This window comes from Vicia villosa, linkage group LG3 (assembly GCF_029867415.1).
Source record: "Vicia villosa cultivar HV-30 ecotype Madison, WI linkage group LG3, Vvil1.0, whole genome shotgun sequence".
NCBI classification, from domain to species: Eukaryota; Viridiplantae; Streptophyta; class Magnoliopsida; order Fabales; family Fabaceae; genus Vicia; species Vicia villosa.
The window spans coordinates 102505081-102649259 of NC_081182.1; the positions used below are offsets into that span (position 1 = coordinate 102505081).

General features: G+C 35.0%; 7 protein-coding genes and 1 long non-coding RNA gene across 31 annotated transcripts in view; 1 reads left to right on the top strand and 7 right to left on the bottom strand.

Moving 5' to 3' along the window:
• The window catches only part of LOC131656446 (probable amino acid permease 7), a 2138-nt gene extending 188 nt beyond the window's left edge, over window positions 1-1950 (bottom strand). The window contains exons 1-6 of the mRNA XM_058926166.1: window positions 1809-1950; window positions 1485-1718; window positions 1057-1365; window positions 822-955; window positions 507-734; window positions 1-407 (exon numbers count right to left, since the gene is read on the bottom strand). The exon at window positions 1-407 is cut by the window's left edge and continues 188 nt beyond it. Of these exons, the coding sequence (XP_058782149.1) occupies window positions 1-407; window positions 507-734; window positions 822-955; window positions 1057-1365; window positions 1485-1718; window positions 1809-1887 (1391 nt within the window). The 5' untranslated portion in view covers window positions 1888-1950. The remainder of the gene's footprint in view (window positions 408-506; window positions 735-821; window positions 956-1056; window positions 1366-1484; window positions 1719-1808) is intronic.
• Window positions 1951-74254: 72304 nt separating this feature from the next.
• Window positions 74255-75186, bottom strand: LOC131656447 (uncharacterized). 2 transcript variants are annotated; one of them, XR_009300107.1, is made up of 4 exons: window positions 75045-75186; window positions 74765-74953; window positions 74606-74678; window positions 74255-74520 (listed from the first exon to the last, which is right to left on the bottom strand). XR_009300107.1 is itself a non-coding variant. In XM_058926167.1 (3 exons), exons 1-3 carry the CDS (start codon window positions 75114-75116, stop codon window positions 74275-74277), a joined length of 666 nt encoding a protein of 221 aa, XP_058782150.1. In that variant the 5' UTR covers window positions 75117-75186; the 3' UTR covers window positions 74255-74274. The 2 variants fall into 2 exon arrangements, 1 of the variants encoding a protein (XP_058782150.1); XM_058926167.1 differs by having other exon boundaries at window positions 74606-74953.
• Window positions 75187-76355: 1169 nt separating this feature from the next.
• LOC131658683 (uncharacterized) lies at window positions 76356-78150 on the bottom strand. The gene is made up of 3 exons (XM_058927952.1): window positions 77988-78150; window positions 77005-77862; window positions 76356-76933 (listed from the first exon to the last, which is right to left on the bottom strand). Exons 1-3 carry the CDS (start codon window positions 78148-78150, stop codon window positions 76356-76358), a joined length of 1599 nt encoding a protein of 532 aa, XP_058783935.1.
• Window positions 78151-78612: 462 nt separating this feature from the next.
• Window positions 78613-79554, bottom strand: LOC131658684 (uncharacterized). Its single transcript, XM_058927953.1, has one exon. It carries the CDS (start codon window positions 79552-79554, stop codon window positions 78613-78615), a length of 942 nt encoding a protein of 313 aa, XP_058783936.1.
• Window positions 79555-79565: 11 nt separating this feature from the next.
• LOC131658686 (uncharacterized) lies at window positions 79566-80892 on the bottom strand. The gene is made up of 2 exons (XM_058927954.1): window positions 80597-80892; window positions 79566-80511 (listed from the first exon to the last, which is right to left on the bottom strand). Exons 1-2 carry the CDS (start codon window positions 80890-80892, stop codon window positions 79566-79568), a joined length of 1242 nt encoding a protein of 413 aa, XP_058783937.1.
• Window positions 80893-82663: 1771 nt separating this feature from the next.
• LOC131662249 (uncharacterized) lies at window positions 82664-113048 on the bottom strand. 18 transcript variants are annotated; one of them, XR_009301465.1, is made up of 10 exons: window positions 90653-90840; window positions 85554-85994; window positions 84877-85144; window positions 84685-84775; window positions 84459-84589; window positions 84031-84187; window positions 83779-83917; window positions 83566-83686; window positions 83262-83470; window positions 82668-83165 (listed from the first exon to the last, which is right to left on the bottom strand). XR_009301465.1 is itself a non-coding variant. In XM_058931981.1 (9 exons), exons 5-8 carry the CDS (start codon window positions 84166-84168, stop codon window positions 83267-83269), a joined length of 621 nt encoding a protein of 206 aa, XP_058787964.1. In that variant the 5' UTR covers window positions 84169-84187; window positions 84459-84589; window positions 84685-84775; window positions 84877-85144; window positions 112792-113034; the 3' UTR covers window positions 82668-83165; window positions 83262-83266. The 18 variants fall into 18 exon arrangements, 7 of the variants coding, with proteins under 7 accessions (XP_058787960.1, XP_058787961.1, XP_058787964.1 ...); XR_009301472.1 differs by lacking the exons at window positions 82668-83165; window positions 83262-83470; window positions 83566-83686; ... (5 more) ...; window positions 85554-85994; window positions 90653-90840 and adding exons at window positions 108466-108834; window positions 108959-109013; window positions 109129-109250; ... (5 more) ...; window positions 112125-112391; window positions 112792-113048; XM_058931981.1 differs by lacking the exons at window positions 85554-85994; window positions 90653-90840 and adding an exon at window positions 112792-113034 and having other exon boundaries at window positions 83779-83936.
• On the bottom strand, window positions 98333-104452 carry LOC131662248 (protein ALP1-like). 5 transcript variants are annotated; one of them, XM_058931975.1, is made up of 7 exons: window positions 104104-104450; window positions 101541-102086; window positions 101224-101449; window positions 100990-101141; window positions 100101-100391; window positions 98694-99194; window positions 98335-98599 (listed from the first exon to the last, which is right to left on the bottom strand). In XM_058931975.1, exons 2-5 carry the CDS (start codon window positions 101619-101621, stop codon window positions 100368-100370), a joined length of 483 nt encoding a protein of 160 aa, XP_058787958.1. In that variant the 5' UTR covers window positions 101622-102086; window positions 104104-104450; the 3' UTR covers window positions 98335-98599; window positions 98694-99194; window positions 100101-100367. The 5 variants fall into 5 exon arrangements, with proteins under 5 accessions (XP_058787957.1, XP_058787955.1, XP_058787954.1 ...); XM_058931976.1 differs by having other exon boundaries at window positions 100979-101141; window positions 104104-104449; XM_058931974.1 differs by having other exon boundaries at window positions 98333-98599; window positions 100101-101141; window positions 101541-102069; window positions 104104-104452.
• A 6772-nt stretch (window positions 113049-119820) lies between the features above and the next one.
• LOC131656449 (uncharacterized) lies at window positions 119821-122164 on the top strand. 2 transcript variants are annotated; one of them, XR_009300108.1, is made up of 4 exons: window positions 119821-120060; window positions 120423-120513; window positions 120682-120717; window positions 121017-122164. It is a non-coding gene; the product is annotated as an uncharacterized LOC131656449 (long non-coding RNA). The 2 variants fall into 2 exon arrangements; XR_009300109.1 differs by lacking the exon at window positions 119821-120060 and adding an exon at window positions 120070-120256.
• Window positions 122165-144179: the final 22015 nt, after the last annotated feature.

Below are 144179 nucleotides of genomic sequence, written 5' to 3' on the forward strand. Positions count from 1 at the left end.
CATTTTTTGCGGAGTTTCTCCCGTATGATTCCTTCAAGTGATCCAATTAACCCAACCATTGTTACAAGAAAGCAAGCAAAGCTAAATATCCTTAGAACAATCCATTTTCTAGTCCAAGCTCCAATTTTCATCTGTACAAAATACACCTCAACTGGAAAATATATAGCCAATGGCCAAAAATTAATGCAGCCTAATACTCCAATAACTTGGTTGAAGTAAGGAAATAAGACTGCAAGTCCAGTGGTTGAAATCACATAGGTTGTTCTAAAACAAAACCTGTAAAGATTTATCTCAAAAGCCGGTAATAAAGGAAGTTTCACTCTGTGGAAATCATTCACAAAGCCACTGTTAGGATATTTTCTTGAACACCATCTATCAGCAGCACTATATATTGGTTGACTGAATATCTGTTGAAAAGCCCATACAAATGAAATCATTGAAAACTGTAAATGGTTTCGTATGAAAGTATGAAATAAAAGTGATTAGTAAGAGACGATGAGTATTACCTGATATCCTCCTGCCAAATGAATGATAATACAAACATTGGCAATGTCAATAAGCCAGAAAGGCTCGTAAAATCCAAACCCTGTCAATAGATTTCCTGGTGTAGCATTTCCAAAAGCTGCATATCCAAAGCATCCACAACATAGGTAGAAGAATGTTGTGATGAAGATGGCAATCATAGAGGCCTTTTTCATGGTTTGATTCTCTGCTGGAGGAGACTCTAGAGTGTCCTGTTGTATACAAAATTTTATACTTAGTTTCTGATATACAAATTTTCCGTTACTCGCCCAATTTGAATATGAAACGTTTTAAGGTACCTGTATCTCAAGAAGGAGCATTGCATATGGATAAGAAAAGCTAATGTCACCAAGTGCCTGGAAGATTAACCAGATTTTGTCAACAACATTAGCAGTTTGAACTCCTGTTACACTTCCCATAATTCTTCCATTTTCTACAAATAAAACCCAAGTTCTATCAAGTATAAAATCTATATAGCAACAAAATATCAATTTTCGGATTGTAATAAACTTTTTTAATGATAAGCAGCCTTACTAATGACTCTTGATATGCCAAGTCCTAGTCCAATGAATGAGTATGAAAAGGACATTATTGCAGCAACAATTGAAAGCCATGCCATGTTATGGAGATCCGGTATGAATGACATTACTATCTGAACAAGTCCAAACAGCAACATATACAAATTTGCATCATAATTACAAGGAGCGTTGTGTCCTTCCTTATGATAACAATTTGATCTCATAACAGCCCTCAAACTGGTTGCTGTGGTAATTACATAGGATGTACTAGCCCCATACAAGCTCAAGCATTGTAGGAAACCAGCCACAAATGTCTTTTTCGGACCTGAACCACCATTAAACTCGATTTGAAGTTATAATTGTTATAGTACTTTATGAGAGGTGTATCTATGTTCTCTAGAGTGATTGCACAAGCACATAACAAAGAGTTGAATATGTTCTTACCAAGATTGACTCTAACAGCATCGGTGAAAGAGTAATTTCTTTTCCCAGTTACCGGGTCAGGATTTCTGTAACAATCAGACAAAAGGAATGAAGAAATATAGGTAGCTATCGCGCAACACAACAAGGCAATTGGTCCTCCAATCCATCCTAATTGAGCAATACTCCAAGCCAAAGACAAAACACCAGAACCAATAACAGCTGTGATGATATGAGCCACAGCACTTTTCAGATTTCCTACAGAATTTATGGCAGGAATATAAAATTTCAGTATTCAAATTCAAGTATATGAAAATGAACTGGTTATGATGCTATAAAGATCTCTACCTGTTCTTTTGGCACGTCCATCATCATCGTAAGCACCGGAAGCAGTTCTTGTTATTTGTAGAGAGTTTTTCACAACCATCTTCGAGCATATAATTCAATGGAGACTCATGAAGTTTGCTGCATATGACAGAAAAGCCTAAGTTTAAAACAATAACGGGTGTTAATAGTTAATACACACACATACATATTATATAGCACATGCTAAAGAATATGTGATTGGTTGGCTTGTGCATTATCATTGATAACTTATCAAGAATCAATACTATGTCTTATCAAGAATTAAATTATATGAAAAGAAAGTATTGGAAAAGTTGATGAAATTTTTGGGGTTTAGATTTTTTATGTAAAGGAAACAATTGACTAAACATTTTAAAACATAAAGATTAAATCGTGAGAAAAAAAGAACAGAACTAAATTATTATCTAAAATTAAATTAAGGTATAAAGAGCAATTTTTTTATTTATAAATAGAAATATTACTAATTTTGTACGTCGTCAGTTGTTAAAAAAAATCAACTGAACCGCTGAGCTGTATTGAAGTTAAAATAATTAAACTATTACAAATGCTTAGTGAACCAAACTTATATTTTATTAATGGTTCTAGAACCAAACCGTTAAGCAATTATCTAATATCATGTTAACATCGAATCGAACTGTTTGGTACTTTAGTTTTTAAATTGATTTTTTTTTAAATGAAAAAGTTTTTTAAAATATAATAAAAAGTTGTTTTTTTTAAATAAAAAAATCATTTTTTTACAAAAAAATAAAGTCATTTTTTTTCGAAAATAAAAATTGCAATGTTTTCGAAAAATTAGAAAAATTGATTTTTCAAATAAAAAAGTTGTTTATTTTTTGATATATTAGTAAGTCAGAGTTCATCCAAAGCTAAATAAATTCTAACCAAATTTTTTGTTTGCTTTTCCTGCAAAACTTAAATTTTAATTCTTCAAAATGATTTATCATTAATCAATCAAATCAAATCACTTTGCTAATATATAAGAATTTCTAAGCAGTCGAATTTCTAATGCACGTCTTTAAATTAAAAATTATTCAAATGTGCTAACAGCCAAATAGAACATATCAAATCAATAACTATTAATGCTCATTAAGCTAATTAATGGTGCCTTAAGCCTTTGTCTTTTTTTTTTTTTTTTTTTTGGTGAAAAGCCTTTGTCTTTGATGAGAAACAAAGTATAAAGGAAATGTACAACTAACTAAAAAAGAGTCTTAACTCTTACACATAAAAGAAATATGTTGCGACCCTCTCTGGATAGCATTAGAGGTGTTATCATTTAGTGTTCCTGCTTGAATATTTGACGCCCACCATAGGTAAAAATCTCAAAATCGGATATTTCAATGAGTCCCTAGCACAGAAAACCAGCGATCACGATGGAGGAGATAATGGCACGATAAGAATATTACATTAAAGGGAGGAGAGTAATGTAGAAAAAATGACGAGGGATGCGAAGGAGAAATGAGTATCAAAATTAGAATTCGGAGGGCAGAGAAGTCACTGGGATCAAGTACCTATGTGATAGAAAGTAGAATTCAAGACAAATCAAAAGCAATATGAATACTTCACCCCGCTGAACAAAAACAGGAAATGATTTTGGAAGATGTCTGCCATGCGAAGATCCTTCTCGAGTCAAACTCGCCTAAGAGAAATATCATGAGAATGAAGACTGATAAGTGATACAAATTGATCACCACAAGACAATTCAATGGGGCCTAACCTCCCAATCCACGAGTGGAATGTGAACAAAGTATTGATAGATTTTGGCAATTTGGAAGGTATCCTTTATTGGGTTGTGTTCCAAGGATTGAAGTTGGATCCCGAGCACCTCCAACTGTTTAAAGGATCGTTAATAGGATTCTCAGGCGGGCAGGTGCAAGTCATGAGTAATGTTACCATCAAGGCCACCTTTGGGATGGATGAATTCGGGAGTGCAAAGATAATAAAAGTGCGATACATGGTGATAAATGCCCCTTACCCCACAACATCATCATAGACAGACCAATTTTCAATGATTTAGAGGCAGTCATGTCAACATTGTATCTTATCATGAATTATCTACTGAGCAACAGAAAAATTAGGGTAATAAAAGGAATCCAAGAATTGGCAACGCAGTGCTACTGAGAAAGTCTTAAGATGAAGAAGAAAGCCAACAAGGAGACCATCCCAAACACACAAAATCCATTATGCTAACTTAGATCTTCGTCGAGATCCCCCAATAGATAGTCTAACTCCCATGGAGGAACTGAAGAATGTTTAGATATGTGCTAAAGAATACCATACTACCTAGATCGAGATGACACTCCCAGAAGACGAAGAAGTTGAGACTATGCAACTACTCCCTCCTTTCCTTTTTAAGTGTCGTTTTAGAAGAATTTTTTTGTTCCTATTTAAGTGTCGTTTTATAATTTAATGTTATAATTTGTCAATTATACCCTTATTTTTTCAATAACTCCACCTCATATTTTTGAATTAGTTGTTGGAAAAAGAGAGTATATGAATGAATTTATTTGGAAAGAGAAAAATAAATAAGGGTATAATAGAAAAAGTAACTCTAACAATCCACTATCTTGGTTGAAGAGCTTTTTGCTAAAACGACACTTAAAAAGGAACGGAGGGAGTATTATGTTAGATTGTAAATCTTTTTTCCTGGGCGCCGGCAAACATGCTCGGGATTGACCCATATGTCGTTTGCCACTAGTTATTCATCAAGTCCAAGGTAAACCCTGTTTCCCAGAGGAAACGCAAGGAATGTGAAGAAAAAATGTTAGTTTTATCCTAAGAAGTAAAAAATTTGATGGAGGCGAGATTCATCCAAGAATCAAGAACCCAACAATGTTGGCCAACATAGTGATGGTAAAGAAGAATTGTAAAAAGTGGCGAATGTTAGTGGATTTCACATATCTCAACAAAGCATGCCCTAAAGATCCTTATCCACTACCCAACATTGATCGGCTCTTCGACAACACATCAGGTTTCAAAATATTAAGTTTCATGGACATTTATTCCAGTTACAACCATATTAAAATTAGCCCTAGCGACGCCTCAAAAACATCTTTCACGAATAACCAAACAAATTACTATTACAACGGCATGCCCTTTGGATTGAATAACGTCATAGCGATGTGCTAGAAGTTCATGGACACATTGTTTTTCGATCAGATGATTCGAAACTTAGAGGTGTATATCGACGACATGGTGATTGAAAAATCAGATGAAGAGTGACATTACAAAGACCTGAAGGAGACATTGTCTTTAGTGAGGAGATTCAACATGTGCTCGAATTGAAATAAATGTTTATTTGGGGTTCAAGTGAGAAAGTTTTTCGGGTTTCATGCTGACCAAGCAAGGAATTGAGGCAAATTCGGATAAATATCAGGCGATCACTAACATGAGAAGCTCGACCTCAATAAAAGAAGTTCAACAACTTACAAGGAGGATTTTACCACTGTCTAGATTCCTATCTTGCCATGGCAAGTAGTTTATCCACTTTTCACGACATTAAAGAAATCATAAGGCTTTCAATGGACAGAAGACTGTGAGAAGGCTTTTCAAGAGTTAACAAATTTCCTATCAACTTCTCCCATTCTCACTCGCCCTAAGGAAGGAGTTTCGTTATTTATGTATTTATCTGTCACTAAAAAAGATCTAAGTTCAGTCCTTCTTTAGGAGGGCGTAGAGAGAGAGAGAGAGAGAGAGAGAGAGAGAGTAGTCTACTTCGTCGGCAAAGTTTTAAAAGGGGCTGAGTTACGCTACCAGAAAATAGAACGATTAACTTTGGCGTTCGATATTACGACGAGGAAACTAAGATCTTATTCCCATAGACACCACATCGTCGTTAAGAGGAACTATCTGGTCAAGCAAGTACTCCAAAAGTCGAATATAGCTAGAAGGATGGTGGCATGGTTAGTAGAACTTTTGAAGTATGACATATCATTTGTACCTAGAAGCAGTCTTAAGTCCCCAGTCCTAATAGATTTCTTGGTCAATTTTAATATTTCAGTTGAGAAGGAATACCTGTGTCTTTGGTTCTTATCGTTCGACGAGTTTTCTGACCTGAAAGGAAGTAGAGTGAGAATGATGTTGGACGTACATGGCAAAGTACTCTTGGAATAGTTTCTGTGCTTCAACTTCTAAGTCAATAATAACCAATTGGAGTACAAATCTCTTATAGCTGGAATAAATTTAGCTCGAGAGGTAAGAGCCACTCACCTCTGAGTCATAAATTCTCAATTGTTCATTAACCATGGGGATTATCAAACAAAGGGGTCTTAATTGGCAAATTATTTACAACAGATCTGCAAGATGGCGAATGATTTAGAAACTTTCGAGATAATACATGTTCTACGGGAATAAAATGTTTGTGTTGACCTACTGGTAAATCTCACTAATACTAAGAAGATGTGACTTAATAGAATGGTAATACAAGACACCTCCAACTTACCAAACACGGAGGGGTCATAATTAGGGGTGACAATTGAATTCATTAAGACAAAATTCATCCAATCCATCCACCAAAAAGTTCATTCAATCCATCCACCACATAAAAAATAAGTTAATGAATAGATTAAATTCATCCATTTATATAAATGGATGAATCCAATCCATCCGACACATTTTGATGATCCAATGAATTATTTTTCTCTTATACTTTAAATCCATTAAATTTTTTTTAAAAAAATCGACTTTTTTGAGAAAATATGAGTTTTTCGAAATTACAAAAAATCAAGATTTTCAAAATTACGAAAAAGTCTAGTTTTTTCATAAATACAAAAAATCGTGTTTTTTCAAAAATACGAAAAATCGATTTTAAAAAAAAATCAAGTTTTTTTAAAAAAAATATGAAATATAGATTTTATTTTTGCAAACGTAAAAAAATATTATATGCAAAATAGTTTTTTAATAAAATATTTTAATATATTTAAATTAATTTTTTGGATGGGAAATATCCATCCATTATTTAAATAATACTAATGGGTGGATTGGATGAATTTTTTATTTAATGGATGGATTAAATTGAATATTTTTAAAGAAGTTTTAATAAATTGTTAGTGGACTAATTGATTGTTTTAATTCATCTGGTAACAATTTATTCTATATCCATCCAACCTATCTATTATGCCACCTCTAGTCTATCCAATCTATCTATTATGCCACCTCTAGTCTTAATGATTGATTACGGAAAAGCTGGATAAGAAAAGCACTAATGAAACTTCTCAGTATTAAAATCAAGTATGTGAAAATGAATTGGTTATGATGCTATAGAATTTTTTTCTACTTGTCCTTTTGGCACGTCCATCATCATCATAAGCAACCGAAGCAATCTTGTGATTTGCAATCTCGTTATTTTAACAACTCTCTAAAAGATAGAAGAAGAAGAAATGCTATTTGCTCCATTGATACATTGGAGGGAAGAGTGGAAGGGGTAGATGAAATTAAAGAGTTCACATTTAAGCATTTTGAAAGTTTCTTTAAAGAAGATTGTCTTTTAAGGCCGGAGCTTAGGGGGATTACTTTTAACACTTTATCGTCGGAAGATTCATCGGACCTAGAGAAACTTTTCGAGGAAGATGAAGTGAAGGAAGCTATTTGGTCGTGTGATGGTAGCAAGAGCCCGGGGCCGGACGGTTTTGCCTTGGAGTTTTACAAAAAGTTTTGGTCTCTCATTAAAGATGATGTCATGAAGTGTTGTAATGACTTCTATCATAAAGGTACTCTTGTCAAATCCATTACTTCCTCTTTTCTTGCCCTTATTCCTAAAAGGAAAAATCCGCAAGACTTGTTTGAATATCGGCCCATATGCTTAGTGGGGAGTATTTACAAGATCATTGCAAAGATGTTAGCGGCTAGGATGAGAGGTGTGGTGGGTAAGTTGGTATCACCTAATCAAACCGCCTTTGTTCCGGGAAGAAGCATGATGGATGGGGTTCTAATGGTAAACGAAATTCTTGATTGGGCAAAAAAAAGAAGAAGGGACGCTTACTTTTGAAAGTGGATTTCGAAAAGGCTTATGATATAATTTCTTGGAATCATCTAAGGTGGATTTTGGCGAGAATGGGATTTGGTAAAAGATGGATGAAATGGATGGAATCTAGCATTTTTACCAATTACATGTCCGTATTGGTGAATGGTAGTGCAACAAAAGAGTTCAAAGTTTAAAGAGGTTTACGTCAAGGTGATCCCATGTCACCGTTCTTGTTTGTTCTTGCTATGGAAGGTTTAACCGCGCTAACTACGCAATCGGTGGAGGTGGGAGACTTTAAACCTTTCAAGTATGGAGTAAACGACTTTATGGATATTCTACAATTTGCGGATGATACCATCATTCTAGGAGAACCGTCTTATGATAATCTTTGGAGTTTAAAGGTGTTATTGAGAGGTTTTAAATTGGTTTTTGGGTTGAAGATTAACTTTCATAAAAGTAACTTCTTTGGAACTCACATAGGAGATTGGTTTATCAAGTCGGCGACAACTTTCCTTGCTTGTAAAAAAGGTTCCTTTCCGTTCAAATTCCTTGGTATATGGATGGGCGAAGGTGCGTATAAGAAAAAGGTGTGAAAAGAGGTGATTGACAATATAAAATCAAGACTCACTAAGTGGAAGGGTAGAAACATATCAATTGGAGGGAGGGCGACTCTTATTGGATCCGTTCTCAATGCTATCCCTATTTTTACTCTTTCTTTTTATAAAGCTCCGAGTAAAACCATTCAAGAGATAAGAAGTCTTCTTAGCAACTTTTTGTGGTGTGGGAATGTGAAATCAAGATGCATCCTTTGGGTCAAGTGGGAAAGTGTTTGCAAACCAAAAGGGAAAGGAGGGTTAGGCATTAGAGATGTGAGAGAGATGAACAAATCTCTTCTTCTTAAATGGAAGTGGAGAATTTTAAAGGAGGATAAAGCAATATGGAGTCGATTTTTACTTTTGAGATATCATAACCCGAAAATAAAAGTGTTAGCTTCTAGCAAGGAACTTTTAAATCGGGATGATTCTCGATGGTGGAGAGACATTGTCCTTAATGATTTCAAAGAGGACGAAATGGGTGAAGGGTTCAACGATTGGGTTAAATGTGAGTTCAAAAAAGGTAATAATATTCTTTTTTGGCATAGTTGTTGGATGGACGATCAACCGTTTAGTGTTACCTATCCGCACTTATTTGATTGTACAACCAATAAATTATGTGTGGTGAGAGATCTCCTTACTTTTAACCATGGTGACATTATGTGGAACTTGGAAAGCATATTCGGTGCGGATGTTTTGAACTCCTCGGATACGGCCGCTCTTTCCGCAACGGGCATGGTCATTGGCGAAGAATTTAGAGACTTGAAAACGAATCTTCAAGGGGTAGTGCCGGACATATTGGCAACGGACGAATTCCATTGGAAGCTAAATACAAACAGAGATTTCTCGGTGTCTAGTGTTTCGCACTTGGTGTCTAATGCTAAGGATATAGCTTGGTCAACACCCACTATCAAGTTGTTGGATGTTATTTGGAAGACAACCATTCCGGCAAAGATCAAGATTTTCGCATGGAGATTCCTCACCAATAGACTTCCGGTTAAAGTGCTACTTGGTAATAGAGGTGTGTCTAATCTTACTTCCTTTGATTGCCCTTTTTGTAATAGTCATCCGGAATCCTTGGATCATCTTTTCTACCATTGCAATGTTACAAAGGCGGTATGGAATATAATTTATTTGTGGTTGGGTAATGATGTTAAGCTTTCTCATGAGGAGTTTAAGAGCTTTGGGTGCATACAAGAAAAGGAGAAAAACATCAACTATAAAGCTAAACTAAACATAATATGGATAGCTTTAATTTGGTGTACTTGGAATATGAGGAATACAATCATTTTTTACAATGGTTATTTTAGCTTCGACGAGGTCATATCAAACATCTTGTATTTTTCTTGGAGATGAGTTAACATTAAGGAATCTCCGGGTAGGATAATTTTTTATGATTGATATAAATTACCATTATTTTGTAACAAAACTTCTTAGTGTGTTCTCGATGTAAGGGTTGCACCCCTAGTGCGATATCTTATATTCATTTCTTATTAAAAAAATGATAGAAAAATCTAAGCTTATAAAAATAAATACAAACTAGTCTGCAATGCATCTACATGAAAATGGAGTTAATAGTTAATACACATACACGCACATGCTATAGAATATGTGATTGTTTGGCTTGTGTGCATTATCATTGATAACTTATCAAGAATCAATGTGCATTATCATTGATAACGTATCAAGAATCAATACTTCTAGTAAATTATAAGAAAAGAGAATATTGAAAAAGTTGATGAAATTTTTGGGGTTTAGATATTTTATGTAAAGAAAATATAAAGATTAAATCGAGAGAAAAAAAAAGATAGAAATAAATTGTTATCTGAAATGTTTGAAAAGACACCAAACTTCCAAGTTTTGTACACCTGAAATTGGTTGGGTATAGATACAATGTTGGTGGAATTATTTTCACTAGGGAACATTAATTGACACACCACTTTTTTATCTAAAATTCTAAGGTGATAAGTGAGTGGGTTCTTTCACTTATAAATATTCAAGTCACCACATTACTATTCAATATGGAACTTTTATCCACACTACTCACACCTGCTACATTCTCAACACTCCCCCTCAAGTGTAAGTCCGCAATGTTCCCCCTTAATAGGAAGCTCTTCTTACATCCACAAGCTCGTGGACTGTGCAGAACGTTTCTTACTCACCACCCTTGTGCCCCTGTTATACGGATTATTTCTTACTCACTACTCTTGTGGCACCGTTGACTTCGATACAAGTAAGTTGGCCTCTTTCTCAAAATCAAAGACTCGTGATACCAAGTGTTTGGGGAGTTTTTTCACTACAAAGAATTAATACATTGTGGAACTTCCTTTTGAGCAACACACCTTTGTGAGAGACACACCACTTATTTATCCAAAGTGGTGAGAGCAGCTGCAAAAATGGTAGCCATGGTAACTATACCAAGAAGTTTTACAAGAGTAAAGTACAATGCTTTAATTGTCAAAAACTTGGTCATTATGCAAGAGATTACAATGCAAAACAGGGGGAAACTCAAGGGGATGAAGCCAAGGTTTCTAGACAAGAATTGGAGGAAGAGAATACACTCTTAGTTATGATTACTGATGGTAATAGTATCAGCATTAGGCTGTCGGGTAGCAGCAGTTCTGGGAACGCTATAGAAACGTGTGCAGAAGAAAATTTTACGGTAACCGTGAGAGATGGAATCCAATGTAGCAAATAATGGTACTTGGATTCTGGTTTCTCTACGCATATGACAGGTAGAAAGGATTGGTTTATCAAAATCAATCAAGCCATGAAGAATAAAGTGAAATTCACAGATGGCACCACTTTATTGGCCGACGGGTTCAGGGATGTTTGATCATGAGAAGGGATGGCGGTCATTCCTTGATCAAATATATGATCTATATTCCTGAAATCAAATGTAACCTTCTATGTATTGGCTAATTTCTTGAGAAGGGTTACAAGATTCTCATGGAAGACAAGATTTTGCACGTTTTGGATGGAAACAAGATTTTGGCCCTTAAAGCTCTTATGGCTGCCCATAGAATTTTCAAGATTGAGTTGAAGGTGATGGAGCATATGTGTCTTGCTACAACGATAAGTAGAGATGAGTGGTAGTGGCATTGTCGTCTCGGGCATCTCAATTTTTTAGAGTTCTCAACGCATTGCAAATGAATGGTATGGTAATCGAGCTCCCATCCATTAATATTCTAGTTGATATTTATGAAGAGTGTGCGTAAGGGAAGCAACACAATAGTAAATTCAGCAAGGATGCAGGTTGTAGGACCAAACATCACCTTGAGGTGCTGTATTCGGATGGATGTGGACCGATGCAATTTGATTCGTGTGGTGGCAATGGGTACTTTGACACTTTTATCAATGAACTCAGTAGGAAACTACGGACATACCTAATCAAGAGGAAGGATGAGGTATTCGGAGTGTTTAAGAAGTTTAAGTCCATGGTTGAGCGGTAAAGTAGTCATAAGCTCAAAGTTCTCAAAATAGATGGTGGAGGCGAGTATGCCTCAAATGACTTTAGGAAGTATTGTGATGAAGAGGAGATAATACATGAGGTAGTACCACCCTATACACCACAACAAAATGGTGGTGCCAATAGGAAATATCGTTCGATTATGAACATGGTGAGAAACATGTTAAAAGGGAAAGACTTGTTGAAAGAGCTATAGGGAGAAGCGGTATCCACAACCACCTATTTGTTGAATAGGTGTCCTACAAAGAAGCTGGACAAGATAACTCTATAAGAGGCATGGTCTGAATTCAAACCGAATATAAATCATATGAGAGTTTTCAGCTCTGTTGCATATTGACATATTTCGGGTCAACTTAAAAAGAAGTTGGACGATAAGGGTGAGGTGATGATACTTGTTGGTTATCATCCTATTGAAGGTTATAAGTTGTTCGACGTTGAAAAAAGAAAGATTATGATCAGCCAAGATGTGATAATCGATAAAATGAAGCAGGCTAAACAGATCGTAACCGGTTATCATCCAACTAGTATTAAGCTTTTAACTTTTGGAAGAAAAACTCTTTTGGATATCCTGCTTTTCGTTTAAGATACTTTAAATTATTTTTTTAACTAGTGCTATGTTCCTTCATACTAGGTTGAGTCGGTGTAGGAGTTTCAAATAATAGTTTCTTAGCCATGTACTCTAATTTTGAACTATTTGCATTTCCCGGAACTTTATGGTGGAAAATGAGTAAGAATATCATTTATTTAACTAATTATCATGGTTTTTATTTGCTAAAAAAATATTTAATTAAATTTGATGAGATAGGAGTATTACCTAGTTGCTACATGTCCTTTTAAAGTCCATGCAAGTGGGAGTTGTAGCTTTCCTACTACAACTGAGATGTTCATATTTAAGTTGGTGGTATCAAGACATATTGTATGTATATTTCTTTTAATTTTTTAATTGATAAAATTATAACTAAAATTTGTAATAAATATTGAGGTATAAATTAAGAATTTGTGATAAATATTTAGTTCAAATTTGTAATTTTTAATAAATATTGGAGTTTAGTTAAAAATATATATTAAAGTATAAATGTGAATATATGTCTCTTTTTCTATTACTTGAATAGCAGACGTTGTCCATAATCAATCATGATTATTAAATTTATTCATTATTAAATAATTGAAATAGTTCACCATGATAAAAAAATAAATAAATAAAGTTATCACCCTTCAATCTTTCACTTGAATCTTAAACTCATTATCCAACTTTCTAGCATATTATAATACTTTATGAGAAGGGAAAATAAAACAAGTTGAGTACCCCTCTACTCTGTTCTAATACAATATTGCTTACAAAAAACAAAAGTTGAGATTTTGAATATCCAGAATGCAAAAAAATTTCTCTAAATGCCACACCCCAGAAACCTAATGCCTAAAATGTCACGGCTTAAATTTCTTAGAATGACAAAGTTTTGCGGGACTTTCGCCATTTCAAATGACGTAAAAGGCCCACTTTTCTTGACCAGTAGTTTTCCGCCATTCCAGTTGGCATAACATAATTATTATTAACTAGTTGGAAACACGTGCGTCCGCACGGGTTCTGGTGTCGGTTGGTGTTATATTTTGAATAAGAATAGAATATGTAAAAAATATGAAAATCTCAAAAGAAAAAACATAATTGGTTAATAATAATTTTTTTTAATACAGAGACGTAATTAACAAAATTCTAAAAAGGGAGGTGTTAGTAAAAAAAACAATTTGAAGAACATATTTGGGTGGAGAAAATGTGTAGAAATAAATATAATAGGATGAATGGGAATATATTATGTTATAAATAGGAAAAATGAGAAAACAATTATTTATAATCTATATATAGTGAAAATAAGTACAAAATAATAGTAAAAACGTGACCAAAAAAGGAATTATAATAGGCCAAAAACAATAATGATATAAAGGTAAGAAACAATTGAATGGACAAAACAAAGTACAGACAATTTAAAAAGGATATTTCCCAACTTAGTTATGTATTTGATATATTAGTTGGGGCCAGGGTATGTTTTTGTTAAAAAGGACAAAGAAAGCAGTAAAAAAGATGGGCCCAACTTAAAGACTTTGGATAAATATATATGAAATGGGCCCAAGATATAGACATGTCAAAGAAGTAGCTTTAAATGTTTGTTCCTCGGTGACAAAACATTAGTTCCAAAAACGACATTATGGTTTCGTTTTGATAGAGGAGGAGTTGGTCGACGGCGCAAACAAACCTTGGACGGTGCAATGACGTACTCTTCGCCATTTAGCATTCCCGATCGGTGAGTTGCATGTATATTGAATGTGTTTATCGTTTATAAGATATGTAGATGTCGTTGAAATTTTAACAGATGTATAAGATATGTATTTGTGAGTTGCATGTTCATTCTCGTAGTCTGAAAGTTATCTTTTTGTCCTTGAAATTTTAGAACCATAGAGCAACTTGGAATGGAGAACAATTGGGAAAAACTGAAGAGGGAGGTTGAGAATCGCCGAGTGTTGCAGTTGGTGAGTGTTGCAGGTGAATGGAGGAAAGTTTGGGAAAGGTTTAACCGCGGAAAGTGGAACGCATGCCTTTGGGAACACGAAAGTAAATTTAGGTTTATGATGGCAGCTCTTGAGACACGACACAGTTCAATAGAATGGAAGGCAGCATGGCAATCAAGCAATTCCGGTCTGGGCGGAAACCCTTCTAGCAATGGTGAAGGCAAGGCTGAAGAATAGGTTGTGGTTGGTGTTGGGGAAAGGAAAAGAATGTCGAGAAGAGAAGCACAATGTCATGTGATTGTATTATATTCAGATTCAGAAAGGTAAAACATAGACATAATATTTGTTAGTTAGATATTTATTGTTTGTCTGTTATTAGAAATGTGATAGCAGGTAATGTTTGGATGCATGTAAGATAAAGGTGATAATAAGTAGGTAATACATAATGATAAAAGTTCTGTGATAATAGTTAAAATGTTTATAAATAATAGTTTATCGTTGTTCTTCTGGATGCAGGGAAGAGAAGGATGGCAAAGAATGTCATAAGCGAAAGAAGAGCAAAAAGAATCAGGAAGGACCAAGTTCCATTGCCAAAGAAAGGTAAAAAATAGACATAATATTTGTTAGTTATATATTTATTGTTTGTCTGTTGTAGCAACCTGCCCTAAAAATTAAATTTAGAGTCGCCACCTATTCTACCAGGGCGAATAGGGAACCCTACACAGTTTAAAGATCTGGGTAAGATTATTATAATCAGGTCGAGGGAAGGTGTTAGGCGCCCTCAACCCTTTCCTAACGTTTTAAGTCTAAGGTACAGTTTTATGGCTAAATATTCAGGTTTAATAGCTAAGGAAATGAAAAGGGCGAAAAGTGAGATTTGAACTGAATGGAGGTTTTAGGGAAGGGGACTCGCCTCGTTACCAAGTGCCTACGTACCTCCTTATGGAGGATCAGAGTCTACGTAGTTCGGGGCACAGGGTTGTACGCCTTAGAATTGATTATGAATGTATGAAGGCATTTTGAATTGCCTTATCGTAGTTTTGAAGTTTGTATTTTGCAAGGTATTTTGAATTACCTGATCGAAGTGATGAAAATCTGTAGTTTCGTGGTTTAGTGTGTTTTAAATGTGTTTGAATTTGGCGTACAACCCTGGTTTTAATTTGCACTATTAATCGCAATGATCAATAGGTTTGATCACCATAATTAATAGATTAGTAGAAAATTGCTGGCAATTCTAACCGATTGATTCGATTATCACTTTTAGCAAATGGATGTATTTTAATTATTTAAATTATTAATTTATCGTTATCCACCATAATCAATAGGTTTGATTACGAATAATAACAAATTTGATAAAGGGGAAAATGCTAATCATCGTAACCAATATATTTGGTAAAAACCATTTAGCAAAATAATATATATTTTTAATTTAATTTAATTGATGATTAAATGATTATTACCCACCACGATCGATTGATTTAATCGAAGCGAATAAAATTCTAAGGTTGTGGCCAAGGGGCCAGTGGGATTGGGCAAACCCTAACGCCTTATAAACTTTTCTAGGGTTGTTGTGATTTATAATTAAAGTTGATTAAAATTAATTAAATCGAATTAATCGAGGAAATAATCGGGAAAATAATCGGGAAAATCCTAATGTTAATTATAGTCCTAAACCTAATTTAACACCTTAACCCTAATTATATTATTAACTTAATTAAACATAAATAATTAATTAACAATTAATCTACATATCTAAATGATAAGATAAATAAAATAAATAAATAAATGTATAGAACCTGGTTTTGATCCTATGTGGTGGCTCTCTGAGGCTTCATGATGGTGCTGCATCCAGGCGCACAATGTAACACCCGGAAATTCGATTATTCGCTTAATCTAGATGTTCGGAGTGTTTAGTGAAGTTTTTGTATTTTGAGACGATTTAGTCGGTATTAATTCGGGATAGCGGATCGATATTTAATCAAGAGTTTTGATATTTTCAGTATTAGAAATATTATTGGAATAATATTTGAAGTTTTGGGAATTTTCTGAGTAATTAAGATTAGACCGAAAATATGATATATTGGTCGAATTTGGATTGTCGGTGTTATTTTAAGAAGTGTATTTGAATTTATTAAGTTAAAAGTCGGATTTTAGTCGGACGGTCGAAGAATAATATTAAGAATAATATTATTTACAAGTCGGAATTTATTATATTGTTGGAATATTAATAAAAGTGATATAATTGGTTAATTGGAGTTATTTATTTTATTGGGCCTAAATTGATTTCTGGAAAATAATAAAGAAGAGTTGTTACATGTTAAGCCCAATTGGAATATTAAATAGGGTTTTAGAGATTGGGAAGAGGAGTGTTCTCATTTGGGGGAAAACAAGAATAGAAGAGAAAGAGGCAACTTTTGGAGGAGAATAACAAGCTTAGAGATTTCATCCATGGTGTCAAATTGAAGATACAATTGGAGACCCATTGAGTTGCTTCCGTGAATAAGGTAAGGGTGGGGTTCTCTTCTTATAATGGAGTTTATGAGCAATTGTATGTTGAGGATTAGGGATTTAGGTTATGGTTTTTGTGCTATGATAAACTGTTACCGAGATTTGAAATTCTGCATTCCTGTCATTGTTGCTTGTTGCTTTTTGCTACTATTTTAGTATACTGGAAATGCTAAACCCGTGCTATGAAGCTGCTTTCCATTTCGTTTTTATGCCATTTTTATATATTCTGAATATTGTTTCCTTACTGTTTGACTACTAGCTATTAAACTATAATTCATTTGTTGGAATATACGAACATGTTAAATATAAGTAGTAGTGAATTAGAACATACACTATATTTATTTGATACTTATAGATAGTATGCAACAACAGTAGCACTATTTCTAAATTACCATGTTCTCTGTTTCACTATAACAAGAATATATACTGTGGCATCACTTCTAGTTAAGTGGAAACAATTATTTTTGTAATTAATAGAAATCATGGATAGATTATTATATGAATTAATGGTACAAACAAGCATTTCCTATATTAATATATATTGGAAATGGACTCTAATTATGAAAGGAAATAAATTAAAAACGGTAGAATATGACTAATAAAATATAAAATAGTCATGTTTGATCAAAATAGCCGAATTAAGCGGTATAATCAATTGACCGGAATTTGATGAAAATTGACGTGGTAGCTAAGCTTAATTAGTACATTAATGTGGTGAAGTATTTTGTTGAAATTGTGATATTTTACGAATCGACCGAAATTGGATTTTAATTTAAATAAATATTGGTTTTGTGATAGAAATTGACACACATTTTAGGAATAAAATATATTGGAATTGGAATTAATATTATTTGTAATAATTTTAGGAGCTTTGGAATTAGAGATAAATAATTAGATTAATAAGCTAATTTAATTATTTTAATTTGGATAGAGTTGTTAGAGTTGCTAATAGAGCTGTAAATAGAGTTATTAAATTTGTCAATAGAGTTGTTAGAGTTGACAATAAAGTTGTTAGAGTTGTTTTGAATTACTAAGAGTCATACTTTTGTTTGTTTTGAGTAATTTTGACATGTTTAGAGTTGTCAGTATATAATGTCGGTGTTTTCTTTTTCATTGGAACTTTAACAATTCATATCTTTTAAACCGTAACTCCGTTCGAGTCCCCGTTCGAAGCGTTAGAAAGCTAGCGCGATATTCTTTTCAATAAAAATGGTCTTGAGCAATAGAATTCTAGAAATTGGAAATGGAGTAGAAATAGAAGTGAATTAAATTAATATAGTGTGATTATTAATTGGTTGATTAAATTAATAGTTGAATTAATTTCAATGTGTTTAACTGATTGGAATATAATTTGGAATTAGATCAACTATTCGGTTTGTCGGTAAATTATGATATTTTGAGAAATTATCTGTAATTGTGTTTTGGCGTGAATATGTATGTTGAGAAATATATATTGCTATGCCAATGATGTTGCTTTGATATTGATTCTCTGTGGGTAGTTGGATAGCATTAATTTTAATGATTAATTGCTTGATGTTGAAAGTGTGTGTTTATGTATAATTGGCAAAAATGAGAATTAACATGAGATAGTATGGTTACTAGTGTTAATTGGATTGTGTGAATCGTAATTGATTAATTGGCCTCTTATATGTTAATGATGTGTGTGTTGCGAATGTTGTGTACAATTGGTGGATAATTCATAGAGTTGAATTATTGAGATATGCGGAAAGTTAAGATGGTAGAGATGATCTTAATTGCATATATTTGTGATATTGTACATACATTCATATCATAGTGTGCCTTGAAACACAGGTGGATTTGCTTTGAAACACAAGCGGGCTTGGATTCTAGAGTGAATCGGAAGCCGTAAACTATATGTTTACAATTGGTGGACTTTGGTCTTGTCCGGATCGGAAGTGTGGCTTAGATTCTAGAGTTATGAATCGGAGGCCGGTGAAACTTAGAATTTCACATTGGTACCACATGCATAGTGTCACATGTTTCATTGGGTCACATTAGAGTTATGTGATAGTTGATTATGTGCATTATGTTGTGATGATGTGTGTATGAATGTGATAATTGATTATGTGCATTATGTTGGTGTGATAAGTGTACGAGTGAACAATTGATTATGTGCATTGACGTTGTGATGCTATGTGTATGAGTTTGGTAATTGATTATGTACACTTGGTGTTGTAGTGATAATTGAATTAATTGATAATTGAGAAGGGGTGATGTTTGAATACGCAATTGGTTAAATGCGAGAATATGTGATAATGATGGATTGTGTATATATTTGGAATAATAGTATTGAATCCTGTGATTATTATACGATTGAACTTCGTGCATACTTGAATATGTGAAATTTATTGGATGATACTATTTACATGATTATGACTGGTTGTGCAATGAAAAGTATGAGAGATTAATGAGCTGTGGAAGTATAATGTGTATGGTAACTGTTGATACTTGCGATGTAATGATTTTATATGCCTGAATCCTAATATACAATTTATCATGCGCCCACTTATACGATTTGATATCTCACCCTTTTCTCTTGTTTCGCCGTTGCCTTTATATTGGTAACGTGCAGGTATTGAAGTATGAAGATTTAGTTGTCGTTACTCGAGTCGGTTGTCGCTCTGATACGTAGCACTCTAGGGGAAACGATTTATGTCATTCATGATGTTGTTGTTTAATTGTGTTATCTTGGTTGAACAAAATGATAAGTTAACTGAAGATATTTTATTGAATACTTGTTTAAGTGATTCTGCTGTGTTTTAATAAAATAAGTTATTTTGTTTCAAAGGTGCTATGTATCCGCCGTATGCGACGAGTTGATTTGTTTTGTTTTGATTATGTGATGCCTCATTTGTTTATTGAGAAATTTTAAAAACTCTGATTTATATATATTTTGTCGGGTAGAAATGGGGTGTTACATTAGTGGTATCAGAGCAGGTCGGTTCGTCCGGCCAAGTTGTCGAGTTTGTTGAGTTGTGCGATAGTTGAATGCTGTCAGTGTTTTAGTCTTTAGTACACGACACGTGTGTGAAACACTGTCCGTACTTGTTTGTTTTGTTGCAGGAATTGGTTTGATTCCAAGTGTGGGAGAAGTTTTGCTTCTCGAAGATGTTTCTGTTGTAAGGGATGGTCAGGTATGTTATCGACAAGCGACGATGCAAGTGTTGTTGAGAATTTTGGATGTTAACCAGAGTCGAAGACAATGTGAAGTTAAGGATAATTTTGGGAGACATAAGTTAGAGAGTGACGATGTTCAGCATGGTTGAGGACTGAGAGCTTGTCGGTGTGTTTAGCCTTTGCGTCTGATGCCGGTGTTTGACAGGTGTTAAGGTGATAAAGTTGCGGTAGACTTTATGTTGGACTCGCATAAGTGATTAACGGACGTAGTCGATGTGTGAAGTGTTGTGAATCGCAAACCCGAGTTGGAACTCGAGAATGCGCATAGCTTGAGTTTTGGATATCTGATTTGAACTCCGTTTGAAGCGTCAGAAAGATAAAGAGATGAAGTGTATTATAAGAATGATTGCTGCAGCCGTAATAGTTTTGATTTTGACGTGATGATGTTGGGATGGGGTGCAGTTTTTCGTCGAAGTTATTTGAGGAGTTTGGGAGATAACATAAAAATTGTCGATGCTTGACGTCGATGTTTACAATTCGAATAACGTCAGAGATTTTTATCTTGGGTTTCGAGTATCAGTTGGACGTACTGTTTGAGCCTACGAGGAGGTGAAGTTGTATTATACCTTATGGAAATGTGTAAGCCTGTTGAATAAGAATGGTTATTACCGCAAATGTCTGAAGCGAAGTTAAGCAAAACTTGTTATTGATGATTAAGATGAGATAAAGAGATGTTCGGTATTAAAAATGATTTGAGTACTGATGACTTTTAAGGAAGAGTGAAGTAGTAGCAAAGAAAAAGTCAGACTTAGGGATGATAGAAGTCGTATTTGGGATGCCAAAAGTGGCGGTGTGTATTAAAGGACTGTATGGAATTTCTATCGCCGGTTTATCGTGAGGATGACTTCGGTTCAGACAAAAAAAAATTGTGTGATGCTAAGTGATTATGAATTAGAATTTTGTATTATGTTTGGACGTCGGTGTCTCATCGACAAGATCGATTGATAAGGTAAGATGTTGTAGGAATTGTAAAAACCTAAAGTGAATCATTGGATTATGTCGTGTTATTGGATTTAAGTGGAAATTCGGAAAGGACATTATTTTGATGTAACAACGATTTATACTCCACTAAGGTTGTCGGATACTAATTGGCAAATTGGGGAACTGATCACCCTCAATCTATTGTTAATGGTAGACGAAACTCGTGTTGGACGTTATAGATTTGTCTTGTTGTCTTAATAGTGTAGAAAGAGTATCTATATTTTATCGTGAAGATAGTCGCCTATCAGTTTGTGTAGCTTGGTAAGAGGGATGGTTGAGTTAGAATTAGATGAGATTAACAATCGGTGTGGTATGTTTTATGCAAGAGAGTTTCGCAAAGTGAAATATTGGAAATATCAAATGAACAACGATGTGAGGATGAGTATTGAAGGAAAGTCTATTTTGGATTGAGAAATTGTGAATCATATAAGTTGACAGTATTTAATCAAGAATGGTGACTTAAAAGAGAATTATCAGAGTTGAGCAGCGGAAGTTTTAGGTGACACTATTGTTGTATGACTTGAGGGAGTAAGAAACTATATGCCAGAAGTCGGTAAAGATGAGTTATATTGATGTTCGGATTGATGGACTGTTGGAATGAGTGTGATACGCCAGGAATACTGCATTGAGTCTTGATTATTGCGAATCTGGTAAGAATAGTAATGTGTTTGTGTTCTTGTGGAATCGTTGTTGTGCCGAAGAAGTAGTGATTGATGTGTTACCAAACGCGATTTGGATATTTGAGAATTGGATACGAGACTTGGTTGCGATGGTGTTGTCAAGTAGATTTTCGAGGACGAAAATATTCTAAGTGGGGGAGAGTTGTAACGCCCGGAAATTCGATTATTCGCTTAATCTAGACGTTCGGAGTGTTTAGTGAAGTTTTTGTATTTTGAGACGATTTAGTCGGTATTAATTCGGGATAGCGGATCGATATTTAATCAAGAGTTTTGATATTTTCAGTATTAGAAATATTATTGGAATAATATTTGAAGTTTTGGGAATTTTCTGAGTAATTAAGATTAGACCGAAAATATGATATATTGGTCGAATTTGAATTGTCGGTGTTATTTTAAGAAGCGTATTTGAATTTATTAAGTTAAAAGTCGGATTTTAGTCGGACGGTCGAAGAATAATATTAAGAATAATATTATTTACAAGTCGGAATTTATTATATTGTTGGAATATTAATAAAAGTGATATAATTGGTTAATTGGAGTTATTTATTTTATTGGGCCTAAATTGATTTCTGGAAAATAATAAAGAAGAGTTGTTACATGTTAAGCCCAATTGGAATATTAAATAGGGTTTTAGAGATTGGGAAGAGGAGTGTTCTCATTTGGGGGAAAACAAAAATAGAAGAGAAAGAGGCAACTTTTGGAGGAGAATAACAAGCTTAGAGATTTCATCCATGGTGTCAAATTGAAGATACAATTGGAGACCCATTGAGTTGCTTCCGTGAATAAGGTAAGGGTGGGGTTCTCTTCTTATAATGGGGTTTATGAGCAATTGTATGTTGAGGATTAGGGATTTAGGTTATGGTTTTTGTGCTATGATAAACTGTTACCGAGATTTGAAATTCTGCATTCCTGTCATTGTTGCTTGTTGCTGTTTGCTACTATTTTAGTATACTGGAAATGCTAAACCCGTGCTATGAAGCTGCTTTCCATTTCGTTTTTATGCCATTTTTATATATTCTGAATATTGTTTCCTTACTGTTTGACTACTAGCTATTAAACTATAATTCATTTGTTGGAATATACGAACATGTTAAATATAAGTAGTAGTGAATTAGAACATACACTATATTTATTTGATACTTATAGATAGTATGCAACAACAGTAGCACTATTTCTAAATTACCATGTTCTCTGTTTCACTATAACAAGAATATATACTGTGGCATCACTTCTAGTTAAGTGGAAACAATTATTTTTGTAATTGATAGAAATCATGGATAGATTATTATATGAATTAATGGTACAAACAAGCATTTCCTATATTAATATATATTGGAAATGGACTCTAATTATGAAAGGAAATAAATTAAAAACGGTAGAATATGACTAATAAAATATAAAATAGTCATGTTTGATCAAAATAGCCGAATTAAGCGGTATAATCAATTGACCGGAATTTGATGAAAATTGACGTGGTAGCTAAGCTTAATTAGTACATTAACGTGGTGACGTTATTTTGTTGAAATTGTGATATTTTACGAATCCACCGAAATTGGATTTTAATTTAAATATTTTTATAAATAAATATTGGTTTTGTGATAGAAATTGACACACATTTTAGGAATAGAATATATTGGAATTGGAATTAATATTATTTGTAATAATTTTAGGAGTTTTGGAATTAGAGATAAATAATTAGATTAATAAGCTAATTTAATTATTTTAATTTGGATAGAGTTGTTAGAGTTGCTAATAGAGCTGTAAATAGAGTTATTAAATTTGTCAATAGAGTTGTTAGAGTTGACAATAAAGTTGTTAGAGTTGTTTTAAATTACTAAGAGTCATACTTTTGTTTGTTTTGAGTAATTTTGACATGTTTAGAGTTGTCAGTATATAATGTCGGTGTTTTCTTTTTCATTGGAACTTTAACAATTCATATCTTTTAAACCGTAACTCCGTTCGAGTCCCCGTTGGAAGCGTTAGAAAGCTAGCGCGATATTCTTTTCAATAAAAATGGTCTTGAGCAATAGAATTCTAGAAATTGGAAATGGAGTAGAAATAGAAGTGAATTAAATTAATATAGTGTGATTATTAATTGGTTGATTAAATTAATAGTTGAATTAATTTCAATGTGTTTAACTGATTGGAATATAATTTGGAATTAGATCAACTATTCGGTTTGTCGGTAAATTACGATATTTTGAGAAATTATCCGTAATTGTGTTTTGGCGTGAATATGTATGTTGAGAAATATATATTGCTATGCCATTGATGTTGCTTTGATATTGATTCTCTGTGGGTAGTTGGATAGCATTAATTTTAATGATTAATTGCTTGATGTTGAAAGTGTGTGTTTATGTATAATTGGCAAAAATGAGAATTAACATGAGATAGTATGGTTACTAGTGTTAATTGGATTGTGTGAATCGTAATTGATTAATTGGCCTCTTATATGTTAATGATGTGTGTGTTGCGAATGTTGTGTACAATTGGTGGATAATTCATAGAGTTGAATTATTGAGATATGCGGAAAGTTAAGATGGTAGAGATGATCTTAATTGCATATATTTGTGATATTGTACATACATTCATATCATAGTGTGCCTTGAAACACAGGTGGATTTGCTTTGAAACACAAGCGGGCTTGGATTCTAGAGTGAATCGGAAGCCGTAAACTATATGTTTACAATTGGTGGACTTTGGTCTTGTCCGGATCGGAAGTGTGGCTTAGATTCTAGAGTTATGAATCGGAGGCCGGTGAAACTTAGAATTTCACATTGGTACCACATGCATAGTGTCACATGTTTCATTGGGTCACATTAGAGTTATGTGATAGTTGATTATGTGCATTATGTTGTGATGATGTGTGTATGAATGTGATAATTGATTATGTGCATTATGTTGGTGTGATAAGTGTACGAGTGAACAATTGATTATGTGCATTGATGTTGTGATGCTATGTGTATGAGTTTGGTAATTGATTATGTACACTTGGTGTTGTAGTGATAATTGTATTAATTGATAATTGAGAAGGGGTGATGTTTGAATACGCAATTGGTTAAATGCGGGAATATGTGATAATGATGGATTGTGTATATATTTGGAATAATAGTATTGAATCCTGTGATTATTATACGATTGAACTTCGTGCATACTTGAATATGTGAAATTTATTGGATGATACTATTTACATGATTATGACTGGTTGTGCAATGAAAAGTATGATAGATTAATGAACTGTGGAAGTATAATGTGTATGGTAACTGTTGATACTTGCGATGTAATGATTTTATATGCCTGAATCCTAATATACAATTTATCATGCGCCCACTTATACGATTTGATATCTCACCCTTTTCTCTTGTTTCGTCGTTGCCTTTATATTGGTAACGTGCAGGTATTGAAGTATGAAGATTTAGTTGCCGTTACTCGAGTCGGTTGTCGCTCTGATACGTAGCACTCTAGGGGAAACGATTTATGTCATTCATGATGTTGTTGTTTAATTGTGTTATCTTGGTTGAACAAAATGATAAGTTAACTGAAGATATTTTATTGAATACTTGTTTAAGTGATTCTGCTGTGTTTTAATAAAATAAGTTATTTTGTTTCAAAGGTGCTATGTATCCGCCGTATGCGACGAGTTGATTTGTTTTGTTTTGATTATGTGATGCCTCATTTGTTTATTGAGAAATTTTAAAAACTCTGATTTATATATATTTTGCCGGGTAGAAATGGGGTGTTACACACAAGATCAAGGAGATGGGAGATCCAGCGGCCAATGGCTGGGGGCGTATGATGTTCACGCATAGAGGACGCAGCACTGGATCTATGTTTAAATATATTGTAAAAGAAAATATCAAAACCTGGGAATCGAACCCAGGTAACTACGCTCCACACCAAGGATCTATTGCCAGCTACGCTGCTTTGTCACGCTGTTAATGAAACGAAACGACAAATGGAAAAACAAAAAATTAGCTGTCAACGGGGCAGTCAAACAAGAACAAGCTTGGGCCCCACATGTCACTGATGGACGAATGAGAGGAGGAGAGAGGAACTCGATATCGAATTCATCCAATCAGGACGCTCCAACCGGCCACGCATGCATTGACCATAGACTAAGTTCTTCAAACCACCGTCGACGGTGGCCCCTTCATCTTCTCCGGCGAGGAGGTTTCGGGAATACTGCAAAAATCAACCAAAAAGCACAAACAAATAGCCCAGATCCACTAATTTGATAGCTGCGAATGCAACGGTGTGGATAGTTTTGACTAAAACGGCCTGCAATTATGAGAACGAAGAAGTCGAAGCTTAAGACCTCAACAATGGTGCAACCAAGTTTCTGTGTTAGAACTTAAAAACGATGATCGTAGATGATTCTAAACATCATTGTGAGCGTAAATATGGGGCTGAATATGAAGCATAACGCGTGAGGTGTGAATTTGAAGCTATGGAAATTCTTACCAATGGTGCAACACGAGTATGAGCAATCTGTTGTGTTGCACGCTCTAACAATAACTGGGAATCATACCTGAAACCTTCAAGAACCTGAATGGACGACTGGAATTGATTGAAACCTCCTCGAAAAGAAATTCACACAAGCCCTAGTTTCCTTTATCTTTTGCAACGTGAACCCTAGTTCCTTGTCTCCCAATTTCGTCCCCAAAAAAACCCCCCTTGTGGCTGCACATATTTGCTATATGTATATATATATATATATATATATATATATATATATATATATATATATATATATATATATATATATATATATATATATATATATGAGAGCATTAGGTATAATAACATGGAGAAATATCTGTGTTTTATTAAGAAAATATTTGATCAAATCTTGCTATTTTTGACTTGAATATTTCTCAATTTTTTCAATTAATATCTCATGATTTATAGGTCAATATTTGCATAATTTTTTATTGAGAAACTTTCTACACCATGTCTTTTATATTATTTCTTTATTAAATCTTGAATAAAAAATGAAAATAATTCAAAATAAAACTAAATAATAATGTTACTAGTAAAAGGTGGCGTGGTGGGCTCTTGGATACTTCATGGATATGTTTAGGATCAACAAACTTTGGCCCATTTGGTTAAAAACTCAAAATTCATCACTTAAGGTTTTATAATTTTCTTGAATTTTGCTCAACTTCAACCATGCATATCTCTCTCAATTTTGGTCCTATGAATATGTTCTTGATCATCTTGGAAAGCTTAAAGAGTCCTCTAAATGATGCATTTGGTTTCATCTTAATTGGAGTTTCCATGCTCAAGTTATGAGCTTTGACCCAAAAGGTATTTTTTATTGACTTTTTGGAGGACCTATAATCTCTTGTACCATATCTCCCAAATGAAGCATTTCTAGCCTTGGCTTGTGAGAGACAAAGTTGTAGATAATCCAATTTCCTTCAGAATAGGATTTGGTTGTGAAATTTTTTATACTCCATGTGAAAGTTATGACCAGTCAAAGTTGAGTTGACTTTTCCTATAAAAACCCTAATTTGAACCTTTTAATTTTGTTCATTTCTGAGTTTTTATTAATGGATCGTGATCAACCTTTGATCAAATGATGTATATAACCTCAAATACTTGATGCTTACCTAAAGTCAGGAGTTTTGACTGTACTTCGACCATAGTCGACTTTTAGGTCAAACTAGTCGACTGTAGATCATCTGAGCCATTGAGTGAGCAATCCTTGGAATAGAAGCTTGACTTTTTGACATGGACATTCCTTGAGACATATGAAGTACCTTGAATCATTGAAGATGAAGTGAAGAGGAGGGCAAATTTTGGGGTATGACAGTTGCCCCTGTTCAGTCTTCTTAAACCTGAAGAGTCAGATAGGCACGTCTGCCTATCGTGATCTAAAGGTAGAAGATGACTGAACACTGAAAATGCCCTGAAATTTGCGTTGGTTGGGAATAGTTCCTGTGGGGGATGGGCTTAAAGATGCCATCCAAGGTAAATACCCCTCTTCTTTTAGAGTGCGAAGCATATGCTTTCGAAGGGAACTGTCATACCTCAAAATTTTCCCAACATATTTATTCATATTTCAATTCATCTGACTTTCAAATGCTCAAAAACACACAAGAAAGAAGTATGTAGTCTCTCTCCTAAGCAACAACCTCTAAACTAGGGTTTTGATTCTCTCAAAGTAAAATCAACTTCTGATACCTCAAGTGGACTTCATGGTCTCTCATATGCCTCATAGTATCCTCAAGCCAAGTTTCAAGCCCTGATTCAAAAGATTACTCAGTCAACTACTCAAACGATCAATAATCGACTGGTCGACCTAAAAGTCAAACTATGGTCAAAATACAGTCAAAATTCCTGATTTTTTGGTCAACATCAACATTTTAATGTTAGATTCATCATTTGATCAAGGGTTGATCATGATTCATCAGGAAAAGATCAGAAATCAACAAATTCAAAAGTTTCTAAATTAGGTTTTCATAGGAGAAAGTCAACTGAACTTTGACCAGCTATAACTTTCACATGGAACATCAAAAATTCCCCATCCAAAGCTCGTTTTGAAGGAAATTGAATTCTCTACAACTTTGTCTCTCACATGCCAAGTCTAAAAATGCTTCATTTGAGATATATGAGCTAATACATTACAGGTCCTTCTAAAAGATCGCCAAAAGTCATTTTTTCTCAAAGCTCATAACATGAACACGGAAGACTCAATTGAGATGGTTGTGCATTCTATTTTAAGAGAACCATTCAAAACACCTTTCAACAAAGGTTTCAACCACAAGCGTTCATCCGCACACATCAAAGAAGCGTTGGAGATAACAATCAAAAGACAATGATGGTTCATCAATCATCAAACAAGGCAGTCAATATCTTTCAAAAAAGAAAAAATGAAAAAACATATATACAAAGAAAAGCCTGCTAAGTCAGAAATCAAAAAGAAGACTTAGGCAAAAATCAAGGCATCCTGCTGATTGTAAGCTCAAAATAGACAGTTCAGGCAAAAGTTAGGGATATCAAAAAGATGAAAACAGAGAAGTCAATAAATTCCTGAACAACATAATGTTGTGACTACCAAAAGGAAGAAGTGACTGCCATCTCAAAAAGTTCTCTTTGTTTGTGAACCATCATCATTATCAAAGGTGCAAACCCAAAAGTCTCTTGGAACCTGAATGCATAAGTTGAATTAACTGAGTTTAGGACCGAAGATCATCACGAAGAGGGGTAGGTACAAATAAACTTTGAGCCTTTATCCTTTGTTTCTTAAACCGTGAACCAAGCTACGTTACAACCCTTGAAAGTCCTAATTGAAGCATGGTTAGTTCGAAAGCGTACTGTCACCAAAAAGGTATCCCGACTCCTTAAGGTTTACTACAAATGTTAAGTTGATATCCCGTTTTTACAAACATCACATTGTTACAAATAACATGTTTTTACAAATATCACGCTTTTACATCTCCTGTTTAAATGTTTTTCAAAACTCAAGACAAACGTATGCATTGCATCTCATGAATTCATTATTAAACAAATTCTGCTACATAATTTCAAATGTTATCAATAGAAAGAATTTGCACAGGGTACAACTAATGACTGAAAGTTATCCCGAAAGACAATATTACTCCAAGAAGCAACGTCTCCTACGTATACAAGGGGCATGACACGTTTTTCCCAATCAATCTGGGGCAATCAAGTCAAGATTCCAAGAATCTCTCAAAAAGCCAAACAGTCAGGGGCATGCATCCAAGTAGATCTGAAGCAATTTCCCAATCAACATGGAACGTTGTCCTGGGCCTATGATTACTAAAGGCATGTTCGCCCATAGTGCACATCTCATAAAGTCCTCGCGAGGCAAATCTTTCAAGTTCCTACTAGCAGGGGCAAATCTATGAAAGTCCAGTTTGACATCTTGATCAATACTTAGTGGTGTGTCCTAATCAAAATCCCGGAATGGTAGTTACTATAATATTGGGGGCAACTTTCACCCATGTCTCCTCACAGAGCCAGGTTCACAAGATCATATCCCCTCAGAGTAATCATTAAGAAGATATCTTCAAAAGTTCTCGTCCCGACACAGATATGGATCCCTTACAGAGTTTACATCTTCAACACTGTCGTTTCTCCAACACTTTGCTTTTCACCGACATGGTTTGTTAATATCTCTAATCCTCTGTTAGGGTACATCAAGTTACTGACCATCCCCAAGCAGAAATCATAAATCCCCAGCTGTACTTTTTCAAGACAAGATCAAACGTCAAAATCACAATGATACAAAGATTTATTTTCTCAAGATACTCCAAATAGCATAAATCATGTTCATACATCATATATCATAGTAAATTCATACATAACATATATACGCCTCATTGCATAGGCATAACACTCTCATTCATTTCAAAAATTACAATACATGCATCACGACATTGCATGAAACTAATGTTTCTTTTTCAGCCCATTTCTACAATCAAATAAACATTGTCTTCTAGATATAGTGCAGAGATAATCAAGTCAACGATTTAATTCTGACGCTCATTCAAGACAGAGATTTAGTTCTGATACTTAATTTTGGATATCTTCCAGAGATAGTTCAGAGATAATCAAGACCGAGATTTAATTCTGATACTTAGTTCCGGGTATTCTCAAAAGATAGTTCAGAAATAATCAAAATGAAGATTTAATTCTGGTACTTAGTTCCGGGTATTCTCCAGAGATAGTTCAGAGATAATCAAAACGAAGATTTAATTCTGGTACTTAATTCCGGGTATTCTCCAGAAATAGTTCAGAAATAATCACCCTTCCCAAGTCTAATTCATCTACTACGAACAGTAATGACACAATCAACATTCAAACACTTCCCAACATACTAAGCTCAGATTCAGCCTAACGCATGGCTTTCCAGACATCTACGGATGCAATTTGGATTTAGTCTAACGCACGACTTATCCTTCGACCTAACGCACGGTTTTCCAGACATCTACGGATGCAAATTGGGTAGTCTAACGCACGACTTATCCTTCGACCTAACGCACGGTTTTCCAGACATCTACGGATGCAAATTGGGTAGTCTAACGCACGGCTTATCCTTCGACCTAACGCACGGTTTTCCAGACATCTACGGATGCAAATTGGGTAGTCTAACGCATGGCTTATCCTTCGACCTAACGCACGGTTTTCCAGACATCTACGGATGCAAATTGGATTAGTCTAACGTACGACTCATCCTTCAGCCTAACGCTCGGTCCTCCAGACATCTACGGATGCAAATTGGATTTAGTCCAACATACGACTCAACCTAAGTCTATTCCTCAGAAACAGTCCAGCGTACGACGCATTCTGACTCTCAAGCATATCAAGACGGATGTCATCTTCAAGCCCATCTAAATCATACATCTTCTCCAAATACCTGGATGACATCTTTAAGCCCATCTCCGACAAAATTCCCTACTTCAGCGAGGGCAAATTTCTGGGCATTCTAGTGTTCAATCCTCTTCTACCTTCAGATTCCGATTGGCATACAAACCACCCTACATCTTCAGGTTTAAGAAAATTGAACAGGGGCAGCTGTCATACCTCAAAATTTTCCCAACATATTTATTCATATTTCAATTCATCTGACTTTCAAATGCTCAAAAACACACAAGAAAGAAGTATGTAGTCTCTCTCCTAAGCAACAACCTCTAAACTAGGGTTTTGATTCTCTCAAAGTAAAATCAACTTCTGATACCTCAAGTGGACTTCATGGTCTCTGATATGCCTCATAGTATCCTCAAGCCAAGTTTCAAGCCCTGATTCAAAAGATTACTCAGTCAACTACTCAAACGATCAATAATCGACTGGTCGACCTAAAAGTCAAACTATGGTCAAAATACAGTCAAAATTCCTGATTTTTTGGTCAACATCAACATTTTAATGTTAGATTCATCATTTGATCAAGGGTTGATCATGATTCATCAGGAAAAGATCAGAAATCAACAAATTCAAAAGTTTCTAAATTAGGTTTTCATAGGAGAAAGTCAACTGAACTTTGACCAGCTATAACTTTCACATGGAACATCAAAAATTCCCCATCCAAAGCTCGTTTTGAAGGAAATTGAATTCTCTACAACTTTGTCTCTCACATGCCAAGTCTAAAAATGCTTCATTTGAGATATATGAGCTAATACATTACAGGTCCTTCTAAAAGATCGCCAAAAGTCATTTTTTCTCAAAGCTCATAACATGAACATGGAAGACTCAATTGAGATGGAACCAATAGGAGACTTTAGGGGACTCTTTGAGCTTTCTAAAAAGTATGAGAACACCTCCATAGGGCAAATATTGAACGAGTTACAACGTGCACAAGTCTGGGAAATTTGAGGAAATGCTCGAAAACCTAAATGATGGAAACTACTTTTTTTTGACTCATGGGCCTATGTTTGGGGTTTTGAACATAATCACCAGCTTTTATAAGACCCATGATGCCATTATTTTATATTTTTATTATTATTATTTTATTTTATTGTGAATTTATTCATATAAATTCTTAAATAAAGTAAATAAATGATATAAAATATATAAGAAAAAAGTATTGTTTTATTTCTTAATCAAATCTTGAGCGAATATTGGAGCTAATATCAAGGAAATTCGTATGGAATAATTGAGAGGACATATTTTCCAAAATAAGAAAGAAATAACATCTTAAATATTTTCTTCTCCAATTATATAGGATCCAAGCCCATAGTTTTACCCTAATTATTTCCTCCATATAAAGATAAGGTCACTCAGCATCAAGGGGAGGGGAGAGCAGACCAAGAAAATAGGATTCCAAAAAATACATTTATAGGTAAAAATCGAAGTTCACTTTGCAGCCTTTCTCAAGAAATTCCAGACGTTCAAACTGATTCCTGAGGTATTGTAGGGCATGTATGGATCCAAAACCATGGCTAAAATACACTGTATCGATCCATACATGAACCATATTTTGCATCTTATTTCTTGAATCAATACCGTAATTTGTGTGGTGTTTTAATCGAAACTAACAATTCTAATAGCTTCCCATGATCCATTAGAATAGCTCTGAATGATCATAGCAGGTTTTTCGTGACTGGAAATTGGTTCACCATTGTTAGGGCAAAGTGAAGCTCTCCATCGTTTTCATACATATGGGCCGATTCAGACTAAATGAACACCACCAATGGATTCAGAAGGTCCAAATTAGGGGAGTAAGGTCTCTTGTTCGTATTCATGCTTGATATTTTGCAGGTTCCAAAATCCAGAAATTTGATAATGTGATGTTAGCCAAAATCGCAGCCGAATCCGCAGCAAAAGTCATAACAAAACCCGCAGGTACCAATGTTGAAGACAATGAATAGTAACCTAGGACCTTGGACCATGCGTGACGCTACATGAGTGGCTGGTCAAACAATTCGCACCCTCTCTCCCTTTTGATTGGACGGTCAAACGGAATGTGGGCCCAGGCGGCTTTTTGGTTTGAAATTCCCCATTGAATTCTTGTTGTCTATTTTTTGCTTTTGGTTTGAAAATTAAACAACTGGAAAGCGTAGCGCAGGTGGAAAGCTGTCCATGTTGGTAAGCAAGAGGACCTGGGCTCGATCCCAGCGTCCTTCTGTTTATTTTACCACTTATTTGTTTTCATGTATTCCCAGATGCAGTACATATCATCAACGGATTCCCACGATACACCGCACATGCCTGCCGTTGATCTCTCTTCAAGTCTAATCCAAGGATCATGGAAACGCTGCCCCATCATGGACCTACGTAGGAGTACCACACCAGATCCACGCACCACCAGCAGCTAGGTTTCTTTTCTTTTTTTTAGTTTTTTATTCAATTGTTTTTTATTTAAATATAGTCTTTTTTATTATGTATTTTATATTAAACTAATTAGTAATTAGATTTAATTAATTAAGATAATAAACTTAGATAATTAGAATTAGAATTATAATTTATTTAGTAATTAGTTTAGGTTGAAATTAAAAATATTTTAATTTAAGAATTTAATTAATTAATTAGATTTTTAGGTTAAACAATTTAGGGTTATATATTTAATTTAATCAGGATTAATTTTAATTAATTTTCTAACCAGTGATTGATTTAACTTCACAAACCATAGCTAACCCTAAATCACATGTTTGGTAGGTGTTGTCCATAAATTGTAGGTTAGGTTTTAGGCTTTTACCCTTAGGTTTTTAGCCATTTAGCCATAAGGCTTTTTAAACCATGCATTTTTCGACACGATTCTTTTCTCATCTCCAAACTCCATTGATTGTCGCATGCCTTTAATTTTAATTTTTATTTGTATTTTTTAATTTTAATTTTAATTTTAATTTTAATTTTGCTTTCATTTAATTATGTCATTTGTTTAATTATTTAAATTCCTTTTATTTAAATTCTAGAAGGTGTATAGGTTGCTCATTCGATTTTTTTGATGTAATAGTAATTAGGGCCTTTATTTTTCTGCATTTTATTTTCCGTACACTATAACTGCTATTTTGTTATCTACATATAATAACTGCGTGGTTAGTAAATAGGGAGTGACAAGATAATCAATCAATCGCTAGCTAATCATAACTCAAAGATAAATATCTGAATTTGAACATGTGATTGCTACACACACTCACATCTAAGGTTTCCCCTCTTGTTGCCTGTTGCCTTCTCGATCAAATAGTCAAGTCCCTTCGAATATAGGGATACCTTAGCTTGCTACCTTCGATTCAAAATCACCACGTCCCTCCGATAAAAGATCATAGTCCCTTCAAGTTGCCTACGAACAAAATGATCTCGTCCCTCGATGTTGCCTCGATTAAATGGTGATAGTCCCTTCGATTGCTAAGGTATCCTTATTGTTGCCTAATGACTATTATATCCTTCCCTTAGACTACCTGCCCTCTTTATGGTAGGGATAGTCTTATGGCGAACGATATTCTCGATGACCCTCCGATGACCCGCACATCCAATTGAAAGGCTTCCTGCCCTCTCATGGTATGGATAGATCCTTTCGCCTGAAAGACTCAAAGAACACGAAAGACAAACTTAGGGTAGGTAGTCCTTAATTGCTTGCTCCATTCAAATCAAAATCAAATACTTTTCACACCTCCTTTCAAATACTTTCGAAACAAGGCTACGCTTATTTACAAGCTAAAGTCCTTAACGAAATCTTTTTACTATCCACACACGACACTTTTCAAACAATTCAAACAAACAAGTGAGCTAAGCAATTAAGAGCCCATGGATAACCATGGATGCAAAGGGTGCCTTACACCTTCCCTTTGTATAACCTACCCCCGAACTCAAAATCTTTTAAAGGTCTTTCCTGTTCTTTTTGCCTTTCCAATTGGATAAAATAAAAGTCGGTGGCGACTCTTGCTATCCGCGACATTTCAATAATAAAGTCAGTTCACCGTATTACAGGAACCACTGTGTTTTGATTGTAGCTCGGCCTAAAAAGGCAACCTGAATTTTATGCAATGTTATGATGCATGCGATGTATGATGCAGTGAGCTTCTCAAAATAAATGAGAGCGATGTATGTCTATGCATTATGTATGAATGAGATATGTAATTGAATGATGCATGATTGTTAGTTATGTTAGTTGAAGTATGTTAGTAACTTTGGAAAAGAAAAATAAAACCTTTGTTTGTTGTTGATGAAGATCACTGCCGAGGGACTAACGTGATGAATAAACGTGGCTAGCAATAGCGAGGGCTCGCCGTTTGCTGTGTAGAAGATAGTTAGCTTGCTAAGCGCTAGCAAGCTTTTGCAGTTTATAGGTAACCCACTTACTATAGTTCTAGTAAGTCGTCGCGGTTGGTATACCCACTCACTATCGTAGTTTCAGTAAGTTTATCGTAGATGGTGTGGCCCACTTACTATAGCTCTAGTAAGTCGTCGCGGTCGGCCGTACCTACTTACTGTCGTAGTTGGAGTATGTTTATCGTAGATGGTATGACCCACTTACCATAGCTCTGGTAAGTCGCCGTAGTTAGCCATACCTACTTACTATCGTAGTTTCAGCAAGTTTATCGTAGATGGTGTGGCCCACTTACTATAGCTCTAGTAAGTCGTCGCAGTTAGTCATACCTACTTGCTATCGTAGTTGGAGTAAGTTTATCGTAGATGGTATGACCCACTTACCATAGCTCTGGTAAGTCATCGTAGTTAGCCATACCTACTTACTATCGTAGTTTCAGCAAGTTTATCGTAGATGGTGTGGCCCACTTACTATAGCTCTAGTAAGTCGTCGCAGTTAGCCATACCTACTTGCTATCATAGTTGGAGTAAGCTTATTGTAGATGGTATGACCCACTTACCATAGCTCTGGTAAGTCGTCGCAGTTAGCCATACCTACTTACTATCGTAGTTTTAGCAAGTTTATCGTAGATGGTGTGGCCCACTTACTGTAGCTCTAGTAAGTCGTCGCAGTTAGCCATACCTATTTGCTATCGTAGTTGGAGTAAGCTTATCGTAGATGGTATAACCCACTTACTATAGTTCTAGTAAGTCGTCGCAGCTAGCACTACCTGCTTACTATCGTAGTTTCAGCAAGTTTATCGTAGATGGGGTGGCCCACTTACTATAGCTCTGGTAAGTCGTTGCGGTTAGCCATACCTACTTACTATCGTAGTTTCAGCAAGTTTATCGTAGATGGTATGACCCACTTACTATAGCTCTAGTAAGTCGTCGCGGTTAGCCATACCTCCTTGCTATCGTAGTTGGAGCAAGCTTATCGTAGATGGTGTGGCCCACTTACTATTGTTCTAGTAAGTCGTCGCAGTTAGCCATACCTACTTGCTATCGTAGTTGGAGTAAGCTTATCGTAGATGGTATGACCCACTTACTATAGTTCTAGTAAGTCGTCGCAGTTAGCCATACCTGCTTACTATCGTAGTTTGAGTAATCCCAAAAGGATCACTTGCTATAGCTCTAGCAAGCTCACCTGCACCAATGGGATCCACTTGCCCCGGTTCGGACAAGTTTACCTGCATAGAAGATTGTTTGCTAGCACGTTTTCCTGCATGAAAAAGATTCACTTTCTTGGAGACTCACGACTCGAGGGTCGGAGAAAATAGCATGTCAAATACTCACGACTCAAGGGTCGGGAAACAACCCAATCACAACACGAGGGTTGGAAACTCGCGACTCGAGGGTCGGAAAACAATCACAACACGAGGGTTGGAAACTCATGACTCGAGGGTCGGAAACTGGGCTTTTTGTAGTATGTGAATGCACTAGGTGATACGTATATGCTAATGCGTTTGTATGTATGCTGATGCAAATCCCAAGACTTTCTCTTTATAATTCATTGAATTCGTTTAAACCATGCAGCGACTATGCTTGTGCTGACTAGGTAATGTTTATGTATGTAGATAATGCTTATGCATATGCTGATTGATGTAACGAGTGGAACGAAATAATGTCTTCTATAAGGCTACCTGAAAAGGTTTTTTTAGCAAAGGATAAGGAATGTCTTAAAGGAAACTACCTGAAGAGGTTCTTGGAAAGGATAAAATTTGTTTTAAAGAAGACTACCTGAAAAGGTTTTTAGAAAAGGATAAGGAATGTCTTAAAGAAGACTACCTGGAAAGGCTGAAAGATGTCTTAAAAAGGACTACCTAAAAAGGCTCTTGGAAAGGGCAATGAATGTCTTAGAAAAGACTACCTAGAAAGGTTCTTTAGAAAAAGGATAAGGAATGTCTTAAAGAAGACTACCTGGAAAGGTTGAAAGATGTTTTAAAAATGGCTACCTGATCGGAAAATTAGCAAGTGTACTATTTTTCACGGATGTAGTTTTAAAAAGAAGTTTATACCCAGTATCGAACTCGCAGACTGCGTAGGAAATATAAGTTTCACAATTATTCAATTGAACAAAATATCATGGGATTTGTTTGTTTGTAGAGAAATTATATTAATTATAACTAATGAAAGCAAAAATAAAATAACGGTTCTTGAAAATATGAGAAAGCATGCTAGGTTAGGTGTTTAAATTGCCGCGCAATGAACTTTAATCCCCAATTTATGAAATATAGTTATAATGAGCTACTACCGAATCTCAAGAGTTGTTTTCCTTAATTCCTTAACGGAAAACCTTTGGTGTTTATCTTTAATCCTGATTCCTTAGCTATTAACGATAACAACAAGTACTATAATAATGAATATCAAGAATTAAATGGTTACTACGGTTAAATCCTCATTCCTAAGCAATTTTACCGAAGTATTATTGTGCAAATTGCGTTGAGTTGGTTTGTCCGACCTAAATCTCAACCGTGAATCCGAAAACTATTTGTCCGATAGAAAAGGCATTAAGAATTTTGCACAATAAAACTAAACTCATAAAACTTCAATAACATAAATTGATGAAAATAAGGTTCATAACAATGGCAATTCAGAGACACCCCCTAGCAATGGGGGGTTTAGCTACTCATAGTAATATTCGAAGAATTAAAAATAAAGATGATAAACATTACAAAAATTAGGGAAGGCTTTGATCTTCAATTGCGATTGCCGTTGAAAATCTCCGTTCTCCGAAACCCTTGTTAGCTTCTCTTCTTCACCGTAGAATTCTTCAATATGATCCAAGATAATCCAAAAAAACTCTCAAACTAGGACTAAGTAGTGTTAGGTTACATTCCATTCATGTAAAAAGTCGAAAACGCCCTTAATGAGACTTGAAATAATGAAACAGCTAAAAAAACAATTTCTGGCCGCAACAGTTGACGCGGCCGTGTCCCACGATGCTGGCGCCCGCGTCAGCCTCTGTTTTCTCTTAAAAAGGCTCTTTTTCCATGTATCAGCTGACACGACCGTGTCCCACGATGCTGGCGCCCGTGTCAGCTCCCAACAGCATTTTTTTCCTTTTCCAGCTGACGTGGCCGTGTCCCACGACGCTGGCGCCCGTGTCAGCTTCTTTCCTTGCAATTTTGGCTTTGTTTTCTTCTTTTCTCGTCCCATTTTTTCGGCGATTCTTCCTTACACCTGAAATAACCAATAACTACCACCAAAGTGATCAAAAGTAACTATTCTACTAAAAATTACCACTAACAATTAGATTAACAAAACATGAAAGATTTACTTAAAACAAAGAACAAACCATTCACAGTGTTACCAAAATGACCAATTTTTACCAAATAAATTGCGGAGTATAAGTGAAATTGGTGACCGATCACAACCCCAAACTTAGCTCGTTGCTTGTCCTCAAGAAATGTCTAAGACATCAAACAAAGGTCACCCCTAAATTTATGCTTCCACAATACAACCGTGTTTTTCACAACTCGACTTCCACCCTTCCGGTCAATCGTGCTAGCTTTTACTCCTCGAATTTTCCGCTCCACTTTCACATTAAAATTCTCCTTCACCTGTAAGCTTTTTCACACTTCTCACCAAGTCTCTCACGGTTAAAAGCAATTCACTCATAAATCACAATATGCAATATCAACTTTTAAATTTGAACAAATTCTACTTTCATACACAAACACTTTGCACACACTTTTTGAGGTCTTTGGGTTGTAACAGGGCTTAGGACAGGTGGGATAAACAAGGAAACGGATACACAAAGGTTTTGGGGGCTTGGAAGTCATGTTGTCTTTCTTGTCATTGTGCTTATTTGAATACGATGTGGTTTAACATTGACTCTTTAACTTCACTCAATTATTCGAGTGTTTCAAATGTAACCAAGTCATTTAGCCGGGATAAGTGTCTTTTTATGAGTTCTATATTTTTTTCTTCTCTTTTTTTGGTCCGGAGCATTCAAGAGTCTCCACATTTTTTTTCACACTTGCCCTTTTCGTATAAGGTTCACCACCCCAAACTTAGAATTTTGCACAATTTCTACATCCACAACGTTTATGCCGAGCACGGGTAAGAGGGAATATTTTTTTTCTTTTTGGCCAAGGGGTAATATATGCGGTTTAAAAAAAACAAACAAGGGATACAGGCTCAAAGGTGTTTGCAATGGATAAACATAATTAAGGGACGGCTAGAAAGGCTCAAGGGGAAACAAAAAAGCGTGCCTCAGTGTGTGTTATCATGTAGTGTCATATGAGTAGAACTTACGCAAATTCAAAGTGATAAAGTCATACCTGACTACTCTCTCATGATGATAAATTTATGGCTTTTTATGATCTCACCATGTTGGGCATAACTTACAGGATCCCGAGTGCTTATTGTGTAATGTCGCTTCTTTTTCGGTTCGTATGTACCAGCTTTCAATCTCAGTCCGATGTCATCAAGTTGCGTCCAACTACTTCTTTCGGTTGTATCAACTTTCAGGGATGTCTTTTGGTGCAAGATTGGGTTGTCTCGTTCATCCTTTCCTTAATACTCCATTAATCATCCAATAAAGCACATCAATCTATAACACTGGAAGGTTAACACTAAACAGAAATAACTAAAACAAACAAGAATAACTGAAACTAAAAACTGAAAGCAATAAAACCCCCCACACTTGAACCAAACATTGACCTCAATGTTTAAATTCAAGATAGTGAGGGTGAACTCACAGAGGGTACTGCGACTCCAGCTGCCGCTTCCTAGCTTTCACCGGAGAGACCCACCTATTTTTTTTCCCTGAAAACAAAACAAAAAGTAAACCGCATCAAATGATCATACCAACTTTAGATTTATTATTCCCACCAGCAGCTTGTTTTTTGACTTCTAACACTTTCAGTGTTACCTCCTCATCAAATGATTTAACTACGAGTTCCCCTTTTTCAATATCCAAATTGCAGCGACTAGTAAGCAGAAATGGTCGCCCAAGAAGGATTGGAGTCTTTTCATCCTCAGGAATGTTTATGATGTGGAAATCAACTGGGTAGACAAACTTGTCAATCTCTACCATTACATCTTCGGCTATCCCATATGACTTCTTAATAGTGTGATCAGCGAATTTCAACTTTGTTTCACTCTCGCTTATTTTTCCAATCTCCAGCTTTTTGAAGATGGACAATGGCATCAAACTCACACTAGAACCAGAATCAATTAACACCTTCTTGAACACTCTGTCATTGATGGTGCACGGTATTGCCACCACTCCAGGGTCTTTCTTCTTAATGGGGATCTTCCTTGCTGGCGAGACTCTACCACACTTTTCAGTCACAATTTCTATTTCATCTCCCACTAACCTTTTTTTTGAAATTACCTCCTTCATGAATTTCTTGTATGCAGGCACATTTTCAAGTGCTTCAAAGAAAGGTAAGTTGATCTCCAACTTTTTGAACATTGCAATAAACTTCTCAAAGTCTTTCTCTTTTGAATCTTTCTTTGTCACTCTGGAGGGGAAAGGTAGCTTGATTGCCGGTTTAGTTTCTTTCTTATTTTTCTCTTCAAGTGGCTTAACCGGTCGTACCACTACTTCGGGTTCTTTCGGATTTTCTCTCACTTCCAGATCTACCTCTATGACTAAATTGTCATTTATTTCCTCTTCTTCTCCAGGCTCTGGCGCTTTCTGACTTCTTGCTGAGACAACATTAATTTTCTCTTGGTTTTTTGGATTTGCCACAGTTGAGCTTGGAAGAGTGCCTTGTGCCTGTAGAGTGAGATGCTGTGCTATCTGACCCACTTGAACTTCCAGATTTTTGATTGAAGCTGTTGTGTTCCTATGGTTATTTCTTGTCTCTTCTTGAAACTGAGAACATTGTCCGGCCAGTCTCTCATTAGCTACTTCCCATTCTGCCTTCTAAGGAACTTGTTGTTGATCTTTCCATGAGAAGTTTGGATGATTCTTCCATCCCGGATTATAGGTGTTAGAATAAGGATTGTTCTGCTTCAAGAACTTGATCTCTTCAATTTGTTGAGGAGTTGCAAAACAATACACAGTTTGGTGAGGGCCATTACAAATCTCACAATTGTTCGTCTGAGCCGGTTGAACTTGAGCCACAGTTTGAGTCTCAACAGTCATCTTCTTGAGTCTTCTCTCGACTTCAGCTGCAATTTGGTCTTCCATTTTCACAACTTGATTAGCCAACTTTAAATCAATTATAAATTCCGGCTGGCTTACACTACGGTCATATAATTCCAAATGCTCATTAGCAACAATGGCTTCAATGATCTTCTTGATACCAGTGTGTCATACCCTAATTTTTGACCCCCCTGAGATGACATATCTTCAGGATTTTCATCAAGTCAAAGTAAGTACCCAGGGCAGTCTGACATTCAATCGAGGGTGTTCAAAGACAAGAAAACTTAGGCAAAGGATCAATCAATAGAGGGATTAGTCTCTAATACAATCATAAGACTCAAAAGCCTCATTATTTCACCTATGATTGATTAGACACCCAGTCATCTAAGTACAGAATTACTCAGATCAACAGACTAGGGTTTGGAGCCTATCAAGGACTAAAATCAGGGATCACCTTTGGGAAACCCTAAAAAGCCCCAGGAAACCATTCAAAGACATCAATCATCTTCAAATAACCAATATAACAAGATCCACTAGACATTACACCTCAATTCAAAGTCTACACTCATCATTGTCCTCTGGTCGACAATTAGGGTTTTTGACCTAATTCACCAAGATAGTTGACTTTTAATCAGGGCATGGATCCAAAACTCAAGACATGATTCAAGAATCTCTACTACCTCAATATAATCCATTTACATCATTCATTTGAGGAGAAGATCTTGATTCTACACAAAAGTCCAAAATCTCACCTTACCAGGAAAAAGTCAACTGTATGGGATCACCATTGACTTTTGAGATTTTTGGCCAAACCATGACTTTCAAGGATCAATATCATCAATATATGGATATTAAAGTCATTTGACCAAAGAAATTCAAAGAAATTCATCAAGGAGCGAAAAGTCGGGAATTAGGGTTTTTTAAGGCATGGTGAGAACTCAAAATTTCACCTACACAACTCAAAAAACTTCCAACATGAAAGTTGTAGATCTTGCAAAATAAAACAACATCTTACAAAGGAACTTTTTTCAAAAGATCAATCATTTAAGAGTTTTGGAAATTTTGGAGTTTTAGGCCATAAACACTTAGAAATTTTTCTAAGTGTTTTAACCTAGTTTTCTTCCAACTTTGGCCTCATTTTTCACAAATTTGCCAAAAGATTTTGAAGAAACTCCAAACTAATGATTTGAAGTAGATGTTTAGGGATTTCCAAATTGTGTTCAACCTTCTTCAAATTCATTTTGAGCTAAGAGTTATGCTTGTTCAAAGTTGGCCTCATGAAGTGAAATTATAGGTCATGCATCATTTTGAAACTTTGGAATTTTGTGCACATGACCTCAATTATGGATGCTACACGACCCATAACACATCTGAAAACATGCCATGCATTCATTTTCACCATGCCATAAGGATTGAAGAAGATTCTAAAAACAAGAACATGTGATTATGTAATGATTACATTTGTGAATTTATGGCAAATTGATGAATCACCCAAGGAATCTTCTCACCAACCAATTAGAGCTCATTTCTGGCTCAGAATTTTCCCCTAAGATCAAGCAAAATCGAGGGCTAGGGGATTGATCAAATGGAATCAAAATTCTCATCATTGCATAAGAGATATTTGCAAACTTCCTTCATGCTTAAGAAACCAAACTTCTTTCATTAAGCAAGCTCACTCTTCTGCAACTATACTGAACCAATTGCCTATAAATAGAGGCCTCATTCTCATTCAAAAAACACACCAAAGCAACAGAATTCTTGCTTTCTCTTTTCTTTCTTCATACTTAGTTTTTTCAAAGGTCCTTTGGCAAGAAGACTCGGATTCTTCAAACCAAAGCTCTCTCTTTGAAAATAAGTATTCAAACACATTGAGGGAGGCATTTAGAGGTGATCCAAACCTCTGGAACACTTCTGGGCGTGGAGAATCATCACCTCCACCTCTCATTTGGAGCACTTGCAGTTGGAGGACCATGGAGTAATTCAGGAGGTTTCAAGCCAAGCCAATCATCCAAGCACACTCCTCAGGTCATAGTGAAGCTAACCAGATGGCTGCAGCTCATCTGTAACTCCAAATTCAACAACCTCCATGTCTACTTGAAGCTTAAATCGAGGGAGGTCCATAGAGCAATTCAGAAGGATTCAAGCTCCAATAAGCATTCAGTTAGCATCATTGAGTCTCAAGGAAGCTATTGAGATCATTCATTCAAACCCAGGTGCTCTCAATCATCCTCACGACCTCCATTTTCAGAGGTAAGTTCCTGAACTTCACTTCTTTAATTTAAGCACTCTTTGAGTTAAAGCTCGATTCTATCTTGTTTAGCATCATCAGAGGATTGAAAACCCTCTATCATCATTCATTTATCTTTCAGTATAGCCATTTAATTTGATTTTTAAGTTTTAGGGTTCTTCACGATTTCTGGTAAATTAGTTAGATGTAGTTAATATCAGTCTATGTTAGTTACATATTTAGAATCGTGAGTGAATTTAGAACAAGTTTCATCTTTATATCGCTGCAAATGGTTGAGAATTGAGAGAGTTCAGAAATCCAAATCGTTGGAGCTTGAGGAAGAAGATGACAATGGTGGTGGCGCGCAAATTTCAAACCTCAGGGCAGGGTTTATTTTATATTTAATGATAGGTGTTTCATAAACGACTGAATAACTTGCCCTAGTGGCCACACATGCGCTCTTAGTCTCCTCATGCCCAAAGTCTGGGGTTCGAATCCCCCTCGCCCCAGACTTTTTGTTCCTTTTATTTTTTTCATGATTTACACGCTTATCTGAAAATATAATGTGTTGGATGTGTATCACTATCACCATGCGCGCGCTGGCCCAGTGGTTAGGTTTTGGGTATGTGACCTAAAGGGCGTGAGTTCAAGCCTTGGTGGAGACATTCCTAATTTTTTATCACTTGTCACACCTATTTTCTTCACAACTTCACACAATTAATTCACCTATCAAATTAAATCATTTTCACTTCATTTTTCATACACCTATTATTTAATATATCTATTTTGTGAATAGTCAAAAAAATCATAAAAATATTATTTATTTCATGTATTTTAATTAGGTTTAAAATAGTATGTTTTTAAGTGTTTTCTTAAATACTTTAAATATATATTGTCACTTTATTTTAACCTAATCATTTTGTAAATAATTTTATGATAAAACCCTAATTGTTTAGGTCTTAATTAGGTAAAGATCTTTATTTTTACCTTAATTAAGTTGACTTTTGTCAATTTTCAAAACTGTTTTCAATCTCCGAACAAATCAAATGATTAAGGTTCTTAAACAACAGAACCTTATATCATTTACAAATCATTTTCAAATTGCTCTCATAACCAGTACTGTAAAGTACTGGGCCTCTAATAGAGTGTAAGTCCCAAAAACCTTCTCTTCTTAGCTTGTTTTCAAAATTGTATTTTCAAAATCTTCTTTCTGTTTTCAAAACATTCTTCTGGTATTTGAAGGGCATTATTCCCGGTGAAACTCTTCAGATACCTATGTGACCTTTGTCCATCTTCACTTCTTCTGTTTTCAAAAACCATTAACTGTTTATAATAAATATTCAACTGTCATCAACAAAACAACAAAATTACTGTTGTGGCTCTGTACATACTTCTCCAAAGGCCTCCACTCCATCCAGGTTAGGCTTTACAAGCTTTCAATTTACAGTCTTTATTTAAATTACTGTCAAATATAAATTGTGCATATATATTAGTTTAGAACTACGTTTGAGTATAAACCCTAGGGCAGTTAAACTATATATATATATATATATATATATATATATTATAGGAATATGGCCTAGGATTGAGAATGTCTTCCCGGTGAAGGCTCTTTCCTAATTAGAGATCTGTAGTTCAAACCCCCAAGATGAATTATTCCCGGTGAAACATCTTGGTAAAAACCTTAGAATCCAAATAATAGGACACATCCACCCAAAGAGGAATTATTCCCGGTGAAACCTTTTACCCATTTGCTTAGAGCCAAAATAAGTTCAAAACTACATAGCTTTCTCTTGTGCTATAACAAGGACCCTCGATTAGCCTCCTCTTGGGCTTTGTACAAGGACCCACAGGCTTCTTAAAAGCATTTCCAGCTTCCTCTTGAGCTTGTATACAAGGACCCATCAGGTTTCTTATAAACATAGGAACAGGTCTTTAGTCACCTTTTAGCCTACCCTGGTGAGTTTTCTTCCAATTTAAACCAGACTTTTAACAAGCCAAGTTTGTCTCAATTTTGCATTGAGTACACCTTTTGGAATGAGAGACATGGACAGTCTCTGTCACCCTGATCTTCATCAATCTTCCTTAGCAGAGTCTAGGATCTATGTTTATTTTCTCCTCAGCATGTGTCAGCCTTCATCTTGGGCTTTAAACAAGAAGTCTCCACTAGATAATCTTTCTGCCAATCATTTCAATAAAAATCCCTGGAAAGGGTTAGCCTCCAAATCAATCCATCATTTCAACAAAATCCCTGGAAAGGGTTAGCTTCCACACATTCCTTCATGTTAATAAAAATCCCTGGAAAGGGTTAGCCTCCAAAGCCAATTAATAAAAATGTCAAAAAATAAAGATTCATTTCTCTTAGGAGATAATTTCCCCAAAAGAGTCAAAACCCCTGGAAAGGGTCAGCCTCCAAAAAACATGATAAAATCAGTCTTTTACCAAATAATTTCTCCAGCTGAGTCAAAATCCCTGGAAAGGGTTAGCTTCCAAAGAAAAACAGTCTTTCAATAAATAAAATCTCCTCAATAGAGTCAAAACCAACAAAAACAGTTAGCCTCAACCTTGGGCTTCATACAAGGCACCCAAACAATAAAACTCCCCTGTCAAGAGTCAGCCTCAACCTTGGGCATTGTACAAGGCAGATAATAGAGTCTCCCCAGTGAGTTCTTCATCATTCAGTAGCCACAACCTTGGGCTTTGTACAAGGCAGATAAACCATACTTTCATGTGTCAAAGATTCCTAACACCTAGTATCTTTTCCCCATAGAGTCATCCATACTCAGTTTATTTAAGAGTCTGCCACAACCTTGGGCTTTGTACAAGGCAGAAAATAATGTTTTCCCTAGCTAGAGTCAGCCACAACCTTGGGCTTTGTACAAGGCACATAAAATAGAGTCATTCATTCAATTATCCTCAGCAGTTAGCCACAACCTTGGGCTTTGTACAAGGCACATAAATAGAGTCTCCCTAAGTAGAGTTAGCCTCAATTCTGGGCTTTGTACAGAACAGAAAAATACCCTGTAATTAATCCCCAGTGGAGTCATCTCCCAGAGTCAATAATAATTAATTAATCAATCAAAAAGCCTCAAGCTTGGGCCTCATACAAGCCAGCTAAAGTCAAATCTTTTATACAGTAGATAGACATAGCTTATCTCTATAGAGAGATATTTTTACTACTCTACCACATTCAAACAAACATTTCAATTTCAATTTTAATCAAGTCTCCCATTTAGGATTTTGAAAGGCATGAGCTGGCAGTAAAACCCAGACATGTGGTAACTTTCCCTAATTTGGATGAGCATCTTTCTTTCATTTAAGAGGCATTTGACTGGTATACTTGCACATACACAAGTAAGGTCCCCCTCTTGAATGAAATGAATTCAGTTATTCTGTCACTCCTTTAAATGTTTGTGGTAGAATAGTACAAATACCTCTTTGTAGAGATGATTTCATGTCTCTTTACTGTAAACAGAGATTTAATTCAAGCTTCAACCTTGAGCTTTAAGCAAGGCACCAAAAATAATTAATTTCCCAAGTTAGTTCCCCGAACTACATTAAGCTCTGACTTCCACTAGGGATATGTAGGCATGAGGTTCACAAGGAATCTCAGCGAGCTAATAAAATACCAAAAATAGTCAGTCTGTCTTTCTTTTATTCAATTCAATTCCTTCTCCTAACACAAAGGAGAAACTTTCCCAATCATTAGCAATAAACACAAACACAATGACACAGAGAAGGTTCCTGTAGAGTACTACAGATATGTAGGGTGCTTAAACACTTCCCTATGTATAACCGACCCCCCGGACTCCAGAATTTGTAGTCTAGGTGAAATCCCCACACTTAGCAAACTCTTAGGGTTTAGTTGAGATCTTTTTTTCCCTTTCCTACTCGTAGGACAAATAAGAAAGTTCGTGTGATATCGTAGGAAGAACTGAAACAAAATTCATCCCACCACGGGCGCATTCTCCTTCCAAATTTCGCGTGAAGGGTCTAGCGTGACGTCCTCCCAAGTGAAACGGGGAGGTAAAGAAAACGACCACCACACAGTGGCTGTTGTAAAATTAGATGAGCCACCGGCAGCTGTGTCAATGAGTTGCTTAGTCTTCATCTTGAGGCCATTCACAAAGTTCTGCATCTGTTCAGTGGCATCCATATTGTGAGTAGGACATGCAACTAATAATCGTTTAAACCTCTTGTACGCATCTCCAAGTGATTCTCCTTCCTTCTGTTTAAAATTTACTATGTCGTACCTCTTACGGATATACACAGAAGCAGGAAAATACTCGTTGAGAAATGTCGTCTCCATCTGTTGCCAAGTTGTAATGCTCCCAGCAGGTAAAGAGTAGAACCACTCTTCAGCATCTTCTGAAAAGGTAAAGGGAAACATTACCAACTTTTTTGCTTCCCCAGAGTGTCCTTCAATTTTTAACGACGTGGTCATCGTGAGAAATCTCTGTAAATGCTTATTTGCATCTTCATTGATTTTTCCCGAAAAAGGTCTCTTTTCGAGTTGTTGGATCGTTGAAGGGTGCAACTGAAAATGAGCAACATTGACAGGTTGATTTACTATTGTCAAACGTCCAGTTGGAGCATTTGATCCTCCATAGTCACCGAGAAGTCTCTCCACTGGAGGTGGATCTGCAGCCATGGTTTCAGACTCGGTGTCTGAATGTTCGGAATGAACCGAAATTACTTCCTCTTCTTCAGATTCAGAAACTGTTAGTGTTGCTTTTGATGTTTCCGGTCATTCTTGTCTTGCTTTTCGAAGTCTAGCTCGCAACGATCGTTCTGGCTCTGCGTCAAAAAGAAATTCTGCTGAGGCCTTACCACGCATACAAAGATTAGACAATTATTAGTAGTGAGCAAATAAAATAACAGAAAATTAAAATTTTAGTTGCAGAGCAACAAAAATCCAATTGAATTATTATTAAACTTATATTTTGGCAGTCCCCGGCAACGGCGCCAAAAACTTGATCGGAAAATTAGCAAGTGTACTATTTTTCACCGATGTAGTTTTAAAAAGAAGTTTATACCCAGTATCGAACTCGCGGACTGCGTAGGAAATATAAGTTTCACAATTATTCAATTGAACAAAATATCATGGGATTTGTTAGTTTGTAGAGAAATTATATTAATTATAACTAATGAAAGCAAAAATAAAATAACGGTTCTTGAAAATATGAGAAAGCATGCTAGGTTAGGTGTTTAAATTGCCGCGCAATGAACTTTAATCCCCAATTTATGAAATATATTTATAATGAGCTACTACCGAATCTCAAGAGTTGTTTTCCTTAATTCCTTAACGGAAAACCTTTGGTGTTTATCTTTAATCCTAATTCCTTAGCTATTAACGATAACAACAAGTACTATAATAATGAATATCAAGAATTGAACGGTTACTACGGTTAAATCCTCATTCCTAAGCAATTTTACCGAAGTATTATTGTGCAAATTGCGTTGAGTTGGTTTGTCCGACCTAAATCTCAACCGTGAATCCGAAAACTATTTGTCCGATAGAAAAGACATTAAGAATTTTGCACAATAAAACTAAACTCATAAAACTTCAATAACATAAATTGATGAAAATAAGGTTCATAACAATGGCAATTCAGGGACACCCCCTAGCAATGGGGGGTTTAGCTACTCATAGTAATATTCGAACAATTAAAAATAAAGATGATAAACATTACAAAAATTAGGGAAGGCTTTGATCTTCAATTGCGATTGCCGTTGAAAATCTCCGTTCTCCGAAACCCTTGTTAGCTTCTCTTCTTCACCGTAGAATTCTTCAATATGATCCAAGATAATCCAAAAAAACTCTCAAACTAGGACTAAGTAGTGTTAGGTTACATTCCATTCATGTAAAAAGTCGAAAACGCCCTTAATGAGACTTGAAATAATGAAACAGCTAAAAAAAACAATTTCTGGCCGCAACAGCTGACGCGGCCGTGTCCCACGATGCTGGCGCCCGCGTCAGCCTCTGTTTTCTCTTAAAAAGGCTCTTTTTCCATGTATCAGCTGACACGGCCGTGTCCCACGACGCTGGCGCCCGTGTCAGCTCCCAACAGCATTTTTTTCCTTTTCCAGCTGACGTGGCCGTGTCCCACGACGCTGGCGCCCGTGTCAGCTTCTTTCCTTGCAATTTTGGCTTTGTTTTCTTCTGTTCTCGTCCCATTTTTTTGGCGATTCTTCCTTACACCTGAAATAACCAATAACTACCACCAAAGTGATCAAAAGTAACTATTCTACTAAAAATTACCACTAACAATTAGATTAACAAAACATGAAAGAATTACTTAAAACAAAGAACAAACCATTCACAGTGTTACCGAAATGACCGATTTTTACCAAATAAATTGCGGAGTATAAGTGAAATTGGTGACCGATCACAACCCCAAACTTAGCTCGTTGCTTGTCCTCAAGAAATGCCTGAGACATCAAACAAAGGTCACCCCTAAATTTATGCTTCCACAATACAACCGTGTTTTTCACAACTCGACTTCCACCCTTCCGGTCAATCGTGCTAGCTTTTACTCCTCGAATTTTCCGCTCCACTTTCACATTAAAATTCTCCTTCACCTGTAAGCTTTTTCACACTTCTCACAAAGTCTCTCACGATTAAAAGCAATTCACTCATAAATCACAATATGCAATATCAACTTTTAAATTTGAACAAATTCTACTTTCATACACAAACACTTTGCACACACTTTTTGAGGTCTTTGGGTTGTAACAGGGCTTAGGACAGGTGGGATAAACAAGGAAACAGATACACAAAGGTTTTGGGGACTTGGCAGTCATGTTGTCTTTCTTGTCATTGTGCTTATTTGAATACGATGTGGTTTAACATTGACTCTTTAACTTCACTCAATTATTCGAGTGTTTCAAATGTAACCAAGTCATTTAGCCGGGACAAGTGTGTTTTTATGAGTTCTATATTTTTTTCTTCTCTTTTTTTTGGTCCGGAGCATTCAAGAGTCTCCACATTTTTTTTCACACTTGCCCTTTTCGTATAAGGTTCACCACCCCAAACTTAGAATTTTGCACAATTTCTACATCCACAACGTTTATGCCGAGCACGGGTAAGAGGGAATATTTTTTTTCTTTTTGGCCAAGGGGTAATATATGCGGTTTAAAAAAAACAAACAAGGGATACAGGCTCAAAGGGGTTTGCAATGGATAAACATAATTAAGGGACCACTAGAAAGGCTCAAGGGGAAACAAAAAAGCGTGCCTCAGTGTGTGTTATCATGTAGTGTCATATGAGTAGAACTTACGCAAATTCAAAGTGATAAAGTCATACCTGACTACTCTCTCATGATGATAAATTTATGGCTTTTTATGATCTCACCATGTTGGGCATAACTTACAGGATCCCGAGTGCTTATTGTGTAATGTCGCTTCTTTTTCGGTTCGTATGTACCAGCTTTCAATCTCAGTCCGATGTCATCAAGTTGCGTCCAACTACTTCTTTCGGTTGTATCAACTTTCAGGGATGTCTTTTGGTGCAAGATTGGGTTGTCTCGTTCATCCTTTCCTTAATACTCCATCAATCATCCAATAAAGCACATCAATCTATAACACTGGAAGGTTAACACTAAACAGAAATAACTAAAACAAACAAGAATAACTAAAACTAAAAACTGAAAGCAATAAAACCCCCCACACTTGAACCAAACATTGACCTTAATGTTTAAATTCAAGATAGTGAGGGTGAACTCACAGAGGGTACTGCGACTCCAGCTGCCGCTTCCTAGCTTTCACCGGAGAGACCCACCTATTTTTTTTCATGAAAACAAAACAAAAAGTAAACCGCATTATTAAAACTGTGGGTTGCCTCCCACGAAGCGCTTCGTTTAACGTCGCATGGCTCGACGGTCCAATACCCTTTATTAAGGAGGGTACTTCCTCCTCCAAACTTGGTTGCTTGTCACTTCCGCAACCACAAACTTATGAAGCAGAGAAGTATGGACCACTTTTCTCTTCAAGTTACTACCCACTTTCATCGTCTCACCTTTACTTTCCACTGTTTTCTTCTTCTTGATTTCTTGAATTACTGCAGGAATTTTTATAGGTGTAAGAGCTGAGGCCACCTTAGAGATGATACTTGAAACTTTTTCGGGATGATGTGGACTTTTGCTGGCTCCCTCACTTCTGATCATACCAACTTTAGATTTATTATTCCCACCAGCAGCTTGTTTTTTGACTTCTAACACTTTCAGTGTTACCTCCTCATCAAATGATTTAACTACGAGTTCCCCTTTTTCAATATCCAAATTGCAGCGACTAGTAAGCAGAAATGGTCGCCCAAGAAGGATTGGAGTCTCTTCATCCTCAGGAATGTCCATGATGTGGAAATCAACTGGGTAGACAAACTTGTCAATCTCTACCATTACATCTTCGGCTATCCCATATGACTTCTTAATAGTGTGATCAGCGAATTTCAACTTTGTTTCACTCTCGCTTATTTTTCCAATCTCCAGCTTTTTAAAGATGGACAATGGCATCAAACTCACACTAGAACCAGAATCAATTAACACCTTCTTGAACACTCTGTCATTGATGGTGCACGGTATTGCCACCACTCCAGGGTCTTTCTTCTTAATGGGGATCTTCCTTGCTGGCGAGACTCTACCACACTTTTCAGTCACAATTTCTATTTCATCTCCCACTAGCCTTTTTTTTTAAATTACCTCCTTCATGAATTTCTTGTATGCAGGCACATTTTCAAGTGCTTCAAAGAAAGGTAAGTTGATCTCCAACTTTTTGAACATTGAAATAAACTACTCAAAGTCTTTCTCTTTTGAATCTTTCTTTGTCACTCTGGAGGGGAAAGGTAGCTTGATCGCCGGTTTAGTTTCTTTCTTATTTTTCTCTTCAAGTGGCTTAACCGGTGGTACCACTACTTCGGGTTCTTTCGGATTTTCTCTCACTTCCAGATCTACCTCTATGACTAAATTGTCATTTATTTCCTCTTCTTCTTCAGGCTCTGGCGCTTTCTGACTTCTTGCTGAGACAACATTAATTTTCTCTTGGTTTTTTGGATTTGCCACAGTTGAGCTTGGAAGAGTGCCTTGTGCTTGTAGAGTGAGATGTTATGCTATCTGACCCACTTGAACTCCCAGATTTTTGATTGAAGCTGTTGTGTTCCTATGGTTATTTCTTGTCTCTTCTTGAAACTGAGAACATTGTCCGGCCAGTCTCTCAATAGCTACTTCCCATTCTGCCTTCTGAGGAACTTGTTGTTGATCTTTCCATGAGAAGTTTGGATGATTCTTCCATCCCGGATTATAGGTGTTAGAATAAGGATTGTTCTGCTTCAAGAACTTGATCTCTTCAATTTGTTGAGGAGTTGCAAAACAATACACAGTTTGGTGAGGGCCATTACAAATCTCACAACTGACCGTCTGAGCCGGTTGAACTTGAGCCACAGTTTGAGTCTCAACAATCATCTTCTTGAGTCTTCTCTTGACTTCAGCTGCAATTTGGTCTTCCATTTTCACAACTTGATTAGCCAACTTTAAATCAATCATCCCTTCCGGCTGGCTTACACTACGGTCATATAATTCCAAATGCTCATTCGCAGCAATGGCTTCAATGATCTTCTTGATACCAGTGGCTGTTGTAAAATTAGATGAGCCACCGGCAGCTGTGTCAATGAGTTGCTTAGTCTTCATCTTGAGGCCATTCACAAAGTTCTGCATCTGTTCAGTGGCATCCATATTGTGAGTAGGACATGCAACTAATAATCGTTTAAACCTCTTGTACGCATCTCCAAGTGATTCTCCTTCCTTCTGTTTAAAATTTACTATGTCATACCTCTTACGGATATACACAGAAGCAGGAAAATACTCGTTGAGAAATGTCGTCTCCATCTGTTGCCAAGTTGTAATGCTCCCAGCAGGTAAAGAGTAGAACCACTCTTCAGCATCTTCTGAAAGGGTAAAGGGAAACATTACCAACTTTTTTGCTTCCTCAGAGTGTCCTTCAATTTTTAACGACGTGGTCATCGTGAGAAATCTCTGTAAATGCTTATTTGCATCTTCATTGATTTTTCCCGAAAAAGGTCTCTTTTCGAGTTGTTGGATCGTTGAAGGGTGCAACTGAAAATGAGCAACATTGACAGGTTGATTTACTATTGTCAAACGTCCAGTTGGAGCATTTGATCCTCCATAGTCACCGAGAAGTCTCTCCACTGGAGGTGGATCTGCAGCCATGGTTTCAGACTCGGTGTCTGAATGTTCGGAATGAACCGAAATTACTTCCTCTTCTTCAGATTCAGAAACTGTCAGTGTTGCTTTTGATGTTTCCGGTCATTCTTGTCTTGCTTTTCGAAGTCTAGCTCGCAACGATCGTTCTGGCTCTGCGTCAAAAAGAAATTCTGCTGAGGCCTTACCACGCATACAAAGATTAGACAATTATTAGTAGTGAGCAAATAAAATAACAGAAAATTAAAATTTTAGTTGCAGAGCAACAAAAATCCAATTGAATTATTATTAAACTTATATTTTGGCAGTCCCCGGCAACGGCGCCAAAACTTGATCGGTAAATTAGCAAGTGTACTATTTTTCACCGATGTAGTTTTAAAAAGAAGTTTATACCCAGTATCGAACTCGCGGACTGCGTAGGAAATATAAGTTTCACAATTATTCAATTGAACAAAATATCATGGGATTTGTTTGTTTGTAGAGAAATTATATTAATTATAACTAATGAAAGCAAAAATAAAATTACGGTTCTTGAAAATATGAGAAAGCATGCTAGGTTAGGTGTTTAAATTGCCGCGCAATGAACTTTAATCCCCAATTTATGAAATATAGTTATAATGAGCTACTACCGAATCTCAAGAGTTGTTTTCCTTAATTCCTTAACGGAAAACCTTTGGTGTTTATCTTTAATCCTAATTCCATAGCTATTAACGATAACAACAAGTACTATAATAATGAATATCAAGAATTAAATGGTTACTACGGTTAAATCCTCATTCCTAAGCAATTTTACCGAAGTATTATTGTGCAAATTGCGTTGAGTTGGTTTGTCCGACCTAAATCTCAACCGTGAATCCGAAAACTATTTGTCCGATAGAAAAGGCATTAAGAATTTTGCACAGTAAAACTAAACTCATAAAACTTCAATAACATAAATTGATGAAAATGAGGTTCATAACAATGGCAATTCAGGGACACCCCCCTAGCAATGGGGGGTTTAGCTACTCATAGTAATATTCGAAGAATTAAAAATAAAGATGATAAAAATTACAAAAATTAGGGAAGGCTTTGATCTTCAATTGCGATTGCCGTTGAAAATCTCCGCTCTCCGAAACCCTTGTTAGCTTCTCTTCTTCACCGTAGAATTCTTCAATATGATCCAAGATAATCCAAAAAAATCTCAAACTAGGACTAAGTAGTGTTAGGTTACATTCCATTCATGTAAAAAGTCGAAAACGCCCTTAATGAGACTTGAAATAATGAAACAGCTAAAAAAAACAATTTCTGGCCGCAGCAGCTGATGCGGCCGTGTCCCACGACGCTGGCGCCAGCGTTAGCCTCTGTTTTCTCTTAAAAAGGCTCTTTTTCCATGTATTAGCTGACACGGCCGTGTCCCACGACGCTGGCGCCCGTGTCAGCTCCCAACATCATTTTTTTCCTTTTCCAGCTGACGTGGCCGTGTCCCACGACGCTGGCGCCCGTGTCAGCTTCTTTCCTTGCAATTTTGGCTTTGTTTTCTTCTGTTCTCGTCCCATTTTTTTGGAGATTCTTCCTTACACCTGAAATAACCAATAACTACCACCAAAGTGATCAAAAGTAACTATTCTACTAAAAATTACCACTAACAATTAGATTAACAAAACATGAAAGAATTACTTAAAACAAAGAACAAACCATTCACAGTGTTACCGAAATGGCCGATTTTTACCAAATAAATTGCGGAGTATAAGTGAAATTGGTGACTGATCACTACCTAAGAAGGCTCTTGGAAAGGACAATGAATGTCTTAGAAAAGACTACCTAGAAAGGTTCTTAGAAAAAGAATGTCTTAAAGAAGACCACCTGGAGAGATTCCTGGAAAGGATGATGAATGTATTAGCAAAGACTACCTAGAAAGGCTCTTAGAAAAAGAGTGTCTTAAAGAAGACTACCTGGAGAGGTTCCTAGAAAGGATGACAATTCGCCTTAAGGAAGACTACCTGAAGAGGTTCCTAGAAAGGATCGTAAGATTTGTTTTAAAGAAGACTACCTAAAAAGGTGTGGTGTAATGTATCAACCAATGCATGACTTATATGTATTTGCATGATGCTCCAATGATAGGTTGTTCATGACCAAAGCGTATATAGTTCGTTCGCTAATGTTGTAAGGTTGTTGGATGCTAGCGCGATTTCCCAATACCTGTTTTTTGAACTTTGAAGATCGTAGTTAGGAGAAAGATTGATTCGAGGTCGTAAAGTATGAAGATGTCTTTTCCTTTTATCGTGCGCCTTGCTCTGGTTTGACCCTTTGAATTACTCCACGCCTTTGAATTTTCGAAGTTCTCCACGTATTTAACCCTTTGAGGTTCTTCACACCTTTAACCTTTTGAGGTTTTGTATGGATTTGATATCCAATGCCCCAGTTTTTAATGGGAACAGGTGCCTATGATCCCCAAGTCATGAGGGAAGTGCCCCGGGAAATAACCTTGTCATATGCTTCGACGTTTAGATTGAAGGGTATGCCCTTGATTTCCAGGATATGGAGGGTTATCCATAGTGTTCTATCCTTTTGAATTTATCGCATGTTTGACATGCCCCTGATTGTTATTGCTTCGAGATGCGACCCAGGTCGATTGAACCTTAAGATGAATGCCCCTAGTTAATAGGATGTTTGATCGTATGCCCCTGTAATCCTTGAGATTTTGCCCCTGTTTAGGAGAACCCTCTGGACGTGGTTTCCCCATTCAAGAGTCTTTATTTGAAATGGTTGCCTTTGATTAACCAATTTCGAGATCTCCTCGATGCTAAGTGTATACTCGTAGATGACGTTGTACCCTTTAAGAAGTAACTCCAATGCGATGCGTATGCATGTTTTGAAATCGAAGTCCGTTATGAATTAAGACTGGATAATTAGAAATGAATGCTTGAAGAAGCGTAATGGTTAGAAATAGTTTTAACAAACCTAGGAGTCAGTATAACAAAATCCTGCTTAATATGCTTTCGTAGTTAACCTTGCCTCAATTAGGACTTTTGAATGTTGTAACTTGGCCTGGTTCGTGGTTTAAGAAACAACGGATATAAGGCTCAAAATTTATTTAACCCAACCCTTTCTCCTTGATGTTCTCCAAATCCTAAAAATTCGCTTAATCCAATGAATGTGCTTTGTTTGTAAGAGAATCGTTTCAGTTCTGATGTTGAGAAGAAGCCTTAGTAGAGATCCAAGCACCGATGAAAAATGTGTAGAGATCCAAGCATTATTGGGAAGCTTCGATGATTTAGTAGTCACAAGATTATCCTTCGTATTTTGCTTTCGTTTTTATTCTATCCCATGTTCTTGCATGAACCAATTCCTTTGAGTTTGATCCATCGGGATGCCCTAATTTTTGCCTAAGTCATTTTTGTTTTCATGGAATTTTCCATTTTGACTTAGCAGGCGCTTTCCTCCCTTTTTTATTGAATGCTCCTTTTGAAATATTGATCCTTGGATATTGAATGTTGTGACTGCCATGCTGACTTTGATTTGTAAGCTTCGACTTTGATACTTCCTCGATCTTGAATGATGTGTTAAGGAAGAAGATGTTGTGAATGTTATCTCCATTGTTTCCTCAATCTTGAATGAACGCGAGAAAGAAGATATGCTTGAACCTTTGCTTGATCCTTAGGCTTGAACCCTTGCTTAAACCTTGCTTGGATTGACTGATTCTCTTGACACCCAAAATACACCATTGAATTAATTGAAATCTACCCTGCCCCTGATTGAAATCAAGGTTTATTTGAAAAGTAGAAACAAACTCCAGCTCCTAGCTCGAGGGGTGACGAGGGATTAACATCCTTATATCTCCACTGTTTAAGAATTGAAACAATGCTTGTACATCGTCGGTTCGGTCTTACCTTGAAAGCATATGTTTAGCGAGACTTAGTTATTTGTATTCGTCATTCTCCCTCAAGTTTGTTAATAATTGGGAGTGATAATTTGAAATGGAAGGTCGTAGTAATGCAAGAGCGAAGTGAATGGATTGATTTCAAACATGCATGATTATTTTATTGAATTACTATTCAAAAAGGTACAACGTTTTACACCAAATAATACTTTATGATCGTAGAAGTTACAACTTGAAATGATAAACCTATTGATCCTAGGGGCAATCTCCTTTGCAAATCAGTTGACCTTGTTTTACTCCTTAGTTCATGGACTTGTAGGAGTAAAGGGTAATCTTGAATTTTCCTTGAGCACGTCAATCCTGTCGGGAATGAATTGTTAGTGGTGGGTTTTCGTCGTATCGGAACTTCATGAGTTTCCTTTGACTGAACCTCTTTTGCTTTCTCTAAGGGTAGTATCACACCGTTCGCAATCTTCGGAGTTCGTAGATTGATGAAGAAAACTTATGACCCTTTTACCCCTCGGTGGGGAGTTAACATATGTCGCCTTCCCTCCATCGTAGCTATGCATCTTTGTTCAGGGTATTGCCCCAGTTGGACTGACTCTTGCCCCCAAGTTATCGTAGAGCGTCCTTGTAATGTTTGCTATGTTCTAAGATGAACCCCTTTATGACTAGATACCCCTTGAGTGTATCTACGAGGGAACTTCTTTGTTGAACTAATCCTAGCTCGACGATAACCTTTGTTGTATTTATAATACTATTACGACAAGGCATGGACATGCGGAAGGCATGGTGAAAGACATTCCCTTTTTTCATTCGTATGACCAAGCTCATCCCCAATAATTTATCTTCCTTTCTCCATAGTTTGCGATCCCTTTGATTTTTCTTCGCGAGTCTCGGGAAATCGGCTAGCACGGTAAGTGTGGATGCGGGCGAAGATAGAAATGCAAATGTAAATGTACGAAAATGCAAATGCATGCGTATGCGAGAGACTCCTTGTATTATAACTCCCTGTATGCAATGCAGACGTGTGACGCATAATCCTAGGGATAACCTTAGAGGCGACATTAGACCCTAGTGAAATCTTTGCAAGATAGATGTTATGACACGCCAATGGAAATCCCTTAGATTAGGGAGTATGCAGAAGGTAGCGGCTGGTGATCGTTCAAGACAGTCACCAAATCTCATGGCCATCGAGAGGTCGTTCGACTTGTACCAATGAAGTTGTCCCTCGTGGGAAGGTTCTGTATGCGGAACACAACCTATCTAAGGACGATATCGGATGAAGAGAAATCCCTACAGGCTAGGGATGAAAGATGTATATATGGAAATCCAAACCCTACAAATTAGAGGGTACGCGGGAATAAGCACGGGGTGACCGTTCAAGACATTCACTAGATCTCATGGCCATCGAGAGGCCAATCGACGTATGCTAACAAAGATGTCCTTCGTATGAAGGATGCATTTTTAGAAATAGAATCCCTACAGGCTAGGGGATGCGTAGATGTAAGCATGGGGTGACTGTTCAAGACAGTCACTAGGTCTCATGGCCATCGAGAGGCCAATTGACGTGCATAAATGGAGGTGTCCTTCGTGGGAAGGACATGGTCTTGGAAATAGAGTCCCTGCAGGCCAGGGAACGCGTAGGAGTACCTGCAAAAATTAAAATGTAGGACATTCGCAGTATATGAATTGCAAACATATAATAAAACACATAAGCACAAAAGCCCTAGGTTCATAGGTTCGGCATGACGGCTTAGGGAGGCTACCCTTCCCATTGGTATGTTCTAGAAGGTCTCATGGGGTCGTTTGTAGCCTCCGAGACTTTTTGTCTCTTTGGATTTTAGAACAACTCATTTATCCATGAGGTTCGAGTTTTTGGGGTAGGTTCCCAGAGAGATCAGCCAAATACCAAGTCTTGCCCTCAACAAGGTCAAGCCTCGTATTGGACATTTCCGGATATTCAACCCACTCTGAGTGGAATTATCAATAAGACTCGTAGGCGATTCAAGTCCCCCCTGGTCTTAAGGATAATTCCCACACTTAGGTTTTAACGCAATTTATATAACCCAGAAATACAGTAAAACAAATAAGCAATTAAATAAATATTTAAATTGCTGTAAAAAAATTACGGTAATTTAAGACTGTAAATAAATAAATAAAATTAAATTTAAATATTTAAAAGAACTAACCTCGAAATCCGGCTGCTTATAATTAAAAAAATGCAATAAAACAAACAGATATTCAAATAAATAAATATTCAATTAAATTACTGTAAATAAATGGAATTGCGGTAAATAAATGAAATGGCAAATAGATAAATAAATAAATAAATATTAAATATTTATAAAAAATAAATAAACCCTAAAATGGCGAATTAGCCAAACCTTAAAAAAATTTTGCCAAAAACCTGAATAATTTCCCAAAAACCTAAACCCTGCCAAAACCTATAGGAGCATAATAATTTACAATTTTGTTATCACTTCTCCCCAGCAGAGTCGCCAGCTGTAGCAACCTGCTCTAAAAATTAAATTTAGAGTCGCCACCTATTCTACCAGGGCGAATAGGGAACCCTACGCAGTTTAAAGATCTGGGTAAGATTATTATAATCAGGTCGAGGGAAGGTGTTAGGCGCCCTCAACCCTTTCCCAAGGTTTTAAGTCTAAGGTACAGTTTTATGGCTAAATATTCAGGTTTAATAGCTAAGGAAATGAAAAGGGCGAAATGTAAGATTTGAACTGAATGGAGGTTTTAGGGAAGGGGACTCGCCTCGTTACCAAGTGCCTACGTACCTCCTTATGGATGATCAGAGTCTACGTAGTTCGGGGCACAGGGTTGTACGCCTTAGAATTGACTATGAATGTATGAAGGCATTTTGAATTGCCTTATCGTAGTTTTGAAGTTTGTGTTTTGCAAGGTATTTTGAATTACCTGATCGAAGTGATGAAAATCTGTAGTTTCGTGGTTTAGTGTGTTTTAAATGTGTTTGAATTTGGCGTACAACCCTGGTTTTAATTTGCACTATTAATCGCAATGATCAATAGGTTTGATCACCATAATTAATAGATTAGTAGAAAATTGCTGGCAATTCTAATCGATTGATTCGATTATCACTTTTAGCAAATGGATGTATTTTAATTATTTAAATTATTAATTTATCGTTATCCCCCATAATCAATAGGTTTGATTACGAATAATAACGAATTTGATAAAGGGGGGAATGCTAATCATCGTAACCAATATATTTGGTTAAAACCATTTAGCAAAATAATATTTATTTTTATTTTAATTTAATTGATAATTAAATGATTATTACCCACCGCGATCAATTGATTTAATCAAAGAGAATAAAATTCTAAGGTTGTGGCCAAGGGGCCAGTGGGATTGGGCAAACCCTAACGCCTTATAAACTTTTCTTGGGTTGTTGTGATTTATAATTAAAGTTGATTAAAATTAATTAAATCGAATTAATCGAGGAAATAATCGGGAAAATAATTGGGACAATCCTAATGTTAATTATAGTCCTAAACCTAATTTAACACCTTAACCCTAATTATATTATTAACTTAATTAAACATAAATAATTAATTAATAATTAATCTACATATCTAAATGATAAGATAAATAAAATAAATAAAAAAAATGTATAGAACCTGGTTTTGATCGTATGTGGTGGCTCTCTGAGGCTTCATGATGGTGCTGCATCCAGGCGCACAAGATCAAGGAGATGGGAGATCCAGCGGCCAATGGCTGGGGGCGTATGATGTTCACGCATAGAGGACGCAGCACTGGATCTATGTTTAAATATATTGTAAAAGAAAATATCAAAACCTGGGAATCAAACCCATGTAACTACGCTCCATACCAAGGATCTATTGCCAGCTACGCTGCTTTGTCACGCTGTTAATGAAACGAAACGACAAAAGGAAAAACAAAAAATTAGCTGTCAACGGGGCAGTCTGTAACACCCCGATATCCGCTGCACGCATCAACCGTGTTGGCCAACCGAGCATGTTACCGGCTTAATCAATAATCCCCCTAGGTCCGCTTATCGGCTGCCCAGGAAATATTGTTTTTGCTTCCCGCAGGAATCGAACCATGTACCTAGGGGTTAGTACATATTCATAGCAATTTCTGCTACCAATTGAGCTAGTAGCTCAGGTGGTAGCAGGAATTGCTATGAATATGTACTTATCCCCTAGGTACATGGTTCGATTCCTGCGGGAGGCAAAAACAATATTTTCCTGGGCAGCCGGTAAGCGGACCTAGGGGGGATTATTGATTAAGCTGGTGACATGCTTTGTAGGCCGGAAGCCCCGCGGGGTAAGCGGAAATCCAGGGTGTTACACAGTCAAACAACAACAAGCTTGGGCGCCACATGTCACTGATGGACGAATGAGAGGAGGAGAGAGGAACTCGATATCGAATTCATCCAATCAGGACGCTCCAACCGGCCACGCATGCATTGACAAGAGACTGAGTTCTTCAAACCACCGTCGACGGTGGCCCCTTCATCTTCTCCGGCGAGGAGGTTTCGGGAATCCTGCAAAACTCAACCAAAAAGCACAAACAAATAGCCCAGATCCCCTAATTTGATTGCTGCAAATGCAACGGTGTGGTTAGTTTTGACTAAAATGGCCTGCAATTATGAGAACGAAGAAGTCGAAGCTTAAGACCTCAACAATGGTGCAACCAAGTTTCTGCGTTAGAACTTAAAAATGATGATCGTAGATGATTCTAAACATCATTGTGAGCATAAATATGGGGCTGAATATGAAGCATAACGCGTGAGGTGTGAATTTGAAGCTATGGAAATTCTTACCAATGGTGCAACACGAGTATGAGCAATCTGTTGTGTTGCACGCTCTAACAATAACTGGGAATCGTACCTGAAACCTTTAAGAACCTGAATGGACGACTGGAATTGATTGAAACCTCCTCGAAAAGAAATTCACACAAGCCCTAGTTTCCTTTATCTTTTGCAACGTGAACCCTAGTTCCTTGTCTCCCAATTTCGTCCCCAAAAAAACCCCCCTTGTGGCTGTGTAACACCCTTCTAATACCCCGCATAAATAATAAATAATAATCAGAGTAAACATGAAAAGGGCATTACAACTTCCAAATAATTAAACAATAATACTCATGTCATGCCATAAAGGAGAACGTCAACCAAATTTATTCAGATTAATCATGTTAACACAGCGGAATTATCTATAACATCTGAATAACAAACAACCAAGTCACAGACTTAAAGCGTCAACATAAAAATCCATCCAAAATAAAAAGTTCAGCAAATAATTCTAAACGACGCCCCCAGTGTTACACGACCAGAGCATGACACGGACCCAACTGACTCAAACACTACTTGACGAGCTAATCCTCACCAAGTACGAGAGCTACTCCTCAATCTGAAAAATAACAACAGTAAGGGTGAGTCTCATTCACATTTAACTAATGTTATAAGATATAGATAATAAAATATCATTTCACATGCCATTCACCCAATTACAGTTATGATCAGATTCAAACCATACCATCAACAAGCAAACAATCAAATTAACACATATTATAACATTGGACAATCTTCCATTCATGTTATAATAGCAAAATAGCCTAATACAATGCAACTACATGCATGTGGTACCAAAATCTGGGATAACCCAACTCACCGACCCACCATCGTCAAGGATACGGTAACACCCACTCACTAATTCCACACAATGGGAATTAGCTACCACTGATCCACCATCGTCAAGGACCAGCCACAAAATGATTATGAATGCATGCATCAACCATAACATGCTCATCACCCACATACATCGATCAATGTCATAATCATCAATAAAACACATATTTCATACCAACAATACATGTATAATAAACACCAGTTATAACCACCTCATCATACAGGTAAGACATTCATTAGTGTACCTATAAGCATATCCCACCACAACAAATAAGATCGAGTTTTTAAAAAATTATTCAAGCCACAACTCAAAACACCATTTGATTGTATAAATTATTTGATTAGCTTCGCTGTACTCGAAACGGCACCAAAATCCGGTTTACGGTTTAAAAGTTACACATTTTTAAAAATTTTTAAAATGGACAGTCGCAACAACTAACAGCACGCGGCGCCACACACGGTTCGCGGCGCGGAACGAATAGGAACTACGCCTTCGCGGCGCAAACAAAGGTTCGCGGCGCGGAACGAATAAAAACTACGCCCTCGCGGCACGGTCATATGTTCGCGGCGCGTACTGAGCGCAACAAAGCTTCCTGGCCTTCTGTCAAGCTGTTCGCGGCGCCAACTCCTGGACGCGGCGCGAACTGGCGAATCCCAGCGCTCCGAATAGCAGAAAACAGCCTGCGATTTTACCCTTCCTTCACCAAATCATTACCAATTCAATCCATTCCAATCAGATTTTCGCATACAGTACAACAAACACATATTATAGCACATTATAATACATTTAAACCATCCAAATAACACCATTACACGAATCAGCATATTCATTACGTGTAAATCCTCCCAAAACCTAACATTTCTACAACCTAAGCACAATCCAATTGGTACGGATAACACGATCAATTCTATCATATTATCTATAATCCCATAATAGAAGATAAACGGAAGAGTCCCCCCTTACCTGAAGGTTGATTCTTCGTTCCTCCTCGGTCGCACTTCTCCGTTCCTTTTCTCTTTTCACGTTCAGACTTCTTTTCCCAATACTGTAACCTTCTCTATTCTACCACTCCTTCTATTTTATTAAGAATAAAATAAAATTATTTTAATTAGTAATAGGGCCTACCAATGCACCCCCTCCCTTACTAACCACAACTCAAGCCCAATTGCTTAATTCCTCATAATTCAATTAATTTAATTAAATTAAATTATGAAAATAAATGGAGTGTTACAACTCTCCCCCACTAAATAGTTTTCGTCCTCAAAAACATACCTTAGGCAAATAACTCTGGATAGGAATCCTTCATCTGACTCTCCAATTCCCAAGTCACATTCCCACCTGCTGGTCCTCCCCAAGCTACTTTGACCAGTGCTATCTCCTTGCCACGCAATTGTTTCAGCCTTCGGTCTTCAATCCTCATAGGCAAAGTTTCAACTGTCAGATTGTCCTTTACCTGTACATCATCGACTTGGATCACATGAGATGGATCAGCAATGTATTTCCTCAACTGTGATACGTGGAATACATCATGCAGATTCGCAAGCGTCGGTGGCAACGCAATATGATACGCCACTTCTCCTACCCTCTCCGTAATCTGGAACGGACCAATGAATCGCGGAGTCAACTTCCTTGATTTCAGTGCTCTACCAACACCAGTTGTGGGGGTCACCCTCAAGAACACATGATCTCCTGCTTGAAATTCAAGTGTCCTCCTTCTTTTATCATGATAACTCTTCTGACGACTCTGAGAAGTCTTCATCTTCTCCTGAATCATCTTGATCCTTTCTGTTGTCTCCTGAACAATTTCCGGTCCAATCACGGCACTTTCGCCAGATTCATACCAACATAAAGGCGTTCTACACCTCCGACCATACAAAGCTTCAAACGGAGCCATACCAATACTCGAGTGAAAACTATTATTGTAAGTAAATTCGATCAAGGGTAGATAACTATCCCAAGCACCGCCCCTTTCCAACACACAAGCACGCAACAAATCTTCTAGTGATTGAATAGTTCTTTCCGTCTGTCCATCCGTCTGCGGATGATAAGCAGAACTCAATCTCAGCTTAGTACCCAAAGCCCTCTGCAAACCTTCCCAGAATCTGGATGTAAACCTTGGATCTCTATCCGACACGATACTCGAAGGAATACCATGTGAACTCACTACCCTGTCAATATACAATTGAGCCAGCTTCTCCATTGGGTAATCCATTCTCATTGGTATAAAGTGAGCAGACTTTGTCAACCTGTCTACAATAACCCAAATAGCTTCACAATTCTTCACCGTCCTCGGCAAACCTGAAACAAAATCCATAGATATACTATCCCACTTCCATTCTGGAATAAATAACGGTTGCATAGCTCCATACGGTTTCTGATGCTCAATCTTCGACTTCTGGCAAGTCAGACAAGCATAGACAAATTCAGCTATTTCCTTTTTCATTCCAGGCCACCAAAACAGCTTCTTTAAGTCATGATACATCTTGGTAGCACCAGGATGAATACTCAATCCGCTACGATGTCCTTCTTCAAGAATACTCTTCCTCAATTCGGCAACATCAGGAACACAAACACGATTACCAAACCTCATTATACCATTCTCGTCGATTCTGAATTCACCTCCTTTATCTTGATTAATCAGAGCCAACTTATCAACCAACTCTACATCAGTCTTCTGACCTTCTCGGATTTCCTCAAGAATACTACTAGTCAGTTTCAGCATACCCAATTTAACACTGGTAGGAGTGTCTTCACATACTAAACTCAAATCTCGGAATTGCTCAATTAAATCCAATTCTCTCACCATAAGCATAGACATATGCAAGGACTTCCTACTCAATGCATCGGCAACAACATTTGCTTTACCCGGATGATAATTCAGTTCAAAATCATAATCCTTGAGAAATTCTAACCATCTTCTTTGTCTCATATTCAACTCTTTTTGGTCAAAGAGGTACTTCAAACTCTTGTGATCACTAAATACTTCAAACCTTGAACCATATAGGTAATGCCTCCACAACTTCAACACAAACACCACTGCTGCCAACTCTAAGTCATGAGTCGGATAGTTTCTCTCATGCACCTTGAGTTGTCTCGACGCATAAGCGACTACCTGTTGATTCTGCATCAGTACACCTCCTAATCCTGACAACGAAGCATCACAATACACAACAAAAGATTCCGCCGGATTCGGCAAAATCAAGATCGGCGCACTAGTCAACCTCTTCTTCAACTCTTGGAATCCTTCTTCACATTTCGAATCCCAAACAAACGCTTGACCCTTCCTAGTCAACTTAGTTAACGGTAATGCTAACTTTGAAAAACCTTCAATGAACTTTCTATAGTAACCCGCAAGACCAAGGAAACTACGGATTTCGGAAACTGACCTCGGAGCTTCCCACTGAGACACTGCTTCTACTTTCGTTGGGTCAACGGTAATACCATCCTTAGAAATTACATGCCCAAGAAAGCTCACTTCGTTTAACCAGAACTCACACTTTGACAGTTTTGCATAAAGTTTCTTTTCCTTCAATAGTTCCAATACCACTCTAAGATGATCCGCATGCTCTTTTTCATTCTTAGAATATATCAAAATATCATCAATAAATACTACTACGAACTGATCCAGAAAATGATGGAAGATCCTATTCATATACTCCATGAAAACCCCCGGCGCATTGGTTACTCCAAATGGCATCACTGTATATTTGTAATGACCATACCTCGTTCTAAATGCTGTTTTCTGAATATCGTCCGTCTTCACCCGAATCTGATGATATCCCGACCTTAAGTCAATTTTGCTGAACACACATGCTCCAACTAGTTGATCCATCAAGTCATCAATCCTCGGCAAGGGATACCGATTCTTGATAGTAACCTTGTTTAGTTGTCTGTAATCCACACACAACCTCATTGAACCTTCTTTCTTCTTCACTAGTAACACCGGTGCACCCCACGGTGAGACACTAGGACGAATAAATTTCTTCTCAAGTAAATCTTCCAATTGGTTCTTCAACTCATTCAATTCCGATGCCGACATACGATAAGGTGCCATCGACACAGGATTAGTTCCAGGAATTAGTTCAATAGCAAATTCTACTTCCCTCTCTGGCGGCAATTCTCTTACATCTTCTGGAAAGACTTCTGGAAATTCACATACTACCGGTAAGTCACTACTCACCGCTTTCTTTTTCACTTCCATGGATGCAATCAACATGAACACGACAGCCCCGTCCTTCATTGCTTCATCCACTTGTCTAGCCGTCATCGCTAAATCCTCAGCACCGACATCTTCAGGAAAAATAACCGTCTTCGTGAAACAATTGATATGAACCCGATTAAATTGCAACCAATTCATACCCAAGATAACATCAAGTTGTTCCAACGGAAGGCACACTAAGTCCATTCCGAATTCTCTACCAAAAATATCAATTGGACAGTTCAAACAAGCGAACGAAGTAGTCACTGAACCCGACGCAGGAGTGTCAATGACCATACTTCCATTAATCTCAGATATTTCCAAATTCAGTCGTTTAGCACAATCCAATGAAATAAACGAGTGAGTTTCCCCAGTATCTATTATTGCAATTAAAGGAGTGCCATGGATAAAACACGTACCTTTAATCAACCGATCATCTGGAGTAGTCTCTGAACCAGATAAGGCGAACACCTTACCACCAGCTTGATTCTTCCTCGGCTTAGGACACTTAGGACTGATATGACCTTCTTCCCCGCAGTTGAAACAAGTTACAGTGTTCCCTTTGCACTCAATAGCAATGTGACCTGCCTTTCCACATCTATAGCACTTCTTTTCCTCACTCTTGCATTCGTGAATGCGATGTCCAGGTTCTCCACACTTGAAGCACTTAATAGGGGCACTAGAGTCTCCCCCACTAGGCTTCTTCCAGCCTCCAGCTTTCTGGTTACCCTTACCATAAGGCTTACCACGATCCATATGCTTTTTCCCTTTCCTGTCGACTAACTCGCGAGAGTGCGACGACTTCAGTTTAATATTGTCCTCTTCAAAGATTCGGCTGCAGTCAACCAAATCGACAAACCTGCGAATCCTCTGGTATCTGATACCCTGTTTAATCTCATCGCGGAGGCCATTCTCAAACTTAACACACTTCGAGAATTCACTAGCCTCATCATTATTGTAGTGGACATAATACTTTGCTAGCTCAACAAACTTGGACGCATACTCTGGCACAGTCATGTTACCTTGTGTCAGCTCCAAAAATTCAATCTCTTTCCTGCCTCTAACATCCTCAGGAAAGTACCTCCGCAAGAATTCTCTCTTGAACACAGCCCAAGTGATTGCAACACCTGCAGCTTGCAGTTCGTCCCTACTAGCCATCCACCAATCATCGGCTTCTTCAGACAGCATGTGAGTCCCATATCTCACCTTCAGATTTTCGTCACAATCAATCACCCGGAAGATCCTTTCAATCTCTTTCAGCCACTTCTGGGCGCCTTCGGGATCGTGAGTGCCCTTGAACAACGGAGGGTTGTTCCTCTGAAAACTATTCAGCTGCCTGTCGGCACCAATTCCAGCTCCATTGGCATTCCCTCCCAGCACACCAGCAATCATGCCCAGAGCCTCAGCGATAGCATCATCGTTTCTTCCTCCTCTTCCAGCCATTGTTCTGCTAAATATCAAACAATATCTATTAGAACAAGAAGTATCGACAGTGTCAACCTTACACTAATCGCATACGAGGGATTAACCGACACTAAGACTCTGACTCAAACGACCGACAATGCTCTGATACCACTATTGTAACACCCTTCTAATACCCCGCATAAATAATAAATAATAATCAGAGTAAACATGAAAAGGGCATTACAACTTCCAAATAATTAAACAATAATACTCATGTCATGCCATAAAGGAGAACGTCAACCAAATTTATTCAGATTAATCATGTTAACACAGCGGAATTATCTATAACATCTGAATAACAAACAACCAAGTCACAGACTTAAAGCGTCAACATAAAAATCCATCCAAAATAAAAAGTTTAGCAAATAATTCTAAACGACGCCCCCAGTGTTACACGACCAGAGCATGACACGGACCCAACTGACTCAAACACTACTTGACGAGCTAATCCTCACCAAGTACGAGAGCTACTCCTCAATCTGAAAAATAACAACAGTAAGAGTGAGTCTCATTCACATTTAACTAATGTTATAAGATATAGATAATAAAATATCATTTCACATGCCATTCACCCAATTACAGTTATGATCAGATTCAAACCATACCATCAACAAGCAAACAATCAAATTAACACATATTATAACATTGGACAATCTTCCATTCATGTTATAATAGCAAAATAGCCTAATACAATGCAACTACATGCATGTGGTACCAAAATCTGGGATAACCCAACTCACCGACCCACCATCGTCAAGGATACGGTAACACCCACTCACTAATTCCACACAATGGGAATTAGCTACCACTGATCCACCATCGTCAAGGACCAGCCACAAAATGATTATGAATGCATGCATCAACCATAACATGCTCATCACCCACATACATCGATCAATGTCATAATCATCAATAAAACACATATTTCATACCAACAATACATGTATAATAAACACCAGTTATAACCACCTCATCATACAGGTAAGACATTCATTAGTGTACCTATAAGCATATCCCACCACAACAAATAAGATCGAGTTTTTAAAAAATAATTCAAGCCACAACTCAAAACACCATTTGATTGTATAAATTATTTGATTAGCTTCGCTGTACTCGAAACGGCACCAAAATCCGGTTTACGGTTTAAAAGTTACACATTTTTAAAACTTTTTAAAATGGACAGTCGCAACAACTAACAGCACGCGGCGCCACACACGGTTCGCGGCGCGGAACGAATAGGAACTACGCCTTCGCGGCGCAAACAAAGGTTCGCGGCGCGGAACGAATAAAAACTACGCCCTCGCGGCGCGGTCATATGTTCGCGGCGCGTACTGAGCGCAACAAAGCTTCCTGGCCTTCTGTCAAGCTGTTCGCGGCGCCAACTCCTGGACGCGGCGCGAACTGGCGAATCCCAGCGCTCCGAATAGCAGAAAACAGCCTGCGATTTTACCCTTCCTTCACCAAATCATTACCAATTCAATCCATTCCAATCAGATTTTCGCATACAGTACAACAAACACATATTATAGCACATTATAATACATTCAAACCATCCAAATAACACCATTACACGAATCAGCATATTCATTACGTGTAAATCCTCCCAAAACCTAACATTTCTACAACCTAAGCACAACCCAATTGGTACGGATAACACGATCAATTCTATCATATTATCTATAATCCCATAATAGAAGATAAACGGAAGAGTCCCCCCTTACCTGAAGGTTGATTCTTCGTTCCTCCTCGGTCGCACTTCTCCGTTCCTCTTCTCTTTTCACGTTCAGACTTCTTTTCCCAATACTGTAACCTTCTCTATTCTACCACTCCTTCTATTTTATTAAGAATAAAATAAAATTATTTTAATTAGTAATAGGGCCTACCAATGCACCCCCTCCCTTACTAACCACAACTCAAGCCCAATTGCTTAATTCCTCATAATTCAATTAATTTAATTAAATTAAATTATGAAAATAAATGAAGTGTTACAGGCTGCACATATTTGCTATATATATATATATATATATATATATATATATATATATATATATATATATATATATATATATATATATATATATATATATATATATATATATATATATATATATATATATATATATATATGAGAGCATTAGGTATAATAACATGGAGAAATATCTTTGTTTTTTATTAAGAAAATATTTGATCAAATCTTGCTATTTTTGACTTGAATATTTCTCAATTTTTTCAATAAATATCTCATGATTTATAGGTCAATATTTGCATAATTTTTTATTGAGAAACTTTCTACACCATGTCTTTTATATTATTTCTTTATTAAATCTTGAATAAAAAATGAAAATAATTCAAAATAAAACTAAATAATAATGTTACTAGTAAAAGGTGGCGTGGTGGGCTCTTGGATACTTCATGGATATGTTTAGGATCAACAAACTTTGGCCCATTTGGTTAAAAACTCAAAATTCATCACTTAAGGTTTTATGATTTTCTTGAATTTTGCTCAACTTCAACCATGCATATCTCTCTCAATTTTGGTCCTATGAATATGTTCTTGATCATCTTAGAAAGCTTAAAGAGTCCTCTAAGTGATGCATTCGGTTTCATATCAATTGGAGTTTCCGTGCTCAAGTTATGAGCGTTGACCCAAAAGGTATTTTTTATTGACTTTTTGGAGGACCTATAATCTCTTGTACCATATCTCCCAAATGAAGCATTTCTAGCCTTGGCTTGTGAGAGACATAGTTGTAGAGAATCCAATTTCCTTCATAATAGGCTTTGGTTGGGAAATTTTTGATACTCCATGTGAAAGTTATGACCAGTCAAAGTTGAGTTGACTTTTCCTATAAAAAACCCTAATTTGAACCTTTTGATTTTGTTCATTTCTGAGTTTTTATTAATGGATCATGATCAACCTTTGATCAAATGATGTATATAACCTCAAATAATTGATGCTTACCTAAAGTCATGAGTTTTGACTGTACTTCGACCATAGTCGACTTTTAGGTCAAACTAGTCGACTATAGATCATCTGAGCCATTGAGTGAGCAATCCTTGGAATAGAAGCTTGACTTTTTGACATGGACATTCCTTGAGACATATGAGGTACCTTGAATCATTGAAGATGAAGTGAAGAGGAGGGCAAATTTTGGGGTATGACATCTGTCATTAGAAATGTGATAGCAGATAATGTTTGGATGCATGTAAGATAAAGATGATAATAAGTACGTAATAAATAATGATAAAAGTGTTGTGATAATAGTTAAAATGTTTAGAAAGAATAGTTTATCGTTGTTCTTCTGGATGCAGGGAAGAGAAGGATGGCAAAGAATGTGATATGCGAAAGAAGAGCAAAAAGAATCAGAAAGGGCCAAGTTCCATTGTCAAAGAAAGGTAAAACATAGACATACTATTTGTTAGTTAGATATTTATTGTTTGTCTGTTATTAGTACTGTGATAGCAGGTAATGTTTGGATACATGTAAGATAAAGATGATAATAAGTACGTAATAAATAATGATAAAAGTGTTGTGATAATAGTTAAAATGTTTAGAAAGAATAGTTTATCGTTTTTCTTCTGGATGCAGGGAAGAAAAGGATGGCAAAGAATGTGATAAGCGAAAGAAGAGCAAAAAGAATCAAGAAGGACCAAGTTACATTGCCAAAGAAAGGAGTTCGGACAGGAAGGGCAAAGGAGTTATGGTCGAAGAGGAAGATGACCACATTTCAATATCATCCGATAAGGAAGGGTAAATATAATAATTTATGTTATATATTTAGAAGCTAAATCCAAATTAATCGGACAACCTAAATAGAAGTGTCATATTTGTAGATGTATATTCCGTTTTAGTAATATATTTTAGTTAATAATAGAATAGTTATAAATGTTGATTTGAAATACAGGCATGATGATTGTTTTGTTGTAATGCAAAAAGAAAAAAGCTGGACTAAGGTGGTTACAAACCCACCAACAATGGGCACGCAAGTTCTTGTAAGTCCTTAAGTAAACCATAATTGTTGTATGATTGTAACTAAAGTGACTGTAATTAATGCCTTGTGCTAATGTGATTAATTTCTAATGAATTGTAGCAAATTCCTGTTAAGGTCATACTGGTTGTGTATTGGAAGGCAAGACTACCATTGGACTGTATGACACGGACAAACGCAAGGCCTACAATTGTGTCCTGAAGAAGAGAGAGGATAAGAATGAAATGTTTCTTTGCAGGGGCTGGTATGAGTATGGGAAAAGCAGGAAGTTCAAGAAAGGTGATGTTCTAAATTTCACCATTAGGTACCCACCTGTTGAAGAAATTTTGGTGTGTATTGTCCGTGGCAAATAGTGAAGAATTACCTTTGGAAACTTGTATTTTGGGTTAGAATAGTGTGACTTGAGTTGGTTAATTAAGTAAGTTTGGATGTTTTTGTTGTAAAATATTTGTGATGTAGGTTGTGTGGTTAATGTCATTTTGAAGCTTATAAAGATGCAGTGAAGTTAAAGTGTATGTGATTGTAACAGAAGTATTTATGTGGAAGGGTAGTACGTTTAGTGGTTATATTCATGGAAAACCAAACTCGAACGTAATTGTACTTTGGTATTGGTAAAAATATTAGTAATATTATATAAATGGTTGTTGGTTAAATATATATGATATAGTACTGGAGTAATAATTTTATAACAGTTATAATGTTGTTATTTATGTGGTGGTGTATTTTTGGTATAAATATTTTGGCATAAGTTGATTTAAGAAAGTGTTGAGATATAACTAAACATAAACAAATTATTTTATGAATATCTTTGTTGAATAGTCATAAGGAGTCTTTACAAAGGATAGATGGTACGGAAGTATCAATAAGCAGCAATATGTGAGCCTGTAATAATTAGTTGTCTGTTTATATAAAGTAAAAAAATAGTATAAGCTAAAAATGTAGCATGAATGTAATCTGCCATCTTAAATTTGTTTAAGCGAATTGTATATTATTGAACAGAAATCAAATAAAAGACTAAAGATTGTAACGTGGAATTAAGATAAATTTGTTAAATTAATGGATTTTATATACATGACATTTTTTGTTCGGAGACCTGATATCAAATCTAAACCTAATCGTGTCACCAACTTTGAACATATTGGTTTGACAGAATTCTTCCCAGTCGGGTCCTAACTTTGTGGGGTATGTAGTGTTTATGTTTGCTAATTCCAGGATTGTCCTCGTACCATTATCACAGCACAAGTTGAGACAGTTGTAGTTGTAATCTTTTAAAATTTCAGCAAAGTCCTCCTCCAATCTCTATTGATAGTAGAAATAAAAATAAATCAAGACATAAGAACCAGATAAAGCTTAAATGAAACTATAAAATAACATATGATCTTACCAATTTTGTTTGTGATAGTTCAACATTTGATAGACCAAGGTCGAAAACCATAATGTTGTTTGCGCCAAAAAACCTGCTATGGTAAAAGGGTAATTGCTCGATTTCCACTATATTTTTGATGTTGAGAATGCTAAAATTGTCATTCATATAGTAACCCACCTCAAGAACAACATTAGAGGGGCAATTATAAAATGCTTCAACGTCTTTCCATCCACTAATTATAAGTGGATGAACTTCATCTTTGTTATAGATTAGGCCGTGATGCACACCTTGGTTGTTGAAGATGGTCCATGTTTTTGTTATGCTTTTGTTAAATCGACATATAAAGGTGGGATCAATTTCTGTAAACTTTTGTCAATTCATATAGAATTTATTTAAATAGGTGTGTTAGGAAGATATAAAAGTATGAAAATAAAACCCAAATTAAAAAATTTGTAACCTGTGAAGACAGCTTTGCTATTGTGAAGGAGTATTCCAATTCACTGTGACATAGTTTTCCTATCAAAGCCATATGGAATTGGTGGTAGTTGTTGTTGGGATAGAAAAAGATACTTCAATATTTGTGGTGTATCTTTACAATCTAAGGAATGATATTTAAAGGGAATTGCATAGGATACCATAATTGAATAGTGGAAGCAAATAATGATAAATATAGTGCATGGGGCCCAAATAATGGAGTGATACATAGTGCATAGGATACCATATTTATAAGGAGTGATACATAGTGCATGGGACCCAAATAATGATAAATATAGTACAAGACATATATGCTTATTGGATAAATATGACTACAAAGTCATTGAAAGTAAAAAATAAAGCTTATCATTGCATGTGAATTCCGCTGGAACCACATATATGGCAATGGTAAAAGACAAAGGAATATATTCCATAAGCATGTGATATGTTGGGAACTGGTTATGCATAGAACATGTTGCAAATATAATAAAATAGTTGTGCTCATATGGGATAATGCCAACAGCATGTGACTATATACTACCAATTATAAGTATCACGTGAAAGTCTATATGGAAAGAAGGAAAAGATGAATAATTGAAGACCTTATTATAAAGTAAAAGCTTTGTCCTACACTTAAGAGGAATAAAACAGGAAACGATGGCTTTGTCCTACACTTTGTGATAAAAAAACTAATATAAACATTGGCAAAGATGGAAATTGAAGCTTTGCTATGGAAAGAAGTTATATATTTCATTCTCAACTGGGATGCTAACAGAAAGAAGGCTTGAAACTCAATTTATAATTTCAGGTAAAACAGTTATGTAGTTTTGATTATAATGCTTTGATTGTGATTAAATTATGAAAATCATGTTAGTTTAAGTGGTAAATATTTTACCTCATGTTCTGAAAGTATGTTTTGGTAGGTGTTTGAAGGGTAAAAATTGCAACTTAATTGACATATTGAATGCAAATTTTAACTTAACGATAAGTAAATGAAGAGCAAAACAAACATAGATTCAAAATAGAAAATAATGTTGGCAATGTTATTGCTACAGATACAACAATATCAGTTAAGATTGAAGTTCAAAAATGTTGGGATCCTGTAATTTTGGATGATCTGCACAGGAAAGGTAGGTTTTATTAGAATGCAAAACATGGTAATGTAAAGTAAATATAAAAGACAGTAAGTATAATATAGAAAATCTTATCAAAAATTAGTGATAAACATAACTTATTATTCAATGCCATATACATCCGGAACAGAGAAACCGAAAAAAAGAGATATATGTACCGTCTAAATGTTGTTAAAAACTTCTTTGTATACAACATTACATGTTGAAAGCTTTGGGGTGTTTTTATCATCATGTATCAATATCTTGATACCTCTTTTTGTTGTAACTCTTGAAACGGAAACATAAATTTGTCCATGTGTGAAAACATCCCGAGGTATATAAAGTCCAACCCAATCCAACGATTGGCCTTGTGATTTGTTAATGGTCATGGCATAGGCTACAATAACCGGAAATTGACGTCTCGATAACTTGAATGGCCATGGAGATTGAGATGGGGACATATCCATTCGCGGGATGTATATAACCTTTCCATTATTGTTATCACCCATCAATTCGGCCTCAAGAACATGAGTAGCCATTTTAGTTACTATAAGCCTCGTCCCATTACATAGACCTTGTGATTGATCAATGTTTCGCATAAGCATGATTGGTATTCCAACTTTTAACTTTAAGTGATGGTTGGGTAGGCCAGAAGTTCTTAAAGAGCTTAGGAATTCTGGGCTCAGCACTTGAAGAATTTTGCTGTCATGAATTTCTGATCGATCAACTGAGTTAGATCTGTAGTAATCTCGTATTTCCCCTATAAAATTTTCCATTAGAAAAGATATAACAATCTAAAACACAGTAACTATAATTAACGCAAAAGTGTACCTGACATCATGGCAAGGACATGGTCATTGATTTTGTCAACAATGTCTAAAGTGGAAGCAAGAATGGCCCTATTTTTGAGATAATCACACGATTGGTAACAATTTAAGAAATCAGGATATGTACTCTCGACGATGGAAAGAATAGGGTCATTGAAGTTTGTAATTAACAGTTCGGGCGGTATGTCAATGTTGGCATAACTGTCATTAGGTTCCGAAATTCTTCCCTCTCCTATCTTTAAAAGCCACTCTGAAAAATCTGCAATTTCATTTTTATCTTGTTCACTTGGTCCGCTAAATAGATGCATGTTTTTTGTCAAATTCAAGACTTTAACATAATGCCAAATGTAAGAAGCGTTAATAGTTGAATGGATAATTTCAGAACGGCTTCCTCCGGGTACAACGGGTAATATCTGACGGAAATCCCCACCAAAAATCACAACCTTCCCGCCGAAAACAGAATCGGAGTTACTGTAATTACTCATGACATCGTTCAAAGTCCTGTCCAGCGTTTCAAAACAATATTTGTGTGCCATTGGTGCCTCGTCCCATATAATTAGCTTTGCCTCCCTCAGAAGACCAGCGCTGTCGTCATTGAAATTAATTTTGCAAGTTGAGTTTTCAACACATGGAACCGACAACTTGAACTTTGAATGAGCTGTACGACCTCCTGGCAACAAAAGAGATGCTATCCCACTTGTTGCAACAGTAAGACAAATCTCATGCTTAGATATCAATGCACTTGCAAGTGTTCTCCACATATATGTCTTACCGGTTCCGCCATAACCGTGCAGGAAGAAGACACCACCTTTCTGTTTGTTAACGGCATCCATTATTTGGTCGTAAATCTTCCTCTGTTCATCTTGTTAACACCATAATAACAAATACTATAAAATGATATTCATGCATAAATGATACTTGTTGATATTTGTTTAAGAAAGCATGTAAATTAGTAATAAGAAATATGTTTATCTTAGATTTCATTACCAGTGAGACATTTGAATAGCTTATCAAATTCCGCCTTCATGTCCTGAATATTGTACTGCCTTTCATCGTATATAAGCCGGTTTCCCAACTGTTGAATAACATAGCCATTTGGATAAGGAATGGGCTTGTAATCATGTAGAGTACGATGGTTCAGTTGCAGCATTTTTTCGATCTCTATCAATGCCAGCTGCTGGATTGCCTCATCCGGTAATGTTAAATTTGTGCTCCGTTGAAAAAACGTGTCGTTGTAGTAAGGTCACAACAATAGGTTACATTATGCGTAGTACTGTTATTGTATTATGTGGTAGATAAGAATATAAATAGCATGGGATGTCAAAGTTAGTGTACTTGGATTGTTGGCAATGAGTTTTTGCTCGTACAAGAGACCATCCGACAATATAATCCATGATTCTTTCCATACATGAGCAGGACGGTTTACAGCACCTGATAGCAGCATAACAACAAACAGCTTCCTAAGATAATGACCTGTCCCCCAAGCACTTGCCTCCTTTAACGCACAAATGTATTCTTGATCATCATCTAAAAATCCCATTGTAAAGCATGCTTCTCAAAAGGTTTCATATTGTGTTTCACCGACCTTCCTGATTTCTTCATAGCTAGTTGGTCACTTTGCTACAGTCAACATCATCCGCAAATAGAAAAGTTCACCGGTTGTCAGTGGAACCCACACCAAACGTCCGATAGTGAACCCTTTTTTTCGTGGCTTCCACAATCTGTTTCTCTTAACATAAACAAACTTTGTAACGAATTCACCGTATGTTAATGATTGGGCTTCCTCATATGTTCCATTTGCTACCAGCCAAGACGTGAACATAGATTCTGTGACACTTGCATTTTCTAAGACATTCTCCATTTGTTCACAATCGTTGTAATAGACAGCCTTTTCACCAATGAGATGGAAAAACATTCGCTCAACAGCAGGTTTCCTTCCATGAACCTTGTATGAAAATATTCGCCAACAGGCCTCACTCGGAGAAACATACCTACAATCGAGATATTGTTTGATTTCATCTACACATTCATGCTGTTGTCCGGTGTTAGACCTAGAAGCAACCACACTTGCACTGATTCTGTCATATCCTTTGTGAATGTATTTGAATAGATACTTGATAGAAGTGCATTGGTTACACCATTCCATATTAATATGTGCTTGATATTTCAACAATAACCAAGTGTTATAGGGAACCACATTTCTATTATCCAACTTGATATTATTTTTTGTAATTTCATGTGTGTTGGATCTTCTTTTATATAATGGATAACCTTCAGCATTAACAACTGTATCTTCGATGAAACTTTTTGGATAATATTTCGAACATTGCCGATTTCTCATACATCGTGAATTAGGCCGTGAAAGACCGCACAGTCCATGTATCATATGTGATTTTACCAATGCGTATAAAGCAGGATGAAGTATAGGATCAGGTATCTCGGCACAAATGATGTTATCAATGTCGGACGGTGTTGGATACTTGCTTTGGGGGTGCAAGAAAATCAAAATGTGAGCATGGGGTAAGCCTCGCTTTTGAAACTCAATTGTATACATAACTGGAAAAGTTAGAAACATATTGGGGGGAAAAACTTACATGCCAATACTTTCCCAAGAATATGTTTTTTTGTTAAATCAACCATAAGCTCTTTAAACTTGATGTTGAAAACTTTCGAAACAATGTCAGGCCTATCATGTGGTTTTAAGTTTTTCCTGGACAGCAACCGTGTAATCTCCGGCCAATTCGGGTTGCATGTGAAGGTGATAAATAAATCTGGGAAGCCCAATCTGCTTGAAATTGCCATACCGTCGAAGTAAAGTTGATCCATGTATCGTTTGCTACCCACAAAAGAAGATGGCAGAACAACACGTTTACCTTGTTTGTTACCTGGATTCTGGCCTCCTTCCTCACACCTTGCTTGCAAATTATTGTATTTTCCGACCCTTAACTTGGATTGATTTTTTCTCAACCAATTGAGATGTTCTGATTCCATCATAGTGTAACCATCAACCAATAATTGTTGGAAAAGTTTCCTTGAGTACAATAATGTTTTAGGTTCATGTTTGCGTTCTTGGAGATGAAAACACAGCCAATCCTTGATAGATTGCCTATTTTTCCTTGTAACAGTTGTCTCATCTTTATACTTGTGAAGAATATTATTCCAGTATCCATCTTCACCATAGCAAAAAATCAATGGGTATTGATATGAAAGATAACTTGGATTGAACTCATCTATCCTTTGTAATTTACCACTCCGATATTGGACAATAATGTCTCTCTTTTCACCTGTGTCAATATCACCGACAATAAGGGTAGCAACTTCCGCAACGGTTAGCATATTATACACACGACCATCGTCATGTCTGTCACTGATAAGTTTCAGCCTCAATTCGACGTATGGATTGGCCTTAAACATATCACGTGCCATTCGAAATGCTTTGGCAAGAACATTAACTTCATCTAACATACTCTTTAACTTAGCTACAATAGATGTTTCAATAGATGTATTGTCCCTGAAAAACATAGTAGCAAATATAGTGTTATCTGTTAAAGTAAACGTAGAAAAACATTGGTATTTAGGAGAAGAAACTTCATTACTTGAAACAACGCATTCTATTTGCAATCTCGTGGTCAGTGTCGTAAATGTACAATTGGGCATATTGTGGTAGTTGACCCTGTGGTGGTATAAGACTGCCTATTCGGTGACATGTTTGACCGTGTAGGCGCATCGTTGGAGGACCTCCCCCCTTTGGAATTTTAGTGTCAAATTTCATTCCCGGAGAAGTAAACGAAAACATTGCATTGTATGTTCGTATGTTGGCTAGGAAGTTTTTGCTTTCAGGATCAGTTTTGTGATGAAGTAGCTTTTCCAACAGTAACGGTGGTTGTTTCATGTAGGGTACAACAATTTTACCGCTCCTGCAACACAATTCAAACTTTGGAACGGTAGTATGTTTTCTCATATTTGTGCGCTCTGCATACCACACACACAGGGTCACCAATGTCAGAATAAGCTGCATAAATAAGATATATTAATTGTTTTCAAACCGGTATCAATTTACGCGAATATTGTGTAGGAAGAAGTTAAATAACAACTTACACTGGTTGTGTTGATCATGAATATCATCAGGTTCTATAGAGTCATCTGAATCAGAGTTGTGTCCAAATGAGTCGCATTCTTCAAAATCTCCTATTCCTTCATCAGAGGAATAATCAGGTATAGATACATTAGGAGTAGGAGGAGATAAATATGCTGGGCTTGATATTTTAGGAGAAGTGTGTGAATTGTTAAGAGCAGTAGGGGTAGAAAGAAGTAGTTGAGTTTGACCGATTTTTTGCCGTTTGCCGATGTTCGATGATTCACCTACATGGAACGATGGGGATGTCTCAACATTGTTGAAACGTCCGAATAGATTCACCCCATTGCCGGCAAGAAATCTTGATCTTTTTTTGTTTTGTATTATGGAAACATGTTGTTGAGATGGCAGAGTGTGGGAATCGTTAGAGATAGCATGCTGGAGGGGAGATCTTATTGCTGTGTACCTGGAAAAATCAGTGAATGTTCCAGCAGAAGGTGTTGATGTTGGCTGGTTTTCTTTGTTATGGCCATGGTTAGAGCGTTTATTGTTTGACAACAAAATCCTCCTCCTTTTTCTTGCAAGAGCTGAAGTGGAATTATTTGCATCAAAGGGGTTGCCATCCATTGAAATGAACTTAGTTTAATTGAATAAATTGATGGTATGAAGTGTAGTTGATAGCAACAAATGGGATGGAAATAGAGTATCTGGAAAAATAGAACAAATGTGAGATATGAATGGTTTGAATAAAGGAGGCAAGTAATTGGTCCTTGTTCTTAAAAAAAATAGAGGGAAATAGAATATCAGTTAAAAAAAGCTGGGAAAATTTCAAATTTGAATTAAGGACAAATATGAAAAATAATGTAGAAAAAGTCAGCCTTTCCTCTACATAAATAAACTAAATAAGAAAAAATCAAAAATAAAATAGTAGGGTAAGAATAGAGGTAGTAGGAGGCTGTACTTTTGTGTTGTTTTATGTAATCATTGTGCAGAAAATAAATCATTTTATCGATGGAAGTGAGACATGAAAGGGGGCTAACTTTATTCAAACGCCAAAAGCAACCCAATAGCCAAAAGCAAGTGTCTAATTACAGTTTATTATAAAATTGACCATAATATTTGTCTTAGCGTGCAACTGTATTTTTTCTCATGTAATATTTGTCTAAAAATTGTCTATAAAGTGACCATAATATTTGTCTAATGTTAGCCTAAAGCCATACATTTAATGAGCCAGTGGTTTTGGACTTAGCCTCATGCAACCATAAACTTAGCATGTAGTATTTTTTAACGTAACTTCAATTGTGTTGTTAGCAAGAGTTATAGACAACCAATATATATATATATATATATATATATATATATATATATATATATATATATATATATATATATATATATATATATATATATATATATATATATATATATATATATATATATATATATATATATATATATATATATATATAATATGTAACTTGTGGTGATGGTATAAAGAGATATTTGGGTAAATATTTAAACAAACATTTTTTACATTCATAAAATATTACAACCAAATAATGTAGTGGAGTAATAATGTTAAATTGATCGGACAGTAGTATAGTACCGAAAGCATACGTTAAATTGATCGGACAGTAGTATAATACCGAAAGCATACGTTAAATTGATCGAATAGTAGTCGAGTAATAATGTAATATTACAACCAAATATGTATTTTCATAATTGAATCCATACATAAAATTTCCCAAAAAAATAGCAGCCATGACCATGTTATAAACTATTTTTCAATCTTCACTAATTTCCTAGTGATCCTCGTTGGTTTCGTAAGTTTTGTTGAAGACAAATCTCCTTCGTTGTGTGTTGCAAGGCTGGTAGATTCACTGGATGGATCCGGGTTCTGTCTTTTTGCCGTAGGTGTGACTGGTTCAGGGTGCAATTTAGAAGTAATTGCAGGATCTTGCGGTTAAAAATAGGTGAGAAAGAAGTACATTGATGTAGGAAAATAAGTGGCATTTGTATAGGTCTCAAAACAACACCGTAACAATGTCGGAATCATCAACAGGAGCAGCCTCATCAACACTCTCCTTGATCTATAGACATGATGAATAAAAAATCAGAAATAATACTCGAAATGTATTCGACTAATATAGCAGAAAATGTTAGACACAACACAAGAGAAATCTTACATGGTTCACAGGGGGCATAGTTGATGTGAATTAACTGTAGTTGCAGCCACCCATTCAGGTTTTAGTTGATTAACAACAGGTTTATCTTTCACTAACATGATGACCGAGCAATTTGTCCAATCTGGTTGCCACTTGACTTTGAACGCAAGTTCCTGATCCAGCAGCTTGTCAAGTGCCAGGGGAAAATCTAGGGGATCAAATATTCCAACCTACAAAAAAATGAATATATATACCATGAGTTATTATATGCAGTGTTGAACCAGCATGTTTTAAAATTCAAAAGAAGTTATATTTTTGTCGGTACCTTAAACATTGTTTCGCGCATATGAGCAGCCGACACTTCCAATAGTTCCTCACTCTCCTTGTCCCACAAAACAAACTTGCATTTTGTCCCAGCATGAACAACATCCACCTCTATTTTATACCTAAGTTTGTATACTTAAAAATGTAAGTTCACATTTCAAAGATAAAGTTGCTGTGAAAATTAGTTTATCAAATAAATAATTGGTGGTTATACCTGAATATGGCGGTTTTCGTTTCATGGCCCTTTGTACACTTGTAGGGAGGTTTATCACCAGTGACTTCATTTGGGCATTCATGGCATGCCTGGTAGTACCAGCCATATCTTGATGCAAATATTTTCGTAATTGTAGCAACTGTAGCACAAAAAGTAGTCTGAGTATAAAAAAGGGTGGTTAAGGGAAAATCAAATATAGTATAAATGACAGAACTCAATTATTCGCTTAAACAATAAATGCAAGATTACTACCTCTTTCAGTTTAACAATTTGCTCAAGATGAAGAAGCACAGCGTTAGACAACAATTTTTGGGAAGGTGATTGGCAAGAAGTGTATGAGTTTTGCGACCTGCCCTGAGACTGTTGACTGCGAAGGCCTGAGACAACCATTAGAGTATCCTGTGTAAGCCTGAAGACCAAAAAAACAGTCAGTGTTAATTATGCAGAATCATACCAAGGGAAGGGTAATGCGATAAACCAAGTGAGTACAATTTGGAAAATTGTTTGATTGTTTCCAAATCTTCATTGATAGCCACTTTGGTGACATTGTAAGTGTTGGTAATAGATAATGGATATTTGCTTGCAAAGACAAAATAAGTTAATAACAACATTGACTTGAAAACATAAAACACACTTTATGAACCGTAGCAATCAGTTTGAAGGGATGGAGTAAAATATACCAAAAGCTTCTTTGACTTTTGCATATTGAATCAGAATCACAACCGGAATGGAAGTATCGACTTGCTGTTCAATGTAGTTGATAAACTGCACCGCGTACGCCTCCCATAACGTAACCGTTATAGTGTTGTTGCTAAAATTTGCACATTTAAACTAACATATCAGGCAAAATATAAGCTATTAAGGGCTACCATTAAGATGTATGAAAGGTAAAAAATAAACTGACACCTCAAGTCGCGAATGACAAAGTTGACCTGTTGTTTTTTACTTCTAACCTGAGCCTGTGTGTACCCAATTTCATCAACCAGTCCGATAACATCTGTAAAAGACAATGGATAAATGGTGCAGGTTGAATGAAAGATCAGATGCAGAGTGCTACATATAAGTTGAGATTGTACAAAACATAATATAGATTTTTACCTAAAAGTTGATATTTATTCCATTTCCCAGTTAAAATATCAAGAAAAGGAGTGAGTCTGCAAGCCTTTGCCGAAATCTGATGCACGTTTCTATCCCCAACTTTGGTCCCACCAGTAAATTTAAGGAGGTACTTGTGAGCAGAAGGTTTGAACAGCACATCATTCAGCTGAACTTGGAAGTTTGCAATAATGTAAGTATCGTTCACAACAAAGAGCGAATCAAAACTCTGCCTATACATGGGAGGTACGATAACATGGATATCACTTCCCTACAAAGGTAATACAAACAAAATCCATCAATATATAATAAATCATAAAATATAACCTACAGCCAAATATCATAAATCATAAAATATAATCCATCAATACAAAATCCATCAATATCACCTCCCTACAGCCAAAATATTAACCTTTCAATACCAAAACATACTATATCAAAATATAATAAATCATAAAATATAATAAACCATGGTTATTGTAAAAAAAACAAAAAGATTCAACGAAAACAACATAAATCATGGTTATCGTAAAAAAAGAAAAAATTCAAAGAAAATCTATAAAATGTTAACTCATGTTTAACCTTCAACAACGAAAAAAATAAGAAACATTTCTTACTAAACTAAATCAACAGTGCAAGACTGATAAACCAACTTTTCAGGAGTTATAGTTGAAACTAACCTCAGAATCATAAACAACCATTTCAAAATGTTCCTTGTTGTTCGAGATGACACTCCATTTGTGATGTATTTTAACAGCAACTTTCCAAAGTTCTTTTTCATCGTTAACATCAGAGATTTTTTCCAAAGGTCGTGCCATTGTCTTGCCTAAAGTGACGGGTTTAAATGATGGCTACAGATTAGGTGGAAGAGGAGGTTGTATTGTCAAAAAATGGTTGAATGGTTAGCAAGGTTTTGAAAGAAGTAGGTTGAAAGAATGGTTAGTGATGGTAGACGAAGAGGGAGAAAAACGATAGAGTGCAGATGTGAGTTGAGTTCTGATTGGAAAGCAACATTAATGGGAGTAATGAAAAAGTGAAAATGGGTACAGATACTGTTTGGAAGAGGATACTGGACTATTTGGTTCAGTTACATTAGAAATAAAAGTGCAGATAGTACATACCTTGGCCAATAGAGAGAGAAACAAATGAAACCATTAGTTAGATTGAAGCCAAAAACAGATTTTAGTCACAAAAAGTATTATTTAGACACATTTTGCCCCCAAAAAAAATAGGTGGAATTTTTTAAGCAAAGGGCAAATGGGTCTTAACAAGGTACACTTGTTTTCTTATTTTATAGATTTCATTTTTTATTTTTGATATTAATTTTAAATGGTTTTTTTATTATGTAAATTCAATCATTAATTTAAAATAATTAAAATGAATTATAATTATTTTTAAATAATAAAAAATTAAATAAAAAATTTTAAACTTAAATATAAATAATAAAAAAAATTACTAATATAAAAAAATTTATTAAACATAATTTAAATGATAATAATATTTATACAACTTAATATTTATAGCAGGAAACAAATCGTAACTAGTTAGAAGGGTCTGCAGTGTTGGGTCATGCAAATATTTTTTGCGCATAAGCGTTTATTGATAGATCCCACGTCGTCTTTTTATTTTCTCAACAGTGTTCATTTCAATCCTAATGTGAATACTGTTCGGGCCACCTTTTTGGTTTCGTCGCATCCTTTTATTATGCAAAATAGTATCACCGTGATATTTAGGTCATATATCTTCTTTAGGAACACCTCTGTTCGTAAACTTTGAAGACACTTAGAGCATCTTCAATGGTGGTATTTTCTTTTGAGTTCTCCACCTAGACATGCCACATCATAGTACCATTGCATTGCAATGCAACTATGAAAAAATTGTAGTACCCAATCAAATTAGTTTATGAGGTAAAGTTGTGGGCCCAATAATAACTTTTTAGAATTATACAATTAAAATAAAAATTATAAAAATTATTTTAAGATGATGTGGCTAGTGGGACCCATAAAGAACCCAAAAATGGGTTACACCATTGGAGATGCTCTTAGAACTTTATACACATGAGGGATAAACACATTAAAATCGTGTCGGGTGTGATAACAAGCTGCAATAGCATGTGAGAAAGGCACATAAAAAGTTTGAAATTATTCACAGTTACATGTTTGTTTTTGGAGGTCAATGTTGAAATAACCAAGTGGCCGACACTCGTTATTATTAACCGTCTCTTGAACAAGGAAATATTTCGTCTCACGATCAAAATCCAAGACTTTATAACTGTAGGATTTTCTACTTCTTTTGCAATCCCTTTCACGCAGTTATCTATGAATTCCTTCCCCGATGACAACATTTTTGTCCAATCATGTCCTCGCTTCCCAAACAATATTCCCATCCTACAGTATGTTGATCTTACTAGTGTTGTAATAGGTAAATTCCAGGTTTCCTTCAACACCGAGTTCAACAATTCAACAAGGTTGGTTGTCATGTGACCCCATTGTTTTCCTCCATTGTAAGCTTGCTACCATTTTTATTTTGCAAGATTATCTATCCAGTTTAAAGCTTCCATGTTTCTTTGGCGGATCTTCTCCCAGTAGTACGCATATGTAGACTCATTCAGCGCATACCCTTTATATGCATAATTAAAAACTTTAGTATAAAAAATATGAGTTTAAAAGTTGAAGAGCTTGTAACCGTAAAAAATAGATAATACATTACCTATGTTAACAACTTTCTTGCAAAGGTCTTTGTCCTTGATCGCTCGCATAAAGTTTTGTACGATGTGCCTGATGCAATACACATGTACTGATGGAGGGTTTTTCCAGCCATTATACGGGTTGTTGTATGCATTCTTTATGGACTCATGTCGGTCAAATATCAAACATAGATCGGAATGGGGTGTGATGTGGAGTCTCAAATATTTCACAAAGAAACTTCAAGCCTTTCCTGTCTCACCTTCAAGCAATGCAAAGGCGATTGAGAAAATGTTAGAAATCTCATCTCGTGTAACAACCATTAGCAATGTGCCCCTATATTTTTCATACAACCATGTACCATTTACTTGCACTATTGCTAATGGAAAATATAGGAGCATATTGCTAATGGTTGTTGCGCAAGATGGGAATAATATCATTTTCCTAATCCCCTTTGCATTAGTTGAAGGTGAGACAAGAGGGGCTTGGATGGAGTTTCTTTCTGAAAAATTTGAGACTCCACGTCACACCCCAGTCCGATCTATGTTTGATATCTGACCGACATGAGTCCATAAAGAGTGCATACAATAACCTGGACAATGGCTAGAAAAATCCTCCATCAGTACATGTGTATTGCATCAGGCACATCGCACAAAACTTTATGCGAGCGATCAAGTACAAAGACCTTTGCAAGAAAGTTGTTAACATGGGTAATGTATTCTCTATTTCTTCCGATTACAACCTCTTCAACTTTTAAACTCATATTTTTAATACTATAGTTTTTAATTATGCATATACAAGGTATACGCTGAATGAGTCTACATATGCTTACTACCGGGAGAAGATCTGTCAAACAAACATGGAAGCTTTAAACTGGATAGATAATCTTGCAAAAGAAAAATGGTAGCAAGCTTACAACGGAGAATCATGGGGTCACATGACAACCAACCATGTTGAATCGTTGAACTCGGTGTTGAGGGAAACTTGGATTTTACCTATTACAGCACTAGTAAGATCAACATACTACATGATGGGAACATTGTTTGGGAAGCGAGGACATGGTTGGACAAAAATTTTGTCATCGGGGAAGGAATTCACAGATAACTGCATGAAAGGCATTGCAAAAGAAGTAGAAAAATCTCACAGTTATAATGTCTTGGATTTTGATCGTGAGAGGAAATATTTCCTTGTCCTAGAGACGGTTAATAATAACGAGTGTCGACCACTTGGTTATTTCAAAGTCGACCTCCAAAAAAAACATGTGACTGTGGGAAATTTCAAACTTTTCATGTGCCTTACTCACATGCTATTGCAGCTTGTTATCACATTTAACACGATTATACTGTGTTTACCCCTCATGTGTATAGAGTTCTAAATGTCTTCAAAGTTTACGAACAGAGCTTCATCAGTGTTCCTAAAGAAGATATATGGCCTCAATGTCAAGGCGATACTGTTTTGCATAATGAAAGGATGCGACGAAACCAAAAAGTTGGCCCAGACATTATTCACATTAGGACTGAAGTGGACATTGTTAAGAAAATTAAAAGACGATGTGGGATCTTTACGTTTGTAGAAATCCAATTACAAGAAGAAACTAAACCATAAACAGAGTAGATGCAATGGTATAAATCACTTCCATTTAAATATGCATCGTACAAACAATTTCTCATTGACTCGCGTCAACATCAATATGTCCCCAACATGGCAACTGGATCCCAACAATTTAACGAAACGTTCCAACAACAACCTAATTATTCCCAAACTCCTATTCCCCAACCCTTTCAAAAAATCCTAACCCCCATCATTCCCAACAACAAACTCATATCCCCTACATTTACCCACAACAAACTGCTTACACCCAATACATGTCATCTCACTCCCAATCAAATTACAATTACGAAACGCAACACCAACAAACATTCATTCGTCCAACCATGCATTTCACACCTGCTCCGCCACCAAACTTTGATTCCCCCTACATCTAACTTAACCCTTCAACCTCTAACACCCAACCACCCTCCATCGATTATATTACTACTGTGTGTCAGTCAGACCCATACACACAATCCACTATTAATTTAGACTTGGATCTTAATGCCAATGATTACAATTTAACAAATGCTATTTGATCTCCTCTTCCGCCTCCAACTCCAACATAAGAAACACAAGACGATCCTCCACCACCAACTCCAACATAACAAGAACAATATGGTTGCGGTTTTCGGGTACAAAGACATTATAATTGTGGTACCGATAGTTTTTTGGATCCTTATTAATTTTTATATGTATAAACTGTTTCAGATGAATATAAATGTAACAAAATTAATATTTACAATTAATATTAAATTATTTTTTTTAATATTTACAAATATTTTTTATTAATTTTTAACTATTTCAAATTAATTATTAAATTAATATAATAAAAATGCATTTAAAATTAATATAAGATATTAAAAAACAGAGAGAAAAAAGTAATGCATTTACACTAAATGAGATGCTGGAATAGAGGGCCTAAAGAAATTGGATCTCTTACGCTAGAAGACCCAGAAATATAGCATTCTGAAATATTTTTTTCAAACGATTGGCATTTCTAAAATTTAGTTTCAGGGCTGTGGCATTTCTAAAAAACATTCCCAGAATGCTTGTAGTTTCAACTTTTAGCCTAATGTAGCCTTTGTAAAATATCATCATGCTAGATTTTGAATATCAACAATATAGCTTTTTTTTAAGTAAGATCTCGGAGAATTAAAAGTTAGACTTTCGGTGAAATAAGAAAAATAAAAGTTACATCTTATAGTGATATCAGAAAAATAATTTGAAGGGAGACTAAAATTGTTGTTTCCTTCATATAAAATAAAAGAGAAAATAGAAATTAAATTTTATAGATCATTCCTAGATTATTCCTAGGTTTAATAGAAAAACTAAAATTGTTGTTTCCTTCGTATCAAATCTCTCCATTAATAGATCATTCCAGGATTTAATAGATCTTGACCATAGCAATTACATTTTTAATTATACATACTAATAATAAGCATTTGATATAAGAAAATAAAATGAATAATATTAGTTATGAGAATAGTGTTAAAGAGCCATACCTTACTTAATCGAGAAAATCATAGTAGTTGTAGTTGTTCAAATGAAAATCATCATCCTCAATGTTGCATGAATCTGTTCACCCTGCATCACTTGAAGATGGAACATTTAGGATGCTGGTAGTACAAACTTGTTATTTGTTTGTCGAGCAAAAGAGAGAAGTTTACAAAACAAGAAGTAAGGTAACGAGCTAAATAAGCAAAGTTGGTATTATTTGAATAAATATATGGTAGGTGAGACTTAATAAATATTACAACCTCTCTATTTGCTTTTCATCAATTTTGCAGACCTCATTATGTGAGGTTGCTATCAGTACAGGGACCACTCTGATATATCACACCACTGAATTTGATATAACTTGTCCATGTCTCGTTGCAAATTTATTTGGTATTTTCAGGAAAAGTTAAAGTACATATTTTTATTACTAACCAAGAAGTTATAAATATTTATTCTCTAAACTAGTAACAAACCCGTGCATACGCACGGGTTCTGATCTAATACGCGAATTTGTTTACATAATATATTTATTTTAAATAAAATATTTAAAAAAAAATATTTAGATCAATAAAATATTTTTCGTATATAAAAATATTTAGATCAATAATAATTTTTTCCCTATCATTCTTGGATCATAAATATTGGAATCATAAATATCATATTTCTTATATAAAAATATATAGACAATAATATTTTTTTCTTGTATTCAAATATTATTTATGTTTAGGTATCATTTACAAAAATAGATTATTTCCCATATACCATTTTTGATTAAATTTTTTTATCATAAATACCATTTTTCGTATATAAAAATATTTAAATCAATAATAAATTTTTTCCGTATTATTTTTGTTTAGGTATCATATATAAAAATATTTGAATGAATAGTAAATTTTCGTATAAAAAAATATTTAGATCAATAATAGATTTTTCCCCGTATACCAATTTTGAATCAAAATTTTTTGGATCATAAATACCATTTTTCGTATGTAAAAATATTTAGATCAATAATAAGTTTTTCAAGTATTTAAATATTATTTATGTTTAGGTATCATTTACAAAAATATCTGGATCAATTGTAAATTTTCGTATATAAAAATATTTAAATCAATAATAGTTTTTTCCCGTATACCATTTTTCAAATAAAATTTTTGGATTATAAATATCATTTACCAATTAAAAAACCAACAATTTTAATAGGTGTTAAAAAAATAAGGATGAATAATTTTGTAAAAACCAGAACCACTAATTTTCTTATAATATATTAAAAATAATAGGTGCTGCAAGAGAGACCTTTGAAAACGGTGGCATTGAAGTGGACTTAGAGAAGAGAACCGTTCATCTCCCGCGGATTTTCATATAGTAAGCGCGCTACAAATGCCACATTGTTGGGATTTTTTTTTTAATAACCAAGTTTTTCAAAAAATTTCCGCATATAACCAAATTTTTAAAGTAATTATATAAATGACGATTTTTTTTCACTATTTTAATACATTGTCGCCACTTGCATTGGCGAATTGCAAATTGGGGCGGTTTAAAACCCCCACAAAACATTTTTATTAAGGTAAGTCGCCACTTGCATTGGTGACTACACTAAAAATTTTAATTTTCTTAAACTTTACGGCGGTTTTGAACCCCCGAGTTTAAATAAAACTTAAAATTTAAGTGGCAACTTGCCTTAAGAAAAATGTTTTGCGGGGGTTTTAAACCGCTCCAATTTGCAATTCGTCAATGCAAGTGGCGACAATGGGTTAAAATTGGGAAAAATGGTCATTTATGTAATTACTTTAAAAGTTTGGTTATATGCGGAATTTTTTAAAAAAACTTGGTTATTTAAAAAAACAATCACATTATTGAGTCAAGAATATACTCAAAGAATTCTACACGATCACTACAAACTACACATGAATGGAAATATAATTATGAATCAACAACAATCACTACAAACTACACATGAATATACTTTAAGACAAAGCATTGGCATAAGAATATGGATAACTAAGCACTTGCAGTGATGCACTGGACTTCTTGTTGGCATATATTGGTCATTAATGTAGCTTCAGGTCCATAAGCCTGAAAAGAAAGCCAAACAGATCTGATAAAAAATTTACTAAAAACAATTTTGTGAATATATATGATAAAAAAAAGGACTTATTAAAAGTGTAACTATGAATAGTGTGAAATATAAAGTATATAAGTACTTGTCTATTTGCAATTATAGGTTGGACATGATATTGGACAGTACTTTGTTCAACAATAGTTATGACCATCTCGATAACAGACGCACAAAACCATTGCCAAACATGCAATTGTCATAAGACGGAGTTTAAGTACCTATATTAAAAGAATGTAGTAATAGCTACACGAGTTTCCTTGGTTTTCTGTTTACAAATAATCAAAGAGCTATTTAAATTTCATGTGCTAACTTAGTACATCTTGTTTATAAATATAAGATTTTGTGTTTGACCAGAATGATTTTACTCTCCAACAAAAGAATCCATAATCAAAATAGTTATCATAACAACACCAATACTGAAAGATAAAAAGGAATTCATACCAATACTTTTGCAATTGGTTCAAAACCACTAAGTCAAAAAACCAAACAATATATGAAGGAGTCGCTCTGGATAATCAGACTTTCAAAAACCAAACCAGTTTTGAAATTCAATCAATAAATCTGGATCTAATAAGTACACCTTTTATTGTGTTCACACTTTCCTTGAAACTACCAAGAACCCAAGTTGACTAAACATGCTCAAATAATAATATTTCTTAATGATCCATAAAATACAAAATCCTGGATAACATTAGTTTCTTCAAGACTGAATTAGTCAACCCAAAACAACTAACGCAAGTGGCTAGTTAATTTTTGGGATCACTTGAAAAACCAGCCATTTCAAAAACCTGAGCCGGTCCAGTAACAGCCTCACGAAATTTCAACATAATGACTACACAATTCTGGAAAACATAAGAAAGTATACTTCTTACATTTAGTACATGTTAGGAATCGTGGTGGGGTTGACAATCATAGTGGCATCGTAATTTTGTTGAATCTCCAAAGTGTTGCTTTAGCATAATTACGGTGGCTCGTTGTGATTTTATCAAATACACATTGATTCGAAACATACACTTGGTTTTCTAGTTGATGTAAAGAGTTTGTGAACCACAAAAAAGCCAAACATAACATAATGGTACCTTAAGAAAACATGAATAACTGCTAGTTGAAGTTGAATCCATCAGTAGGTACAGAAGGAACTTCAGAGCCACCAAAATTGAAACCTTCTCTGCAGCCTCGCCTACCTTTAAGATATTTTTAAGCCCTTAAAAAAAACTATCACAATCCTAGGATCAGGACATATTAGAAGATCAGATAGAGGCTTAATAAACCCTTGATTTACCAAGAGCCTGTAAACAACGGAAACATAATTCATGATATCTTGAAACAAAAATATCGTAAAACTAATAAAAATACTAAGGAACATTGCAAATATAAGGAGTTGCTAATGATGGCCACCCAATGTAGCATTAGAGATGGCCCATACAGCTTCTTCCTTGATATCAAACTCGACATTTTGAAGCAAGTCGACCAAAGGAGGAATTATATTGGCATCAATTTCGGCCTGTGAATTTTCAAGCACAGATAAAAATATAAATTATGTCCTCCAAATGCAAAGACAACACATCAAAATTTCATTATCGCAAATGAGCAAACCCGAATTTGTTGTGTACTCCAAGCTGTGATATTCGACAACCGAAGTATGACCTATTATATCCAAAAGAGGATAACTTTTTTTGAAGATGTGCTTCCATAATATCTGGGTCCAAAAATATATGTTGATCAAAAAACGATTATAACATAAAAAGCAAAAAATAAAAAACTTATAAACAATTAAAACATAAAAAGTTTAAAGTGTGTAATGGCTTAAACTGGAAAAACAGAAAATCAGAACACATGTAAAACGGAAACGCTCAAACCGTTAAATCAGAACACATTTAAACTTCTTCTGTCATAGTTACAGATCATATAAAAAATGTTATAATATCATAGAGATACATAAGCACTACTATATCGCTTTTGGCCATCGAGATTTGCATTTGATATAATTGATCTTAATTCTTTACCCACACCAAATCCAAACAATGAAATGTATGATTATCGAAAGCATAATGTTGAATCTATAAATTGATGATACTATAATAGAATGCAAGAGAGTTTAGATAAAACTTTTCATCAACCAGAGCAAAAGGATTCATCTCTAAAAATGTGAAATCCAAATCAAACATGATAGGGAAATAAAACAAAAAATTTAAATGCAACTATCAATGAAGTTGTATTCACAGGCACATTCAATGTTCTTTAATTCAATGTTCTTTAAATGGATCTCTCAAAATATACCTTGAAATATATTGAAAACAGCCTTGAGAAAATCCGCAAGTCCCCCTTGATCTGAATACATGAAAGAAAAATCTACATAATCAAAAAGGCTAGTGCAAACATGTGTTTTCATGTTCTTCTAAAATCATAATCCATGACTGTAGAAGCAACTAAATTTAAGTTGATAGGTTAACGCACCCAAATAGCAGCAACATAATGTTCTTCTTAGAATCATTATGTTTAGTAAATTGGGCCAAAAGTGATGTATTTTGTTGGGCCCATTAAAATCTTATAAGTTATATTTGTTCTCCCACCAAGACATTGTCAAAACTTAATATTGGAGAAAGCATAACGGAACAGGTTTGGAAAGAAAAGGCACCGACTTCTGCGAAAAAGCCGGTCATATTGGCGGTGGTAGTTGAAACGTGCAAAGAGAAAGTTTCTGAAACATGAAGTTTACACCATCACATAATATGATTGTTAGGTATTCAAGTTGTTTACACCAACATTAAGCTTTGGTATACATTTTAAATATTGACTATCTTCTTTGATGCATGTATGTTGTCTTCGCAGATCTTCAAGTACCAGCAAGGGCTTTGGGAAGACGATGAATAGGAAGACCAAAGATTTGATTCCCGAAGCTATTGTGTCAAAGAAAGATGCGGACAAAGGCAAAGGTATTTTAACCATAACATCAGAAACGAAAGTTTATAGACAACGAAAACAGAAAACCTAAAACCATAACATCATAAATGAATATTTTTTCAGAATATGAACAGAAAACAGATGAAGATCAGAGACTTACTTCTTTATCACACAATAACATCTCAAAATGTTCCTTATTCTTGGACACAACAGTCCATTTGTGATGGACTCTCACTGCTACCTTCCATAGCTCCTTTGTGTCATTGATGTCTTTCACCAACTCAAACGGTCTTGCCATATTCCCAATTGAAGGTTGCAGAAGGCAGAAAGTTGTAGAGGTGAAGAAGAGATGAAACCTTAAGGAGATGTTCTGGTGTTTGAAGAGAGAAAGTGCTTATTGAAGGAGAGAGTTGAAATGCTACATAAAGAGAAATTAAAGAGAAGACAAAGAGCAAGAATAGATGTAAGGGAAGTGACACGATGGACAAAAGGGTTCCATGTTACAAATACCCGGTGGACAAAAGGAAGTGACGGTGGACAAAGCGGTTTAGCCCTGTTTTCAAAATTTTGCTTTTTGAATTGGCAACCACGAAGGACAAATATTTGAATGTGGCTGCAGAAAAATAGGGCTTTTGTACCACCTTTTTCAAATGCTAGGAAAAATGAAACGTGGAATGCTTTTTGGTTCATCTTTTTTGTACTTCCATTTCAAATAGTTTGTCTCACATGAACTATTGACATGAAATTTTGTACTTTGAGAAGAACTATTTTGTCTCAATTAAACTATTTAAATCAAATATCTTAGATGTGTAACTAATAGTACAATTTGGTTAGAAAAAGTAATTTTTGGACACATTTTACCCCCAAATCAATGAGGTGGAGGATAAAGAAAAAAGGTTAAATTTGGGTTTTCAAGAGCCATTTATTTTCTTATATTATAGAGGTAACACTAATTTAAAAGTTCACGAGAACAAATCTCTAGTGCCAATAATTTAAACAGAAAATATATGAAAGAAGGTCAATATATATGGCATAATAATACCTTTGTGATTATATGATATTACAGCTGGTAATCATGTACGGCTATCGGATATTAAAATTAATTATTATAATTGAATATTTTTTCGAGAAGATAAAGAAAATAACATCAATAACAAATAAACATAGTTAATAAATTAACAAACATCAGATGACAAACAACAAGTATAAACAGTATTCCGAAACTTGAAAATCTAGGCACTAACGAAAGACTTTGGACGAATCAGACACTTCATTATGTCGTCCACAGATCTTTGGATCTGCACATCCAATTCGATCAGACCTTTAGTTATTCTACGGCGAAATTATTTCCACATGGCCTTTACATCTTCATCATTCTTCAACTCGATAAGTTGGATTTCACCCTTCCATTTGTATCAATCTAGTCCTCCCGAAACTCAATCTTTGTCACCCTTCTGTTATCGGAATCAGGCAGCAAATTATTCAACGTTTCTTTCAAGGTGGCAAAGGATTCAGCATCATCTGAAATCTTGGTTTGAACAACAGGCTTGCGACTATTGAAATACACAGATACTTTAATCAAATACTGTGGAAGAGGCAATTTGTTGAAACGATGTGTTATCAAATAACCCTAACACCCCTACAAATTGTGGTGCATTCTAGACTACACAAATGTATTGGTGCAATCAGGACCCTCCAAAAGTGTCGGCAAAATCTCTACCATTTACAAAACTAAAAATTGAAACATACCGAAAATTTTAGTTTTAATGAAATTTCCGGTTCTTTCTAGAAATTTGAAATTTTTTCGGTATACCTGAATTTTTAAAATAACTGCAATTTCTGGTATGATGTACCGGAAATATACTTATAATAGAAATTTTTGATATTTTGTACCGAAAAGATTTTGGAGTGCATACTGGAAATTTGTTTCGGTAATTCTTTATATCTCAACTTTTTCTACAAGAGTAAAATTGGGCTAAAAAAATATGGAAGATGCCAAATATAAAAATGGAGTGACATGTAGATTTCTCCTAATAATTCAGACTTACTTTTTTTATTGGACCTTCCCAAAACAATCCGATTAACTTTCAAATGTTTATATAACACATGTTATAATACTTCACGTTTCACCAAGCCCCACTCTATACTAATACGTTTAGAGTGTTTTTGGATGGAGTAATTGGAAATTCAAAGAATTTTGAAATTTCATGGAATTCAAATGCTTCATTTGAATTCCCTTCATTTCCAAAATTTATTGATTGGATGAAGTATTTGAATTGCTTAATTTTCAAAATTTATTGTTTGGATAAAGTGATTGGATGAAGTATTTGAATTGCTTCATTTTCAAAATTTATTGTTTGGATAAAGTGATGTAATTCAATTCATTTATAAAAAAAAACAATTTTAAGTTTAATCTCATGTATACAAATATGTTTAAAATGTTAATTTTTTTAAATGTTAAAAAAATATGTTTAAAATGCTAAAATTAATTTATGCAATTTTAAAATATTAAAAAACAATTTTAAATTTAATCTTATTCATGTATATAAATATGTTTAAAATGTTAAAATTAATTAATGCAATTTTAAATTAATTTATGAAAAAAAACAAGTTTAAAATGTCAAAATATATTTTTAACGTTTATAGGAAAAATCTCAGTCATGTATACAAATCCATATATAAAAAATAAAAAAATAAAACATATAAATAACTCAAATAACTTTGTTCATTGTATTATAAAAGTCTAAATATGAAAAAACATATATCATATGTCTATCACGAGAATGTCATACAAAAACATAAAACAATGTATTATAAATTTTATCATACTCAACTTTAAAATATAAACTACTAATATAGCAATTTCATAACAAATGTCAAATACACATGTATAAGAGAGTCCAACTAAAACTTTCATCCTTCAATTGTTTCCCTATAAAAAATAAAAAAAATACAAAGTTAGCAAAATTCTATCTTACTTTTAATATATTAGCAACTAAAATAAATATCAAGGCATAAAAAATTACTTTGGTCTCAAGGCATGGAAGCCAATAGAAACTTTTTCTTCTCCCACAATGGAAGAGCTTTGAGAATCGCTATTTTGTTTGGATTTTCGGTCAACCAATTTATTGCTCCATAGCGTAAAGTGTCATCACAATCAACAATCATCTCCATTTCATTCAACACTTCTTGCACCACTTCTTGAGCATTTCCTTCCATCCTTTTTTTACTAACTTGCACAAAATCTTTCAATGACTGAGCCACTTCTCTAATAGAGCTTATCATCCCTTCTTTGTCTCTACCCTTATAAGCACGAGTATGTTGCATTTTTTTCTTTGTTGCGGAACTTGGTTCCTCTAAATCAATATGCACAGTGGACCCTTCTTCATCTTCAACTACCTCTTTGCTCATGACATCATTCGCATCAAATGCATGTTCTACTTGAACTCCATTAGCCCTATCTTTCGCACATATGTCTACAATGTCATTCCAATTCGGTATAACCTTAAATCGGAACCTTTTAGCTTCTCCATGTGATTTAAAAACAAAATAAAACAATATTGTCAATAGCTTGAAATATGAGTGCGGACAAATAAAACAATCATGCCATATGTTCTAACAAATCAAATGGAAATACATTGTCTTTCAGACAAATTTAAACTAAATTAAAATAGTTTTCACAAAAGTGACATATTCAAAAGACAAAATTAGCATATGATACTAAGTGCTATGTAAAGTCATGAACATAGACCATGCTAACAAGAGTAGTAACTATTTTTCTAATATACAACTAACTAATTTACACATAATGGTATAGATGATTCTGTTATTTTCCTCCTCATGTTAGAGCTTAGTGTGTATGCTATGTTTCTGTTTTAGTTGCTCAAGTCTCTCTATGATGATGAGTTTGACATTTACACTTTGAGCTTCAACAATCGATCACACATAAAAAACATGACAGTACATGTTGCATCTTGTCATTACTCATCACATGTTGCAAGTTGTTGTCATGACTTAACACATGTTACAAATTGTAGAATTATTGCTTTGACATAATAATAGACCAAGGTGTAACTATCTATCACTATAACAAGGAGTCATGCCAATTTGACACCAGTACCATAGCAGAAATAATTATACATACAACCGTACCAAAGTTTGTTGAATAAAAACAGAAAAGCAATGTCCATAGGTACATGAATACTTGGAAATTAATCTACTTAAGTTGACAGTAACTTATTGAGGAAAAAATTGATTCATTACTGTCTAGCTTCTTAATTGAAATGAATTCATAACCTTCTTAAGTCCTAATGAATGAAAGTACACTACATGATTCATTTCTGTCTAGCTTTTAATATGAATGAAAGAAACAATCCATAAATTAATGATAAAAGCAAAATAAAATAAATATAGCAATAGTTAAAAATAAATACCTTGAGATATTCATTCCAAGCATTTTCATCTTCAACATTGATCATGCATTTTGTTCCATCCCAATCAAACCCACTTTGACTAAGAATATCACTAATTATCCCATACCATCCTCGCCAAAGTTTGATGCGGTTTTTGACGTTCTCTCCTGTAACCAGAACATTAAAGCGTGTAGACAAAACATCAGCTGCAGCGTTGTATGCTACTGTTTTCCAAGCTCCGTCACTTTGGCGGCCCAAACTTCTTTGATCATTCTTGCATTGGCTAAACTAGAATCCATTTCTTGAAATCAACTAAACACACATGATAACAATCAAATATCAATAATAGAGAAACAAAAATATATTAATAAGATATCAATAAAAAATAGCCACACAATATATAAGACATTCATTTTCATTGCATATAAAAAGGAGCAAACATAAGCATAAGAAATATTCTTCTCTCTTAATATTCAACAAACAAAAGCAACAAAATGAAAAATACAAACTATCAACTCCTAATAAAGGTCTGTAACAAATAAAAAAATCAATCTAAAATCCACTAAGCATAAGAAATATTTCTTCTCTCTTGATACTCAGCAAACATTTTTATCGCATATGTGTCACGAAATGTTGTCCACTCTTCAGTCACTTGAACACTTGCGACCTCATCTACACCATTAGTTGTTCCTCTTTTTGTTTGTTGGTTGGTTAACTCTTCATCAACAATAGATAAAAGATCCAAGTCTTGAGCCTCTAAATATTGACCACTTTGTTTTTCATCTATTATGAAATTGTGCAATATGAAACAAGCATTAATAATTCTAATTTGTGTTTTTATATCAAAAAAATAAGGAGTTCTTAATATACTCCATCTTTTCTTCAATATCCAAAATGACCTTTCAATTACATTTCTTGCACTTGAATGACGAAGATTAAACAATTCCTTGTAATTTTGAGGAGTGTTTCCAACCCACTCTTTGAGATGATATCTAGTCCCTCTATATGGTGCTAAAAATCCAGGACCATTTGTATATCCCACATCCACAAGAAAGTATTTACCTACAATGATTTTTTTTCAAAATAAATAAAAAATCATATAGTTACATTTGATCCACTAAATAAAAAAATGTCAATCTATTACCGTTTGGAATTCGAAGACAATTTTGACGATGTAAAGCATCTCGCAATACCCGAGAATCTCCTGCAGACCCTTCCCACCCTAGTAACACATAGATAAACCTTAAATCTGGACCACAAACTCCTAAAACATTTGTAGATATGTCACCCTTTCTATTACGGTATCTAGGCCTATCTTCTGCAGCAACTGTTGCTGGAATATGTGTCCCATCAAGTGCTCCAATTGAATTCTAAAAACAATTTAAAAATATTACTACAACTATAGATACCTAAAGAAGGTTAGAAGTTTTCAAACAAATTTCAAACAAATTTCAAACTCACCTCAAACCATTTCCATTTATTTGCCTCAAGGCCGTCTAGATTATAGTCGTGAAACTTCAAATAATCTCGGCTTACTTTCATAACAGCTATAAGGATATTATTGAATTGTCTACCCACTGTTTCTTTTGATCGGCAGTAGTTAAAGTGTATGACTCTATATTTTAGGTTGTGAGCAAGGATATGCAAAAACACTGCCACAGCTTCAGTTGTTGGGCAATTTCTTGTCTTTACTAATTGCCTTTTTCTTCTAAAATTCTACAAAGTTTAAAAAATGCTCCTTTACTAACTCTTAATTGCTCCATGCAATCAATTTCGGTTCCTCTGTATAGACGGTTAAGGAAATTGTGCCTTTCCAATTCCCAATTACGAGTTGGTTCCTTAACAAAATATTTGTCATGATACCAAGCCATTACTCCTAATAGCGTAGTAACAACACTAACAACAATTAATGTTGTTTGCTCAAGCTCTTCCATTTCTTCTTCATTTCTTTTACGCTTTATTGAAGTGTCGGCTATACTAATGTCCATTTCTTGAAAAATAAAGATTCTGTTATGAGCACATGGGAGAGTAACATTTATTTTGTAAGTAAAAACAGTCATAAAATCCTAGACATTGATCACAAGAATTCAAAAATTAAAAAAGACACAACAAAATAGCTACTGCATATACAAGTAAGCAACACCTCTAATTATACTTATGTTCAAATCAATTCTCTCATAATTTGTCCTAAGTTGGCCACTCTAAGCTGACTACTACAGGAGCCTAGTAATCTTTTAAACAAAATGAATTCACATAATACCCAAGGAGTAATTGACAGAACCAAACAAAATATCATACAGGAAGTAACCTCAACTTAATTCTTAAGACAATAAAGTACTACCACCAGACCCTAGCCATTAGATTTTCCTGACACACAAACTCAGATTGCCATTGCCGCACCATCCACCATCACATACACATCAAGATTTATGATGTTTATATTAAATACATTTGACTGAATTATTTGCAATAATTCTTTACTCTATTCTATATAAATATTCTTCATATAAGTTTTTTTTAATTTCATAATTAGTGATGATTTTGAATGATTAAGGGATATAATTAGTATTTGAAACAGTCCAAGAAAGGTAATTAAGTGTTTCAATTAGTAAAGATACTTTATGAATAGGAGTATTAATTTAATGTAAAGGTTTAGGGCAATGACTGGGATGTATGTCACCAGACCAATATCACACTCACACATGACTAGATTAAAAAATTGCAATAGGAAAATATATTATCCATATAGTTCATAAATATAGTAGTATATAGAAGAAAACACAAGGGATTTCAATAGAAAAAGTCATTTTTTCTCTTTTGTTGACTATATAATTTCTTGTGTTTTAGCATGATAATGCAGTCAGAAATCAACTTTTTAGGTAGGATTTCTCATCCCAACTTGGTCAAGCTACTTGGTTTATGCCAAGGGGAAGCTTGGAAAGCCATCTATTTAGAAGTATGAACTTTGACACAGTTAATGTTAATAATAACATAAAATTCTTGGCTATGGATCTGAGCTTAAACTCAATTTTGTTTTTGTTTTGTTAGAAAATACCAACAGAGAGCCACTTTCTTGGAAAACTCGACTCGAAATAGCTATTGATGCTGCTAGAGGCTTAGCTTTCTTGCAATCTTCAAAAAAGTAGCTCATATATAGAGATTTCAAGGCTTCTAATAAACTTCTTGATGGGGTCTGTAATTTTTGGCCAGTTTCTCTCTTTTATGTTGTCCTTTTATACCTTATGTGTATTGATAATCAATTATTAGTTGGTCAATAAATCTATTAAAAATAGTTGCAGCAGAAGATCTGAAACAGTTAGAGCTTATTTGATCGAAACAGTTTTACAAAACAATAATTTACAATTTATAAAGTAGAGAACTACATTCTTAATTCAAGTAAGCCCCTGTCTCCCAAGAAATACTCTACAAGTAGTAGAGTTTCATCCTCTCCTATTAGTTCTACTATGCCAAATGGTATGGTTTTGAAGGAGATGACAACTAAGTTTTACATTATTAGCATATGCAATATCATAAAGAGAGCTAAAGATCATAAAACCGAACACACTTGCAAATAAGGAATATAGAAGCCCCAACATGTTCCCACTATTCTGAACTACATAAAACCTATTAAAATTAGATGATTCCCATTTCATACTATAAACATCTAGCTACAATTTTCTTCTACAGAAAAATGCTACACCAACCTCAGTTTGAAACCACAAAACAAACTACCAATGCATTTAACTCATTTTCATGGAGTAAATAACAAAGACTAACATGAATGATATATCTCATATCTCATTTCCATCATAAACATTATACTAATATTACATAGAAACAAAATGAACAACACTATATTGTAACATAGGTTTCATTTTCATTCTATCGAATCAAATCAACATTAGCATCACATACTGATATACAAAGCATGAACAAAAAGAACACAAACAAAAAGAACATGTAAAGCAGTGAGAATATGAGTTGCAAAGTATAGTAGATCGAAACCCAGATGCGAATAGAATACCTGAAAAGAATACTGAGGGAGAAGAGCAATTTCGGAAGTCCAGAGTGAGAAGAACGAGTTCGGGAGCCCAGAGTGAGAAGAGCAAGTTTGGAAGCCCTAATCAGAAGAGCGATTGTTGAGAAGCTTCGGGGAAGAGAGAGTGCACAAGATCTGAAGCTAGAGAAGAATCGCCATGAGAGAGGTGAACGAGATCTGAAACCAACGTGCCATAGAGAGAGAACGAAGGAATTCACAATTCTATCGAATTAGGTGGAATTGTAAATTCTCCAAAATTAGTCATTGTAAAATATTTAATAAAATTCCATCATTTTAACATTTCTGTCATTTATTTATTCAAACAAGGGATTTGGATGAAATCATTTTAAATTCCCTCATGGAACATACTTCCCACCCCTCTCGCGTTTCATCACAACAAATGCTTGCCTTGTACTAGTGTCATTATCGGACCTTGCTATCACAACGTCAAATCCAAGTTTACTTACTTCATTTCGGACTCAGTGTAGCAAATGTTCATGACAAATGAAAGTCATTTCATTTGTAAATTGTGGTCGAACATCCACCGCAACGACAATCGTTTTAACATCGTTACTCGACTCTTAAGACTTAGCATCTACGTTGACCTCTTCCGGAACTTCTAACTCATCTATGACAATGTTGTCGGGATCCACCATACCTAACAAATGCACAACACATACATGCGGTCAAAACTATTTTTCTGTAACAGACCTTATTTCAGAAATGGACTTCCGAAATAAGTTTGGTGGATTTCGAGAGTGCATTTCCGAACTAACACAGTTTCTTCACCAACAAATCAGCACCAATGCAGTGAAATAAGAGATGGAATGAGAACATTTTACCTCAAATTGTAGCTTTCTATGCTCCTTTTGATATGATGAACCACATGAAACTTGGTTTGGAGACGAAAAATTGATTGAAAATGGTTGAGGTTTTGGAGAGGGGTTGTGTTTTGTTTGGAAGAAAATGAATGAAATAGTGAAGGAGGGAAAAAGGTATATGAAGGGTTTTTTCGGATATGCATTTCCAAAAAAACATCAAACATTTTAAATCCAATGTTTAAATGGAAAAAGGGTGATTTCGGATATGCATCTCCAAAATAGTTGATATGGGTTATTTCAGAGATGCATTTCCAAAATCAATAAAAACGTGAAAAGGGTATTTTCGAATATACATATCCGAAAGATATTTTAGAAATATTAGGAGTATTTTTCACCTTATATAGGTGCATAAAGAAATTTCCGTTAGTTTTATGGAGTTAGAAGATGGGCCTAATTGAACCCATCTTACAAAAGCCCAATGTACATGCACCATATTGTTTTTGTTGTTAAAATTAGGTATATTACATTAGTTACTATTCTCTTATATTTAGTAGTTAAAATCTTCCTACTATTTTAATACTCACGTTTTTTTTATATACAAAAAGTCAATCATGAGTTATTGATAAAAGTTATGACAAATTATCATTTGTTAACAACATATATATGTATCTGTCATTGAAGAATATAATATAACACTACTGACAATCAAACTTGAAATATGTATATCATATTATAACATTATTTAGGTGTAACATAAAGATATATAACTATATAACTGATAGGAAGTTTCCTCTCAAAACTAAGAATTAGAGTTTCTACACTAAAAGGGGAAGAATATTAAAATTGACTAAATAAAATAAAAGAAAATAAAAGACTTTTTTATTTGATTCTTCATATCTAATGTCTCAATGAGACTACAATATATAATACTTCTAATAATAATAAACTTAAAGGCTCAAACACTACTAAAAGCCCAATTCAACCAAACATTCAAAATAAAATAACAACTAACATTATATTACTAATTAAAATATTTAATTGCACCTCCTATCATTGCTGCCTGGTTCACATTGAACCTTGTCCTCAAGGTTCTAAAATTACTCACGGATCCCACCTTTTAAACTAAGACAATTTAACCATTACAACTTGAGCTATCTTAGGAACCAGAACATTTTCATATCCAAATACAATAACATTGGCAGTTTGTAATGCTTGCTTTGTAGCAAAATAAGGACACCAGCCTTGTTTATTTCCAGCATCAGCAAGATCGTTAATGTCGTAAATACCAGGAGACAACACAACACCTTCAGCTTTATCAAAAAAAGAGCAAACATCCTCTATATTAATTTCCCTAATCCAGCTTGCAGTATGTTCCCTACATCCTGCTACCAACTTGTCCTCGTCTTTTTCAGCATCCTCGTCATATTGTTTAGATTCTTTAATCACATCGAAATTAATACAGAATTCCTTGCGGGAGGAAAATTCGACCGCAAGGATGCTTGGACTGTCACCACCTAATACATTGCATCGATGATCATCGACGAATTTGAGCGTCTTCATAATCTTGTCCCTTTCGGCATCTTTAGTGCAATAGAGTATCTGTTTGGATTCACAAAACTTAGAATCGGCGTAACTGACCAGCAGAGATAACATATCAACTGTGGAACCTTTGCATTTATCTTTGTAAGTTGAAACAACAGTGTGATCACCAGTGTCCAGTGCCACCTTAATTTCCTTCATGAAACTAAGCTGTTCAGGATACACCTTAGAGTATGGAAAGTAGATTGTCAAACCATCTAAAGAAAACTCCATTTGTGCGTCTGCACACCAGGTGATACCATATGGTTCTCGCAGCCCAGCACCCACCCAGAGTTCTTCACCAGTTGAAGTGTCCCCTGACCATGCTCCAAGCCTTAATCCGAACTTTGTCGTAGCATTATTCTGAATGAGCAAACTTACTATTAAAAGCATTCAACATTTTAAATTAAAAGCATCCAGCTTACAAAATACATTTTTAAATATCTAAATATTATATTACTGTTAACAAGTTTTTTTTAGGATTTCATCCAAACTATCATCCAAAACAGAAATTAAAGTAAATTCTCAAAACAAAACATTCAGATGAAAGTAATTCCGTGTAAGAATTTCATAGATTATCAAACAAACAAAACAAAAACGACTTCATCAACACCTTTCCACCTTTACATAAACATATGGAGAAAAACGCAACATACATCAAACTAACATATCACCATTACGAAGACTTTTACTTTTAGTAAATTCATACCAGCCCAATGTCATGTACTTTTCTACGTTCTTGGTTCATTATTCCTATCGCCTTATAAACATTACATGTGAAAACTTTTTTCGTCTCCACATTCGGAACTTTGATTTCCTCTTGGAATGCTCGAAGGCATCTCTTAGCTATTGTCCTGACGCATGAATATAAAAGTGATAACAATGAACATTATATATTGCTTGGCCATGGACATATTATGTATCATATGCAAAAATATACTTACCATAACATTTTTTCACTCCTTTTGCATGATTCAATCGTTTAATGTTTTATTGGGCCTTTAGAAAAATGCTACATATTTCTCATACCTCTTCCTCACTTTCTATTGGGCCTTCATAAAACCCTTGAACTATGCTTTCAAATATTTATATGATACATGTTAATATAATTTTTTTGTATTAGCCTTATATTTACTTTTCAATAAAAAAATATCCTTATATATATATATATATATATATATATATATATATATATATATATATATATATATATATATATATATATATATATATATATATATATATATATATATATATATATATATCATATTTTGTTATATTTATAAACATATTCTTTAAAATATTTAAAAGCATCATAAATTTTAAAGTTATTATATAATATATACAACAAAGTGTGATCGTGTGCGATCACACGGATCCTTTATTTGTAAGAAAAATAAAAGTTAGATTTTATAGTGAAATCAGAAAAATAATTTGAAGGGTGACTAAAATTGTTGTTTCCATCATATAAAATAAAATAAAAAATAAAAAATAAAATACATACTTCTAGCTTTCTTAGGTGGTTTAGGAGAAAGTAACAGTGATCTTTATCTAATTTTTCGAGTAAAATGGAGAAAGAAACAGTGATCTTTGCCTAGTTTTTCGAGTAAAAATTTTCCAACTCTTTTTAAATCAAATCTCTCCATTAATAGATCATTCCTAGATTTAATAGATTTTGACCATAGCAATTATATTTTTAATTATACAAAAAAAAAACTATTTCAATCTAATTATTACATTAATGTGATAGGCACTTGTTGAAAACATCCATGAAAACTTAATTCATAGAGAATATATGAAATTATGTATGATTCAAAAGCAACAGGATCACATCAATACTAATAGGAAGTGTTTGCTTTCGCTCAATCAAACTTGTTCATATCAGTTTAGAATATAGATTAAATTCACTTTGAACATGTATCAACCTATTGAAATACACAATACACAAGAAACATGATAATGTATTAAAGTGATTATTTACTCTACCGTTCATTCCAGCAAAGCTTGAGCAGAAGTATTACAATTCCAATACCAAAATCACAAAAACAAAAAAGGAAAAGGGTGTGCAAGAAATTTGTACACGAAGTAAAAAGTGACAAGGATGATAATAAATCCTAGCACCGACATTCCAACTGAGAGTCTGTTTGCCTTATTCAAAGAATTAGGAATTGAAACAGAAAATTCCCTATATCAAAATAAATTCGAGATTGAAGAGCACTTTGATTTCCTTCAGATTTAACTCGAGTCCCTCCAAAAAATAAAGCGTCCCATTCAGTCTGATACTACTAATGCCCTTATGCGCTAGCTGACTTGCTTACTGTTAATTGCATTAAAGAATCCATAAAACTTAGTGATTAGAATGCCTTATGAGTCTTAATTGCATAAACAGAATACCACAACCATTGACTGTTGTGTCCAATTGAAACTCAATCTCCAAGTACCTGTGCAGCTATCTGCTCCCCTCCTAAAGGAGCAAATTGACTGAAATGCTTGTATCTTAGGGAACAATCAAGTGTATTAATGAGGTAACATTGAATCATTCATCACCGTGTCAACATAAAGAGAATGATAAAAGTAAATCTACGGTGGTAAGTTAGTATGGGCAAGTTACCTGAAAGGTTTGAACCGATGACGACCTTATCCCCTGAACCTAATAGGACCCTCTGGGTTTTTTTCACACTCTTCCATCCGATCAGAACACTTGGCCAGGTAGGCTCCTTGCTGAGATGCCACCTGATATGTAGTTTCAGAAACCCAAAGTCATATCACTAAGCAAACAAAAGCAGGAAGGTGCCGTTAAAGAAAATGCTACAAGAAAATAGTATGACAAACACCTGAGTTGTAGCAGAAAGAAATTTCATCTGCGAGTCCACATTGAAAAGTGCAGTTTTGAGTTCTTTGAAAGTAATTTCAATAGATTCTTTTTCAACATCTCCTTTGAATTTTTCCAAAAGATCAGCAATGCCACGCATCTGCTTATTCTTTAGGTATAGCTCCACCTGAGGGTATCTTTGAAAGATCTCATCCATTACCGCCTGAAATTCTGAGCGTAATTGTTCCCGAGTTGTATGCATCAGTCTTCTTAAATATTGATACAATATCTTCCTAAAATTATGAAGTCCAGTTTAACAACCATCAGGAAGACTTTGATCAGTTTCCTAGATAGTAAATAGAAATATCTTTAATACATTCAGCTAGCTTAGAAATTCAGTATACACAGGTGCGCAAAGAGTTGCAATTACAAGATGTGCGCAGTGTATACTTTTTAACATCAAACAACAAAAAAGAAACTCAATTGTATTGGTATTAATGAATCCATCCAAATGTGGCGCAAGGTTCTAGGCTCTAAGAATGTCACATGTTAATTAAATGAATGATGGAAAAATAGCATTAGCCAATCGGTACCATGAATTTTCGCTGGTTTATTGTACCACAATCACCAAACACACACATATATTTATTTTAATTAAAAATATACAATGTTGTTCTAGATCATTAAACTCATTGCTAATGGCTGTGTTGAGGCAACATAAATGGTAAGATACATCTTTTCAAGAAGATAAAAACTAAACAGAACATGCAGTTGAGAAACATGAAACAAATAGAGAGACTTATGTATCATTATCAGAGCAATATAAGAAAACAGTTGCGGCAACAACAAAAACCTGCGCAATTTCAGCAGCATCTTCTCCACACATGTGCAATACAATAACTACATTTGTTTTTGCAGAGACTATTAGTTTCATAAAAACCCGGTCTGGAAGCCCAGAGAGGGTGGACTTCAGCGGCCTAAAATTTGATGTATAAACGTCAATATCACCATATTGTTTCGCAGCTCGTGCAAATAAACAAAACATCAGTAAAAGCATAATCTGCATGATTATTAAAATATTCAGAAGATCGTTGTATGCCAAAGGTCAGTCACCTGTTCCTCCGTAAGACCAACTCCTCCAATTGGTGGTTGAAAAAACACAGCAGAAGGAATAGCTCTAGAAAAAGATGAATATAACACAATCTGTTAGGATTTATGATAATGTCCAAGAAGCCATTTAATTTATAAAATTTGCCAGCCACACATAGGTCACTAAATTTACAATACTTTAGCGGAATTAGCATGATGCACTACGTATGTTACCTATAATCAAGTTTTGTCGGCTCATTCTGAAACAATGTTTTTACTAATGCCACTACCTACATCAAAGCAACTGGGGCGAGCTTTACTCTATTTGTAGCATCTCCAATTGCCCAAATAGAAGGAACCGATCAACCTGGGCAAAATACATATAACAATAAATGATCATATGAATATTTATCATATATCAACCAATGATAAGCTTACACTACCTCTATTGATCTATCTTTAGCCACTTTCACACCAACAGACTCCAAGCCTAAATCTTGCAGTGAAATTATAGTTCATAAATGAATCCTCCGTGTTATTACTTTCTGCATCAGCAAGAGTCTCGGATCCCACTTAAAGGCGAAATTTATTAATACAATCCGAAATTGTGTTGATATAACAACCACCAAATGAAAAATTCAGATTATAAAGAAAATGGCATAAACTGTACAGTGTGATCCAATATAAAATGCGCACCATATTGAAATACAACCTAATATCCCTACTCTGTTGAAGCTTCTTCCCACTTCCAAGCGTTGTTATAGGCTACAGCATAGTTGCAGTAATCCTTCTAGGTACCTCATCCAATCAAACCTTAATGTTATATTATATGTTACCTTAATGTTATATTATATGTTTATCGCATCTGGATCAATATGAATCAAGTTGCTGGCATGACGACATATTGTCCATGAAAGTTCAAATAGTCCACTCTTGCTTAGATCCATACTAGGTACACATAGCCACGCCACAATCCACACCTTTAATTCCCCCATGTTGGCAACAATAAGCTTTCCTTCACAAACCTCTTACATATTTCACCATCAGCAACCTATTTTAAACAGAATACCCAGTCTGCCATGAAATTCACCTTCAATAATGATTCACTAATTCCACCAGACAGAACATAGGGTTCTGAATTGATGTGCAACATTGTTACGTTAAATGTGTTTGAAACACGTATAGGATATTTTCCTACGAAGAATGAAACATATTAGATTAAAAAATAATGGTTAGTACCTCTATGTTTCTATGGATAAAGGATAATGAAATGGACAATGCAAGAAAATGAGAAGGATCTACACCTTCCTCTTTGACCTTAGCAAATTGCAACACAATAACAATTGGTGAAGATAAATCTTTCCTTTGTTTATTGAAATCATGGAATTGCATTGCATATCCCTTCCACAAAGTACAATTAAGAATGTTATCACTACACACATAAGAACACAATATCAGATAAACGGAACTGAACAATGGCTATTGAAAATTTAAATTGTATACATACCCTAAATCCTTCAAGACTAAATTAATCTGTTGTTTCTTGTTTCCATCTTGAATTTAGGTGTAGCCAATATTTGAAACCATTCCTATTACATCTAAGGATAGCAAGCAACAAAGTTAAATATAAGATAAGTCAGCCTTGGTCTAAGGAGTACAGGAAAGCATACAAGTAGAATAATAAAATGATAAATAATATTGCATACCTATTAAAACATCCCTTTCCATTTTCCAGTAAGAATATCAGCAAAAGGTGTGAATTTCAAGGGTTTAGGAGGTATCTCATGCTTGTTAATGTCAGTTACAGATGTGCCGCCACTAAAAGTCAACATGAATTTGTGATCAGAAGGCTTGAACAACAAATCATTCACGGATACTTGGAAGTTTGATACTGTAAAAGTGCTATTGACCGTCAACACTGAATCAAAAGTTTGTTTATACATTGTAAGAAGTCTACAATGTATATCAGATCCCTGAAATGCATCAACATTGTTAGCTAAAACCTAGCGATGGGAGACATGTAACATTATCATAAGAAACCCTATAAAAAATGAAAACTCCTTAAACACCAAATAAATACATTTTCCTGCAAAACATGAAGTTGTTGGGTTATTGAACTTGTAGGTTAACGAAAAAAGGAGACAACTTTGAGTTGCCTGCAAACTCATAAACTAAAACAACTTAATACTTTATTTTCTATGTTATTTTACTTGTTTTGAGTTGGATCTCTTCCTCTAAATCGATAAACTCAAACGAAAACAAAGACACACATATAGACCAGAAACCAAAACCAAAAACTCTGAAACGAAGCATTTGATATAAGAAAATAAAATGAATAATATTAGTTATGAGAATAGTGTTAAAGAGCCATACCTTACTTAATCAAGAAAATCATAGTAGTTGTAATTGTTCAAATGAAAATCATCATCCTCAATCTTGCAGGCATTACTTGAAGATGGAACATTTAGGATGCTGGTAGTATAAACCTCTTATTTATTTGTCGAGCAAAAGAAAGAAGTTTAACAAAACAAGAAGTAAGGTAACGAGTTAAATAAGTAAAGTTGGTACAATTTGAATAAATATGGTAGGTGAGACTAAATATTACAACGTCTCTATTTGCGTTTCATCAATTTTGCAGACCTCTTTATGTGAGGTTGCTATCACTACAGGGACCACTCTTATATATCACACCACTGAATTTGCAGACCTTTTTATTACTAACCAAGAAGTTATAAATATTTCTTCTATAAATGTAACACTAATTTAAAAGTTCATGAAATCAAATTTCTAGTGCCAATTATTTAAACAGAAAATATGTGAAATAAAGTCAATATATATGGTATAATAATATATTTGTGATTATATGATATTGCAGCTGGTAATCATGTACGGCTATGGGATATTAAAATCTATAATATAAGAAAACTAATGGCTGTGGAAAAGTCAATAATATCCTTATTTGATTTTTTGTCACCACATTAAAATTGTGGTTTTTTGGTCTTTGCACCATAAAGTTCTTAATTTTATTATTAAAATAATACAACTCTTATATTTTATCAAACTTATCAGTCCTCTCTCCTTTCTCTATTTGTTTTCTCTTTCATCACATTCTCACTTCTTTCTTCCAAAAAAAATCAATTATTGATATATATTTTTTTATATACGAAAAATGATATTTACGATCGAAATATTTTTTAGTAAAAAATGATATACGGGAAAAATTTATTCAAAAAATTTATTATTGATCTAAATATTTTTATATACGAAAATTAAATATTGATCCAAATATTTTTGTAAATGATACCTAAATAAAAATAATATTTGTATACCGAAAAATCTATTATTTAAGAAAAATGGTATTTATGATTCAAATATTTTTTATTCAAAAATGATATATGGGAAAAAAATCTACTATTGATCTAAATATTTACGAAATTTACTATTGATCCAAATATTTTTGTAAATGATACCTAAACAAAAATGAAGTTTGTCTACGGGAAAAAAATCTATTATTAATCTAAACATTTTTATATACGAAAAATATTATTTATGATCCAAATATTTTTTATTTAAAAATAGAATAGGCCAAAAAATCTATTATTGATCTAAATGTTTTTATATACGAAAATTTGATATTGATCCAAATATTTTTGTAAATGACACCTACATAAAAATAATATTTGTTTATAAAAAATGATATTTATGATCTAAATATTTTTATTCCAAAATGGTATACGGAAAAATAATCTACTATTGATCTAAATATTTTTATATACGAGATTTACTATTGATCCAAATATTTTTGCAAATGATATCTAAATAAAAATGAGGTCTGTATACGGGAAAAAAATCAATTATTGATATAAATATTTTTATATACAAGAAATGGTATTTATGATCAAATATTTTTGATCCAAAAATGGTATACAGAAAAAAAATATATTATTGATCTAAATGTTTTTTTATACGAAAATTTAATATTGATCCAAATATTTTTGTAAATGATACCTAAATAAAAATAATATTTGTATTATTATTTACGAAAAATGTTACTTTTAATCCAAATATTTTTTATTCAAAAATGATATACGGAAAAAAATCTACTATTGATGTAAATATTTTTATATACAAAATTTACTAACAAAAATGAAGTCTGTATATGGGAAAAAATCTATTATTGATCTAAATATTTTTATATATGAGAAATGGTATTTATGATCAAATGTTTTTTATCCAAAAATGGTATATGGGAAAAAATATATTATTGATCTAAATATTTTAATATACGAAAATTTAATATTGGTCCAAATATTTTTGTAAATGATACCTAAACAAAAATAATATTTGTATATGGAAAAAAATCTATTATTTATGAAAAATGGTATTTATGACCCAAATATTTTTTATTATTGATCTAAATATTTTTATATACGAAATTTACTACTGATCCAAATATTTTTGTAAATGATACCTAAACAAAAATGAAGTAGGTATACGGAAAAAAAATCTATTATTGATATAAATATTTTTATATACGAGAAATGGTATACGGGAAAAAATCTATTATTGATCTAAATATTTTTATATACGAAATAATCAATTGTTTATCTAATTTTTTTTTAAACATTTATATTTAAAATAAATGATGTATCCAAATTCGCGTAACCGAACAGAACCCGTGCGTATGCACGGGTTTGTTACTAGTTAATTATTATAATTGAATATCTTTTTTCGATTATATAAAGAAAATAACATTAATAACTAACAAACATATGGTTAACAAATTAACAAACATCTGATGACAAACAACAAGCATAAACAATACTCTAAAACATGAAATTCAAGGCACTAACGGAAGACTCTGGATGAATCAGACACTTTATTATGTCGTCCACGGATCTTTGGATGTGCGTATCCAATGATCGTTCAGACCTTTAGTTATTCTACGGCGAAATGACTTCCACATGGTCTTCACATCTTCATCATTCTTCAACTCGATTAAGTTGTATTTCACCTTTCCATTTGTATCAATCCAGCCCTCCCGAAACTCGATCTTTGTCACCCTTCTGTTATCGGAATCAAACGGCAAATTATTCAACGTTTCTTTCAAGATGGCAAAGGATTCAGCATCATCTGAAATCTTGGTTTGAACAACAGGCTTGCGACCATTGAAATACACAGATACTTTAATCAAATGCTAAGGAAGAAGCATTTTATTGAAATGATGTGTTATCCAATAACCCTAACACCCCTACAAATGGTGGTGCATTCTAGGCCACACAAATGTATCGGTGCAATCAGGACCCTCCAAAAGTGTCGGCAAAATCTCAACCATTTACAAAATCAAAAATTGAAACATACCCGAAATTTTAGTTATAATGAAATTTCCGATACTCTCCGGAAATTTGAAATTTCCGGTATACCAGAATAAATAACTACAATTTCTAATATAATGTACCGAAAATATATTTATAACATAGATTTTTGATATTTTGTACCAAAAATTTTGGAATGCATACCGGAAATTTGTTTCGAAAATTCTTTATATCTCAACTTTTTCAACAAGTATAAAATTGGGTTAAAAAAAAGGGTGCCAAATATAAAAAAGGGGATTACATGTAAATTATTTCTCCTAATAATTCATGCTCACTGTTTTTTTTTACCTTCCCAAAACAATCCGATTAACTTTCAAATGTTTATAACACATGTTATAATACTTCACGTTTCACCAAGCCCTACTCTATACCAATCCGTTTGTAGAATTTTAATCAATACTGGTGTTTTTTCGGACTTTTTTTTTTTTTTTTTGGAAATCTTGGTATCCGGCCTTGCGACCGACTAATCCAAGAGGGACCAATCCCACCGTCCACTAGCGGGGGCCCCGTTTAAAGCCAGAACAAAGTTCTGTATGGACTGGCCCACGCAAGAATTGATAGCACCTAGCAGGATTCGAACTCAGGACCTTGAGAGGAGCACACTCTCAAGACCCAAGCCTCCACCGCTAGGCCAACCCTTGGGGGTTAATCAGAATTTAACATTTTTAAAAGTTAATATGATACGGTTGGTTCCATAATACATGCAGTGTAACCCTACTCCAATATAATATTTTTAAAAGTTAATATGATATGGTTGGTTCCACAATACATGCAGTGTAACCCTACTCCAATAGTTAGTTTTGACAATTACTTTTTGCACCCATACACCTTCTTACGAACTAGCGGTGAAATTCCTAGAATACTTTTATATTTCAGAAATGCACATCCGAAGACACTTTTTTCTTAAAAAAAAAAAAAATTTCGGAAGTGCACATCCGAAGACACTTTTTTTTAAATAAGGTGACTTCGAATGTGCATTTCCAAAATAACCCCATTTTCAGAAGAAGAAAAATAAGGTATTCGGAGATGCATATTCAAAATAATGTTAGATGCAGAACACAAAAATAAAGCAACAAAGCATCGATTTATCATAAATAATCGAAATTACATAGATAGTTCAACATAAAATTAAAGTTACATATTGTTAAACACGGGTAGTTGAGAACGACACAACATTTTGATAACGTCTTTCGAATTGTTGGAACATACTTCCCACCCCTCTCGCATCTCATCACAACAAATGTTTGCCTTGTACTAGTGTCATTGTCGGACCTTGTTATCACAACGCCAAATCCAAGTTTACTTACTTCATTTCGGACCCGCTGTAGCAAATGTTCATGACAAGTGAAAGTCATTTCATTTGTAAATTGTGGTCGAACATCCACCGCAACGACAATCGTTTTAACATCGTTACTCGACTCATTAGACTTAGAATCTACGTTGACCTCTTCCGGAATTTCTAACTCATCTTTGACAATGTTGTCGGGATCCAACATACCTAACAAATGCACAAAACATACATGTTGTCAAAAATATTTTTCTGTAACAGACCTTATTTCAGAAATGGATTTCCGAAATAAGTTTGGTTGATTTCGGAAGTGCATTTCCGAACTGACACAGTTTCTTCACCAACAAATCAACACCAATACAGTGAAATAAGAGATGGAATGAGAAAATCTTACCTCAAATTGTACCTTTCTATGCTCCTTTTGCTATGATGAACCACATGAAACTTGGTTTAAAGACGAAAAATTGATTGAAAATAGTTGAGGTTTTGGAGAGGGTTTGTGTTTTGTTTGGAAGAAAATGTGACATAATGCAGGAGGAAAAAAGGTATATGAAGAGTTTTTTCGAATATGCATTTCCAAAAAAACACCTGACATTTTAAATCCAACATTAAATGGAAAAAAGGTGATTTCAGATATGATCTCCGAAATAGTTGATATGGATTATTTCAGAAATGCATTTCTAAAATCAGTAAAAATATAAAAAAGGAATCTTCGAATATACATATCCAAAAAAATAGTTTAAAAATATTGGTGGTGTTTTTCACCTATATAGGTTCATAAAGAAATTTCTATTAGTTTTATGGAGTTACAAGATGGGCCTAATTGAACCCATCTTACAAAATCTCAATGTTATTGTAAACCATACTACAATATTTTATTTATGTTATTATTGTTTGGTTTCACAGTACATGCACCATATTGTTTTTGTTGTTAAAATTAGGTATCAACTACCTAACTAAGAATATAACATGCCTATTAACTCCCTTAATTGCCCTTTTGTTAATTTTAATTTGCACTAAAATATGCCCATTTTGGTAATTTGCTAAATCAAACTTCACTTAGACCAATCATATATCACTATTAATCCAAGTGGCACCCTTTTCTCAATTTTACTATTTTTTTTTTTGAAAAGCAAAATGAATTTTATAATAAAAGAGGGCTAACATAAGGAATGCTAGATATACAGTATCTTGTAGTTTACAAGACTTAAAGTAAATCGTGTAGCAGACCACCACAACTTACTGCTACCAAACCAAAACAATGGAAACAATTATCTGGCTAATACAGCTACCAAATATAATATACTCCCATTCCTAATAGACAAACATCACCCAGAACAGCACAAATAAATTAGCTAAATCTAAACAAACACCATTCCTTGACAGTTCTGGTTTGAGGCAGCATCAACTCCTAGCACCTGAGGGAAGAACATCATGATTCCGCCGCACTATAAACCTGAAACACCAACATACTGCCAGATACAAAGGCTGATAAATGCAAAATCAGCAGCAACAAACTTTATTTATGCATCAGCTTTCTCGAAGAAAGTTTATAGGACGCCGAGACATGCCCTTGGGTTTAAGCACCACATTGTTGTATTGAGCTCTCTTCTATTAGATTTAAAATTCAGCCAATTCCACACTAACATTTTCACATCCTCTGTCAGGTTTTCAATTACGATATCTTTGTTTTGGAACATTTTTTCATTCCTTGCTTTCCAGATTCGCCAAACACTTGCGAACCAAATCATTTCAGTTTGCCTTGATACAGTCTTGTTTCCTCCTAAAAGTCCTCCAAACTGTTCCAGCAGGACAAGACTGTCATTGTGCAAAACTGAAGAAATATTTAACCATCGAAACACCGCATACCAGACCCCTGCAAACACTGGACATTCAAAAAAAAGATGAGACAAAGACTCTTCCTGACCGCACTCTCCGACACATTGCGTGGAACCTTGACCAATAACTCCTCGCCTAAACAAGTTATCTCTCGTAGCTATTCTATTTTGAAAAATCCTCCATGCTAGGCATGAGACTTTTAATGGAATCTCTTTTCGCCACGCCTTAGACCACTCCGGGTTAGCGGGATTGCTAGGGAGAGCCATCAATACCTTATAAGCTTCGCGGACAGAATAAGGATTTGGAGCATACCAATCTCCGATATTAAGTTGGCAAATAGAGTTCCACCAACTAGATTTATCCGTGCCCCCACTTCTTATGGACATATCTCTCGACCCGTATCTATTCGCCAAAGCCCTGTACCATAATCCACTCCGCTCATTGATTATTTTCCACTCCCATTTTCCCAACAGCCCTAAATTAAAAGCCTTTAAGTTTCTAATCCCCAAACCGCCCTCTTCGATTGGCCTACACACTTTTTCCCAATGGACCCAGTTTATTTTTCTTTCATTCTCACTCCCCCCCCCCCCCCCAAAGAAATTTTTTGAAGAGAATTTCGAGTTTTGAGATAATACCTGTCGGGGCCTTGAAAAAAGAGAGAAAGTAAACTGGGAGAGCTTGCAAGACAGATTTTATGATCACCACGCGACCACCAATAGATAAGTGTCTATTTTTCCAGCTTGACAACCTCGATCTCACCGCCTCAACCACTGGCTGCCAAGTTTCAAGTCTATTTGAATTAGCACCAATTGGTAAGCCAAGGTATTTGAATGGGCTGCTCCCTACCTTACAGTGCAAAACATTTGCTGCTTCCTCCAGCCAACTTTGAGGTATGTTGATTCCCACCAATAAGCTCTTATTAAAGTTAACCTTTAAGCCAGACATTAATTCGAACAGTAGTAGGTTTGCTTTTATTAACCTAATAATAATATTGTTTGATTTAGGTTTTTACATGATAGACAAAACCAAACACAATTTCAATATTTCCCTCACATTCTCTCTTTTACATTCATTCTTCTTTCTCCTTCTCTCTCCACACAGTTTGCGATTTTTTCAATGCAGCTCCTGCGCATTCCACATGTAAGACAACAATGTTTCTCCTTCTCTCTTCTTCTTCATGTTTTGTCCTGATGTTTTCTTCATCTTGATTCTCCAGTTCTTTATCCTTTTGTTACATTTATTTTTTTCATGGTGGTTGATGTTACCAATCTGGTTATTGAGAGTTTATTTTCCCAAATATGGTGCTGGTGGGCTTGATAGTTTGCCTGGTGAAGATGTATGTTTTTTGTATTTCTTATTTTAACGATTTTCTTTCTCCACTTTCTTATTTTATGATTGAAATTGAAGGGATTGTATATGTATGGTGTTGGATCTGATAAATTGTTTTGTTTTTGGGTTTAGGGATTGAGTTGTTTGTTTTATGTTTTTTATTATTTGTTTAGATTTGGGAAATGAAAATGATTCAAGTTGGTGCGGTGATGTGATTCTTGCAGGACCTTGCCTTTGGTACAACACTGATATTTTTCCATTAAGGTATTTTATTTTCTTTTTCTTCCATTTTTCGATTTCTTTTTGCAGTTTCTGTTTTATGATTTAATCTGCATTTTTGATTTCATCTTCTTTATCAACATCAAATATCATCTTCTTTATCAACATTATAATTTGGAAATAGTTTATAATCTTTCTGTCATGATTGTGCAGGATCTTGTATGCTGACTATGTTGTTGAGACTTTGAGGTAGTAACTTAGATGCTTGTGGGTTTTTGTCAGTACCATGATAATTTAATTTCAGTGGGTTAGGCATTATTTGGATTAACAATTTAATTAAGTGATTATAGCATAAACACTTGTATTTTTAATAAAATATCTCTCAAAAGTGTTTATGTTGATAGATAATTTATTAAAGTTAATAAAAAAAACTTGTATTATATACAATGAAATTATTCGAACATGTTGATGACACTGGATCACTAATTTAGTTTAGTCTTGTGTTGTTTTTGTAATGAGACTGATATATTGTTTTGTGCATGTTGTAGAGATTAAGCAGCAGAAGAGGATTTTTTTTGGAGTAAAATTGAAGAAAAGATAAAGTATGTTTTAGTGGGGAGTTGTTACTGGACTTGGGAAAGGAGTTACTGCTAGCATTATTGGAGTGCTCCTTCATAAAATGTTCATATCTGTTCAATAGATTTATAAAACTATGAACATGTTTTTTTCTTCTAAAATTGATATTTTCCAATTTTAGCAAAACACAATCATGCCCATACCCTCTTCAACTGATAAGGGAAAGGATTTCATTCCCATAGAAGACCTCCTCATCCCTAAAGCCTTTGCTCCGTCGAAGAGGTTCTCTAGAGATGATTCAAATGGGGAATCAAGCCCTTCAAAATTCTTGATTCCAAAGCAATAGGTCACAAGTGTTCAAGGCTCAAGAGTGCTAGGCGTTCCAAAGCCAAATGATTGCCACATTTTCTACTATAATCTACTAAGTCTTCATATGCACCTTCATTTTTTGACATATGAATATATTTTGTGTAAGGATTTATTATTATGCCTTTAGGAGTCATATTATGTGCAAACTTTAGCCATCTTGATCAAAATGATTAGACTTGATTTGTAATGAATTTTCCAATTCTATGGAAAACATGTTTTCTGCAATGAAAAACCAACCTATTATATATATGTTCTAGACTTGTCTCTTTTCATTTTTCCATTCATATGATACATTCATGTCACATATAAAATTATTCAAATCTCATTGATATTTAGATTGTATCTAAGATTTTTACGTGACGCCATGATGATGAATACCCTCATTGATACAAACTGTTCCTATGAACATCTGCTCAACACTATTTGAACCACATTTAGTATTTGTTCAAGTTAACTATAAACATTTAGTAATTGTTTCTATGCATTACTCATACAACACAACTCAAGGTCCAATGCTTCATTATGATGACTGCTAAACCGCATTGGTATGGGCACCATGTTGTACTAGGTTGGTGCAGGTACAGCTATAGGTCCTATACGATTCAGACAAAGCCGCTGATGCAGGTACAACTGCTTGTATTTTTTTTCCTTTGTTACCAATGCTGAAAATAACAAAATTCAGAAATGCTTTACAAAATACAACTTTTTCTTAATTCATGTGACATGTCCTGTCAATTGACAATATGTACTTTCTAATACATTGAGTGTTGCCATGTCTAACCTTTTTGTTGAACCAGAAATTAATCATCAATTTGAGTAATGCTTGTGTTGTTGGTACATATTACCCTGCTATCATGTCAATCAGCATTAAGTCACTTAGTTACAAATCAATTTATTTTGAATTAGTTCCAATTCATTTCTAACTTTCGTATCCAAGTCTTAACAATGTTAAAAATTGGATTATCCTATTGACTCATTCTTTTTTTATTATACTAATTCATGCATATCATATATAAGGTTCAAACTTTGACTTTATTCTTTTTGCCAAAAAAAAAGTCAAACCAATATCTTTCATTGACAACTTACTGCAAAGCTAGAATTCTAAAATTTGATGCTTAAGTTCTTCAATCAACAGACAACACACTCTTCATTGCATCTATTGATATGCATTCTATCTGAAGTCTCATTTTGCTGAAAGATTAAAGTTAATATCATGTTAGTAGATAGATAGCCTTATTATACCAGGTTATTCACTAGCCTTTGATTAGTCTTGATGAAATATCTTGGTCTTGCTTGCAACTTGAATTTGATGTGAAGTAATTGATTTTTTATAGACCATAGTTTTGGTGCCCACTGACTGTTATATTATATTGTTTTGACTTTCCTGGTGTTAACTTTTAGTATGTTTTGATGCTTGTAGATTGTTTTGACTATTATTTACTTTGTTGTCAAATGTTGAATTTTTCAGATTTAATTTATGGAAAGCAAATTTTAATTTGACCTAGAACCTATTTTTATTTACTTTGTTGTCAAATGTTGAATTTATCTCGATGAAATGATTACTTATATATCTTTTAATCAAACACTATTATCAAATGTGTATAAAGTCTAATGTTCAGTTACAATTTTAACTCATGCAGTCCTATAATTTTAATAGTCTATAAATTGAATGAGACGTGGTTATGATTTTTATGTGAGAGATAATACATAGTTTCAAATGGAAGTGGATAGTTGGATGTGTGGAGTTAACTTATTTAGATTCCATATAACAAAACACAAATGTACCAATTTTGAGATACAAGACACTAATACAAAAACAATGAAAAAAATATAATAACTAAGCAAGTCATTGGAAAATAATAGGTAATAATGAAATAGAATCTTAGTTGAATGACAATGAAGAATAATGGAGGAAATGAGTTTTGTTGATGCTTGAGTTGAAATAAATTAATAACTATTTTTTATTTCTTTAAAAAAAATCTATTTCTTTTAACTATAATTTAAACAATTCAAATTATTTTAATTAAGTGGAGGTTTGTGTGTTTAGTATTTCTGCCTTAGTAATTTTAATATTGTAAGTTTAAATTTGAGTTATTTTATATGATTATCTTATTATAACTAATTATGACATCCATTGATAGTTTCAAATTCTCATGTTGGAACTGTGTTGTAACTGTGATGTAGTTTGTTCAAAGTTAGATTGGAAATTCTTTTATTGAGGTGATAGATACATATCCAACCAAAGTATAAAGTATCAATATAAATTAATTAAACAATATTTACATGTGTAATTCAAATTGATTTGGGATGCATCATGTAGAGATCCCTACCTACTAATTGTAGATGATGGTTTACACTATTCTATTTATTTATTTATGAAAAAACATATGAGATGAATTTGAGAATAGTAAGAATTTGAAGAGGTAATACATGTCTATTTATTTATTTATTTATGCTAAAGTGTAATGGTGTGTGCGATCTGTTTCATGTTGATGAGGCAATTTGCTTGGAAGTTTTTGTTGGTGACAGTTGAGCAGATATGAATGTTTAGTTTTTTTATTGTTTGTTAGCTTGAATTGGTTAATTAGAAAATGGTTAGCTGGATGTTGGTAAAGCAACTTGGGAAAGGATCATAAAATGTTCTATATCACGAATGTTTATTTTATTTCAATTTTACTGACTTATTTTTTTTCATTTGTATAATTATTTAGTACAATAAAATTTATATAATTGTTTTAATTTTATAATTAAATAATTTATTTAAATTCATATCTAAATATATTTTATAGTGTATCAAATAAATATTTGAAAATTTTATCTGATATTCGTGAATATTTATAGTTATTAGATATAGCGGATTTATCATTTTGGTGATTTACTATTTGAAATATTTTTATTTATTGGAGTTTTTATAATAACAGTGATATATCACCAATAACCAAACCTTATCTAATGATATAATATATGAATCAACTTACCCGTGCGAGAAAATTAAGTTAGAAACTTCTATGATAAAATTGCCGTATAAGAAAATTAAGAATCTTACCAGATAATTTCTCAACTATTAAAAAAGATTTCAAGTCCTATCGAATTTTCTTATAATCCACTATATTTACGGGTCACTATCACCACAATACTTTTTTTTTATTCAATATAATATTTGTACATATTTATAGTTATCAATGATATTTGTAATATTTTACTGCCAATGATGATTTTTCACATTAACATTTCGAAGTATATTACTAAAATTATTTAAGATATATGTGATCATTTCATTTATACTATATTATTCACATTAAGATAGGAATTACCCGTGCGGACGCACGGGTCTTCTACTAGTATTACATTAAAGTTATTATTCTCTTATATTTAGTAGTTAAAATCTCCTACTATTTTAATACTCACGTTTTTTTTATATACAAAAAGTCAATCATGTGCTATTGATAAAAGTTTTGACAAATTATCATTTGTTAACAACATATATATGTATCTGTCATCGAAGAATATAATATAACACTACTGACAATCAAACTTGAACCATGTATATCATATTGTAACATTATTCAAGTGCAACATAAAGATATATAACCAAATTAAAAGCATTCAATATTTCAAATTAAAAGCATCCAGCTTACAAAATAAATTTCAAATGAAAATTTCTTTAGCCACCTCCCTATGGGGTCACCCCCAGCGAAAATCCCAAAATACCCCTGCTTCGGAAGTTCATTTCCGAAAGCGTCTTTTTTTTGAAAAAATTGACTTATTTCGGAAGTTCATTTCCGAAAACATTATTTCGGAAGTTCACTTCCGAAATACTGCGATTTCTGCAGATTTATCAAAACACTCCCCCTCCCCCAATCATTTACCCTAAATCAAAACAAAAAGTGGCAAAGGCGAAAATTTGTGCAAACAGAATTCCAAAGCTGCATCAAGGCTCCAATCACACTGCTAAACAACATTCAAAAGCCCTCAATCCTAACACTTTGTAAGTTTTGAAATTTTTAGATCTATTATTCAAATGCATGTTATTTAGGGTTTTAATTGCATAAATGATATATGGTTAGGTTGTTAGTAGTATTTAGGTTGTTTAGAAGCATTTTGATTTGGTTTGAAGTTTGGTTTAGGGGTCTGCCATGGAAGTTGCAGAAAACTCCATCGCAGGGGTGTTTCGGAAGTTCATTTCCGAAAACACCTCCATCCCAGTTTTCGGAAATGAACTTCCGAAATGTATCAGAAGTTCAAATTTTTTTGTTTTTTATTTTGTCTCGCATATTAATCGATTTCAATTGTTTACAGGAACATGTCAGACAATCAACCAGCACGCAGGACTGCGTCTTCTAGAGAGGGTAGGGAGTGTCCGTTTTAATTTACAAGTACTTTATTTTTAACGCCTTTGTTTATTGTGCCTGTTTCTTTGAAGTTTGTGTCCCTTTCTTCTTTTATAAAAGGAGGTCTCATGGACCTTTCTTTCTTCATTTTTACGCAGGAATGGGTGGCGCTAAGGGAAGAAAGAGTTCTTCAAAGAAGGAGGTGAAGGAGGTGAAGGAGAAGAAGAAGGTTTTGACTGGTTCTGCTTCTCGTCCCCTGGGGGTCCATGGCTCGGACGTGCAGACTCAGTCTTCAGGCGTGATCAACGCTGATGGTTCTGATACTGAGTGGGATGAGGATTGGTATAATTATCTTCATTCGGAGGAGTTCGCTCGTCGGGAAGAATAACGTGTTTTTATTTAGTTTGATGTGTATTTTGTAACGCTCGTCGGGCAGAATAACGTGTTTTTGTTTTGTTTGACGTGTTTTGTTTTGTTTTGTTCTGATTTCGGATTGTATCGCACAGTGTTTTTGTATTGGATTTATCATCTTAGTTTTTGGATTGTTCTGATTTCAATATGTAGATTCTTGGATTTCATTGCCGCGAACACTATCCATCTTCTTGATTATAAACATAGAACTTTGACTTTCCCAGCGCACCCCTTTGTTTGATTTTTTTGTAATGACGTCCCCTGATCAGGTAAGAAATGTGGACACATGTGCCTACGTAAGCCTTCTAAGACGGTTACCTTCTAAGAAATGTGGTAACACTTTCCTACTTAAAAGCCTACGTAACAAAAATTGGGAAGCTCCACAGCCACGCCCTATTTAAAAGAATAAAAAACCTTTTGAAATTTCGAAGTTCCCTTTTCCTTCTCCCCACCACTCTCAGACGGTTAACTTCTAAAACACTTTCCTATTTAAAAGCTTCTCACCCATTTTTCTTTCAAAATATCCCAAATCATTTTCGATCCTAAGTCTTCTTCTTTGCTTTAACGTTTTCTATCTCTTGTTACTGCTTTAATCACAATGTCTCGCCGCGGTGGAGGAAATCATCCCGAAAATCGCCGGAGTCAACCATCTCCTGCACATTCTCAACAATCATCCATCAATGCTGCAGGATCAGGCCGTGGTGGTGGTGGCCGTGGCTCTCGCGGTGGACGTACCTCCAATCCTTCTTCCTCCGGACATCCACCTCCTCCGTCATATGCTCCGGCCGCGGTTACCTCTCCTCCGTCTGTTGTTGCAGCTCCGGTTGTTCGTCCATTTGTTTCAGCGCCGTTTGTTCCATCTGTCGCAGCGCCGGTTGCTTCCTTGAGTTCGGCTCTGATCTCCATCGAGAGCCTGACTGCCGAAGTTAAACAGAAGGCTACTCTAGAGTCGGCTCCGTCGTCTCAGAAGGAAAATTGGGAAGGAAAATTGGGAAGGAAAATTCAAGTTCGTGCTAATCATTTTCAGTTGCGAGTGGCTGATAAGGATCTACACCACTATGATGTAAGTATAGTTTGCTCATAAGTTTTTTGTTGTTGTTTATTATGTTGGTAAGTTACAATGTGGTATGGATTTCTAGAGGATCAGGACTTTCTAACCTGTTGCAGCGTCTCCTCCATCGTCTTCATCCGATTAAATAAAGCGAATCGTTCTTGTTTGTTATTTTTCTTCTGTCCAGACCTTTTTTCGGAAGTGCATTTCCGAATTCCTCCAAGGGGGGTGAGTTCGGAGATGAACTTCCGAAACACCACATTTTCTGAAAATGTAACTTTATTTCGGAGATGCATCTCCGAAATCAATATTTTATATTAAAAAAAACACGTTTTCGGAAGTTCATTTCCGAAAACACCTTTTTTTCAAAAAAAAATACCTTTTCGGAAATGAACTTCCGAAACAAGGGGTAGTGTTGTAAATTCACCAGGGGTGAGCAAGAAGGTTAGGAGGTGGGTGAAGAAATTCTCATTTCAAATATCCAAATATTATGTTACTCCTAACAAGTTTTTTGAGGATTTCATCCAAACTATCATCCAAAACAGAAATTAAAGTAGATTCTCAAAACAAAACATTGAGATGAAAGTAATTCCACGTAAGAATTTCATAGACTATCAAACAAACAAAACAAAAACGACTTCATCAACGCCTTTCCACCTTCACATAAACATATGGAGAAAAACGCAACATACTATTAGCAATGTATGAAGCTCGTGTTTGAGAACTTGGGAAAGAGATAAAAAACAGAAAAGAGAAAGGAGAATGAGTGTAGAGCTTTCATTATTGATTGAAATACAAGGTAGCTAACTATTTATAGTAGTCTAAATGTAACTAACTCTAACTAACTTCTTCAATTTCAGTTACATCAATTATTACCCTCCCACAAGTTGAGCCTCGGTAAATATTTAACAAGTTCAGCTTGGAAACAAGTGCATAGAATGGTTTTGGAAGCAATGACTTGGTGAAGAAGTCAGCCAACTGAGTATGAGAGGCAACAGGGATCAGTTTCATCACACCATTTTGAACCTTTTCTCTAACAATATGACAATCAATGTCAAGGTGTTTGGTTCTCTCGTGAAAAACAGGATTGGCAGCAATATGCAATGCACTTTGACTGTCACAAAATAGGAGAGGTATTCTTGAACAATCAATCTTCAAATCCTTCAGTACGTAAACAAGCCATTGCAATTCACATGTTGTCGCAGCAAGAGCCCGATACTCAGCTTCTGAGGAGGAACTAGCAACTATGGTTTGCTTCTTGGTTCTCCAAGATATGAGAGAAGAGCCAATGTAAAAGCAAGAACTTGACACTGATCTTCGAGTATCCACACAAGCAGCCCAATCTACATCAGAGAAACCTATTAAATGTATGGTGGAATTCCTTGGAAAGAATAAACCACGACCTGGACAGGATTTCAAATATCTCAAAACTCCATAGGCTGCATTTTAATGAGTCATAGTTGGCTTTGAGAGGAACTGACTGAGTTGTTGTGTAATATATAAATGTTATATCAGGTCTAGTAGTGTTCAAGTAAACGAGTCTACCACTTAATCTCCTATAGGCTGGTATATCTGGATATGGGGGACTTTTGTCATTGAAAAGTTTGATGTTGGGGTCAGATGGGGTATTGGCGGGTTTGGAGGCAAGGAATCTTGAGTCAGACAAGAGGTCAGTGCAATACTTCCTTTGACAAAGTGAAATTCCTATTTATGAATGTGCCACCTCCAAACCTAAAAAGTATTTGAGTATGCCAAGATCTTTAATCTTGAAAGCTCGATGGAGAATGATTTTCATAAGCTGGATTTCTTCCAGGGAGTTGCCAGCTAGTATCACATCATCAACATAAAGAAGGAGAATTGTTAGTGAATCATCTGTGATTTTTACAAACATAGAATGATCTGCAAATGCCTGTGTGTATCCATGGTGAACAAGGAGTGAAATAAGTTTCTCATGCCACTGTCTACTAGCTTGCTTTAATCCATAAAGTGATTTGATCAATTTGCAAACCTGATTTGGTTTGGTGGTGTGGACTCCTGGAGGAATAGTCATGTACATATCCTCATGTAACTCACCATGTAGGAAATCATTGTTTACATCTAGCTGGTGTAGGTGCCACTTGTTGATGGAAGCCAAAGCTATCACAAGTCTGACCTTTTTCATTTTGGCTATAGGAGAAAATGTATTAGTATAATCTAACCCTTCAATTTGGTTATAGCCTTTTGCTACTAACCGAGCTTTAAACCTCTCTATGCTTCCATCAGCCCTATGATTAACTTTGTAAACCCAGCGGCATCCTATTGGTTTAACATTGGGTGGAAGATCCACCAATTCCCAAGTACCGGTTTTATCAAGAGCTTCCAGCTCAGCTTTCATAGCCTGATTCCAGCATTCGAACTTGCTTGCCTCAGTGTAAGATTTAGGTTCAGGATGAGAAGAAACTGGCAAACTAAAACGATATTGAGAAGGAGATAATTTTGAATAAGACATAAAAGAATCAATGGGATAATGAGTACCTGAGGAGGATTGATTTGGTGTGTCTTTGAAAGAGGCACATATATAGTCTTGAAGATATGATGGTTTAGTCCTCAGTCTGGATGATATACGACCAGGTGGAGATGATAAAGGATCAAGTGGTGGAATGGTGGAATCAGTATTAGAAGGTAAAGTATTATCATCATAAGGGACAATAGGATTAGGGATAGGTGTGAGATTGGTTGTAGCTGAGGTGGGATCAAAATTATTGGAGGAAATGGTAGTTGGCTTGTTAGGCAAGTAACTGAAGTAATCCCACTGATGAGTGGCAGATGGGTTTTGAGACTGATAAGTCAGGATGTGTTAATGATAGGTGACGTGTCTAGAAATAAACACCTCATGAGTATGCAGATCTAATAGAACTGACCCTTTGAAGTCAACAGCATAGCCTAAAAAGGCAGATTTTCTAGCTCTACCATCAAGTTTTGTCCTATGGTTTTGTAAAGTGGTAGCATAGCATAATAATGCAAACACTTAAACTTGGTTCATGTCAGGTAAAATATTATGAAGTAGCTGGTATGGTGATTTGTGATTGAGGAGTGGAGTATCGATTCTATTAATGAGAAAAGTCGCATATGAGATAGCATACGACCAGAAAGATTTTGGAAGTTTGGATTGGCAAAGGAGGGCTCTGCCTACATTAAGGAGGTGTTGATGTTTTCTTTCCACCCTTTCATTTTGTTGAGGTGTCTCAACACAAGACCTTTGGTGAAGAATTCCTTTAGAGGCATAAAAGTGAGGGATTAGAAACTCGGGTTCATTATCAGTTCTAATAGTTTTAGGAGAGGTGTGGAACTGATTTTCTATCATGGCAACAAAGTGTTGGACATGGTTGGACACTTCTAATTTGGACTTAAGTAAAATAATCCAGAAAAATCTACTGAAATCATCAAGGACAATGATAAAATATCTATGACCATGAATAGAATTTGTGGAGATAGGGCCCCATATGTCAAAATGTATTAGTTCAAAAACATGCTCATCTTTAGAAAGACTAGAATTAAAAGGTAATTTTCTCTTTTTAGCAAAGTGACAAATGTCACAAACATCTTTATTATTACAAATAATTTAAGGATCAATTGAGACATCTTGGACAATCTCTCATGGGAAAGGTGTCCTAATCTAAAATGCCAAATGGCTTGATTAGGGACCCCTTTACAATTATTGAGACTTTGAGGAAGACTAAGGTTATGAGGATGATAAGGGATGAGGCTGGACTGAGATGGAAGTTTATCACCAGCTGAAGAATCTGAAGTAGTCATAAGTCTATATAGTCCCCCAACATCACTAGCCAAACCAATCATCCTCTTCAATTTCACATCGTGCAAAATACATTTATCAGCAGAAAAATATAATTTGTATTTCATGGTTGAGTATAGCTTTGAGACAGATAAAAGATTAAGTGAAAAAGCACGAGTGTACAAGACATCAGTCAAAGACAAATGAGGAGAGAAAGTAATTGTGCTAGAATATTGTGCTATAACTGTTAAGCCATTAGGAAGATGTACATTTATTGGCTTAATCTTATGCTAAGAGCTAAACCAATGTAAAGAGGAACAAACATGATCATTGGCCCTGAATCTATGAGCCAAAAATTAGATTTGGTGGTAAGAGAATAAGAAAGTGCTGAGATATAGGTATTACCTGAAGGCTCATTTGGTGAAAGACCAAAATGAGGAGAAGTAGATATTTGGTTAGAACTAGGGTTGGGGGTGTGAGGCATCAAGTTTGAATGCTGCAATAGGCTAATCAGCTGAGTGTATTGCTCTTGAGTAATACCAGTAGTCTGGTTACTTTATGTACCTTCTGCACCAGTGGAAACCTGATGTGACTCACCATTATCAGCATTAGTGGCATTGGCTGAGACCTACTTCTTGCCAAAGGATGGAGGAAAACCATGTTTCCTATAGCATACATCAATAGTGTGACCTGTTTTATGGAAATAAGTGCATAACCTACCATCTTTCTTGGGAAAATTGAAAGAATTAGAAGGCCTACTATGATCTTGATAATTTCTTGAATCAGATGCATTAGCAAGAGAAATAATCTCTTCAGAAGGAACGTCATCAGCAGGTTTAGGGAGTAATGCAACAATATCACTCTCTTCTTGAATAACCATAAAGTAAATTCTGTTGATATTGTGAAGAGGATCCATTAACAAGATTTGAGTTTTAACAGCTGCCAAATATCAACTTCTCCTCATTTTGGTTACTTGATGTACCTTCTGCACCAGTGGAAACCTGGTGTGACTCACCATTATCAGCAGTAGTGGCATTGGCTGAGACCTGCTTCTTGCCAAAGGATGGAGGAAAACCATATTTCCTATAGCATACATCAATAGTGTGACCTGTTTTATGGCAATAAGTGCATAACCTACCATCTTTCTTGGGAAAATTGGAAGAATTAGAAGGCCTACTGTGATCTTGATAATTTCTTGAATCTGATGCATTAGTGTTGTACCCCAAAATTTGCCCTCATATAATTATAAATGTTATTTTATTTTAATTAGATGACATGGCACAATTGGTAAGGAGGTAAGGTTTGTAAGTACGTGGTCATGGGTTCGAATTTTACTCCTAACATTTTCCATTCTATTTATTACTAACTTTATTTCCATTTTTTAAATTATTTTCAAAACCACAAAAATTGTTTTTTTTTTAATTACATTTTTATATATTTAATTTAATTTATGAAATTCTTCGTTAAAAAAAAAAACAAAAAACAAAACAAAATAGATGACAAAAAGTGGGCGCCCATTTTTAAGGCTTCTAAAAGCCAAATCAATTTCTTTAAAGACCTTTAACCACCATCAAAAGGATGATCTCATGAATTTGGAAAATTTTTAAAAATAACAAGGAAAGAATCTTTAATTTTCATGGTCATCAAAAACATGTTTTTTTGCCATAAACATTCACCCACTCACTCTATAAATTGAGAACATTTCTTCAGCACAAAAAAACTAACAATTTTGCAACCCACAATTACACACAAATGCTAACCTACACTCCACCTCTCTCACGTATCATCTGACCAATTTCTATACTCACACAATTTCCATGTTAATTTTCCATCATTCTCATGAAACTTCATACACCAACATCATCCTTCCAAAATCCGTAACATATAAAACTCACCTGCTACAAATCCATTCAAAAATCACGTTTTTACTAACATAAACCTTCACTATTCATCAAGAACATTCATAATCCTTACTCTAAAACTTTCAACAACACTAAAATTGCTACAATCATTCATGAACAACAAACAGCTTCATTACTTTACCTCACCATTGCACCTTCAAATTCTATCCATAATAACCATCATCACCTTATCCTTCTCCTCAATAAAACCAAACACAAAACCATGTTCAATAAGCATAAACCATGAGTCAAGTTCACCATACAAATACAAGTTGTACAATTTGTTGTTATTTCATTATTATTATTCTTTACAGGAACAAGGAATCAGAACAAAGAAGGAGAATAAAAGACGATCGGAAGCGAAGTCATCACGCATGGAAAGCCATTCCGACGAACCGGATCTACAAGCCAATCCGATGCACCGCCGGATCCGCAAGACCGACAGCCTCTTCCTCATCTTTTGATTCTCGCAGCCCCGATCAGCATCATAGCCGTCGTCCTCGGCGGCCCACAACCATCGACTGACTCCGATGAAGCTTCACCGGCCTCCATACGCAGCCTCCCTCCGATCTGCACATCCGCGCCAGATCCGACTAATCAACCACCATGGGTTAGATTTTTGTTCATCTCATATTACTTTTCTTTGTTTTGTGTTATTATGGTGTTTTCTATTTGATTGAAAGAAGAAAAAGAAAAAGATGGAGATATTGTATAGTGAGAAAGATGAAAAGTTTGATTTTGTTTGCTGAAGGTTAACGTGTGTGACCTTGTTTAAATTTTTTTTTTTTATTTCAAAATTGTGAGACACGTGTCATTGGATTATTGGACCATTAAAAAGTTGGAAACCTCAGAATATTGAGGGAGAACACGTTTTTGGCTTTTGTGTAGTTAGACATCTCATTGAATTTTTGTTGTTTTAATTAGTTTTTTTAGAATTGTAACTTTACGAGAATTTATTTAGTTAGAGGGTAGGTTTCTATCAATTTTAGCTTTAGATTCAAGGATATTAATATATCATAAAAATAACCAAAAAAAATATATTTTAGAATTGGTTTATTTTGTTCTCTTTTAATATTAAAAAACACAAAAAAAAAATGTTTCTCTCTTTTAAAATACAAAAATATATTATTGTTTTTTTTATATATTAAAAATGCTAAAAACAAATTTGTTTTAATTTTAGAATTTAATTTGAATTTCTAGGTCTTTCTTCTGTCAATTTTGATTAGTATTTGTTCGTATTTTTTCTCATACATTATTTGGTGTTACTAACATTTTCTTTTGATTGTGAGGTACTACCATGAAGCATTGGACAATTTGGCGGACAATTAAAATTTTATTTTGTATATTATTTATTTCCGCTCTAATTTTTATTTTTTGGGGTTTGTAATATTTTTTATCCCCATTTGTTGAGTTTGTAATCCCCTCCCTGAAGCCATGTAATAGCTTAGGTTTACGTTTCCGCACTTTAAATTTCTGTAAATATATTAACTGCTAGTAATTAGGATTGTATGACAAGATAATTAATCAATCGCTAGCTAACCTTAACACAAGATCAATAAATAACTGAATCTAACACACTTCGCACTCACTCAGTACGCCCTTTTGGTTGCCTTCGAATATATGGTCGTGTCCCTCGAAATGTAGAGGTACCCATTAGCAAATACTCTTATCAAATTAAATCATCACCGTCCCTTCGATAAAAAGATCATAAGTCCCTCGATGACCCTTCGATGTTGCCTAAAATCTATGATCTTGTCCCTTAAGCTGCCTTCGGTAAATGATGATAGTCCCTTTGGAAAATTGCTAAGGTGTCTCTACTTGTTGCATTCAAACGACCTCGATGACCCTTCGATGACCCGCACGTCCAATATAAAGGATTTCCTACTTCTACATAGTATGGATAATCCTAGGAACCGTAAAAAGTATAGAAAAGGAGGGTAGTGTTCTTAATCTGCCTAGGTCAACAAAAATATCTTTTCAACACTCTTTCGAAAAACTAAGGCTACGCATTCACGCTAAAGTCCTTATGCCTCTTTTCAACTCAAAACAAACAAACATGAGCTAAGCAAATTAAGAGCCTGTAGATAACTACGGATGAAAAGGGTGCTTGCACCTTCCCTTTTCATAACTTACCCCCCGAGCCCGTTTTCTTTCAAAAAGATCTTTTTCTGTACTTTTTACCTTTTCTAACATTGGATAAAATAAAAGTCGGTGGCGACTCATGCTCACCGCAACATTGTTGCATATTAAAAATAAAAGTCAGTTCACCGAGTTACAATTAGCAAGAGAAATAATCTCTTCAGATGGAACGTCATCAGTAGGTGTAGGGAGTAATGCAACAATATCACTCTCTTCTTGAATAACCATAAAGTAAATTCTGTTGATATTGTGAAGAGGGTCCATTAACAAGATTTGAGTTTTAAAAACTGAAAATTTCTCATTCAAACCTGTTACAAACTGGATAATTTGATCTTCAAGGTGAAAATCACAAGCAGATCTCACGGTAGCACATCCATATTGTTATGGACAAGTGCAATAGGGAATTGGTCTATAAGAATTGAGTTCTTCCCATAATCCATGCATAGCAGTGAAGTAATCAAGCACAGACTTGGAGCCTTATTTGAGATTGTTGAGTTCCATGCGAAGATTAGAAATGTGAACCCGGTCAACTTTGGAAAATCGTTCTTTGAGATCATTCCAAGCATCTATTGCATTTTCAAGAAACACAATAGTCTATGAAATTGGAGTAGTAAAAAATTCAAGATCCATGAATGTATAAGATAATTGCATCGTTCCCATGCTGAACGATTAAGATCACTGAGATCAGGAACAGGAATTAAGACGTCGATGAATACAAGTTTGTTCTTCGCGCCAAGAGCTTATTGCATTGATTGAGACCAAACTAGGTAGTTTGAACTGTTCAATTGCGGTGTGATGTTGACAGAGTGAGGACCTTCACTAGGATGAATGTAATAGACTGAATCTACATCAGCATTTGTGATGCAATGCGCAACGGGAGCAACACGTGATGGCATGGTGAAGAAGAAAGGATCGAAATGCGAGGATTAGGAAAAGGAAGAAGAAGATGAATAATGATGAAAAGCGACTGATACCATATTAGCAATGTATGAAGCCCATGTTTGAGAGCTTGGGAAAGAGATAGAAAACACAAAAGAGAAAGGAGAATGAATTTAGAACTTTCAGTATTGATTGAAATACAAGGTAGCTAACTATATATAGTAGTCTAAGTGTAACTAACTCTAACTAACTTCTTCAATTTCAGTTACATCAGTTATTACATACTTCAAACTAACATATCACTATTATGAAGACTTTTACTTTTTGCAAATTCATACCAGCCTAATGTCATGTACTTTTGGTACGTTCTTGGTTCATTATTCCTTATCTCCTCAATAACATTACATGTGAAAACTTTTTTTGTCTCCACATCTAGAACTTTGATTTTTTCTTGGAATGCTCGAAGGCATCTCTTAGCTATTGTCCTGGGAAAATGCTGCATTGCATATAAAAGTGATAGCAATGAACGTTATATATTGCTTGGCCATGGACATATTATGTATCATATACAAAAATATACTTACCATAACATTTTTTGCACTCCTTTTACATCATTCAATCGTTTAATGTTTTATTGGGCCTTTAGAAAAATGCTAAATATTTCTACCAAGTTAATATGTCCTCATACCTCTTACTCACTTTCTATTGGGCCTTTATAAAATCCTTGAACTATGCTTTCAAATGTTTATATGATACATGTTAATATTATTTTTTTGTATTGGCCTTATATATACTTTTCAATAAAAAAATATCCTTATAATATATATTTATAAACTTATTCATTTAAATATTTAAAAGCATCATAAATTTTAAAGTTATTATACAATATATACAACAAAGTGCGATCCGTGCGATCGCACAGATCCTTTATTTGTAAGAAAAATAAAAGTTAGATCTTATAGTGAAATCAGAAAAATAATTTGAAGGTAGATTAGAGTTGTTGTTTCCCTTCATATAAAATAAAAGAAAAAATAGAAAATAAAATTGAAAATTCTGGTAAGACAGACTCAGAATGTCATACACAATGTCACGACACCTTTTGTGTCATCAGCTTAGCTGAGGCAGTACATACAGATCCCACATATTTTGATTACTTCTGACTAGGTTCCATAATAGTGAGTGCTGGGATCATATTTATTCAGTTAACACAAAGAAATCTGCTTTGCAAAAGTTCTGTGACAGCACAGTCATGAAACCAAACGCTGATGTCATGAACGATGTTATGACATCCAAACTGAACAAACAAACAAACAACGCAGAAACATAAACAACACACAGAATTGTTCACCCAGTTCGGTTTTAACTAACCTACTCTGGGGGCGACCAAGCCAGGAAGGAAATCCACTATTAGTAGTCTTAATTTGAAGCTAAACTCCCCCGTTTACAACTTCGCACTTAAACCCTACCCAATGCAATCTCTACCTAGGTTCTCCCTAGATATGGAATATCTCCATTCCACTCCTAATCATAGCAATAATGTCTAGCAGTCAACAACTCAGCCACTGCATCGACAACCTAATTCCCAAACACTTTAAACACAAATAAACACAATATTAACTTGAAGTTGCTTACAAGCTTCCTCCAAGAACAAACCTTCACTCATTGCTTCACAGCTTCTGAGTGATTACACTAAACCTCTCACCTACAGGTTTTGAGGCACAAATCAGTGACCATCCCACACATCGGGTGGTTCACCTACACGGCTAACCCTAGAGACTACATCTTCCTAGCTCTGCCTATTTGCTCTGCAAAATTAGGTTACAAAGGTTTCTATTTATAACCTGATCTCAGTTGGACTTGGGCTTACAAATCACAGCACTCTTGCTGTTACAAATATGCAAAAAATATTCTGCTACAAATAAGGTATTTTAATCATAAGTTTCCTAATTTATCTCCTAAATTAGAAACCGTTGAATCTTCAATCTTCAGATTTGATTCTTCAATATTCTGACTTGAATCTTTGACCTTTAAATATGCGCCACATAGGATTATATAATATTCATAGAATATTCTGTATCTGTTTTAAACCAAACTGAATCTTTCTTCCTCAGTTCTGCAAGCGCGATGTCATGGTTGAAGTCATGACATTCCATATATAACATCTTGATTTAGTACTTGTTTTGTTCTTTTCATGTTTGCAAGATTGATACAATATTACTTTCAGCTGCTATTATGTTTTAGCCAAGCATGGATGCCAATAAGACAATTCTACATAGCAGAACATCAACAATCTCCCCCTTTGGCTTATTTTGGCTAAAACTTACATTGATCAAGAGCAGTTGCTTCAACTTTCAAGACATCAGGAAGAACAGTCTTTTACATTCTCAGAATTGGGACTTCTGTTCTTCACTGCTTAACCACATCATAACATCTTCAATTCACTTTGTCTTCAGATCTTTCCTTTGTTTCTTTTGACAGTAGCAAAATCAGCATGCTATGTACTATCTCTCCCCCTTTTTAGCCATAAAATGACAAAGCTTGAACCAATGTCATACCTTTGAAGTTCAACACCTTCATGCAACACTCGTACATGAGGAGGACGACGGATGGTGGCCTTTGTCTGCGAGGACTATTGGTGACAATATGAAAACACATTCCTTCTAGCTCGAGGTCCAAGATGAAGCTTGAATGAGTTTCTGCCATCCTTCCTCATAACTCAGAACACAAATCACAATTGTGTTCATAACTCAAATCACAATTAAAATGACTCCATTATTGAAGGCTGAATAAGGAGGAACATTTTTGTTGTTATTTGTGAAACACCACTGGTAGAGACACATGATTTCTCCACTCTGTGCTTTTCTGAACAGGTTTTGGTAAATGAACCCGTCATAATACGAAACCTGCACACACCCAACACGAACACTTACGAAACACATCTTGAGAGATTTGATTTCTGAAGCCTGTTACGAAGATGCTAATTTATAGCCATTTGAGATCACAGGTAGTAACGATGGTCTTTGGTCTTGTTCAATGGTCAACCGATTAAATAGGAAACAGTTCCAAAAGCAATTACTTTTTCCAAAGCAGTTTTTGACTATTTTCTTCTAAACAGAGTTATCTTTAATCCAGCACATGCATAGTCATTGATTAAACTTTACACCGGCCACTGACGAGAAGAGATAAAACCACTGCAGTTTTCTTTGTTTGACCCTGAAGAATTAATGTCTTTAACTATGTCATGACATCCTATCAAACATTGTCCCTCTTTTACCCTTTAAGCACAATGCTCAAGATTCTTTTAAAAGATTTTGACAAATCTTCCTATGAACCAAGTAATAGACCTCCCACTTACTCTACTGACTCACTAGTCATAGACTTCTGTTGTTATAATTACCTTTAGACTGTTTACTGCAACTGTGAAGAGCCTTCCACCACCTGTTGAAGCATGCAACCACTAGACCAAATAAAGAATTATGGATACCAGATGCACATGGTTGGATTCAACCATTCTCAGATAAATGACTGTAATGATACATCTTGTTATATAAACCTGTTCATAAGAAACTCCCTCTAACTGAGTTGAAAAACCTTCTGCTGACTTGGAACATCTTCATTAAGATGGTAGAGTATAACAGACCAAGAGAATTTTCTAGAATTATATCTTGAACTAAGAAGTCACTCCCCCTATCTGAGATAGTCTGAGCTTCCCCAATGGAATAAGTTTGAAATGATGAATGGAAAATATAAGAATCATCTTAATATCTTCAAGAGAAGCACCCTCTGTTCAACAATCCTGTTGAACACACTCACTATAGCAAATTTGTTCCTAAAAAAAAATACTCACATCAGAAATTATATGTTATAACGTTTTGTATAACATTAGGATACAGCTGAGCTGTTTTAGTACATCCCATTAACTTCACTTCTCTTTCTGCAACAAATTAAAGTCTACCACCTTATCTTCACCTGAAATAGTCAACTGATGACCCTTTGACACTAGATGTTTCCATAGAAAGGTTGCCACAGTCTCAACATAAAGAACTGCCACTTCTTCCACTGTTGATCACCTGTCATGATTCAATCAGATCAAGGTCTGCTAAGACAAATTGAGTTCCTCCTTGATAGAACTAGAAGAATCCTATTTTATCTTCAGCTATGTTGATCATCTCACCAAACTTCTGTCTTCATAGTCATACTCACTAATGAAGTCTTCATTATGAAAGTAAACACGTATTTCCAAAACATGTTACAATCACCAAGATCAGAATCTGCCCATTCTAATCCACATTAAGTCAGAACTGTCACTTCAGACATTAATGATGCTTCTTCATTCTTCAGATATAGTGATGTTGTGACATCACACAAGACATTAGTTTATCAGACTTAGAATCTCATCCATTCCTCTGAGTGTTCCTTTACCTACACCGGTTGATGCCTTGTCTTGCTTCATTCTCCCCCTAAGAATTATAACATAAGGATGTTTTAAATGATTGTCCTTACCCTTGAAGCATTCTTCATTTGGAACTTGCCACTTTTTCCAAGTTTGGAATCCTTCGTTTGCTAGCTACACAAGATCAAGACTGCCACTTCTTGTACCTTGAAGTAGAAGAAACTTCTGAATAGCCCTGAACATGTCTTCAACATATAGGTCTAAACCTAAACTTTACAGCCAACCATTGCCTTTCTAAATGCTTAAGAGAAGATAACACAGAACTATAATTGATACATAGTTTAAACCAGACCATGAATACTTTATACACATACTCATCTCCCGACAGAGTATATGAGTCTTGTATTTAGGTTATACATTCAATAAGTACTAAGTCTCCCGTCAAAGCACCTATTAGACACTCAGATAGAATTTACTGCTCACACCAGATCCTTCTAAATGATTTCTTCTTCACACATAAGTGCATTCTTCTTGGCAATGATGTTTCCACATCTGTTATGACATCATTTATTTAGGCTTTTAGGATCTCATATTCATCACCCTTTTTATGTACCTTGAGGAAAGACAGAGAAAGCACGATACACACCATCAACTCAGCTACACATCAGTCATGATTAAGGGATAATATATGCCATATCTCAATAGACTTTTCTTCAGAATTTCATTCTGATTTTGAGATAATGGATGTCACAATCTGTACCTACAGAGGAGATTCCCTCAATAAGGTTTTTGGAACAGATTCAATTAAGACATATCACTTGAACATAACTCAGATTCTTCACAGCAATCTGATTCCCTTAAGTCATCACACAATATTCAAAACCATATTTCACTGTGAAAGAGACACAGTATTCAGTTTTTACCACTAACTATTCTATGGTTAAGAAAACATTCCACATATCTGGTTCCTTTGATCAGAAGAGAATACCAGATATAAGCTCATCTTGAATTCTTATACAGGTCTTTTTTTTAAAAAACTAAATGAATCCTTTTACTTGCACTGAATTTACTCCCACATTCCCATATATATGCCCGAAATAAACTGACAATTCGGGATGGAAGGTTCAGTTGATTGTATTATGACCAATCAACACACAAGGCAGATGTCTCCTCTTCCAGATCAGGAGTAGGTTCCAAACGAATGTACTCACACTACATTAGTTTAGGACCAGAACATTTGTTCTTCAACTGGTAGCTGCATACCAGTTCTTAATGTCCCAACATCAGATAGGACATTTGTTCCTCCTTCTAGGAACACCTCAACCTTGAAGATTTCAAGGTACACACTTGCAGATAATTATGAATATCATTAATGAGTTGACATTCATCAGCTCTAATAAACCATGTCAATATAAGTGCACTTGAGAGATTACTCAAGTATCTTTGACACTTTAATTATAGCTGTCAATACCTTCCATACATTCTGTTGAACCTTCATAACCCTAGGGTTTCTCAGAGACTATGCAGCGGAAAATAGTCATATATCAACAGAATTCACACAATGCTTATTCCACTAACCAGTGGTAAGCATGACAGCCAAGGATTGAAGTTGAACAATCCAACACAACAAGACCTAACCAATGTTCTGACAAAAAAGAAACAGATAAGCACAAAGATTACCTTATCATTAACTTCACTCCCGCATGAAGTTTTTGATATTCTTCTTCTGTACTTTGCTATATGCTGAATAGATCAATACAAATTCTTCACTCCCGCATGAAACCTTTGGATATCCTTGAATCCAGCAACACCATCTTCTCTTGCCAAGAGAATACACCTGTTTTGATCAGATTGGTTTAGTCTACCACACATAGGTCCATCCTCCACTTCTAGGGACCATACAATATGAACAGAAATGTTCAAACAATCTTCTACCTTCAGCAACCAGAAAGTATCCCGTATGGATCTCATCCAGAAACAGAGAGGATGCCTGCTCTGATACCAATTGAAAATTCTGGTAAGACAGACAAAGAATGTCGTACACAATGTCACGACACCTTTTCTGTCATCAGCTTAGCTGAGGCAGTACATACAGATCCCCCATATTTCGATTACTTCTGAAATGCATAAGTCCATAAGTGTTGGGATCATATTTATTCAGTTAACGCAAAGAAATCTGCTTTGCAGAAGTTCTTTGACAGCACAGTCATTAAACCAAATGCTGATTTCATGAACGATGTTATGACATCCAAATTGAACAATTAAACAAACAACACAGAAACATAAACAACACACAGAATTGTTCACCCAGTTCGGTTTTAACTAACCTACTATGGGGGCAACCAAGCCAGGAAGGAAATCCACTATCAATAGTCTTAATTTGAAGCTAAATTCACCCGTTTACAACTTCGCACTTAAACCCTACCCAATGCAATCTCTACCTAGTTTCTCCCTAGATATGGAATATCTCCATTCCACTCCCAATCATAGCAATGATGTCTAGCAGTCAACAACTCAGCCACTGCATCGACATCCTAATTCCCAAACACTCTAAACACAAATAAACACAATATTAACTTGAAGTTGCTTACAAGCTTCCTCCAAGGACAAACCTTCACTCATTGCTTCACAACTTCTGAGTGATTACACTAAACCTCTCACCTACAGGTTTTGAGGCACAAATCAGTGACCATCCCACACATCGGGTGGTTCACCTACACAGCTAACCCTAGAGACTACATCTTCCTAGCTCTGGCTATTAGCTCTACAAAATTAGGTTACAAAGGTTTCTATTTATAACCTGATCCCAGTTGGACTTGGGCTTACAAATCGCATCACTCTTGCTGTTACAAATATGCAGAAAATATTCTGCTACAAATAAGGTCTTTTAATCATAAGTTTCCTAATTTATCTCCTAAATTAGAAACCGTTGAATCTTCAATCTTCATATTTGATTCTTCAATATTCTGACTTGATTCTTTGACCTTTAAATATGCGCCACATAGGATTACATAATATTCATAGAATATTCTGTATCTGTTTTAAACCAAACTGAATCTTTCTTCCTCAGTTCTGCAGGCGCGATGTCATGGTTGAAGTCATGACATTCCATATATAACATCTTACTTTAGTACCTGTTTTGTTCTTTTCATATTTGCAAGACTTATACAATATTACTTTCAGCTGCTATTATGTTTTAGCCAAGCATGGATGCCTATAAGACAATTTTTCATAGCAGAACATCAACAAAAATACATACCTCTAGTTTTCTTAGGTGGTTTAGGAGAAAGTAATAGTGATCTTTGTCTAGTTTTTCGAATAAAATGGATAAATTAACAGTGATCTTTGCCTAGTTTTTGAGTAAAATTTTGCCAACTCTTTTTAAATCAAATCTCTCCATTAATATATCATTCCTAGATTTGATAAATCCTGGCCATAGCAATTTTATACATACTAATAAGTTATAGAATTGTTATGCTTACACAAGGTACTTACACTACACCGAATGGTCCTGTTCAATTATACTGAATAAATTGATTAAATAATGGTCATATCTTTGCTTTTTTGTATGTGGGCAATATGTTGTTGTATTCTCTCTCTCTCTCTCTCTCTCTCTCTCTCTCTCTCCCCTAATATCAACCACAAGTTCACATTCTTCTTCTTTCTCTTCTACGCGCCAATTTTGCACTTTTGCTTCTCCCACCATTTTTTTCTTTACCATCTCTAACCAAACTCCTCCATTATTGGGTGAAGAAAATATTTTTCTTTGACATCATTAAGCAATGAAGATGGAGATTTAAGTCATTAAGCTTCTAGGTATCATTATTTGTATTATCAAAATTTTTCTTTTGTTTCATACTTGTACTATTTATAATGAAATATTAGTACA

Bases quoted from the DNA above. Each gene is read 5' to 3' on its own strand.
- LOC131656447 (XM_058926167.1), bottom strand. From the start codon at position 75,116: ATGGCTTTGATAGGAAAACTATGTCACAGTGAATTGGAATACTCCTTC. The intron at 74,954-75,044 runs GTTACAAATTTT...AATTGACAAAAG, and splicing joins TAGCAAAGCTGTCTTCACAG to TTTACAGAAATTGATCCCAC. The intron at 74,521-74,605 runs GTAAGATCATAT...TACTATCAATAG, and splicing joins AACTATCACAAACAAAATTG to AGATTGGAGGAGGACTTTGC.
- LOC131658683 (XM_058927952.1), bottom strand. From the start codon at position 78,150: ATGCTGCAACTGAACCATCGTACTCTACATGATTACAAGCCCATTCCT. The intron at 77,863-77,987 runs GTAATGAAATCT...GGTGTTAACAAG, and splicing joins GCTATTCAAATGTCTCACTG to ATGAACAGAGGAAGATTTAC. The intron at 76,934-77,004 runs GTACACTTTTGC...AAAATTTTATAG, and splicing joins TGTCCTTGCCATGATGTCAG to GGGAAATACGAGATTACTAC.
- LOC131658684 (XM_058927953.1), bottom strand. From the start codon at position 79,554: ATGTATACAATTGAGTTTCAAAAGCGAGGCTTACCCCATGCTCACATT.
- LOC131658686 (XM_058927954.1), bottom strand. From the start codon at position 80,892: ATGAAACAACCACCGTTACTGTTGGAAAAGCTACTTCATCACAAAACT. The intron at 80,512-80,596 runs GTAATGAAGTTT...TATGTTTTTCAG, and splicing joins AATAGAATGCGTTGTTTCAA to GGACAATACATCTATTGAAA.
- LOC131662249 (XM_058931977.1), bottom strand. From the start codon at position 84,389: ATGTTGTTATTAACTTATTTTGTCTTTGCAAGCAAATATCCATTATCT. The intron at 84,188-84,267 runs GTACTCACTTGG...TTTGGTCTTCAG, and splicing joins ATCAAACAATTTTCCAAATT to GCTTACACAGGATACTCTAA. The intron at 83,471-83,565 runs GTACCGACAAAA...ATTTTTTTGTAG, and splicing joins TGCGCGAAACAATGTTTAAG to GTTGGAATATTTGATCCCCT.
- LOC131662248 (XM_058931974.1), bottom strand. From the start codon at position 101,621: ATGAAAGTAAGCCGAGATTATTTGAAGTTTCACGACTATAATCTAGAC. The intron at 101,450-101,540 runs GTGAGTTTGAAA...AATTGTTTTTAG, and splicing joins ATAAATGGAAATGGTTTGAG to AATTCAATTGGAGCACTTGA. The intron at 101,142-101,223 runs GTAATAGATTGA...AAATCATTGTAG, and splicing joins TTGTCTTCGAATTCCAAACG to GTAAATACTTTCTTGTGGAT.